The sequence below is a fragment of the Topomyia yanbarensis genome, chromosome 2 (assembly GCF_030247195.1).
Source record: "Topomyia yanbarensis strain Yona2022 chromosome 2, ASM3024719v1, whole genome shotgun sequence".
Taxonomy (NCBI): domain Eukaryota; kingdom Metazoa; phylum Arthropoda; class Insecta; order Diptera; family Culicidae; genus Topomyia; species Topomyia yanbarensis.
In genome coordinates this window covers 350,371,223-350,515,401 of record NC_080671.1, presented here as the reverse complement: position 1 = coordinate 350,515,401, position 144,179 = coordinate 350,371,223, and the positions used below count along the sequence as shown (strand labels likewise).

The 144,179-nt window shown below is 39.4% G+C and overlaps 11 protein-coding genes and 1 pseudogene across 14 annotated transcripts; 7 read left to right on the top strand and 5 right to left on the bottom strand.

The window, feature by feature from the left end:
* Nucleotides 1-30,973: 30,973 nt before the first annotated feature.
* Nucleotides 30,974-31,841, bottom strand: LOC131684228 (uncharacterized). The gene is made up of 2 exons (XM_058966919.1): nucleotides 31,684-31,841; nucleotides 30,974-31,604 (listed from the first exon to the last, which is right to left on the bottom strand). The coding sequence occupies exons 1-2, from the start codon at nucleotides 31,804-31,806 to the stop codon at nucleotides 31,065-31,067; spliced, it is 663 nt and encodes a 220-aa protein (XP_058822902.1). The 5' UTR covers nucleotides 31,807-31,841; the 3' UTR covers nucleotides 30,974-31,064.
* A 441-nt stretch (nucleotides 31,842-32,282) lies between these two features.
* On the bottom strand, nucleotides 32,283-33,035 carry LOC131684231 (uncharacterized). The gene is made up of 2 exons (XM_058966923.1): nucleotides 32,937-33,035; nucleotides 32,283-32,871 (listed from the first exon to the last, which is right to left on the bottom strand). Exons 1-2 carry the CDS (start codon nucleotides 32,979-32,981, stop codon nucleotides 32,338-32,340), a joined length of 579 nt encoding a protein of 192 aa, XP_058822906.1. The 5' UTR covers nucleotides 32,982-33,035; the 3' UTR covers nucleotides 32,283-32,337.
* A 7,114-nt stretch (nucleotides 33,036-40,149) lies between these two features.
* LOC131684222 (uncharacterized) lies at nucleotides 40,150-41,732 on the top strand. The gene is made up of 3 exons (XM_058966913.1): nucleotides 40,150-40,204; nucleotides 40,558-40,699; nucleotides 40,759-41,732. The coding sequence occupies exons 1-3, from the start codon at nucleotides 40,151-40,153 to the stop codon at nucleotides 41,730-41,732; spliced, it is 1,170 nt and encodes a 389-aa protein (XP_058822896.1). The 5' UTR covers nucleotide 40,150.
* A 9,623-nt stretch (nucleotides 41,733-51,355) lies between these two features.
* Nucleotides 51,356-54,933, top strand: LOC131684218 (ankyrin repeat domain-containing protein 27-like). Of its 3 annotated transcripts, none has more exons than XM_058966904.1 (4): nucleotides 51,356-51,658; nucleotides 51,806-51,821; nucleotides 51,883-52,897; nucleotides 53,125-54,933. In XM_058966904.1, the coding sequence occupies exons 3-4, from the start codon at nucleotides 51,886-51,888 to the stop codon at nucleotides 54,807-54,809; spliced, it is 2,697 nt and encodes an 898-aa protein (XP_058822887.1). In that variant the 5' UTR covers nucleotides 51,356-51,658; nucleotides 51,806-51,821; nucleotides 51,883-51,885; the 3' UTR covers nucleotides 54,810-54,933. The 3 variants fall into 3 exon arrangements, with proteins under 3 accessions (XP_058822887.1, XP_058822885.1, XP_058822886.1); XM_058966902.1 differs by having other exon boundaries at nucleotides 51,734-51,821; XM_058966903.1 differs by having other exon boundaries at nucleotides 51,734-51,825.
* Nucleotides 54,934-64,854: 9,921 nt separating this feature from the next.
* LOC131684220 (V-type proton ATPase catalytic subunit A) lies at nucleotides 64,855-78,124 on the bottom strand. Its single transcript, XM_058966906.1, has 6 exons — nucleotides 77,966-78,124; nucleotides 77,383-77,503; nucleotides 67,557-67,751; nucleotides 66,414-67,497; nucleotides 65,954-66,350; nucleotides 64,855-65,882 (listed from the first exon to the last, which is right to left on the bottom strand). The coding sequence occupies exons 2-6, from the start codon at nucleotides 77,456-77,458 to the stop codon at nucleotides 65,790-65,792; spliced, it is 1,845 nt and encodes a 614-aa protein (XP_058822889.1). The 5' UTR covers nucleotides 77,459-77,503; nucleotides 77,966-78,124; the 3' UTR covers nucleotides 64,855-65,789.
* A 3,494-nt stretch (nucleotides 78,125-81,618) lies between these two features.
* LOC131684229 (small ribosomal subunit protein mS26) lies at nucleotides 81,619-82,478 on the top strand. The gene has a single exon (XM_058966920.1). The coding sequence runs from the start codon at nucleotides 81,755-81,757 to the stop codon at nucleotides 82,412-82,414; it is 660 nt and encodes a 219-aa protein (XP_058822903.1). The 5' UTR covers nucleotides 81,619-81,754; the 3' UTR covers nucleotides 82,415-82,478.
* Nucleotides 82,479-82,485: 7 nt separating this feature from the next.
* Nucleotides 82,486-83,784, bottom strand: LOC131684223 (DNA-directed RNA polymerase III subunit RPC4). Its single transcript, XM_058966914.1, has 3 exons — nucleotides 83,435-83,784; nucleotides 83,021-83,376; nucleotides 82,486-82,964 (listed from the first exon to the last, which is right to left on the bottom strand). The coding sequence occupies exons 1-3, from the start codon at nucleotides 83,665-83,667 to the stop codon at nucleotides 82,486-82,488; spliced, it is 1,068 nt and encodes a 355-aa protein (XP_058822897.1). The 5' UTR covers nucleotides 83,668-83,784.
* Nucleotides 83,785-94,737: 10,953 nt separating this feature from the next.
* LOC131684217 (KAT8 regulatory NSL complex subunit 3) lies at nucleotides 94,738-98,448 on the top strand. The gene is made up of 5 exons (XM_058966901.1): nucleotides 94,738-95,028; nucleotides 95,175-95,452; nucleotides 95,508-96,332; nucleotides 96,399-96,936; nucleotides 96,994-98,448. Exons 2-5 carry the CDS (start codon nucleotides 95,181-95,183, stop codon nucleotides 98,371-98,373), a joined length of 3,015 nt encoding a protein of 1,004 aa, XP_058822884.1. The 5' UTR covers nucleotides 94,738-95,028; nucleotides 95,175-95,180; the 3' UTR covers nucleotides 98,374-98,448.
* A 566-nt stretch (nucleotides 98,449-99,014) lies between these two features.
* Nucleotides 99,015-100,104, bottom strand: LOC131684230 (ATP synthase subunit s, mitochondrial). The gene is made up of 2 exons (XM_058966922.1): nucleotides 99,952-100,104; nucleotides 99,015-99,892 (listed from the first exon to the last, which is right to left on the bottom strand). Exon 2 carries the CDS (start codon nucleotides 99,887-99,889, stop codon nucleotides 99,305-99,307), a length of 585 nt encoding a protein of 194 aa, XP_058822905.1. The 5' UTR covers nucleotides 99,890-99,892; nucleotides 99,952-100,104; the 3' UTR covers nucleotides 99,015-99,304.
* Nucleotides 100,105-118,569: 18,465 nt separating this feature from the next.
* Nucleotides 118,570-121,894, top strand: LOC131680677 (uncharacterized; annotated as a pseudogene).
* A 2,477-nt stretch (nucleotides 121,895-124,371) lies between these two features.
* LOC131684227 (uncharacterized) lies at nucleotides 124,372-133,147 on the top strand. 2 transcript variants are annotated; one of them, XR_009304631.1, is made up of 3 exons: nucleotides 124,372-124,674; nucleotides 124,921-125,125; nucleotides 132,527-133,147. XR_009304631.1 is itself a non-coding variant. In XM_058966918.1 (2 exons), exons 1-2 carry the CDS (start codon nucleotides 125,563-125,565, stop codon nucleotides 132,580-132,582), a joined length of 681 nt encoding a protein of 226 aa, XP_058822901.1. In that variant the 5' UTR covers nucleotides 125,535-125,562; the 3' UTR covers nucleotides 132,583-133,147. The 2 variants fall into 2 exon arrangements, 1 of the variants encoding a protein (XP_058822901.1); XM_058966918.1 differs by lacking the exons at nucleotides 124,372-124,674; nucleotides 124,921-125,125 and adding an exon at nucleotides 125,535-126,187.
* A 1,204-nt stretch (nucleotides 133,148-134,351) lies between these two features.
* On the top strand, nucleotides 134,352-137,437 carry LOC131684219 (polyphosphoinositide phosphatase). The gene is made up of 5 exons (XM_058966905.1): nucleotides 134,352-134,627; nucleotides 134,691-135,403; nucleotides 135,496-136,379; nucleotides 136,446-137,037; nucleotides 137,096-137,437. The coding sequence occupies exons 1-5, from the start codon at nucleotides 134,556-134,558 to the stop codon at nucleotides 137,403-137,405; spliced, it is 2,571 nt and encodes an 856-aa protein (XP_058822888.1). The 5' UTR covers nucleotides 134,352-134,555; the 3' UTR covers nucleotides 137,406-137,437.
* The last annotated feature ends 6,742 nt before the right edge of the window (nucleotides 137,438-144,179 follow it).

Here is a 144,179-nt window from a genome sequence, read left to right as displayed (position 1 = left end):
TGTGTGAAATATATTAACGTGTTATTATTTTACATAATTCCATTATACGTTTTATTTGGTGAAGTTTGAATTCTGCGTGTTAATAAATGTATTTAAATGTTGAATAAGTCAAAGATTTGTTATAGAATGGGTCGAGCATCTCACTGTACTCAAGTGGAACGAGTTTTGCTAAGAAACTTTGTTCAAGAAGATAAGACGTATAAATAAATCGCGAATACACTGCGGCGTTCCGAAAACTTCGTTGCAAATGCCTCAAAACTTTTGACAAAGGAAACACGCAAAAAACCCAAGAAAACATCTACAGCAGCTGACCATTGTATTGCAATTTCAGCGAAATCTGATATATTCGCGTCATCCAAGACCAATTCAGCACAAATTGGAAAAGTGGTAGGTCCGCGAACAGTTCGCTGTAGGCCATAAAATTCCAATCTTCCAGAAAGAATTGCTAAGAAGGTTCCACTATTTCGAAGCCAAAGCCTTTGAAGAAAAATGCAATTTGCTTTACAACAGCGTTAATGGGCCTGGTTCAGAAGGAATAAAAAAATGGCGACATATCCTTCGGTGGGACGAATCAAAGGTAAACCTGTTTTCCTCCGATGCACAAAGAAACGTTAAACGTCCAAAGTGCAAACAGTTTGATCTGCGACACACGCAAAATATGATAAAGCACGGAGGCGAGAACAATGAGGTTTGGGGCTTGCTTTTCGTGGAATGGCGCAGGTCCTATTCTTCGCAACGCCACTATAATGGCAAGATTCGAATGCAAGGCTAAAGGAAGGATACCCTAAAGGATGTCATGCAGTCCTATGCCAAAGATAACGTGCCTTAACATGACAGTTTCAGCAAGATATTGACCAAAAACACACATCGAAGTATGTAAAGGAATGATTTCGGGATAATAAAGTGACTATAATTTCGGACCCTGCCAATCACCTGTCATCAATCCCGTAGAAAATTTACGGAATGTACCTGAAAAGAAGTTATTCTATCGAAATTTCATAAATAAGGATCGTTTGTGGGAAGCAGCTTAAAAGGAATGCTACCCTATACCAACGGAAACTTATCAGCGTTTGAATGACTCAATGCCAAGATAACTGGATAAAATTTGGTTGAATAAGGGAGCTTATACAGGCTACTAGTTGTTAAAAATGTTGAAGTCTTAAAATTATTGGATTTGAACATTTTTAATGCAATGGATTACAATACACCTATTTCATTGACCAGGTACTTTTTTTGGATTTCATGGAGAAGAAAGAGTTACGATAAAGCTTAACATTTAATTTACAAAAAAAAGTGTTCTTTTTCATATTTACGACTGTGCCTAACTATAAAATATTTGAATATAATAATATTTTTAGAGAAAACTTCAAATTTCATGTATTTTTATCTCACACCTATTTTATTGACCAGCAATATATATATATATATATATATATATATATATATATATATATATATATATATATATATATATATATATATATATATATATATATATATATATATATATATATATATATATATATATATATATATATATATATATATATATATATATATATATATATATATATATATATATATATATATATATATATAGATTTTAATTAAAGCAGGGAAAAGTCCCCTGAAGCTATGTTTAATCTAAACTCCAACAGGCATAAAACCTCCTCTTTTTAACAAACAGATTGAATCCATTTTAGTTAGGTGCAATTTATCGGTTGTGTGTCGAGTAATAAATGCAGGCTGAATTTCCGCATGCTAAGCATTCAGTCTGCTTCGTTCATTTGAACAAAGATTTCTTCAAGTATATACTGCAGAATAAAATGTTGATCAGTTTGATCAGCTTCCAGAGTAATTCTACAACATCAAACAAAGTTCAAGCATTCACGCTCTTACCACCCGAGGCGAACACCACCAAAATATATATTCCGTTAAGTGATACTACAATATGGTAATTATGCCAATCGTTCATTATGCCTAACGCATGTTATCCCTAACGTCCATTATGCTTAACATCCATTATGCCTAACGTTTTTAGGCCTAACGTCCGTTATGCCTAACGTACGTTTGCCAAATGTCCGTATGCCTAACGTACTTATGCCTAATGGGGTACACCCAGTGATTATTTATGGTTGTGATCATAGCACATCATGATCAGCAGTGATAATTAACACTGATGATTTTTGATTTTTGGTGATTTTCCCAGCGCTGGAACACATCGTTGAAATGGTTGACGGTAAACCCGCCCTGCTTAAGCATTCCCGCTTGGCCTTGCTTTCTTCACCCTCAGGCAATATCATGCAACTATTAAGGTCAGATTATCACATGTTAATTCTGTCAGGTCAATTATGCAACTAATATTAAGAGAAACGCCGCGCAATATCACTCGGCAAAGTCGACATTCAACTCCGGAACAAGCCACATGCCATCATTCGTTAAACGTCCTGCTTTACTAACGCATGACCGAATCATGGTATCCTTAAAATCATTAAATACTCTACTAACCTTCAGCATTTTCTATCGTCTCGTTCATTGTACATAATGTTGTTGGGGTTGTGTACTCGTTTAATGCAGCTGGCTCAAATATATATATATATATATATATATATATATATATATATATATATATATATATATATATATATATATATATATATATATATATATATATATATATATATATATATATATATATATATATATATATATATATATATATATATATATATATATATATATATATATATATATATATATATATAAACAATTTTATTTCTTACCGTTTGGGCATTTCCATCAATCGAAAGACAAAATATTCAATGCCTTTTTGATAGGTGAAAGTTTAAAATTACTTTCAAACTTCAATATCAAGATGACTCGATCTATAAATATAGGTGGCACAACTAAATCCAAAACCATTCATTTATGAAACTTGGAGTAGGAAACACGTCAAGTGTATCATAATGGGACCTATTTTCCTTGGCGATTGTCGATTATTCGTAAGTTGAGGTTTAGAATTTTGGTGCGCGTTTCCAAACACTGCCGATAGCTTAGAGCAGTTTGCGCTTTACCAATAAAATTATTATACAGCGTGAGCCATACCCATATTATATTTGTTAATAACAAGGCATCTGCAATTCGAATTTCTTATCATGTTTGGAATACTCATATTTCGATTGTACCTGTTATAGTGAATTCCACCAATTCCATTCCGTCCCGGTAGTAGACGGTATTTAGCGCTTTGGAATTAATGGCCTAAGTGTATTTTACTTCACCCTGATGGTAAATCTTACATTACGCACCCATATTTTTCGGGAAATAAAAGTGCATAGTAACTACGCACTAGCCCAGTGAGCCCATGCATAAGGACAGTACTGGCCAACGTGATATTGTAAAAAACTAATTAATGCGATATTTGATTGTTTTCACCTCTCATTTTTTTTTGTATTCCACCTCTCAACAAATAGGTGCAAGAGTACACAGTACACACATAGCTGCATCCACGTAATTTAACTCCTATTGCATTGTTCAAACACTCGCTTGCTCCTTGTCCTTATTCATTACATCGGATGCCTTATCTTGCAGGGTCTTTCCAATTTCGGTGGCTTTCGACTTGATCACTTCTCCCAACTCCGAAAGCTTACCGATGAAGGACTAGAAAAGTGATACCGTATCGATTAGCAAAGGTCTGTCTACTCGAAAAAGGCAAATAAATACTTACATCCACGTTCTCCTTGGTGAAAGTTTCAGAAATTCCTTTCTTAACTGAATCGATGGTGTCATCTAGGGCATCGCGGCGGATGCGGGACGCCAGCGTCAGCTGAAATGAGTACAGAAATTCTTGAACTGATGCTGTGGTCATTCATTGTCAAACACTCTGTTTAAACGAATCGAATTGTAATATGTTTGTAATAAGTAACCGCAAAATAACTGTTTTTCTTATGACCCAAAAATTACTCTAAAGTTTAGCATATCTAATCTAGAATATTTAACCACCTTGATTGGAAAAACATAATGATAATTTATAATTATTTTCGTGATTTTAACACCCATTTCTAAATCGCTTATTTCTGACGATTGACGAAATTTCAAATACACTGAAGAATATTTTAAGCGATTTTTACGCAGATTGTTGAATGACCGCGTTTTTACGCGCGTGTATCTCCCGCGTAAAACAACTGAGTGTTTCATCACCAGAATAAAATTCCAATGTGTCAGATAATGGTTCTGGCAGCCAGCCCCCGATTTTAACATAAAATTTGGTTTCACAAATGATAGTCTTAAAAAAGTTTTTAAATGTATTCCATTTACTTGGTTTGATTTATCTCTGAATAAAGACAGACTTAATCGTTTGATTAAATTTGCTTATGGAAATTCAAAAAAACGGGGTCTTTTGTGGACACAAAGTATATAGCCCTCATTTTAAATTTTTAATATTTCCGAAAACATACTTCATAAAAATTTGAGCATCTAGAAAAATCAAAGCTCAAACATCAATCCAATGCATGGTAGTTCAAGAACCAGTCTTTCGGAACAATATAAGTAGATCATTAATTCTCTGTACCGTTTATTTTCCGATTGATTCACTCAGAATTATCGCTCCCCAGAATTACCCTCATCGATATATCACGCTAGTTCACATAGACTGTATACTTTTCAATCGCGATCAACACAATCACCGGAAAGCGGACCGTTGGTCCCATAAAATTTAACTTTAAAAACATACCTGGACAATGCAGAAAATCACAATGAACAGCAGTCCTAATTTGGCCATTTTATGTGAGAATGTGTTTTTTTCCGGTTATCAATATAGTTCACCAAAAGTTAACCGTGAATGTGACCGCGATCGGTTTGATGCTTGTCGGACGAATGATCGCGTACGAATGTCTGATGTCGTCGTACTCGATCTGGCTATTATATTTCGTCGAATCATGAGGTTTTGTTTTCATGTACTCATACGTATGGATCCATATTGGAAATGACCCGCCTAATGTCGGGTATCAGTTAGTAAATAAAGTAAATACATAGAAACTGCCTGATGTGTGATTCTACAGACAGATTGCTCCATGTAGATGTTTTTCAGAATTTGGGCCGCGCGGGGTTAATTGATCGCTTTATAAATTTATTAATCAGTCTTGAAAACAAAAGGAGTTTTTGTTCGAGGCCGGCAAACTTGACTATTCGGTTTACATAGCTGATTCGGACCGTTTCAGTCATTCACCATCTAATTAATAATTGTTCTTTAATCATATTTTATTTTGACAACAAATCTTAACTGAAAATTGCGCTATCAAATAATTGATTTAGCTATTTATTGAACTCTCTTAGATTAAACTTTAAAATTTTGTTTTATTCTTGGGAGGAAAACTCTCTTTAAATGAAATTATATTGCAATCTTTTCTTAGAAAATAGGAGCGGATCCAGAAAAAAATTTCGGAGTGGGTCCGAAATTTCAATTTTTAAATGTTCATTGAACAATGCGTAATTTGTAATACCCTCATTTAATTGAAATCAGTTTTGGTGGTCGAATCTGGTTTGGAATGATATTGAATTTAAAACGGATTTAAAATAGAAACTATTTTAAAATTTCTCAAGAAGTTAAAAAATTTCGGGTGGGGTCCGGACACCCAAGACCCTCCCCCTGGATCCGCCACTGTTAGAAATGCATAATAGATGGACCAAGAAGATTGTTTTAACACAATACATAGGGGAGGGTGGTCCTAAGTGGGCCTCCCATGCCAGTTGCCCGAAAACTATTGTTGGATCCGTTTCTGGGTGCTAGCAAGTGTTTTATTCAGTGCAGCAATTTGTTTCCTGCAATTTCATGGCAATGGACTTTTCCCTTTCATTTGCAGCCAAAACTAAAATAATAAAGAGGAGGTTCTCATTAAAAATTTTCAAAAATTTGACTTTTTTCTCTGCCTTTTTTGAAAGGAATAAATGTCTACTATGTGTTTGAAGAGTGTTCAAGTTTTTCGATCGGCGCATAAAAAAAGTTTCTGCAGGTCATTATTCGAAGCGGCGTCCTGGCCGCCAAGAGACGCTCTGGGCTCGAGATGCGCGCGAATTTTCATAGCATTATGCGCGTTCCCATAATGCATAGCGTTACACTGTACAATGTAGTCTGGTTCAAATTTATATGGAAGAAATTATTTCCTACAGAATACAAGCTCCACCAGGCTTTATTGATTCCTTTTATGGTCCTTAGTAATTGTATAAATTTTAGTACCGATCGGTTTTTCTACGAACCCTCCAAAAATTTCAAAGTTTACATGGGAATTAGTATATAAATCGTTTAACATTGAAAATAAGTTCCCAAAAAATCACCTCATCAATCAATTAATAAGAACACTATAGCCCTATTCGAATAGCTGCATCTGCCATACGCTAGTCGTAGAAAGTCTTCGCGAGTAAATTCTCATGGGTTCAAACACCATGCAACCCCATAAAAATACCATGAACATGGTCCGCACCGCATTCTTCAACCATCAAAACACTATGAAATGGTCTCAAAAACCCATAAATACACCAGAATATAGCTTTTAAATGGGATCTTCCGAACCATGACAATGGCGTTTTCTTGGGTTGAACCCATACCAAACACTGTCAAAACACCATGCAGTGGTGGTGAATTTGGACCATGATCATGGGGCCATTATGGGCTTTTCGTTTGCTCGGGTTGTTAGCATCCGCAATTCGTCATTTTACCTCGCGGCTAAAACTACTAGACATGTCACTTGTTCCAAAATTAATGAACCCCTCGACAACCTCATGCTGCACCCACCTCGGAAGCAACATCGTTAGGACCACCTCGCTCTCTACCAGCTACCATGAACTTTATCTTGTTAGAGTATATGGAGTTCTATGCAATTCATTTCACACACACTAATTGGGGGTTTGTTTTCCTCAAGCTGTCGTATGTAAAACTGTCAGCCAATTTAAACGTTTGAAATAGCTTGCCTAAAGTATTTATAATGATGTTGAAATGCTCTATGTCGCTGTAAAACTTATCTCGAAGACGTACTATACCGAAAAGCTGTTTTGGATTTGTTTTCCTCCATCTCCTTGACAAGTTGAGGAAAACAAATCGTTGAACACACTAATGCAGTTACAGATTGTCAAGTACTCTATTGATTTATCTGACGTTTAAAATACGCACACTGAGATCTCGCATTTTTATACTACAACCAACCCCTTTAGGCGGAGGGGGGGGGGGGTTCCCGAGCAAACGAAAAGCCCATAATACACCCATGCTCATGGGGTTTGACATGGGTGTTTGAAATGGGTTCAACCCATGAAAACACCATCACCATGGTCCAGTAGATCCCATCTAAAATACCATATGTTGGTGTATTTATAGGTTATCGAGACCATCTTATGGTATCTTGATGGTTGTTAATTTTGGCACGGACCATGTTTAAGGTCTTTTCAAGGGGCTATGTGGTGTTTGAACCCATGAGTATTTGCTCGGGTTCAGCGTGAAAAAACACTCTTGAGAACGTATTTCATGGCTTGATCTGTAGAAAAAACCATTGCTGTCGCGGATAAACTGTGTCTGCTTGTAGCTAATTTGAATATTTAGTATTCCGTTGCTTTTCCATGCAAGCCTGTCACGTGAGCGTGTGTTGTCTCTCGTAAACATGCAGATTTTTTTTTGAAAAAGGGCACTCGCAACAGTAAAAGGCTAAAAGGAAGCCTCTACGAAAGACAACCTTTTCCATTGGAGGAACGACCTATTCAAATTCTTCGTATTCGATATTTTTAATGATAGAATGGCTGGCAAAAGGGCTAAAAAGTAAATCTCAAAGTTAAATATCGCACCATTACATCAAATTTGAAGTTTTTTACCCGTTCTAAGATCCAATAAATTTAGTTCACTTTCGAGCCTTATAATTAGTTTTGTGTTTCAGATCGATCCTGAGGCAGCAAGCTGTCCCCAGTTTTGGAATTCCACGCGCACCTAACCTTAGACAGAACGTCGCCACGGGTGCCCTTTTGGTTTTTTCGTCTTAAAAAAAACTTGAAGACGAAAATATAAGCTTTTTGAATCCTTTTATATTTTTTTAATGGCCCACAAAAAATCCAAATTTCGCTTACTTTTTGGTCATTTGAACGAGAACCTTCCCTTAAATGAAAAAAGGGTGTCCTTCATCTATATTTTGATCAGGGCAATTTTTATTCAAATCAAACCAACTAAAAAAAAATCGGAGTTAGTTATCAAGCTTATTCAACGACCTTTCTCGAACTTTGGAAATCTTGGGTTGTTTTATTCGTTTCTTATGGCAGTTTAAGAGAAAAGGCGAACCACATTTATAAGTTCACCCTCTCATTGTTTTCAAATTGGCATAGTTACTGCTAGATGGAGCATTTAAATAGATTTTGATAACATCGCGTCTAAAAGGGAAATCTCATCAAATCCAATGGTTCCAGCTAAATTTAGGATTGCCAAATAATAGCAGAACCTCTTCTCACACTTACATATGATTCAACTATTTGATGGAAGGAAATAAAATTAGTTTACCATACTTCGAAATTATGCTAAAACGCATATACATACCTTCAACGTCAACATTTTTTCTAGTAGTAATCGAGAAACATAAAATCAATTGAGTCCATTATTGAAAATGGAACTAAAAAAATACTTCAAATATGTGTAACACGAAAGCGTTTCTTAAAGTCCTGAATTTTTTTTCGTTTTATCTCAAACAATCATTTTTCAAAGTACGAGTAACTAAATCGATCAAAAGAGTCAATTCATTTTAGTGAGTGAATCGGATACGGTTCACTCATCAAACTGAATCGGTTTGCCCATCTCCAGTTTCTTCTATTTTTAGGTTTGCGTCAACAAAAATTCATTTTTTAAACATTACTCTTGAATAAAAATTATTTGTTTAATTGTGGAAAATACCTAGTCTGCTACACAGATGAAACGTAAAAAGATTCATTAGAATCGAAGATGGTCACCATTTTTTCCGTAAGTGAATCAAAATGATGGAATTGCTTTACAGCAGAAAATATATGTTTTGTTACATAAGTTCAACTGTGTTTTCTCAATAATGAATAAAGTAGTAAGAAAAAAATGTAGGTTAGACATTCTATGCAAGCTGTTGGGGTGGCTCAAATTTTTTTTCGAATTTTCGATCTGTCACGTTACAAGTTATTCGTTTTTTATTACTTCACAATTAAAAATAAGTATTAATCGATTTCCATCTCAAAATTTAAGGCAATATCATCAAATTTAAATTAGACTGCGATGCAAAAATGTGGTTTCAGGCAAAAAGTTAAAAAGGAGTTTATTTACATTTACATCAAATGGTCTGTTAGTCATTTTCAGGTCATGCAAGAAGCAACAAGTTTTGAAAAATGACAGGCATAGAAAATTTTGCAGAGGTCGCAATTCATATTGTTTAATATTAGAGGATATATACATACCGAAAAAAACAGTTTGACCCAAAAATTTATAAAAAATGTTCGCCTGTGGTTGCTATTTTCGGAACCTTGACCATATATGAAGGACTCTTCTTTCACTCAAACTCCCAAAACAAACGCACAAAACTCACCAAATTTTGCCCTATATTATTGATTGGGCTCAAACTCAGAAAATTAGATGAAGTTTGTTTGAGTAGAAAAACGCTTTTAATCCACCTATCAGTGTGATGACACATTTCTTATAACTCTTGTCACTCTCTTTGGATAATATATCGTTTGAGAACATTTAGAACTTGATGCTTCGCGATGTTTTTGATAACACATACTACATGGGATAGTGGCAGGACTCAGAGAATCGCTCAAATCAGCATAGGACAACATCAGTGCTAGAAAAATTCAAACCAAATCAATGGGAAATCGAAAAAATGGCCCATAAAATAGACATACAAACGAATTATTGCTAATGCTCTGTTAATAAAATAATAAAGAATTTTCCTAAAGGGATTAAATATTGTACTGAGCCAAAAAAATCGAAATTTTTTTTTTGAATCGATTTGAAGTTTATACTTTACTCAAATTTCCACGCGACTGAGAACTAAGAAATTGTTTAATAAGCTTTCGTAATATTGTGTAGGAAAAAAGCTGAAAATTTCAGTATTTTCTCTATCTGCAACATATAAACCCTTAAGTATACCAATTAATTGGTATACGAATTGGAATAGGTTCGCCAAATTTTGGAAGAAGTCTATAAAATAACCCCTTGAAAACTACCTAAAAATTGTTGTAGTTCGATGCAATAAAAAAATCCCCAAAAATGAAATGTACCTATTAATGTGAAACACAGTGAATAATACATACAAAAAAAACCATTTTTATCAGTCTCATGGTGTATTTTAGGCTGACAATATGGGGACATTGACTAAATCGGGCAATTTTTTTTCTTTATAATAAACTGAAGCTGTTAAAATATTCTTCCCGTCCCTTGATGTAGTCTGATAACTATTTCTGATTGTGATGAACTTTTTATTTTTGCATATTTCCATCTTCATGATAAGGAAAACATGCTCAAGAAAGGATTTACTCGAATTCAGTCTTGTTCGTCTGCTAGAGCCCATCAAACATATGTTCATATTTGGCTGATAAAATCGGGGTTTCAATGTATTATAATAGATATTCAGCATTCGAAGAAGTTTCTTGTGAACGAGTGTAGAATGACTTTGTTTCTACTTACTTTAAATCAGCGGCGTAGCCAGAAATTCGTTTTGGTGAAAATCGATCATACTGTCCAAACGGCATAATTCCGCAACCGCAATTTTTGAAGTTTTAAAATTATGCAGAATTAATTTTTCAGAAAATAGTAACAGAGTTCGTGTGTTTAGCGAATTTGTTGAGACTTTATTGAAGTCATGAATATTAACCTGAGAAAATTCACCATAAATACTTCTTGGACGATATACCGTCAAAATTATTTTATCAAATGATGCGCTGTTTAACGTTTGTAAAACTCATCGAAGATACTAAACCTCCGAGATTGGCGGTTTCAAAATGATGCTATCTTGACCTTAAATTACTGTTTTTAAACATTTGACCTATACATATAATTAGTCATACAACAAAAATCAAATGCTCATCAAAATCGATCAGAACCTGCTAGAATCGAATGGAAATCGTCATTTTTCATAAATTTCTCTCTACATTCGGAAAATGTTATCCTCGTTATTAATCATACTACGTTTTCGTCTCAACTCGACGCATTCCCAAAATAAAAACCTGTTTTAATCCACCTAGTGGTGCAATTGTGCTTTTCTCAGTTGTCCAGACTACGATTCCATGGCTGGTTATGTTCAATACAATGGTGGAAATGAATATTACATGTTCAGTACGATTTGCACATACGTACAACGGATCAACAGCCACGATCTTGAGATACCATGTGATACTGAAACATCGCTTGAAACCAGCGGCGGATCAAGGAGAAAGATCCGGGAGATCCGGGTCCTGCCGAAAATTTTCAACTTGATAAGAAATTTTAAACTAGTTTTAATTTTAAAGTAGCAACTCCTCACTGCATACTCCCTCCGGGCCGGTATGATTGACGATTTTTAGAGTGATTGCATAACCTTTCTATATGAGAAAGGCAAAAATGTACCAAAGTCCAAAAAAGTCAATTTTTGTCAAACATCTCAATGTTTCATGCATTTTAAAGTCATTTGGCATCAAAAATACAAATTTGATTTTGAAAATTTTTCATTTCAGTTTATATGGGAATTTGCTGTGTGATTGCACTCTTCAACTCGTAACTCCGGAACCGGAAGTCCAATCAATAAAAAAATTCAATGGCAGCCGATGGGAAGGTTGTACCTTTCATTTGAGGCTAACTTTGTGCAAATCGGTCCAGCCATCTCTGAGAAACAGAGGTCACATTTTTTCCACATACACATATACACACACGTGCATACACACACAGACATTTTCCGATCTCGATGAACTCAGTCGATTGGCATATGACACTCGGCCCTCCAGGTCGGGATTAGATTGACGAATTTTAAAGTGAATGAGAAAGGCAAAAACATTTTTAGCAAATATTGAAAGTTATGCATTTTTTTGGTGAGCAGTTCTATGTTTCATAGAAATTAAATCAATTTTAACTTCGCTTCCTATTGAATAAAGACCCTTATTACAGTACATCTCTACAAAAACGAGCTCAATTTGAAAATAAATCTGAGGATTATGATTGATTACAGAACTCTGGAATTTTCTATTGGGATGTTTTCAGGCAGGAATTTGATATTGATGCTATTAGACAACTGTGAAATCAAGACCAATAGATCAGTTACAGATCAGGACCCCATTCCGACAATTTATCAAAAGTCCTCATGATGTTTACAACAACAGGTTATCAATCTACGGATCAGATAATTGTTATTGTAATATTGAATTAAATCAGTCTGCATCAATAAATTTTCAACTTCAATCCAATATTTTTTTTTGGGTGGGGGGGAGGTGTGGGGTTGTATGGTGTAAAACCCCAAAACCTTCTCTTGGCTACGCCGTTGCTTGGAGTTATTTATTTCGTTTTTCATTTTCCGATATGTTTCAGATCGATCCGATGGTTATAAGTTAGAAAAATTGCAGTCAGAAGGTTCGCACAAATGAACATTTTTGCACTGATAAGTTATAAAGTTCCTTCCAGACAACTTGGAAGTGTTCGGTGATTATTTCTAGCGGTTGTAGATAGAAAAATGAAATACAAAATTCGTGTTTCGAAATAATGTTTGGCTTATTTCAATGGATTATTACTATATTGAAAAATAAATAGGCGACAAAGAGTAATCCACAAACAACAAGCCATAACTTTTAAAGTATTCAAAATAAATATTTGAAGTCTTCAGTAAAGTTACTCGCAAAAGTAAGAGCTACAAATTTGCTGAAGACATCATTTCGATATAATCACTTCCACGAAAAAGTGTGAAAATATCTCACTTATAGGGGGATTAATCAGCAAAAGCACAATACCAAAAGAAAGAGCATATTGCCTCCATTAAATTCTCCGAAGATACTATTGACCTAAAATAAGCCGTTTTGGCGTTAATAATAGATTACATGTTTTGGTCATATTTCTGGAAATGGGAAATGATAAAAAATCTTTGGTCCGCGTTTAATGTTTAATATCTCTTTTGATAATAGTCCGATTTCAACAATCTATAGCTTGATCGAAAGGTATTCGTTAAAGCTGTCTAAAAACATATAAACTGTTAATCTATATTGTCAATTTCGGCAGATAATTCAAAAAAACTGCAAAAAACGCCATTTTTACGCATTCAAACATTCATATCTCGGAAACTAAACATCAGAATCAAAAACAAATTAATAGTTCTTTAATTTAAAATTGGTTTGGATAAGATCGGTTCAGCCATTGCTGAGAAACACGAATGAGAATTTGTCCGTTACATACACACACACACAGACACACACACACACACACACAGACATTGTCCCAAATCGTCGAGCTGAGTCGATTGGTATATAAGACTCGGCCCTCCGGGCCTCGGAAAAAATCTTGAAAGTTTGAGCGAATTCTATACATTTCTTTTATAAGAAATGTAAAAAGTTATCCTGAAAAAATAGGGTGAACCTATAAATGTGAGACAAACTTTTCACTCAAACAGCCATAACAAACGAAAAAAGCACTAGTGCTTCCAACTTTCGAGGAACATCGTTTATAAAGCTTTGAAACAAATCCCGAAAATTTGGTACAGCTTGTTTGAATAAAAAAAAATTATCCTGGTAAAAATAATGTGAATGTATAAATGTGGGGCACTACTTTTTTCAGTCAAAATGCCAAACAAAACGCCCCAGGGATTTCCAATTTATAGAAACGTCGTTGATTAAGCTTTAAAGCAAACCTTGAAAATTTGGAGTAGTTTGTTTGAATAGAAGATAAGTTATCCTTAAAAAAATAAAGTAAACATATAAATGTGAGACACACTGTACAATGTGCACTCTTGCCCGACCGTCAGTTTTATAACTTATTTAATTGTTAACAAAAACTACAAAATGTTTTTCATCAATACAAATATATCCCACAATATAACATAGGTAGAAGATTTTTAGAGTACTATTGTGTTAGAGGTTCTGATTTATTCAAATAGAGAATTTGTAATCCCCAAAATCGAAAAAAAAATGCATCGAAACAGCGGAAAATGCTACATATCTCCTAACTTCACGCCACTATAATCAAATGTTTCATTATGCTATATTTCAACGTAAAGAGAAAAATTTGAATGAAAGCCAATTTACTTCCATTAACCCTCCGGAAGTCGAGCAAATGGCCCACCGAACGAGCAGCCGCTGGTGCGCTAAGACGATTTCGCTATATTTTCACAGCAGCGTGCACTCAATGCACTAGCCGACTTCCGGAAGCTTAAGGAGAAAATTGGGTAAAACCACATTTGCGCGAAAGAGCACAAAACGTATAACTAGATCAGTTATAGAATTTGCGTTTCGACTTCGTCTCATCAAAATCCTATACTAACTTAGTGACAAGACTAACCTAGTTCCGGATTAACGCCAGCTAAAAAAGGCGGACACTACTTATGTTCCTGAGCAAACCCCTACACTGATAGAATATATTCGTAAATCGCTATGCATTAGTTTCGTACAGATAATTTTCATAAAATATACGAATTTTTCGTACATATAATGAATCGTTCGTAGTTCTATTGAAACACATTTATTTTTTATTACGAGTTTTTCGTGAAAACCACGAAACGACTTTCGTTGGCTTATTACGAAACAGCTTCGTTAGGCAGACGAATTGTTCGCTGCTATATACGAATATCTTTATAATATTTACGAGCACCATTCGTCGAACCGTCAACGTCAACAGAGCTTCAATAGAGGTAGAATGTGAAGTCATTGTTGCTATACGTCAGATAATTGTTGATGTTCACGGCGGTCTCGATCTGGCTATTTAGTAGCCGTATCCGTGTCCGCCGGTTTCAGGAAGATTTTCTAAACCTCTTCCGCTTTTAGTTGATCCAGAATCCGGAGCAGTACGGATTCAGTTGAGCCATCGCTCGATGGTTTTGCATGAATAATATGCTATTAAATACGAAAACTTCTCTTAGATGAACGAAATGAATTCGTGCGACCAACGAGATTGTTCGTAATATACATAGACGTTTATTAAAATAAACAAAACATTTCGTTTCATTCACGAAAATTAATGTCGTTTTCAACGACAGCATTCGTGCAATGTACACTAAATAAGTAAAATTCACGAAAACTTTCGTTCATCAAGCGACCATTTCTTCATATCACAATAAAATCGATTTCGCCAGATTTATTTTTTTAACTAAAAAAATCGGTGTTGTCAAACATCGATCCCAAAAGATCGAATGAAAAAATAAGAAGATAATAAATACGAAAACTTTTCTAAGATGAACGAAATGAATTCGTGCGACCAACGAAGTCGTTCGTTGGTTGACCAACGAAGTCGTTCGTCGTTCGTAATATACACAAACATTTATTGAAATAAACGAATGATTTCATTTCATTAACGAAAAATAATGTCGTTATCAACGATAACATTCGGGCCATGTACACTTGATAAGTAAAAGTTACTAAAATTTTTGTTCATCAAGCGTCCATTTCTTCACACCACAATCTTTCTAGTACTCAATAATGATGAGGAGGTTGAAATAGAATCGAATTTGCCAGATCGATCTTTCTAATTAATAAAAAAATTGGTGCTGTCAAACATTGATCCTAAAACATCGAATGCGACAAACGAAATCGTTTGTAATATACATAAACGTTTATTAAAATACACGAAACTTTTCGTTTCGTTCACGAAAAATAATGTCGTTATCAACGATTACATTCGTGCAATGTAACCTAAATAAGTAAAATTCACGAAATTTTTCGTTCATCAAGCGGCCATTTCTTCGTACCACAGTAAAATCGAGTTGGCCACATCGATTTTTTTAAATAAAAAAATCGATGTTGTCAAACATCGATCCCAAATGGTTGACTGAAAACAATGAGGATAATAAATACGAACACTTTTCTAAGATAAACGAAATTAATTCGTGCGACCAACGAAATCGTTCGTAATACACACACGTTTATTAAAATAAACAAAACATTTCGTTTCATTCGCGAAAAATAATGTCGTTATCAACGATAACATTCGTGCAGTATACATTAAACGTGTAAAATTTACGAAAGATTTCGTTCACCAAGCGGCCATTCTTGTTCATGAAATGAACGAAACCTACTATTTAGAATGCACGAAAATACTTCGTTGCAGAAAACGACGAATGAATTCATGTATTGTATGATCGATTTCATTATATTTACGAATTTATATTATCAGTGTAAGTCAAGTATGATGTACCACATGAAAAGGAGATAATTTGAAGCTGATGAGAACAAGCAAAATCGAAATATTTAGTTCAGTTTAGCAAGCCAATGCGAGATGCACTATACTATATTTCTCTCTAAGGAGAAACAATTGAGTGAATACCAATTTCCCTCCATTAAGGAAAAAATGGGTAAAACTATACTGCCGTTCTATGCATAATTGTCCCATGTATATAGGGAATCCCATAGAACATGGGACAAATATGCTTATAACGCTATGCTTAAATTAGCAATAAAATATGCTTAAATTAGCTATGGGAATTTGCGTTTCGACTTCGTCTTGTCAGAATCCGACCTTAACTTAGAGAGAAAGATAGCGTAGTCCATCTTGCATTGGCTTGCTAAGTCGAACCAAATGTTTCGATTTCAATAGTTGTAATCAGCTTGAAATGAACTCCTATTATTGCGAGACATTATGATTGCCCAGAAACACAAGTAGAGTTCATGTTTTTGGAGCTAGCGTCAATCCGCCTCTAGCTTAGTCCTGTCACTAGGTTAGTGTCGGATTCTGATGAGACGAAGTCAAAACGTATACTCCTTAACTAATTTAGATCTTTCATGTTTATATGTGTGATATAGTATAATCAGTATAATCAGTATAGTATATAACAAATCCATACAGAGTTGTTGATTTCTAACGCTTGCATGCTTCAGTTAGCCCCACGCGCACTTTTACCGCACCTTACTCTATATGCCACCAGGTTCAGAACCCAAATCATGACACAATACACTAACTAATAATAAATCCATTCCTTCCTATCCAAGGATCTCTAAAACCATTACAATTCTGTTAATAGAATCATATTCTACCAACCAAGAAAATGTCTATTTCCGGAACAAGTGGTGAAGGTCAATACCGTCGGTTTATGCTTATGTAATTCAAGGCAATGCTCGACAGCGTAGCAATTTGCCGACCACAGCAGCCATGAATGAGTGAACGCTGGGAAGCGATGCAATTTATTGTACGGTCTAGTGAATCTGGCATGATAAGCGATTATGTGATTGATAGCAGAAATATGATTCCTCAGTTTTGCATGACCGTTGTAGTATGTACTGTCTTTAACTCGGTACTAGCAGCACATGTCAGTAAGAGGTTATCAACACCAGTTGGTCGCTGATAGGAGCGTAAATTTCTGGTGGAGATGACCGCAGTTGTCAAAATTCAGTTGAAACCTCTATCTTCATACTTTTCATTATGTAATTAATTAAACATTTCTCATATATGCAAACTTGGCTTGCTCTGACATGTGTTGGAATCTACGGATGTGCATTACAAGTTTTAAAATTCGTGATGCCTGCAATTGGCATCAATGTAAAAACTAAAACTGTTGATATTAGGTTATGGTCCTGGCGCCATACTAATCCAAATTGGCCAATCTACATTAAGGATGGTCTTCAATCCCAAATGTTCACTTCTTAATTTCTGTTGGAATCCTTCGTGGCGTCCGGATCCATTCAAAATTACCAAAGAGGATGTAAATTCGAAGGTTACTGATACTCATTTGATAAGAGTTTAGTCACCTTTTTAAGAGCTTCCAGAACCGTCAGATGTAATCATTGTTGCCAAAGAGATTATTTACTAGTTAAGCAGTACTTCCATGGTCATTATATTGTGGATTACCTAATATTACCTAATACTAATATTACAATGTTCTATTGAAACTAACAGCTTCGATTAAACAATTTCACCAAAATTGCTAAAACTAGTTTGTCCCATTCATAAGACTAAATGAAAGATTACATTTTCAACAGCGGTATTAGGGAGGATGCCGCAATATTTTATTAATTACGCGACCTACAATCGATGCATTGTGTATGAATTGACATCAAAATCATTGCTACATTCCTAAGAACCATTTAGTATTAAAATGGTCTGGTTTAAAATGGATAGGGTGATGATAGAAACAGGGCGAAAATAGGCTAAGCACCCTAAATTTAATGATCTAGATAAAAGAGTTCCTTATTTATTTATCGAACGCGTCGATTTGAATTAAATGGCACTAAAATTAGATTGGTAAGCATAAGCATTCTTATATGAAAAACCAAAGAGAATAGAAGTATGTATGTTGAAACAGCTGGAAAATAAATTGAATTAAGAATTTATTACTACTGTAGTGATAATGCCTAAAGCAATTATACACAACTGTCAACTACCACCAATGAGTTCCATATGTCCCATCTAGGAATGATGGCGTAGAATCTTCAAATACTCCTTACGACGGACAGTGGTAGTAGAGTGAAAGTTGATCAAACTCTATATACTTTTAAAGTGCACTCGAATGCATAATATTCGAAAATATTATTCTGGATTCAATTCTAATCGTTTCCCCTTTTCTTTGAATATTATGTTGGATGACAAAAATGTTACAAAAAACACAAAAGTTGATTTTGCTACAGCAATTAATGTGTAATATTTAGTTTCATTCAAAACACTTCAGCCCTATAAAGGACGAAGCATTAGAAACCCCTCTTTCTATATTTTATTATGATTTGAAATCGATGAAAAACGAAAAATTTTGGTCAGAGTTGTTAAAGTCACACTGTAGTCCGCAGTATTAGAATCGCCATTTCCATTTTTTATGCTTATTATCATATTATATTATTGGGCTGAAATATTAATATTTTTAGGCGGGGATCTGCCATATTGGAACGACTATTTTGAATTTCAAAAAACTGACTTCAGATTCGTAATCAGCGATATCTAAAACCTCCATTTTCATGTAACAATTACAACAATTCAATAATATTGAAATTCTACCACGAATAATTCATCGAAAGTGGTCTTAAAACTTTAAACGCGTTTTTCTCAAAACATGATTTTTCAAAACTGCGTGCAATCTCATTTGAAAACGGTTCAATTTAAAGACTTCATCTCTCGAAAGAAAACCTTTTCCATTGGAGGATTAACATATCAAATGTACAAATTCATTGGACATATTCGCTATTTTTAGTGAAGCCTGAAAGTGGAAAAAAGGCTAAAAATCGATATCAAAGTTTGAGATTGCACCATTACGTCAAATTTAAAGTTTTTTGCCCGTTCTTAAGCCATTCCTTCAATAAATTTATTTTAATTTAGAGCCTTATTATTATTTGTGTGGCTGTACGGAGTTTTGGAATTCCACGCGCAACTAACCTTAAACAGAACGTCACCACGGGCGCCATTTTGTCTTTCTTTCTTTTAAAAAAAAATGTAAATGAAGACGAAAATATAGTCTTTTTGATCCTGAAACTGTTTCCTTCTATGTTTTTTTCATTGGCCCACAAAACAAATCCAAATTTTGCTTACGTTTTGGTCATTTGAAAGAGAACCTCCCCTTAAATCTCGACAAACATGTCAAATGGTCCTAAGTGCAAATGAGAGCCTCTCTTTGTTTACTTTCTCTTTCGATTATTACGGCGTCAGTATAAAACTTTTCAATTATGTTACAGGATATATCGAAAAACGCTGATTTCGACTAGCATATTATGCTAAGAGTTAATGAACAAACGTATAAACGGAGGAGTTATTAACGAAAGAGAACGTAAACAAAGAGAAACTGTCATTTTCACTTAGGCTAGAAATGTTGATAAGTGTAATTTAATGCACTGCGCATTGAAATTACATCATTCGTATAAAATTAAATGAAACACGATTATATCTCGTCATTTCGTTAATTTGTAAAATTGTGAAAAGCTTGGAATTGCGTCATATTTTTGGAGCGAATATTTTCAAAATTTTACCCTGTATTGCATCACTGTGCGTCCATAAAATCACGTTTCTTGAACGTAGTAAAGGTGACGTACTAGGCGAACCGCTTGTGTGCATGATTTGCAACCTTTTTCGTACAGGTAAGTTTCACTCTTCATACTCAACCGCTTATGTAACTATTTATAATTTGAATGGGACTTGGATGTGTGTCGTCTCGGTTTAGAATGTTTGCTAACTAATGATTTGTTTTCATTTACGGTCATCCTTTGTCCGGTGCGATGGAAAATGCAAATTAAACTACTATCTGCCCATAGAAAAGTTTAATGAGGCAATTTCCAACGTGAATAATATTGACGAATATCGCACATCACTTCGGCTGATTTACAGTTTGAAAAGAATTCCAGCTGACAATGTTAAACTGAATATCAATGCACACAAAGCGATTGAATGACGTTATGTTGAGTAGTAGGGAAAATAGATGAGTAATTGTTTTATATTTCTTATCCCTTGTGGAGGCTCGCTGAATTCGTGACACAAAACCCGACTATCCAATGTTAGGTATTGTGCTCTCAAGCACAAATCTGCTTGGATGGGAGAAACAGTATGTTGCTATATTGGGTTGATAGCGCGATTTTCCTATTATCATATCGACAAACTGGATCGTCTGTATTAACCGGGACGTCAACGTCGCACAGTGTAGCATAGCTGAACAAAACCACAAAATTTTGTTTTGGATTTTACATTTAACATTTTCTAATGTTTGTATATAGGTTGAATAGAATTTTAAAGGTGAAATAGATGACGAATTCTAAACAAATGCATTCAAACTACTGTTATTCAAATTAATATATCTTTTTAGCTAAGATTCCGATTAGAGTTAAACTGGTTTCAGTTGAAAGGTTTTTTGTGGGGCTTAGACTTATCGTTAGATTTAGTCGATACAGGTCTTCTTCCAGAAAAAATAATGAATCGTGCATTAAATCAAAGTGATAAAGTTCAAAGTGGATGTACTTATTTGATACAATTCGAAAAGATCACTTGTACTGCAAGATGCTTGAAAATTAGTGTATCATCCGGAAGTGAATGTCTTGTTTTGTCCCTTTTTTCCTTGAGGTATAAAAATTGCGATTCTTGATGTGTCTGAAGAAGACACATGGTAGTGTTTGATTACCCACGGTTTGTAATGTAATTTGCAAATTTCTCTCAGAATTATCAACAATTGAAAAAAAATATCTTCTGTTATAAGTTCACTACATTTAATTTATAGAAAATAATTTTTCAAATATAGTGCACTTCATATTCCTCAATGTTGAATTTTTAACCACCCTAACTGCCACAATAAAGTTTAAAAAATAAAAAATCAACATCTAATATGAATTTAGCGTCACAAAATGACCTGAGATGAAATGTTCATCTAATTCAGACAACGTTTGATGTTTAGTCCGACTTTCGTATAACCCTTTATAAGGCGGTGGCAACTATATATACGTTCATAACGCAGGAATATGAAGTGAGAAGTGCTCCAATCTTATGAAATCTACTTGCTAGGAGTCCGGCGACTTTTCTAGTTACTTTTTATTGAGATACAGTAAAAAGTGTCAGATTGGTGAAGAGTTTTTTGAAAAAGTAGAGCCATTTTCTTTTGGACAATAAATTTAGCTCGACTTTGAAAAATTACTCTGTAAAAACAACTATTTTAAATCCGAAAATTTGGTTTATGAGTAGTAAAAATTTCAAAGAAAAACATAAAATGAATAAATAAACGTCTGTAATCTGTGGTCTCATTTTTAAACTTATCCTCAGAATGCACGGGTTATTTACTGTTAATCAGGTAATAACCAGTAACCCACCTTAATTTCTTTCTGAATTTCGATTTGTCTTTATATTTGCACCAATCTCGTTGGAAATACATCAAACATTACGAATAATGACTCAATAATGTCAGACACAAGTGTTTTGTTGCCAGTCCGTACAGTGTATAGCGACAAAGGATAGTGCTAATCCGCGTTCAAGGTTATATTGCGCACTCTCCGCCTCGTCGAGGTTTTTCCCTACTTTTGTGTTTCTGTCTGTGAGTCCCGTTAACCGGCCAGTGACCAGTGAAGCAGTGTTCTTCTAGTAAGCCGTCTGGATACCGTTACATACACAAGTTAAGTATTATTTTATGTTTCCCCTTCTTGGTTCTACTACTAACGTACACTGCGCAATAGACGAAAATGACTTCCGCTCACGGCGGTTCATCTCAAGGGGAGATGAAGGTCGAAACAAAATAGGCTCCGCGGCTCAAAGTTTATCCAAGCTCGGCCATCGGGCCCTTCGTGATCTTCTTCCGGACCAAAGACAAAAAGTGTTTGAATCTATTGCAGATTTCTCGAGTTCTGACGGATCGGTATTCGGCTGTTGTGGGAAATGCGGTGGGAATCATACAGATGATTCCTGTGGAAGGGATGTCGAAAAGTGTCTCTAGTGTGGGGGAAACCCACATGAGCTCTTGGCATTTCCCTCGTACGAACACTACTAGGAGAATCTTAGGCATTCCCTGACTGACAAAGGCGACTGTGATGAACCCCAGGAGGGAGCATCTTCTGCTGCGCCTAGAAGCAATAGAAAAAATTAAAGGGTTGTGTACAGGACACGACCACGGTGACATTAAAAATGTATCTTTTTTCAAGAGCGTGCAAATGAATTTTATCTATCACACATATCGACTCACGTTCTTGTTCACTCGCCTGTTTTCATATGTCACAATTTGCTATATACCCTCCCCATCAAAACATAATTTATTGAAGGTCTTTTAACGGTAATCTATTATTTATTCAAGTATCTCACTAGGTGATTGGCATTATTTGGCTGATCCATCTAGTAAAAATAGGCTGGTCTGTCCAGAAAATATATTCAAAAGAAAAGTTCCACATTGAGAGCTGTGATGAGGAAGCCCACGCCCGCCAACGGAAATATACAGATTCTCCATGAAATATGAAATTTCATTTTCCATTTAAATTTTCAATAATGTACTAATGAACTTAAGTAAACAATCTTAAGGTTAAGTATTTCTTGATCGATTAGTGGTTGAACCAATTAAAATATTTGATAAATTACATCATTGTTATACAACGTTCGCACTACCAGTTAAAACGGGTTTTTATGCTATCTTGGTGACATTTTTCTTGTTGCTAATTATTAAAACGTGTTATAACTCTGTAGTGTAAACATTGTATTATTAAACCAATTCTGCAACGTTTTATGTTAGATAGGTGTTTTATGTGGTAATAGGACTGACATAATTATATCTTCAGTACAGCGGTTTGTTTCATAATTTAAAACAGATTTATTTTAAAATTTAAATTAGTATACCTAATCGTTCTATTTGTTGTATACTTTAAAACGCAATTAGAACTGTGTTTTAAATACATAAGGTAGGACAGATGTTCTGACTGGATAAACTGGGAAAACAATTTTAAGTCCAGTAACGCTTAAGACATGGCTTGAATTTGAATCGAAAAAGAACACCCGCTTAAACTGCTGCTGGGTAAGTTCTGTTTTAAAATTTTCCGTTGTGTGCAGTACGAAACAAAAGTATTTGAAATTAGAAAACAAAAAGTTCTGCTGGGAATGTGATTGTCTCCGATGCAATTACACTCAGATTTTTCACGCAGGGGATACAGGTCGTGTAAATGAAAACCGCGTAAATTTCAAAAAAAACGCGTTATTGAAAACCGCGTAAATTTCAAAATCCGCGTAATAAAACCTGAGTGTGCTCTCCTATATAAAATACTACGCTGTTGAACAGTGCAATAACTACAGAAGCACGTTGTCAGATGCCTTACACATAAAAAACATATAACCGAAATATGAAACATGAAAACCAATAGGCTCTTTACCCTACGCAGCTACAAAGCGCCGTAAACATGGATTAACAAGTTACAACGCACACGCATGCATAAAAATAAATATATTTTTTTCAAACGCAACACTCTTAAGGTTCAAGTTACCTTTTTTGAGCATGTGTTAGTTTTGAACGCTGGGTAGTATGGGTAGGAAAAATTGTGTTCAACTTTGCCACCGGATTATACATTTAAACCTTTTCAAAACGCTAAAAGAAAAATATCAGCCGATTTATCAGATCACAACGATTCAAATCATACAAAATAGCTGCTGGAAAAACTATCGGTTTCGCTAAATGGTGCTTTTGAAAAAGTGGCTGTGATTTTTTGTCACACTACCACACCGTGCTGGGGTACGCAACACAACAGCGCAATGAAAAAACCACAGCCACATTTTCAAAAGCACCATTCAGCTAAGCCGAAGGCTTTTCCGGCAGGTATTTTGCATGAATTGAATCGTGATGATCTAATAAATCGACTGATATTCTTCTTTTAGAGTTTTGAAAAGGTTTAAATGGATAATCTGGTGGCAAAGCTGAGCACAATTTTTCTTACGCACACTACCAAGCCTTGAGGTAACTTGAGCCTTAAGCAGCACACACCGTATTGAATTAAATCCAAACCACCCCACCCACCCACTTTGCAAATCATTCTGTGACACCGTGCTGGTACCCGAAAAATCCGCACACGGCCACCGCTGCCGAAAATGCATAGCGTCTACCGCTTAGTGTAGTGCCCAGACGCTGCAGCCATGATCTTACCCGTTCGACATAAGAACAAAAACTGATTCAAACGGGTACGCGTCACCTCTATTTATAAACTAACCGTATATGGTTTAGTCACTTAGGTGCGAGTGTGTGCGAATGCCAACGTTACCGAAAATCGATAGCGCTTATTGCATCGCCCGGAGACGATGTTGCTCCTATGGGATAAGAGCAACAACTGATTTAAACGGACATGCGTTGCTTCTATTTATGACTTTTCGTGTTTCATTGAGCAACTAAGCTGCCCTCTCTTGACGGCTGTGTCTGAGAAATCTGCCTCACGAATGGTAATTTTCCCGTTTTTCGTGAACTTTTTAATTTTACCAATTTCCAAAAGTCTGCTTTTATTGGGGAGATATTAAATTATTACCAATATTTAAGTTAGGTGTTTCTGAATCGGTTGGTGTATGAATGATTAAAATCCATCTAGTAATATCGGAGTTATAAGCGTGCAAACCTTACATAGTTTCGTTACATGGGAGATAGTTTAGATTTTAGAATGACACCTAGCCCCAGATAGTGGAGTAAGACATTTTTAATGTCAAAAGGAGGAACATTTCCTCTCCCAAGCTTCGTCGTAAAGGCCAGAAGGTGTCTCTTCATGCCCCCCCCCCTAAAATAACTACTCAAGCAAGTACTGGTGCAAAACCGAAGCAAGTCGCTCGCAGTCTCAGAAACCTGAGTTCAGAAAAGGAGTTCCCAGAACTTCCAGGAACATCAAAAACCCCAAATGTTCCCATATCTCAGCCAGAGAAAGAAATTTCTCTGACATTCTGGACCGTACTTTTAACAGCACTAAATATTTCTAACCCTCTTAAAAGCATCTTGATAAGCTTTCTCCCCGCAGTAGAAACATTTTTGATGCAGTTCACTGCGAAGTGACTCCTCCTTTCAGTGATTGTATCCTTCGATGGCTAATTCATCGAACGAGGTCTCGGATTTAATCAGAAGCATTATCCCGAAAATCGATTCCTTTAAAAACTTTCTGAATAACTTTAAATGCGATGCATTTACACTGTGCGAGACATGGAGTACTTCAGAAATAGACCTACACTTCCACGCTTTTAATATTATTCACTTAGATCGAGGAGACTCTCACGGAGGAGTGCTTTTGAGGATTAAATAGTGGTATTCTTTCAATCGAATCGACCTCCCCTCGACACCAGGCATTGAAGTTGTCGCTTGTCAAACCATAATTAAAGGCAAAGGTCTTTTCATTGCTTCCACCTACATCCCCCCTAGAGCCTCAGTTAGCTACCGACGGCTTTGCGATATTGCGGAACTCCTCCTCGCACCGAGGCTAGTTTTAGGTGACTTCAACTCCCACAGGCTTGAAGCAACAACTTCAATAGGACCATTTTGAACACGGGTGAAACGACACGGATTCCTGCCCCTCCAGCGCGTCCGAAAGCCCTAGACCTGTCCCTCTGATCGACGTCGGTGCGGTTAGATTGCATGTGAAAGGTAGTCTCTGATCTCCACGACAGCGACCATTTGCCAATCGTATCCACCGAATACAACCAATGTTTCGACCTCACACGAAATATTGATTGGAAGAGCTACGCGTCCGCGATATCTGGAAAAGTAGAATCGACACAAGAGCTTTCCCCGGAGGAAGAATGGGGATTCCTGACTGGTTTGATTCTCGATACCGCGATTCAAGCTCAGACTAAAAACGTGCCAGACGCGAACTCTCGCGGGCGTCTTCCCAAGCCATGGTGAGACAAAGAGTGCTCAGACGTGTAAAACCTTCCAGGACAACGGGCTACCAGCCAGCTACCGACAGTACGCGATGGTAGAAACGCACATAAAGAGTTTGATGAAAGCCAAAAAACGTAGCTACTGGCGCCGGTTCGTCGACGGGATAAAGAGAGAAATATCGATGAGCACTCTTTGGGGCACGGCCCGGCGCTTACGAAACCGAAACAATACTAACGAGAGCGTGGAGTATTCAAACCTTTGGATATTCGATTTTGCCAAGAAGGTTTGTCCGTATTCCGCTCCGGCTCAGAACATCTACCACGCCGCGTCCCCTCACGATAACGCGAACGAAACACCGTTTTCGATGGTGGAGTCCTCACTTGCTCTCTTATCATGTAACAATAAAGCCCCAGAAAAGGAGAAGGAGGAGGGAGGAAATATAGTTGGAAGAGTGGGAAAAATAACAGCACAAAAAGGAAAACAAACAGCAAGAAAGCTAAACTCACAAATAGTTCAAATCGCCTGCGAGTAAGCCTAAGCTCTAGCACATTGAAAAATAAACTTTAGTATGTCTCTAAGTTTCAGTCGTCCAAGCATGGTGTCATCTATTTAAGAACGACCGAAAACTCGAAATCGAAATTGCGCTACTGCTGGGAAGTTGCATATCAGATGATATAAGGTTACATAGTCGGATTCACAAAGATCACATGAAAAAGACTCATATTTTTTTAAATTACTGAGAACGATTTATCTGGAAACGCCTTTGTTTGGTGACATATTTGTAGATTTCTCTAATAATTGCGGTGCTCGTATGAAGCCCAGGACCGTCTGTTTTCTCTTATTCAACTTGTCGAAATCGGCAGGGCGGGCTCAGGACAACGAAGTCAATCGCTAAACCTGCCCCGGCCATTTCGTCAGCCCGTTCATTTCCAGTAATACCGGAATGTCCGGGTGCCCAGCCAAGCTAGATAGTATTAACAATGTTACTATGTTTTAATTGCCGCAAGGTTCTACTGTATCGATTTTGTTGGCTATTATCGGTAAATTTGAGAATAAGAGCAACGAAATCAATGAAAATTGAAAGACGGATAGGTATTCTAGAGCGAATCAGTTGTAAACTTAGAACGGAAAACTAGGACTAGGCAGGCTCATATGGACATGATCGTAAGGAAATGTGAAGAATCCTTTGCCTTCTGCTAAGTAGGAGTTGGGCGTTGCACCCAAGTCTACCGCATGGTCTATGGTAGAACATAACTCATCATCATGGCCGGCGTCGGCGGTAAAACATTCCTAGTTTTCCGTTCTAAGTTTATAACTGATTCGCTCTAGAATACCTATCCGTCTTTCAATTTACATTGCTTTCGTTTCTCTTAGTCTCAAATTTGCCGAAAACAGCCAACAAAATCGATATAGTATTAACAATGCTTAGTTCATCGATTTGGGTTAGGCACGCGATCACTAGTTTGGCCCATGATTTGTCTGAGATAAGGGCTTTGATTGCAGCATGACTATCGAAGCAGAAGTTTATAACTTTGCCAGACAAGCTCTATTGAAGGACCGATTGTACCCTGCACTTAATCGCGAAGATTTCTGCTTGGAATACAGTACAGTATCTACCTAGTGAGTGAGATTGTTTCAATCTCATTTCACGACAGTAGACACCAGCACCAGCACGTCCTTCCATCAGAGAACCGTCAGTATAACAGACTACTTGCGTTTGTTGTTGTCTCTCCATATATCCAGACAACAACAGCAAATCTCGAGAGGGAATCTTCACATGGAATGTCCTGTAACCTGCAGTCCGTATGCACATGATAGTGCCTCTTTTTTGAGGTGTATGTGTAATGGTTTGATATTTAGAAGTGCCTCAAGAGCAGCATTCGGAGTTGTGGTGAAAGCACCAGTCAACGCCATGAGCGCCATTGTTTGCAGATAGTTCAGCTTTGACTGGACCGTCATCACCTCTCTCTCCTCTGCCACCACACAAGGCATCCCTATGACGGTATTGGGCGTACAAATGTCGTGTAAATAAATGTATTTAGGTTCGAAACCAGGTCTTTCCAAAAGTTCGCCTGCACTGCCTCTTGACTGTGAACTCAACGTGAGCAGACCAATTCAGTTTGGAATCTAATATAACTCAAACGTATTTGACTTGATCTGCACACAGTAGCTCAAAATTAAAGAACTGCAAGGGACGAACCCCGGTTGGTATTCGTTTCTTCGTGAAAAGAACCATTGAAGTTTTGTTTGGGTTAATTGATAACTTAATTTGTCGACACCACTGTTCGACTGCTCTTAATGCTTATTGCATTAAGTCAAAGATTGTTACGATGCAAAATCCAGTAATTAGTATTTGGTAATCGTGAGCAAACCCTTAGGTTGGAAATCCAAGCTCATTGAGTTTCTTCAACAAGCCGTCGACAACCAAGTTCCATAACAAAGGTGACAGAACGCCACCCTGAAGATAATCGCAAATACTCAACTTCCGTATCTCAGTCTGTCAGTGACGAGTAAAGAATGCGGTTAAAAAGCATTGCAATTATCCAACCCGAGATATATGCAGATACCCCATGACCGCGCGTCGCTTCCAGAATAGACGGGAAGGACACATTGTCAAAAGCACCTTCAATATCAAGGAATCCACCCAAGCTAGATTGCTTGAGCGAGAAGGTCTTCTCAATGTTGTTAACAACACCGTGAAGCAGAGTGATCGTGGATTTGTCACACTGATATTCATGTTGCATTTTGTGCAGTGGATATTCAACTAAACTACGATTTCTGATATGATGATCGATTATCCGTTCCAAAGCTTTCAGAAGAAAAGAACATAAACTGATAGGCCTAAAACTCTTGGTTTCTTCATAACTTGAGCGCCCCCTTTGGGAATAAATGTAACAGTGATTTGTCGCCATGCTTTCGGGATATATCCGGTAGCAAGCCTGGAAATCACAATCTTTTACAAGACATATTTGAGAATATCAAATCCCTTTTGCAGTAGCACGGGAAGTATTCCATTTTTTCCGGGCGTTTTATATCGATCAATGGTGTCAACTGCCCACTTGACCTATTCAATGGTATCCAATGTGTGTGCTAACGCCCACGAGTCCAAATCACCAGAATGAGATCTGTGAACATTGTTCAGCTCTGGTTCGATACAATCTGGAAAGTGTGCGTCGAAGAGACAATTAAAAACATCTTTTTCGTCCGTTACATAAACGCCTCTCTGGTTCTTAGGAGTATCATCCGAAAATCTTTCGATTTCATCAGAATTTTATTTAACCTGCTAGTCTCGTTTAGACTAGAGACATTAGCGCATAGGTTTTGCCAGTGAGCCCGCTCTGCAGGTCTAAGACATTTCTTATATAGACTTCGAGCTGACCTAAAAGCTTTGTATTCATCACGCTGACGCCAGTTCCAAGCTTTTCTCATATCCTTCTTCATTCTTTCAAGCTCAGCCCTCCACCAAGGGGTTCCACTAGTCGATTTAATAGTACGAAGTGGACAAGCTTCTTCGTAGGATGCTACTATGAATAAGTTTATCGTATCCACGACATCATCTAAGTCGTTTAGATGAATAGTCACCAAGTCACCAAGTTTTCCAAAAATAGGTCCCAGTGTGTAGATTTAGGATTACGATATGTTATCACATTCAAGGTTACATCCAAATGATCGAAAAGTATATATTTATGATCGGATAGTGACGGTTCAGTTTGATTTGGAACCTGCCAATTTCCCAGCTCACACGAAATTATTTCAGAGCAAAGCGTTATGTCTAACACCTCTTCTATCACAGTCCTCGCAAAAGTTGGTCGGTTTCCCACATTCAAAATATGGATAATAAATATCTTAATAAACATAAATTACCACGTTGCTGTCATATTGTTCTCTTATTCAAAAAAAAATTACAAAAAACATGGTTATCAAAAATGTACAGAGAATTTTATACTAGATACAGAACCGATTCAAATGAATCCCCAAACTATTTGTACGGTTAAGTAACTACGATTTTCATCCGAACAAGCTTTTAAAGTTTCAAGATGCCAAAATATTGAAGAAGTCCTCATTTTAAAAACACTAGTAATAACAATTGATAAGATAAATTTCGAGCACATCAATTTGAGCTTTAATCATATTAAGCTATTTACTATTTATTTAATCATATTAAGCTGTACATGTTGGTATAGAATAATTCTGTTAACTCACGAAACTCAACAATTTGATGTTTAGTAGAGTGCTCTTATTGACAATGAGTCACTTATACTAACGATTGCAAAAATATCAAACAAAGCACTATGAGAAAATCACCATCGCTCGTTAAACGAAGAAAGAACACTCCACCTATATCTTGAATTGCGCCGTTATGTCACTCATAACTAAATTTAATTGGAAAGCAAATTGCTCTTCCTATTGAGCGTAATGAGGCCTTCCGTCTTACCGAACTGCTGAGAATAGGTGAACATTTCGTCTGTAGAGTATTGCGAGTAGATCGTTCGTGCGAACGTTCAATTACTGTTCTCCTCTTTCTCGGTAACCATGAGAAAAACAACACAAATTACAAACAATTGAACAACACTATCTATCGGCGAATGAGTTGAATCATTTATTGACAGATCGCTGTTTCACCTTTCCAATAATATAATACTAACACTAATTGAAAACAAATTGATATCACTCGACTTTCTTCGGTTCCAATTCGTTGGAAGTTTTCTGTAGTGTTTGGACGGTAACATCGTACAGCTGTTTCAACGCAGTTTGAAACTGTTCAGATACACCTTGACCTTCTTCACGCAATCGATCGCCAGCTTTCTGGGCTTCGGTAACCAGTGCCTGAATGTTGGCCTGAACGCTTTCCTGGTATTCTTTAGCTTTCTCGACTACCTCCGGATTTTGTTCACTGAGCTTCTTCGTTGTTTCCGAAATTTTAGCATTCAAATCTTTAACGATCGGTTCAAATGCACTCGCTTGTTTTTGAGCTTCCTCCTGGATGGTGTTCTGAATAGCTTTGAGTTGTTCAATGTATTTGTTGGTGTTCTTTTTAATGGTTTCGATAACCTCTTCATTCGATTGGAAACCGAGCGACTTTAGAACACTTTGTTGCGTTTCAACGAACGCTTCCTGAACCTTGGCGCCAAAATCAGTGAGGGTTTTGAAGAAAGAAGTGTCTTCCGCCACGGCGGGAGCATCTCGGGTAACACGGGCCAGTGAAACCTGCCATTGGCAAAAACAGAAGAGCACATCGAACAGTAATTAGTACCGATGTCACGTCTTATCGCAATCATAAACATACCTGCACGAGACAGAGAGCTACAATTATTAGCACCAGTTTGGCCATCTTGGAACGTTCTACTAATACAGGGGACCACGTCGTTTTGCACTGTCTGAAATCAGAACCTTGACTAATCGGATGCATTAGCGTCTTGTTGATTTTATATACCGCACAAACTCGGAGATGCTTGAATGCTCCTCACAGGTGATCGGTTATTGCAAGCGCTTGCCTGAGCTTAGTTGCCCTGCCCTGCGCGGGCAGTTATCGGTAAAGTGCAAGGTTCTGCTGATACCGAATCGTCATATTCAAACAGAGTAGACTTAGGTCAGCTCTAAGATGTGGTTAGAACGAATTGAAGATAATCGAAATCATAATAAACCCGGGGACATTGTTGCTTATTTAAAAAAATGCAATTTCAATAAGGAAGGAATGTGAAATTTCATTTAGCTGAAATTACAAACATCAACTTAGATGTTTTGAAAACTATTCAAATGATTTTCATAATTCACCTTAAAGATTAAATTTGAACTCGTTAATATTTCTCATGCGATGAAAATAAAAGAAAGACATATGCAATCCCGTAACGGTTTATTTCAGAATCAGGCGCATCAAATCCTTATTTGTCCATCACAATCAGTTCTATGCTAGTGCAGCAATAGTACACCCAAACTAATCTTAGACCGTTTTCGTTTTCTTGGATTCTAGCTCGCTTGCTGTCTGCTGCAGATTTTGTACGGTCAGATCGAACAATTGCTTCAGGGCGGTCTGCAATTCATCGGTAGCACCGCGGCTTTCCTCTTTCAAGCGCTCGCCAGCCTTTTGGGCTTCCGTCACCAACGACTGAATACTGTTCTGAACAGACTCCTGGTACTCCTTGGCCTTCTGAACCAGTGCCGGATTTCGTTCGCTTAACTTTTGCGTGGTTTCAGCCAATTTAGCATTCAGATTTTTGACCACTGGTTCAATTTGTTTCGAATGTTTTTCAGCGTGCTTTTGGAGCGTCGTGTGCACGGCCTTGAGCTGTTCCACATATTTATGGGTGTTGTTCTGCAAAGTTTCCACCACATCCTTATTGGATTGAAACCCGAGCGACTTGACGACACTTTCTTGAGTATCGGTGAGAGCCTTTTGAACATGGTTTCCGAAATCGGCGATATTTTTGAAAAAATCTTCCGCTGCGGCTGGAGGGGTAACGCGTGCTAACGATACCTGAACGTGGGATGGGATGGTAAGATTCAAACATAACTGTTAAATGGAATAATACCGAAACATACCTGCACGAAGCAAACGGTGAGAACAATTTGAACCAATCTTGCCATGTTTGACCTAAACTATTCACGAACGATGCTGACAAGTCACACCAAATGCCGAATTCGGGACTGGATTGTAGAGTTATTTTACCTTCGACTTTATATATACGACAACGATTTGAACATGAATCGAAAATACAAATAAGTTCGTTGGAACCAAATCCATCATATCAATGCACAAACAATGATTGAAAGTATATAGACTAAGGCAAATAAGCTTCAGTATGAGCAATTCATCAAATCTCTACGAAATATTATTTGTACGGTGCATAGCTAGGTCAATGGCCAACCTGTGTGAAACTTGGATGGACGCTACCTAATCTATCTCAGCCCCTCTATTCATGACGTATTCTAATGACTCAACTTCAAACAAGAAATCGAACAACACCATTTCAAAGAATAAACTATTTGTATTGGAAAATGAATTTCTTTGAGCTTTACTAATGTTTTTGCTTTCATGACATTTCTCTAATGCTAATATTTTCGGCTATTCAAACTTCCAATTAGCCGAAAATAAAGCTTTAAATTTTTTTTTCGATTTTTTACCTGGAAATTATAAATGCGAAAAATTTCTTATCGCTACGGCGATTACGGGTAAGAACGACACCTTTATTCTAAAATTCCACAAAGCTGATAAATTTTATTTGCAAAATTATTTTTGCATGTATTTTGTTATTTATTTATTTATTTATTCATTTATTTATTTACTTATTTATGTATTTATTTATTTATTTATTTATTTATTTATTTATTTATTTATTTATTTATTTATTTATTTATTTATTTATTTATTTATTTATTTATTTATTTATTTATTTATTTATTTATTTATTTATTTATTTATTTATTTATTTATTTATTTATTTATTTATTTATTTATTTATTTATTTCACTCTGCCAAATTTCGCCTTGGTGGAAAATAATTTAGGTAAAACTTATTTTGCTTCATTAAGGAGAAACCAATAACTAAACCAGTTATGGAACTTGTTTTGACTTCGTCTCATCAGAATACGACACTAACTTAGGAGGGCGCCGGTGGTAGAGTAGTAAGCGTGACCGCCACTCATTCCAGTTTGCCTGGATTCAATTCCAGCCGTGGTCGTCGAGATTTTTCTGGGGTGAAAAAAAATCTGTGGTCACGTCTTCCTTCGGAAGGGAAGTAAAGCCGTTGTCCCCGGTCCATAAGTTGATGGATCGTTATCTGGTGATAGTGGAGTCACCTCTCTGGCGTCGGTAAAGAAGAAGTAGAATCCAACTTCTATACTTACTAACAAATATCCTCCTCCCGTGATACTTGTAGAGAGGGCAGTAGTATATACGGCCTCTGGCAAAAGCAAGTATCGGACTAACCATTTCTTCCTTTTCGTTCCGCGATCTAGGTTCGGGCCTGGCCTGCACCGGTATTGATCAATAATCACTTTAGGATTACCAGGAGTTGCACATTGAAAGATGTTTCGCTACTCCCAAGCATAATTATTTATTTATTCCCTGTGCAACTTCAGCTAGTCCAGATCAATAAGGAGTAGCAGCCAGGGGTGGATGCACAAGCTCAAGCTCAGAATCCGACATTAACTTAGTGACAGACAATGTGGCCTTTTCTGCATATGACCAGATCCAAAGATTTTCAATCTTAATGAACTTATGTGAGCTTTGAATTTCTATGTTTGGGGCGTTTCTTCAGCGATTTCACTTAAATCTTTGCCTTCACACGCGGAAAAAATCCGTTCATAAATTCATGAACAAAAGTTCACGATTTCGTGAACTGAACGATTTACGAAAACTGTCACCAACTTCCTGAAATTATGAATAATAAACCTCGTATTCATCAAACTATTTGTGTTTTCTAAAAACCAGTTCGCCTCAAATATATACATGGCGTTAAATTAGAATGTTTGGTTGTTGCTACCTGAACATATTTAGTTTTTGTCAAACGTTGTTCATGATTTCAAGAGCTTATTCGCGATTCTTGTGAGTTCTCATGACGTTAGCAGGATTACAGTTCATGATTTCAAGATCTTAGTTGCGATGTTCGTAATTTCTATTTAAGTTATCGTGAGATTTTAGTCATGAGTAGAGTGATTCGTGTTTATGATTTCATGATCTTTGTAACGATTTTAAATATTTTTGTCGCGAGTTGTGTGATTTGTGCTCATGATTTCAAGGTCTAAGTCGCGATTTTTTTAACTTTTCTTCGTGTTATCGTGATAATTTAGTCATAAATAGAGCAATTCATGTTCATGACTTCAGGATCTTAGTCACGATTTTTAGAAATTTTTGTCACTAGTTGTGTGATTTGTGTTCATGATTTCAGGATCTTAGTCGCGATTTTCTTAAATTCTGTTCATGTTATCATGATATTTTATTTTAGAGCTTACTTTCAAAGGGTAATGACATGATATTAGCAGTTTTATCATGGTATTCGTCAATTCTCTTCACCTTGTCGTGATCTATTATTTTTTGGTTACTAACGGTTTTTTACTCGGAATAACGTGACAATATGAACTGGATCATTAAAATAAGACTTATTCGCGATATCTGGTTCTGTGAACTATATCACGCACACTATTTGGGGTTCTCAGTGCAATTTTAGTTTTCACATCACAATGAACCTCATCAAATGAATAACGATGTTCGAGGTCCTAATAGTTTTTTTATATATTTTTTCCTTTTTGATTTCGACTATGTTAGTCACGTGATTATTTTGTGAACCATTTCACGAGCACAGATATTGGATCATGACTAATATATTAGGGATCATGAATTAGTTCACGAGGATTGAATGGATTCATGAATAATCCGAATTTCGTAAAATAGTTCACGAAAAAATAGTTAGAATAGTTTGATTTTGTGAACTAATGTTCCTATATCTATGAAAAAAAAAACATTAGTCAACCTTTGGTAACCTAGCGGAAACCGTGACTAAAGTTCACAAAACAAAAACAAATAATTCTACTAATGAAAACGTTATGCAGGCGATACTGAAGGAAAATTGAATTGAGCATAAAGAAATCGTTAACGATTCGTATTCGAAACAAGAGTAATTTTTGTCTGTTTTAGTGGAATTGTCGCCATAATTATAAACAAAATTTTCACTTGGTAATTTCAGTTAATTTTCATACAATTCTTTGTATTATCGTAATTATTTGGGAAAATTCTCTTAGTTTTTCATACGGGTTTTTGAAACTTTTGTTTCTAATTTTTGAATCAAAAAAAACAAAAAAGGCGCTTCACCGATTGACACGTGGTTCAGAAATTTCGTATCCATATTTTGTACTGCTAGGCAGTGTGAGAAAACAAATGTTAATTGCAAGCATTGTACTGAATGGAATGACCTTTTTTACAGTATTTGTTAGTAAATAGTTTCACGAATATGAAAAATTTGTAAAACAACACTGATTAGTTACCACTATTACTTTAGTTCCGATGGACTGAGCTGCCTTGTAAGCCACCTTTTTATTTGATTTGCACATTATTATTTACATACAAAAAGACGAACACTGACTTCAAACTGCAAACATTGCGATGCCTAAGGTCGATGTTGACCGCGAGACGAACTGAGCTACATAGCAAAAACCAAATATGCAAGATACCAAAAATATGAGGATATCATCTCAAGGAAGTAATTAATTCCAGATAGCTCTTGAATCCTAAAATTATCCACATTGGCAAAAACTTGCATTTTCGTAAAATTTAAAAAAATGATCATTGACTTGTAAGACAGGCTTTCCTTGCCAAAATATAACGAATAGGCATGATAAACGGTCTACCTTGCCCGCATATCGAGTCGTCCACAAAACCTAGCACAAAGGGATTCGGAACCTGACCAAACAATATGGTCTTGGTAACCCGCACCACAAATGCAAAGATTTCTCACAGGAAGCCTATTACTAAAGTTGAACATAGAATGACTTGGTATTACATTGATAACGGGTTGCCTTAAGGGGCTGTATCTATTTGAGTGGATCGAAAAATTGGGAAATTTCCTAATAAACCTTTTCTCAAGAATGTTTCTACAAAATTTAAAAAAAAAATGGCCTATTAGAACTAAAGTTACAGCTTTAAATAGCCGAAGGTGTTCTGCGGCACGAGTGGCTTTTCAATTTTGGCGTGTCTAGGGTTTTCCCCAAAAGACAAAATGCGCATATATTTTGCGTACCGAATGCTCGTTCATTCCAGAAGTTACATTCGTCAGATATTAGCATATTCAGAGTTAAAAATAATCGAAGCTCTTTTTTGACGGCTTAAAATGAACCTGTTGAGACTAGCGGTGAATAGAATAAATAATCATTCAATTATCCATCTTATTCATTAAGTTGAATATCGTACAATATATTCATTACACTAATTATCTCGGAAAATGTTTTCAAATGCCGATAAAGCATATGAAACAACAATCATCATCGCTTACATTGTGCCAGGGCCTACACACTTTAATTTGTTCTACCGAATCCCAGCTTTTTTCGCAACTTTTACCGAGTTTTACACAGCCGATCACTCAACTAACAAGGCTTTTACCAAGATCTCAGTAAAAGTGACGTTTGTTTTGCTGAAATTCGGAAAATATATCGCTGACAAGCAGTTAATTAAAACCACTTTGCTGAACTATCAGTAGAAAAATTTTACTAACTCTTCAGCTGTGTGGAAATTACTGAACTGAATTGAGTGTGTACTTTGATGCTTTTTATTCGTTGTTGCACGTTCGCTTCGTGTAATAATCGGAGACGAATGAAAATCTGCATGGATGAATGGGCGGTTTGTTCGTTTGACGTTTTCAGCTGCGTCACTGAATATTGAATATGAATGCGGCTGAATATGATCATTCAATGAATTTGAATATTTTCAACTCTGAGCATATTAATGAAAAGTAAATTGCTTGAAAAATGTGTTGGTGGATTCATACAAAACAAGAAGAAGAGTTAAAATCATAACAGTTTTTGCAACCGGCTGAGACGCCTTCAGCTGGAAAGTTTTGTTCTCGAAAGAACGGCAGATTGGTGAAGTGTGAAAGAGAGACAAGTTCGTTAATTTTGAGTCAACTGTTGAGACGTCGGAGGCGTGGTCGACGGCATCCTCGACAAGTGGTGTTTCGACAGCCAACCGCGGGTAGACTTTTGCCTACCGCGGTAGCGGAACTCGAGTGTCACGACGACGAAGGACATCAAGTGGCACCGACAGGTGGGGTTTCCACAGCAAGTTACAGGTAGCCACATTTGTCTACCGCGGTGGTGGAAACGGAGTGAGTGTGCTTCTGGTGGTGATACCGACGGGCAACTCAAAGGTAAGACATTGGAAGTGTCTCCAATTTGTCTACCGCAGAAGCAACGCGACAAAGAAGGACAGTAGGTGGCACCGAAAAGTATCACATTATTAAAAAAACGGGCACCGAGTTTACAACGACACACACGGGCTGTGTTCTACCGGTGTTGACATTCATCACATCAGACAACAGGTAAACGGCGGCTTAATCTTGGTAGTGGTTGTTGAGCTCCGTTCATCCCGAGCGTGCGAGAGAGGGAGACAGCTTGAAACTAAACATCGTTAGTAAGACAGCGCCAGCTCACGTCGAAGAAACAAGTAGATTTTTAGAATAACTTTATTAGTGTTAGTTATAAACCAATTGATTGTATATGGTAGGCGATATGGAGGATAGTGAGATGGAATCCTCCATTTCAGCGGAAAAAATTCTTCAGATTCCCCTCCCTCAACCCCCTGCGCCAGAAAACAGCTACGCTATTCTATTTCCGAAAGAGAATGACTCTGACGAAGCTTGCGAAGGTACATCATTTGTTTTTCTTGCAGGATCCAGGAAAAGAAAACCATCTATATTTCGCAAACTGCCAAGCAAAGGTCTTAGAATTTCTCCTCTAATAGATAAATTGCGGCTAAAGCAAAAAATTCCGATGCAAAACCGAAATCAATCCCTCCTGGTTTTGGAAATGTACAATCCAAACAAAACATCATTACAGGAAATAATAAAATTTCGACTTCCCCTGAGCCTCAACCAGGGGTAGAGCTATTGAAATTTTCGGAAATTGTTGATAGGATTTTGAAAGCATTCAATATTTCTGAACCATTAAAGAGTATACTCTCAGCGTTCCTCCCAACAATTAAAACATTTTTAGAGCATTGATTGCTCAATGTCCCATCCTTGTAGCGGTTGTATCTTTCGCTAGATAATTCAGCTTCTCAAGTGAAAGATTCCATCAATGTTTTACAGTGGAACTACCGAAGTATCATACCTAAAATTGTTTCCTTAAACATTTTGCTGCATAATTTGAAATGCAATGATTGTGGAGAAGTGCTTCTAGGAATTAAAAAGAACTTCTGCTCGGAAGGGACATCACGTTTGACCAGTCGTTCGATTGAAACACAAAGCGTGTTTTAGTTTATGGATTCAGCGTCAAGCCAGCGCTAATCTATTCCGACAAAAAGTTAGTGTCGGTTTCTGATGAGATGAAGTCGGAACGCACCCATGACTAATAAGTTAGGATTTGTGCTCTTCATGCACAAAAACTGGTTCTACCAAAAATTTCCCCCTGGTGAGAAATTTAGGTGTTTACCCAATTTTTCTCCTTAGGGTGAAATATAGCATAGTTTCTTGGCTTTCCAAAGAAAACAAAAAAAAAAATACAATAAGTGCCATACTTTTTCAATTAGAGCTAGTATTAGAAACAAGATAAGATAAGTATCATGCCAAACAACAAATCACCCCCCCCCCCCCCCCCCAGAGATTCTTGATCATGAATCAAACCCCCGTATATGAAAGTTCACCGTTTTGATAACATGCATTCCCCTACATTTCTATTTCAACCGTGGCATGGTTGCTTTAATCTATGTATCTAATTCGCGTATTATCAAGATTTTTTGACCGTAAAAGTTCGTGGATGTTTCTTAACTTGAGTCATCGAGTGACTAGTATGAAATGCTTAATTTTAAAATGCGATTTTTTTACAAGTTATAGCATAGTCAAAGCTTTGAATTCATGAACGATCAAACGACGTCTGACGGGTCTCGGTTGAACACCCTATTATACACCTCGACATAACGGTCAGCAGGTAGATATGATTACTAACTGACTTCCGAAAACATTAAACCTTCAGTGGTGAAACGATAACACCTAGCTGTTCCTCCAGTATCTTCTTTGCAAGCAGTTTTTCCTCATCACTGCCATCATGCAGATGGTCGAACAGCAAACCGCTACCGCAGCAACGGTCATATTGCTCCTTTTTTCGGTGAGTCTGCGCTTATCGCTCGTTAGCTGGAGGAGCGGGGTGAAATTATTCAAATTAAAAAAAAACTTCGATCATGCTTTGAAAGTGCAACAACGACGAATTGATTATGAGTTCTGAAAAAAAAGTTGCAGATTAGGATGAAAACGATACTCATACTGCAGTGCGAAAAAATGTGGCGGAAGCGCTTATCGCTAGAACAGTGTTTCAGTTCAAGGATGTTTGCCCCGTATCGCGTATTCAATGAAATATAATGCCTTTTGGTGATAGTAACTTAAATACCTAATGGTTTTTATTAAAGTTAGCTATGTTTTAATGAAAAGTGGAGAAAGTTCAAAATGTATTTCGTTTTCTAGATACTGTTCGTGCCATCTAATGCCAGAATTACCTTCGATTTTCCCGAAAAGTTAAAAACGTTAACCTTAATTCACGGCGATGATAACATTATGATGCAATCTCAAGAAAATCGTGAACGATCGCCAATGGAAACCGATGCAGGTGGCTTATTGTTCAATGATTAAACCTAAGAAAAAATAATTTGTAGTTCTTTTTTCTAGATAACGAGGTGATTTCGGTTCGATTGCTTAATAGATATTCAACTCAATTCACATCCGCGACCACAGACTTAGAAAATGTTTCATACGAGAATATTCAAGATTCTCGATACACCGATACGAGCACAAATAAAGCTGTATCTACCGTCACAGAACCTGCCCATGATACTACAGATTCAACTACCTTGAAAACAGAACCTGCCCGTGATACTACAGATTCAACTACCTTGAAAACAGAAACAACACCTATCCCCATTATCGCACCAATAATTCAAGATTCATTTGAGCATGACTGGGAGCACTCTCGAGAAGACATTCCGGAATCATTGGAACCATCGGTTGAAAGATTTACAATGACAATCAAACCCATAGCTTCGCGAACATCCACACAACGACCGCATTCGTCTACTGCTGTGATAGCAACAACCAGCACAACACCGACCATGCCACCCGAAACAAAAAATGTTGGAGAACGAAAACGTGTTGCGAGGAAGCATGATGATTATCACCGACCACCCGGAATCGATCTGAGGCGATTGAACATTGGCAATTTGGACGGATTCCGTTTTCAGGATCTATTTTCTCACAGATCTATTCCCGAAAGCATAGAACAACCGGCTATAGAACATCATCAGGTGCAACCACATGCTAGTTTGAAAACCGGTTGCCCATGTGCTAAACACGGCCGAAAATTTGTCGATTACGATGAAAATGAAGACGACTATCCAGACTACGAGCAATCAACGGACGTTCAATTTCCCCGAATGAAGCGACTTCTTGCCGGGCAAAGTCCAATGCTGGAAGAGAATCTACCAGCAACGGATTTGAGCATCGAGCGAGCCGAACGTATGCAGGGTGCCCTTGAACGGATCATGGGAATAGTGACGATCATATCGCACGTCGACAACTTCATCCAGAAGAAAACCAAACAGTCGATAAGGCGACTGGCGCGTTTGTACGAGAGCAGTGAGGAATAAATGAAAATGTGATAAGAATTGAAGTCTTGCTGTTGCTATGTACATTTGATCGCTGATGACTTGTCCAATTGCTCGTCTTTCCGCACTTTAAGACCATCTATGAGCCTGTCCGGACCAAAGTCTAACATAGATACATACAGTGGAACATGTAGAGATGAGTACTGAGTTAGGGAGAAGCTGGAAACACATTAATTTTAGAACATTACAGCCATATCGCAATACGCACGTAATTCGTTCGCAATAAATTAGCGAAAGTTCATCCAACTTCAGACAGCACTTTCGTGAGTAGAGAAACTGGGGGCAAGTCCGACAGGGTAAGCGTAATCATGTTTCAAAAATAGCATAAAGCCTCTAAAATTATATATTATGTGCATTATCCTTGTTTCGATGGTTCTTAAAAAGATATAATTTATTCAGCGTTTAAAAAATTGGTTTCATTAAAACTTATTGATTGTCATAAAAAGGAGGATATTGACATCTTAAACAAGCTGTGGGTAAGTACGAAACCCCGAAGGGACAAGAGCCCTTTTTAACTTTCTTTTTATAGCAATTTTTTTATTTAAAAATGTGTTGTGTATGTGCAATGTCACTTGAACCTTACGGACACTAATTGGTTCACTGAAAATATAAATTCGCAAATATAATGAAATTGATCGTGCAATGCGCGAGTTAATTCGTCATTTTCTGCAACGAAGTATTTTCGTGCATTATAATTAGTAGGTAGTCGTTCATTTCATGAACTGAATGTTTGCAATATTTTATTTCAACCTGCATACTTTTTTTTATTCGATCTTAGACAACACCAATTGTTTTCTAACTAAAAGGATCGATCTGGCAAAATCGATTTTATTCAAACCTGTTCATCTCATCACCATTGAAGACTAGAAAGATTGTAGTGTAAAGTAATGGCCGCTTGCTGAACGAAAGTTTGAGTAAATTCTATATATACTTTGTGTACATTGTACGAATGTTTGTGTATATTACGAATGATTTCGTTGGTCGCACGAATTCATTACGTTCATCTTATAGATAAGTTTTGTATTTAATAGTACATTTTTTGACATTGCTCCGGCAGAATATGGAACGAGCTCGGTTTCTCAAACTTATTCATACAAAACCAACGAACAGTTCGCGATGGCTCAACTGAAATGGACCGATTCCGTACTTCTTCGGATTCTGGATCAATTGGAAGCAGGGGGTGTCACTCCTGTCATCCGCTATGGAGATATACAGACTTTGACAGTAGTCAACATATGATGGACCTAGCCGCATCAAGACCCGTGTCGCCCGTGCAATAGCATTGGGTTGTTTTGATTTTAACAAAAGCAGATGTTGGCTGGGACAAAATGACCAGGAGGCTGATTTGGAGCGAAGGAGGCAGTGGTATAGTAAGAAAAAATTTCAGGGGGGATATGAATATTTTTTGTTTATATGTATTATAATATATATATATATATATATATATATATATATATATATATATATATATATATATATATATATATATATATATATATATATATATATATATATATATATATATATATATATATATATATATATATATATATATATATATATATATATATATATATATATATATATATATATATATAATGCAAAAATGTTCAAAAACATTCTGAGCAGGAAATAAATGTAAAAAAATCAACAACCCAGGGAACGAGTTACAACTAATCTCGCACGGAACCGGCATTACTTCGGGAAAAGATTTTTTTTATGTGCGCAGCATACACTCCTATCCAAGTAGCTCTCTCAGTAGGGTTACAGCACCCATCCTCGACACACTACCAGTTTTCGACCATCCACACAACGTGGCAATTTCGGTATGGTAGTAGGAAAGCTAGCTGTGGGTCTAGAAATAGTGCTCTTCCCCTACGAGGACAATCTGGACAGCAAACTTCAGACTGTCTAATTTACTGAGCCCTTCAGTTCCCTTGTGTCATTTAGTACCACTTCCTCGTTGAGCTTCCGACTGGTCCGCAAACCACTCGATCTAATCCCCGACGATGGATCTAGCCAACTCAGACGAAGAGCTGCCCGGCGAGAGAAGTTCGAAAGCGAACCAACCAGCCAGGTGTCGAGATCAGCTCGGTGATTCCGGTAGAGTAGGGAATCCGATTTGCTGGAGCCCCGGTACGACTGGGTGTGTTTCGTCGCGATCTACGCAGTCTAGTTCCCGGCGATGAATATGACTGTACGCTAACGTAGAGTTCCCCGGTGAAAGAATTTCTCCCGATACCGATTCTTATTTGTTTTCAGTACCACAACCTCTTGAGCCTTTTGGCTCCGTAACAGGTGCCATTTAGCGTCGCATCTCCTTTAAGCCCTTTAGTTCTCTTCTCGGGCTATTGAGCACTACTTCCTTGATGAGCCAGTCAGCTCCTCGGTGAAGCAGGGCGTAGTACCCCGATAACCCGCGACTTGTGGTGTCTTGTCGCGGTCTACTCAGTGTAGTCCCCAGCGGTGAACCTAGCTTACGCTGACGGAGAGTTTCCTGGCGATTTCGTGATGGAGCGTGACTTCTGGTTCACTGGCGTTTCGACGACTCATACTCGGTGCTCTGTTGCAGTCTACTCGACTAGTCCTCGGCGGTGGATCTAGCTTATTCCTGCACAGAGTTTCCTGGCGGTGATTGCTCTCCGTAAACCGTTGCTCGAAGTTCATCACGCCGTTTCCGCTGTACATCATAACTCTTTTTACTGCATTCCACGTCTTTACGTCGCTTATCATTCTGTAGGCTACATTATCCGGGTTGATGTCCGGTCCTCTCGTTTTAAGTAGCTCCCTGCACGTCGCTTCGAACCTCCGGTGTCTCCTCGGCGTTCCCACACTCCGGGTACAGTAACGACGTTGCGTACCTGAACCGATGAAGATACTTCCTGATGCAGCCGTGGCTCGGTAGGAGCTGTTTCAGGTGGAAGGAATCTCTCCGTGCTTTCTATTGACCCACGTCGACAGGTTTGAATGAACCGGTAGGTCCATTTTCCTTTCTCCGTATTGTCCCATTCCTGCTGCCACGTCACCATCGAATCGATTTTAATCGTCTTCCTCACGTTTCTGACGTTTCATTGATTATAGCACTTGATATCCTCCGCCAGGGTGATGCAGATGGGGATCATCTCGGCGATAACGCATATTGTCTCCGGTACGCAATCGCAACTCCACCACCAGCCGATACGTCCTGTTCAGATTTTCGCGGTTCCACTTGGTTTTCAGCGTCGCACAGTGGCGTAACTATATCAAATCCATGGCCAAAATTATTTCACATGTTTTTAAGCTTTTTTATACGATAACAAGTGATGAAAAAGGGTTTTTCATGGTTTTAGACAATTTATGACTAAAATATGAAAATATTAAACCTCCTTGCAGTGTGATGCAAAGCCAAAAATAAACGAATTCCACGAGCATTATTATTTTTCAATGTAAACGTGTTTTAGAGTAATCTATCATTTTGAGGAAACTTCGCATTGAGATTTAGTCTGTTTCAACTGTTTTCATAAATTGAAACATTTTGTTTTAAGTTCATATGTTTATTTTGCTTTTCTGGTTTTCTTATAGTAGAAAAAAACATTCAAGTTTTTGTAAATTTTTAATTTGTAAATTACTATTTCTTCTTTACCGACGCCAGAGAGGTGACTTCACTTCTAGACTAGATATCGATCCATCAACTCATGGACCGGGGATCAACCGCTTTACTTCCCTTCCGAAGGAAGACGTCACCACAGATTTTTTTTCACCTCAGAAACGCTTACCACTTAACCACTGGCGCCGTCTCAAATTATTCTTTTCTTATAGGATCTTTTAAATAGCCCCAATACTGATTTTTTTAATTGTATTCTCTTAAATTTGAGCAAAAAACACGACATTTTCAAACAGCTGTTAAAAACCGAATGGGATTCATTGGGAATGTTTTCTTCGTGGAACAGTGAGAGGACACTTCAAATAATCTTCTCCTTTTAACAGATTTACCCGACATTACCCGACAAGGTACTTTTTTTACTAACGAATATGTGAATTGATAAAAGTGAGCACTTTTATAAAACCTATCTAAAAATGACAAAGAAAAGCTAAAATTGACCCCAATTGATTGTAGTTGCTGAAGTTTGCTATGAAAAGCACGATTTTGATTTATATATTGGCTTTGGGTAATTAGTTTTTGAGCATTCTGAAAAATTTAGGGATAATGGCTTTCAAGCTAATAAAATGTGTAAAAAATCACTGATTTCAAATAATTGCATACAAAAATTCTCAAACGAAAACGCTTTTCTTTTTAAGCAAAACGTAAGAGTATGTTTCGAAGAACAATTTAAGCTGAAAATATGGACAAATAAACAAAAACAATATTATTTCTTTTTTGGCCAGGATTTGAAGTTAGTTACGCCTCTGTGCGCCGCACCCCAGGCAGGAACCCCATATCGAAGTATCGATGACAAAATACTAGATAATAGACCGTCATTTCGCAGGTATAATCAATGTGGTTGTTAAAGCTCAACCAGTTTAAGCTCACTCCCAATTGCTTCAGTGCACCTAATTACTGACCAACAACACATCCGTCTTGTGGTGAGCATTTTGCAGCTAGACCCCGTTCATCCAGCTCTCGATCGCATCTATTGTCACCGACAGCTCCATTTCTTCAAGTGTCTCACTCATCACCGTTAGTGACACATCGTCCACGAAACCCACGATTTTCACTTTCCCGGGCAGCCGTAGTGTTAAGACCCCAACCTAGTAACAATTGAGATTTTATGACGCTCTTGAATTCCTTCTTAAAAGTAATAATGCGCTTGTAGTATGTTATAAAACTATAAATGCTACTTGGGCATCGTAATCCCGTTCCAAAGAGTTGGACAGAGAATGGAGCCCTGAGAAACGCCCGCTGCAACTCGCATTGTTCCTCTGGTACAGAAGTACTCTACTCTGGAAGTAGCTCTTCAGGATCTGGCTCATTCTTCTGTGCAGCGCTGCGGCATTGGTCTATACGAGGCTGGATGGCCCGGTGACTTCCCTGACTTTGGCAGCAACATCATTTTCTGTACCATCCTCATTTCAGGGAATCATCTTCCATCATCTAGACTTCAACAGTAGCATCCTTAACATGTCCGGATATGCCAGGATCGCAGCTTTCAGCGCCACGGTTGGTATTCCATCCGGACCGGGAGTTTTCTTCGATTTTAGTCACATCGACGCTTCGTTGAGCTTGTCGTTAGTCGCTTGCCACTCGGCTGTGTTACCTCTTTCTTCTTCGCCGTACGTGCTTCGGGAAGAGACCCTTAACAATTATCTTTAGCTCATCCGGGCATGTTTCAGCTGGTGTCTAGTCAGCTAGTAACAATTCAGGTTTTATGGTATTTTTATAGCCTCTCATAAAACTTAGATTGCACTTGTAGAATGCTATAAAACTTCAATTGTTACTTCGGGGGTTTGTCAATACAATATTCTGACGTTCGGAGGGCCGAAACTCTTATACCATCCGACTCACTTCGTCGAGTCCTTCACGATTTTTTTCAAAAATAAATTAAAAAAAATGTTTTTCTACGACATTTAACAAATTTTTTTAGCTCATTTGGTTTGCACAAATTCTTGATAAAATGTTGAAAAAGGTTATTTCCAATCACCAAAGACAATGGTCACGAAATTGCTCTATGCTTTTGCTCCAGCCACAGCAAAGCGAACGACAACAACAGTTAGTTTTATATTGTGTGCCTTGTCGGAAGAACATAAAAAAAACTGTTACTATAATTCATGTTGTAATAATCTGTCGAGATGAGTGAGTAGCAGAAGCAAGAAGTGGTGCTCCGGCCAAAGACGGTGATTATTAAATTATTGATGACTCGCATAGGACCGAGCATTAATAATGTGGAATATTTTCTAAAGATGTAAATGAAGGTTAGACTTTCGGAAGCCCCCTTTATCGGGTTCTGTCATACTTCAACGCTCATAGCGCTCAACAAATTAGTCCAGACGAAACCATTCATTTCGAAAAAAAAAAATTGTGTGTGACATTACTGTAATTAAGATGCTCCTATTTCCTCCTTCCTGACCCTGCAGTACAAAACATGATGCGTTAATACCGTTACACAGAGATGTTTTTGAACATATCAAAGTTAAATTAATACCTGTCAGTTCTGTGAACAAAACGGCACATTACGGTCTATCTTACTTAGAAACCGCTGAATATAAATAATTGCGAGATTAGTGGCAGCTGCTCAGGTAATATTGACAACAGCAAAAGCTGCGCCAAGTACCTCAAAATCCACAACCAGTACCATCGTTGAGGAAGTTCACACTTGTAAATAAAAAAAACACTTTTTTGCGAATTTTTAAAGAACTACGTGGAGCGACTTGATCAAAACTTTTGTACATTATAGAGTATTATTTCAATAACATTCTGTAATTTTTCTATGCAAAAATATCGACAAAAGACTCATTGACGAAGCTTTTTGTAGAACGTATCTGAAAAAGGCATGATTTGCGGTGTTAACTACCTTTCAAAAGCTACTTAAACGATTTCTTTCAAACTTTGAATGTATGTATGTAAAAAATACCTCACACCTACGTTGAGTTTTCGAGAAATTTTTTTCATTAAGGGTAATAGCTTCAGCTTGTGCGAGGTAGTCGCACAAGCTGAAGCTATTGGTTATCCGATGATAGTATTTTTTTTATTAGCACTATTCTAACATTAGATCAAATTTCTAGTATGAGCAACCTCGAATTCGCTTCGCCTATAAAAATTCTTTTAATGAAGACGTTTTCATGTGATAAACGTTCTCGGACAAAGAATCTACGCTGCTTTCAGTAGCTCCAGCTTCACCGTTCGTTCGCATTTCTCGCATCTAGTGCGCACTGTTACACTTTTTTAATCCCATTCGTTTGGTATGTTATTCATGGTTATCAGTGTGCATACATTGGGCTATTTCATAGTTAGCAGCAGCAGCTGCCGCAGGATGAATGATTGTTAATATGCTTGGTTATTCGTTACTTTAGCAACACTGGGTAATAATAAAAAAAATGTCATAATTATTTTTATCTGCAGGAATTTATTGGGCAAAGTTTTATTTCATTCTATTGAAACTCTCACCACAGACTAACAGACATAACACCCACTTTAACGGTCATTTTAAATATATTTGTAGTTGGGACTGTGGCCGCTTTTGAAATTATGGCGCCACTGACATATAAACAAGCATATGGGAGATAGACAACTAGTGAAAAATGGTTCCCAAGCCTGAGGGGTAACCCACCAGCAAATAAGTGTTTGGGACCGTGAATAAAAGGTGGTGCTAGTGTTCTGGGAAAATTGCCGGATCGATATTTTTAAGGGAATTCCCTCATAGTGTTATGTCTGTTAGTCTGTGCTCTCAACTCCAAAAGCAGTCTGCTACCAGCATGGAAACAATACAACCAGGGCACAGCTAACATTACTCTCTTCCCAGTATACCGGTCTTGTTGTATAGCTTTGGAGTGAAAGCTCCGTCGCATTCAAACAGCTAGCTACTAACGATGGTATAGACCTGGGACGGGACGTGCAAAGTGAAAAAAAGTAGCTGTCACCGCGAACCGGCAATGGCCTGTTATTGCGAACCGGACCTTTCTTGACGATTTTAATTTTCTTGGAATGGACAATGCCTGGGTAGTATCGTAATATCCTGGGTGTATACAAGGTGTATTTAGAAAACATATTTTACATGTTGCTTAGGGACCATTCATAAATTACGTAACGCTTTTAGGGGGGGGGGTGGTGATACAACAAGTTGTGACATGTTGTGATATAGGGGGGAGGGGGAGCTAGCGAGATTGTTACGTAACATGTTTTCACCGAAGAAAAAAAAATTTTCTAGGAATTTGTTACGTAACAGGAGAGGGGGGGATGAAGAAATTTGTGACAATTTGTTACATGGGGGGAGGGGTCAATTTTGGCCAATTTTTGCGTTACGTAATTCATGAATGGTCCCTTAGATGCATGTAGATGCACACAAACAAATATGCAAAATGCACCGAAGGCACGTGCAATTTCATTATTCTACTCAACAGTTATGGTTAATGTTGTTTTACACAGTTCAGACAAATGATAACATAATTCATGTCATGTTCGAGCTCTTTTATTTTCTGCACAAATCAATACCTTATCGGCAGAAATCTATGCCGCATCGCCACAACACTATCATCAGCATTTGCTTGAAGTTATTTTGTTACTATGTTTTAATTGCCGCAAGGTTCTACTGTATCGATTTTGTTGGCTATTTTCGGCAAATTTGAGACTAAGAGAAACGAAAGCAATGAAATTGAAAGACGGATAGGTATTCTAGAGCGAATCAGTTATAAACTTAGAACGGGAAACTAGAACTAGGCAGGCTCATACGGGCATGATCGAAAGGAAATGTGAAGAATTCTTTGCCTTCTGCCGGCGTCGGCGGTAAAACATGATGATGAGTTATGTTCTACCATAGACTATGCGGTAGACTTGGGTGAAACGCCCAACTCCTACTCTGCAGAATTTTTGCGGCAATTAAAACATAGTAACATATAAACTAGTTGGTAAAAAAGTAGATAAAAATTCGATTTCTGCTAGCTGAGCTGTGTCATTAATTGCTATCAGCCATCCGTGTGTGCGGAACGAAAAAATCAATAAGTAGTTCAATCACAATAGGATCGGTGCGACACCGATAGCTTGGTGTCGATTGAATGCATACGACACGGCTTGATGCTAGCAGAAAGGGAGAAGAATGATCGCATGGTCGTTCTAGGCGAGGATTTGTGAAGAATTTTTTGCCGGCGTCGGCGGTAAAACATGATGATGAGTTATGTTCTACCATAGACCATGCGGTAGACTTGGGTGAAACGCCCAACTCCTACTCTGCAGAAGGCAAAGAATTCTTCACATTTCCTTTCGATCATGCCCATATGAGCCTGCCTAGTTCTAGTTTTCCGTTCTAAGTTTATAACTGATTCGCTCTAGAATACCTATCCGTCTTTCAATTTCATTGCTTTCGTTTCTCTTAGTCTCAAATTTGTCGAAAATAGCCAACAAAATCGATACAGTTGAAGTTATTTTGCAAGCGGATTTTTCCCAAAATAACATCAATATTGGGAGGGAAAAAGAAGACCGTCTTCGCATGTCCCGTCCCAGGTATAGACCTATGCATATTGAAAGATGGATCTACATAAAAACCCGCAATACTTACAAAATCAATAAAAGTCGCATAAAAAGATTTCAGTGTACAAAGAAACATCGTTTCTGGAATATGTTTTGAAAAGTGGTATTTTACTTCAAAACTCTTAGGCCCCACTCGAATTTTTTTCTGGCTACGTGCTTGATCTGAGATTATCTTCATCCACCTACTTTAAAATTTTTCAGCAGATCCAATGACCGACATATAATGTGCGGCTTGGAACCGCCAAATACAATTGGTACCGCTGTGCAGACAAAACTTCAAACCAGCACCACCTAGATGTCACTCTGTCAAAGAAAAATCTCTTTTTAAATTATAGATACGAACCTTTAGCGCCTTTAGCAGCTGACTCATATGTGTTACGCCCCATTTCTCTCCCTCTCCTACTCTCTTTGCTTTTAGATTATATACATCATCTCTCACATAACAAAGGCACATCAAGAGCTTTCAAAACAATTCAAATCTAGTATTGTTATTTTCCACACGTAAATTGAATTTTGTCGTGTAGTAGTTAATCGTAAGAACTGGAAAATCGTAGCATTGTTAGCAGTATCATTTCTTCCATTCTGCGTACGAACTATTGGTACATATCGATATAGCAAGTGCATAACTAACCCGTAGACATAATCAGTATAGAAACTAGGTATTGCGATTGCGTTTTCGATCGCTTGATGCAAAAGTCAAGTGCGTGAAGAAGTGAATGTGTAGTCATATACCTACACCACCTGGCAGATGGTAAGTCGATTATTGTAAATAAGGAAAAAAAAAAGGATGACATAGAAGTGTTTTTAATCATGTTTTAACTTCTAGTTAATATTCTGTGTTTTCTACTTCGTTTCGGGAATCATTGATCAACAATGTGATGCAATTGGATTGTGATAGGCTGAATTGCTAGAGTGTAGGTATTTTAACTAAAATAGTTGCTACAATATTAATCTAATAATTCAATTATTTTATAGACAATGGAAATACACTACGACGAGGACCTTTCACAAAATTTATTCTATCAAAAATTGCAAGCAGATCATCAAATTTTTCTTGATACTGCACCAGTTGAGGGATGGATAATATGCATTCCTCGAAGTGGTTCAATCAACGAAAAATGTCTAGCAGATCAAGAGTTTCTCCTCGCTCAGATACTGGTTCCAAATGAAGAACTATCCGAAACCCATTTCGCCAATCTCAACTGCGTGGATATCCGCCGCAATGGACGACTACTGAGCACTGGCGAATACAAGGCAGCGATCCTTTTCGAGGAGTTGTGCTACACGAAAGATGGCATGAAATATAAAATCTGGTGCATCGAAAGGCCTTTGTGCGATACAAGACCCTACGGATTATTGTCTGATGAAAACTTTCATACTTTGATTACTATCAAGAGGCTACAGGATGCTGTTGAGTTTATACGAGCCACTGCAAAGCCGCGATACGTTTTCCCTAAAATCGATGCCGCCGTGCAAACTTTCATTAACAAACATACAAATTTTTCAAGCTGGAGACTCCAACAATTCGTTGAAGGCGTCAAAAAACTGTACGCCCAATGCTTGGAAATAATGTTGCAAAACCGTAAATTAAGAGATAAGTGCCAAAACGACGCCAATCTGAAGCAAAACGTGAGAATAGCCGTCGAAACCTACATGCTGGATAAGTTATACGAACATGCAAGGGATGTTATCAACGTATGTCAACATGAACAAGTTGAAAGTTTCAACAAAACTATCCGGAACCTGTCAGATATTCACATATCCGAGATGAATCTCAAGGGTAGTTATGCAGACATTATCCCTACCATCAAAAAAGAACTGCTCCGAATTGACGAATGTCGCACTGCGATCGATAAGATTAGCTGTTTGAAAAAGGCTTTCGAGATAATAGCCAGAGAGCGAACCGGAGTATCACAAAGTAATGCTGAAAGCGGAAGCAAGACAACGGACGATATAATACCCCTGCTGATATTTGTCATTATTAAAACAGGTATTGTATTTTCACTGCAATTGAAATCATAACATAATCATCGTAAAATCATAATTTCAAGACTCAAGTATATTCTAGTTTATAGAAAAAACAACTACAACTTTTCTTCAATAAATTAGAGTACATTGCGTTATTGTGTACCTACTACCTTATATCTTAATAATTGACATTAGAAATCAGTTTTACATGATTTCAAAGCGCATAAACTATGTTTTATTCTTCAACAGGTCTGACTAACTGGATAATGAATGTAACCTTTCTCAAAGAACTTCAGTTAAGCAACTGTTCTACAACCCAACAGAAATCAGACAAGTTCGGTCAGGACAGCTACTTAGTAACAACATTAGAAGCCGTGATTGTCTATATTAGCTGCTGTAGCATCGAAAGAACACAACGTTTGGGAATAGATCTTATTGCCAGTGAGCACATGCAGATAAAACCATACTCTGAAATGAGCTTCCTAAACGCAGATCAATTCCTAAACTATCTATTCACATTGATAAAGAATAACGAAGAGGAAAAAATTCTCGCGATATTCCAGGACTTCAACCACAGCAATTCGACCGGCAGCCTGCAATATAGGAAATGTCATCCGCTATGTGGCTGTGGTAGATGCGAGGCAATGCCATACCGACCCCACATTGATGATCGTAATCAAAATGGGCTGGCGGCGATTCACCTAGCAGCTACGCTCGGTAGTCCAAAATTGCTCACAATCATTCTGAATCTCAAACCGAATGTTGATATTGTCGATGCTAAGAATTGGACTGCCCTACATTATGCCGCAGCTAATGGGCATCAGAATTTACTATTATTGCTACTGCACGCAGGTATCAATATCAATAGTACAAGTAACGATCAACACACATCCCTCCATCTAGCATGTCTAAATGGGCACGGTGGATGCGTCAAGGCACTGCTATATTTTGCTGAACACATGAAAATACACGTTGACATCGACGGTCAGACGCAGTTGGGTCAGACAGCTCTGCACTACGCTTCCAAGTGGGGCTTCACAGATATTGTAGATACATTACTGGAACATTCCGCATCGGTGAACATAGCAAATCGACTTGGAGCTACTCCTATGAAATATGCACATAATGTTAGGATTGCCAAAATGTTGAAAGAATCCTACATAGCACAGCAAAAACGCCGCAAGTCATCCGACACAAGTCCCGTTAGATCGGACGACTTCGTGCTAATTTCCGACGAAGATTTGTTGGATGACGATTCTTTTGTGGAATATCGCAACATCGAAGAAATGAAAAGAATTGATAAAGCTGTCGCTGCAATAGCGGCGCATGACAACAAACTTGCATGCTTTTACCTTGGTTTGGATCTATTCCCACCCGAAATGAACGAAACACCCGCTCATGAACAACACATATCTGAAAAAGTATGTCACCCTCTCTGTACCTGCCCGCGTTGTCTTGACAATTCGGCTGATTTCTACACGTTTCTCAAAAAACCATTTGCTTCGAGAACCACCGAGCCCGCTAAAATCAATGTAAATGCAGCCAACGGCGAAGGATACACTGCCCTACACGTAGCAGTCGTACATGGAAACCTTGATATGATCAACATTTTATTAGACAATCGTGCCAGCGTATCCGCAAGGACCCGGTTCGGGGCCACCGCTTTGCATCTGGCTAGTCGCGAACGACGATTTAACGTGACCAAACTACTACTTAGCCGACGTCCCAGCGAAGATATGGTCGATCTGAAAGATTGTCGTGGAGAAACCCCACTCCATTACGCAGTAGAGCAAAATCAGCAACGTATTGTAGAACTTCTGCTGCGAGCCAAAGCCGACAAGAGCCTACGAAATCTGGCAGGGCAGCGTCCAATCGACATTGCCCGTGATCGGCTGTTCTTCAACGTTGTGAGCGTACTAGAGAAACAACCGTGAGCAGTGGTAGTATCTGGGCATCTGGACAGATAATGTAACATATCCGAAAACTTAGTCTAGAGTGACTCTAAAGTACCTTCTTCCGCATAACCTATAATAAACCGTTCTTCCTCTTACTAATAGAGATTAGTGGTTTTACTTGCACAAAAGAGTCCAATCCGATAATGAGAATCAGCAGAGATTCCGTTGTTCATCTCCTGTCGATTGTCAGTTCATGAGTAAACTAAACGTTATCTACAGGCACAGTCACACCCCCAAGTCGTTGAAAATCCAGAAGCCGGAAAACTTCTGTTCATCCTTCCATGACCAGGTTATACCTATGGCCAGAAATATGAATCTATACTTGAACCGTCCCTATTCCCCAGTCAGCCCAAGACTATTCGCTCTATTCTGGTCTAGTCTAGTCTACACATACACAGCCAATGCATGTAGGGATCCTGGAAAATTGCAGACGTTCGTCTACAATTGTTCTTGTCAATATTAATGTTTGTGGTACATATGATATGTGACACAATCATTAAAGCGGCCAGGCAAACTGTGCAGCGTACAAAGTAAAGATAATTCAAAATTATACGGCAATTAAAATATTCATTTAATCATAAGCATAAGAGATTGCCCGTAGTTGCTACTCCGTTATTGACCAGAACCAAATTAGGTAGCAAAATGTTGATTGGAACAGCATGCTTGGGAATAACATGATGAGCCATATTGTACAATCTATTCCGATTCCTGCATGCTGATCAATACCGACGCCGGCCACGTCCGAATGCAGATTTCTGGGAAAGGAAGGAATGTTAGTCCGATACATGTTGCTACTAGAGACCGGGGAATCCTCTGCATCTCCACATGTATCACGGAAAGGGGAGAGTTGTTAGTAAGTGTGCCAATAGCGTTATCATGTAATAATTGCTCTGGGCAGCCGGCTGCCGAGAATTTGGGAAATTTATCATTTGTTGTATTAATACGATTAGCAAAATAAGCAACTTGAACTCTGGATAGCCGGCTATAAGGAGCACTGCTTATATTTTTTAATAATATTCAATCACGCGACGAATTTATTCGTGGTTTCTATCGTGTCGGTGCTGATTTTACCCGGCGATCGTTTGAATAAAATTAGGAATCTTATACCGAAGGTTCATCAGACTCTTCCATAGGTGTCGCGGAGTTGGTGGTTTGGAAGGAAATAGGGTCTAGGATTCGCTCCAATCAAGCGATGCGACCTGTAAAGCATAGTTTATTAGGGATCATCCATAAATGACGTAGCATTTTTTGAGTAATTTTTACCACCACCCCCCCCCCCCTCCCCCATCGTAGCATTTCGTCACAAACCTCTAAATACCACCTGGTAATTACGTAGCTTGACGGTAACTCTCCCCCTGTCCCCGTGATTTTTTTTTAAATAAAAACCGATGTTAGTTATTCCCCTTTGAAAAAGCTACATAACCTGACATGACCCCCTACCCTCCCGTCGTCACACATTATCACAAAATGCAAAACTCTCCCCTCCCCCATATAATGCTACGTCATTTATGGATGATCCCTTAGTTTGTAGTTCAGTTAGTTTTCGAAAACACGATCGCTCGAAAAAGATCTTGTTTAGTTTTTTTTGTTCTTTTAAAATCTGGGTAGCCGGCTACCGAGAGTATCCTATGTTTTCTAAACAAAAGCAATTTCAATTCCACACAGCCGATCGTGGGAGTATTGCCCAGAAAAACTAATCTTATCTGCTTAATGGGCCGGATCACTATTTATTGCGACATTATTTAGACTAACTTCGCTATTCCTTCTCTACGATATATTTTTTGGGTTGCAAACTATCGAGTGATAACACGTTATACAAAGAGTTATACTACGTTCACACTACAGAGTTGAAACAGGTTATAATAATTAGCAACAAGAAAAATGTCATCAAGATAGCGTTAAAACACGTTTTAACTCGTAGTGTGAACGTAGTATTATGGTAGCTCTAGATGTTATAAATCAGCGAAAGTGTTTCCTATTTCTAATATCGGATTGTTTGTGAAATACATGTATACGAACGATTATATCGAACATTGAAGGGAAATACAAAGGATCGTTAACCTGATGGACGGGCTTGTTACCAATAACGGAACTTGAAATTAGATTCATTAAAACAGACGCGGCGAATTTTCAGTACGTATTGATCCGCGTTCATCGATACTAGTCAAATTAAAGTCTTATTGGAGCTGATTTCCGAACAACTTTTACGGTATTGCTTTCTCGGTTAAATCTGTTCGCACACTCTCATTCTGCTACTATCGGCAAAAGGCTGATAGCTCCCAGTCGTCGCCGGTCTAAGGACCAAATGTCATCAATAGACTTAGACTCGCGTGGAGGCATGAGATAGAATTGAAAGCTAACCAATGAAAATGACAGCAAAACACTTATTGTTCGTGTTAACATAACTGAAGGTAATTGTCAACCGGTCCCCGATCCCTCTCGCGAATTGTCTATTCTCAAACCTTATACATGATTGAAGTCATCATTCCACTCAAATAAGGTCATGTGTTTTCCCTAAGCACATTGAATGCTCTGTGGATCAGTTCCCCCGTTAGTAAAACAAACCCTAAACAAACATAGAAATTAGTTTGCCGACCGGCAGATACGTGTTCCCTTACAGCGCCATCACATCAACGGACACCCAAAATTTACATGCGACAAAATATCTGCAATCCCGAATATAAAGGATTCAAAACCTCTACTCATTTGCAATAAAATAAGAAAGTAAAAAAAAGTTGAATATCCAAGGCGGCTCATTTTCAAAGATAGCACCGCCGATGAATCACTAAATAAAAGTAGGTGACAAGGGACGCGGACGAAATTAGCTGAGCACCGACTGGCTGGTTTGCCACCTATTTTTCGGGCGAAGAATGTTGGGGCGACACCTGGCAGTCGCTAGACGCTGGTGAAACGCCAAGTATTTGAATGTCAATTTTTCTTATTGCCATATTTTTTCACTTTTCGGATAGAATTTTTTCTCTGAAAGACCATTTTTCACTATTTTTACAATGTACACTGTGTTTCTAGACATTTTCTGTGCACTTTTATTCTCCTTGCCTCGGGAATCGACGGCCCGTAATGCGAGGAAAAGATATTTTTTCATTTGCCGGAATTCGATTTTCACAAACTGTCACCACTCGCGTCTGTCGAAAATATGCCGAAAAATGCTTTTATAAGCCACTTCACTTTGTATAGTCGTTAAATTGTACCGTTATTCACACTTTCGATAACCGGGAGGCAGTAAACTGTGCCGAAAATGATGAAAATTAACCGACTCGAAGGGAGCTCTACGAGAGTCAACCGCTCGCGACGAAGATACACCTATTCTCTCTATACGGCAATTAAAATATTCATTTAATGAAGAATTTAATCAACGAACTATTTCAAGCCTTGAATAAGGAAGAAACGTGGACAACCGCACCGAACGTTTCAATTTGATGGGGATTTGATAAATCGTTGGGAGTGACTTGGCTAAGAGGAAATAATGTCACTCCTTTGGTCCTAGATTCCTGGGATGAGATAGGACAGAAGTATTTAGCCTTGTCCTGGCTAATGAGCCATAATGTCCAGTTACGAGTGTCTCCAATATTTTTACATCCGATGATTATAGTTTAAGGAATATGTATAAAGTGATATATGTCTTTTTTTGCTTCAAACACTTGGTATTCGCGCCAGCGGAGCTCCGAATGAAATGGCGGATTCAATGACAGAGATATCGATTCTATGAGATGATCGACTGACGGTGTTGATATGTCAGACGAAATGAGCAAGTCCGTGGGTATTGAGTTTTAAAAGAGGAAATGAGACACTTACTACAACGAAAATGAAATCTGCAAGTAGCTCTAATATACATTACAGTTCGAGGTCAAATAATTCAGAAACTGTACGTGATGGTGCTGGGCCTGTGGCCTTCGACTGGCATAATCAACTCTCATTGGATCGGACGTCGTCATGACTGGTTGGTAGACATGTGCTCCTACTTCCAAGTGGATATATCGCTTGAGTGGGGGACATGTGGATTCTGCTAGTTGTCGACTCTTAGAAATGCTAGCAGCCCTTTCAGGTCGGTGTGGTCTGTTCGAGTCGAACCAGATGGACATTTGGTTTAAAGCAAAATTGACTTTATCCAAATCTACGCTGAAATAGCCCCCGGATATGCATGGTTCAGAATAGGGAAATGTGAATGTGTGCACTTATCTTTGAGTCGTCGCCGTCTTCTTTGTCGTCATTTGACCATGAGGATGCGCTGCATGCCCCTCCCCGTGTGATCGGGAGTCCTTGTATCACAGCCGAATCTTCACTTTGCTCGTTCAACGAATAATCGCACGGTGACTAGCACCGTCACGCCTGAATTGCTGGGTTTTCATTCCAAAATGTAGACAAACAAAATACAAGCGAGAACACGCGAATTGTTTAAAAAACAATTTTAAGCTTAAACCAAACATGAACCGCCATGTTAGAAAAACGCGAAAAAGAACCAAGATGCTCCCATCGGACCTTTCGATGCTATTGGGGAAATACGGAAAGCGCTTGTTTTGGAATCTGCGACGCTTCAACGGCTTCCAATGAAGCGCCTTCCCAGGGCTTGATCGCGGCTATGGCATCCTGCAGCCACTTAGTTGTATTTTTGTCTACACAGGCGTTTTCGAGATACCCTTGTTTGTAGGTGCACTACCTAAACTTGGGTCTCGTATTGTTTGAGCTCTGCTCCATGATGCTATTAGGCAGCGCCCATCGAGTAGCATTCAGTTGTTCATGGCTGAGGGTATTCGCAGAGTACCCAACCGGGATGATGACCATCGAGTGCGACTTGGCCATTTCGTTGAAGGTTGGGCGCTGCTCAGTTTTTAGTGTCTGTCTGAGATCCTGACCCTTGATCTTTTTCGGTTGCGGTATCTTCCTGCACCTACTATTGTTCGGCGACTCCGTGTCCGTCGAACGCTGTCGCTTGGATGATGCCTTCCCTATTGGGATTTTTGCCAAATCTAGCGCTTCAGCGGGTTTGTAACCATTTCTCAGCAGCCACCCATAGCGTTTCTTCTCCGCTCCGCTTAAGTGATGAGTTCTTCCTGTTCCTCTTGTTTTATTCTCGGAGCCCTTCTACCCACCGTTTGCTCCGTCGGACTGGTCTGTGTCCTCCCTGGTCACTGCCCGATGCTCGTCTCTATCTGGAGAGTTGAGAATAGACAAAGTGCAGGACACATCATACTCCAATGAACAGCTATTTAGCAGCTCTCCTAGTCTGCTTTCCAAGAAATCCTTCTCCTCTTCCACCTCCATCGCCACAGTCTCCTCCAAACTCATGTTTACAGTGTTCTTAGTGTTTTCCGTTTTGTTCCCACGAATAGCTAGGGAAAGAAAGTCAACCCTGTTAGAGCCCCGCTTGACAGGGTAAGGGCAAAAATACTGTGGCGTGCGCCCTAGCGCCCCACAGGCTCCGTGCGCAGCTTGGTATTTGTCAACACTTCGGGTCGTGTTTACGTAGAGTTGGGGTTCGAAATGTTGATGCCACCCCCCCCCCCCTTCATCCCTCGGCACGGGTCGCGTCACACCTTGGATTGGGGAATAAATTTTACGGCTTGAGTTTTGCGGCCCACTCGTTTGCACCCTCTCATTCCGATTATACAGCAGAAGGCTGTTAGCACCCAGCCAAAGCCGGTCTAACGATCAAATGTCGTCGATAGACTCATGTGAAGGCATGAGACAGGAAACTTGTGAGTACGATGTTTTCTCACCATTTGACAGCACAACTGTTGTTAGTCGCCTGTTACGACGTGGGGAACAGAAACCCAGTGGGTGAATTCTTTTCTGAAATACTGCGAGAGATTTCAGCAACCACCGGATACCACACGGCTGGTCCTTCGCATGGTATCGACCTTTCTTCCCTGGGGTCGCGTCCTCCAGCAGATACGAATTGGCTCCAGCTCCTTCGATATTGCTTGAACGAACTTTGGGTCAAGCTTCTGGTTCACGTTATCCACTTTCGACGATTGCCCAAACGATCTACGCCACACCAGATCTCCGATTTTGAAGAGCACGGTAGGTTGTATCGCTGCTTGGACTTCTCGTGATTGTCCTGTATGCGTTTAAGAATGAATTGCTGGATCCTCTGGATTTTTGATAAGCGCATGTCCTCGGCTATCTTGGGATCCTCCGATGCATTTAGTTCATGCTAAGCGTAAAAATATGTGTGCAGAATGATGTCTCTTCCGAAATTGGTGCAGTCTGGACTGACACCGGTGGCATCGTGCTTTGCGCTGTTGATGACTGCGGTGATAGCTGGGAGTTGTTCGTCCCATTCCCGATGATCTCCTTCTAACAGCGATCGGATGCACTTGACGAGCACTCGATACACACGCTGGGTGTTATTCACCATTGGACAGTAAAAGGCCGTCTTTATGTGGGTAATTCTGTGGCGTGCTAGCAATGATTTGAACCCCATGGATTCAAACTGGCTTCCATTGTCCGACAGTACTATCCGCGGACGTGAAAACTTCAGGAAGACTTCCCGCTCCAAGAACTCTGTAATTTTCACCGAGTCTGCACTACGCATTGGATGCGCAATCACGTATTTCGTGATCCAATCCACGATGATAACCATGCCTGTGATTCCGCGCTTCGACTGAGTAAACGGACCGACGACATCAGTGGATATCAATTCCCATGGTTATCTAGCCGGCTTAAGCTTGCCTATCTGTGGCATCATCCTCGTGTTCGCTGCTTTGGTTGCCTTGCATGTCGTGCAGTCCCGTACATGGTGGTGTATCTTCTACCAAGTTTTGTGGAAACCGAGGTGTGCTACGGTCGAAGAATCGCGAAACCTCAATCACTTCCGTTCATTCATTGCGTGGTACTACCTTTTTCCACTTGTGGTCCTTGTTTCCGGTCTCATCATTGATTAAACAGTTCTTGTACAGCCCTTACCCCACTCGGAAACTTGGAAAATTGTTTCCGTTGCCCATTACGCGAGCTCGCAAGCTTTCATACCATAGATAATTGGACTCTTGAGCTGCAAATACTGTAATTGCAGCTACCTTTTCGATACATTATTTCAAAGTCGTAGACGTTCAGGCGCAGCATTAGCGCCGTCGGGTTTTTCATCGACTGCAAGTAGCTCAGCACTGCGTGGTCGCATAACACTGGACGATGGGACTGGACACTTTACGATGCTTTCTACTTTTTCCTCATCCACCTTCCAACCGTCCTCGTTCAGCATGTATCCGAGATATTGGATCTGCTGGCGACAGAATTTCGACTTCGTAGTCTGTTAGCGACTTCCTCCAGCAACTGTATATGCTCGTCGAACGTCCTTGAGCAGATGACGATGTCATCGAGGTAGTGAAAAACGTGCGGTTTTAGATCGGCAAATAAGTGCGCCATTAACCTTGCGAGAGCCTGACTGACCGCACACTATCCGAATGGTACTACTTTAAATTGAAAATGGCCTCTGGATGGAGCGGTGAATGTAGCAAGTGGACAGGATTCTGATTGCAAAGGCAGAACGAATCGTTCAGATCGATGGATGGAATAAATGTGCAGCCTAACAAGTTGATGATAATTGCAGAGATTTGTGGGATGGGAAACCCTTGTTTACCATTACCGAATTCAGATGTCGAGCGTCCAGGCATACCCGATGCTTTTCCGTTTTTTCTTGACCGCGACCAGTGGATTGTTCCATGGTGAGAAAAGGCTTCTTCTATCACGTCCAGAGCTAGCATGCGATCGATAACCCTATTCACCTCGTCCAGTACATACTGTGACATCGGATAGTGTCGCTGCTTACGAGGTGGTGCGCTACAAACGTCGATCCTGTGTTCATACAGGGATGTCCTGCCCAGTTTCCTGACTCCGCTTTTGGAAAGGTAGTGATTACCCGTTTAAGTTGTCGATTCTGCTCTGGGGTCAATTGCTTTCGCAGTTCATTATCTTCTACTTCGGGATCTTCTGCTGATGTTTCTGTGGCACAACACACCGCCTTGACTTCAAATTTGTCCGAAAAATCATCCCGAGAATAACACAGTCTGGTATGGTTGGAGCCAGCAACACGGGAATGATTGCATTTTGATTGTTGTAAACGATCGGCAATCTCGTGAAGTGTGCCGTGTGCCATCGACTGCTTTAATGCCTCCGTCCACCTTGCCTTTGCGTAGGCCCAACTGCTCGACCAGATCGATGAATTTTCCTTGAAGCAAAGAACAGTTGCCCCACTTTTCAATAATGTGGTAACGTTTCTTCCCAGAATGCTGATTAATGCGTGTGGGCAATTGTCTTGATCGAGATTTATTATGAGTGTGTTGATGTATCGAAATTCCGGATAATCTGAGGGATTCTCTAACTGCAGCGGAAAAACAACACCCTCTAGTGATTGTTTTCCGCTGTTTCATTTACCGTGTCTGTTCGTCACGTAAAACAACTCCGTAGTGAATAGCCTTTTCGTTCACATCTTAGACAGAACAACACAGCGCCTGTGGTTTGGGACAATCCATGAATTGATGCCCCTCTTCATCGCAATTCCAGCAAACCATGACTAGCGGTCGTCGCTCCTGCAAGCTTTCTCGTTGCCTCTCGACTTGCCCTGCGTACTGCTGCTGGTGGAGCTTTTTGTTCCGTTGGCCATTGCTGCTCGCGTTGTATACACTCGGGCTGCTGCTATTGTGGGAGTTGCTGATGCCGATTGGAAGAATGATTGAACCTTGTCGAGCTATGCACTGTTGTCGTATTCGGTCTCACGTTTCTTTCGCTCAGTTGTATCTTCATGACATTCACTTGCTCCGTCAGCTGATCGATTTTTAACCGCCAACACTCGCTTCCTTCGCGTCTTGGTGTTTGGCTTTAATAAGCACATTCCCGATCGTACAAGTCTGTGTGTAGGTCGCTCGCTTCCATCTCCATGGTGTGAACTTTCCCGAAACGGTCCTGCGTTGGTGCTACGAGTCTTTGCGGTTGTTGCGAAGCTTAGCTCCAGAAGTGAACTATGTGGAATCGAAATACGCCGTTGCCGGTTCCACTACCTTGTTTCATCGTAACTGGTGCACACCGTGTCCTGCAAGGAATGCGGTCGTGCCACGGTGACAATTGCCGCTTGTTCTTTTGACGATGCGGAAGGAGATCGTTGCGACCTGTCTCCAGACTGGAAACTCCCACACCTTCCAACAGCGCCACTACCCGAATGGTATTTTGCAGTATTCTATTTTCTGAAAGGATAATGAAATGAATTCCTTCATTGCATATTCTCATATTCACGCCATCTTGTGATTAGAAGAAAATTTTCTTCTGGACACTAGGTGACGTGACTGTGGGAATAGGGCCCCTGGTGTTCCAAATGCATATGATTCCAAATAAGTATATGTAATTGACATAACTAGACTCATAGTTCTCCATCCACCCACAAGAAAACATACTGCAGGAGTACCTAACACAGGAATATCTATCACAACAGAAACAAATATAGGCCAAACCATCAGTAAACGGTCAATCAAGGATCATACAGCAGAATAAAAAAAAAACTACCTGCACTACCAGCGAGAAGAGAGAACAATGAAAACAGTTCCACAAAAGTAATTCGCAAACCGTGGAAACTAATCAACGCAATCAACAATCTCCAAGACAGCAGCACTGAAGGTAGTATGGGCGCAGCTGCGGCACGTTGGGCGGGTTTGCACTCTTGGGAACGACTGGGATTTTCAACCACTCCAGCTCCTCCAGCTACCGCTTCACTTAATGTACTGGCGCCAGATGCGGCCAGAAGACAACATCGTCCTTCGAGTGTTGTTTCTGACTAAAGGCCGCAACATCTGTGCAGTACACCTCCCCGTTGAGCGCTTCCCGTTCCTGCTGGTCACACAAAACTGTCTCTTTTTTATGCAAGCGTTAGAGGCTCTGATGCTGCTCGAAATGTGTATGATTCAAGGCTATCATAGATTCGCCAGCCGGTTTAGTAACTATTTTCAGCCGGTTTAGTAAATTTCGAATGTCATCAAGGATCCCAGGGACATTTTTCTCTTTCAAATAATATGCCACGAGATTTTGACGCGGAATGCAACTTTCATAGAGGGTTTAATTCTTCATTTTTGATTTTCTATACAGCTTTTATCTAAGGGACCTTAATGTACGTTTTAAGGCGCGCACGCAACATGAATGTCACACAGAGGTCATACTACAGATAGAAACGCAAAGTGCAACTGTACCTCCACTCTGGTTATTGATTAAATCAACGATCCTTGTCTCCGATAAACACACGGAAAGAATGACTTCAAAATTAATGATAAAAATATATTCACTAAATAATAAATCAATGTAACATTATTATCTTAAATATAGTAAAACATTCTCAGTTTATACGATTAATTATCTTTCTTATGCAATATTTTTTGTTGTTGCATCTGATGGTTTTTAGTTTGATCGAAAGTTTCTCCTTTGCCCGTGGTACATTTAGATATTGTTTCAAGATGTTATTATCATACGACGTCACAGTTTATTTTAGCTGAGAGCATGCAGCTTTTATTATTTGTTGAATCCCCTTTAATTGCCAACTATCGTTGCTGATGTTAATATCACCACGTTTCAAATGCCTATGAACAAATTGAGAATGTTTTTTTTTTCGATTGGGTGTTGTTTCCTAATACTATGAGCCGTTTATGTTATGCCGTGAATTTTGTTGTGTGCCGTTTCTGTTAGTGTATGTAAATTTTACAGTTATTAAATATTTAAGCTTCTGCACGATTTGTGTATGTAAGTAACCTAAATACTCCTGTAAAATGGCACCTGGCTGGTTGGATGTTACTGTTGACCACCAGGCTTCTTTTTTCAATACCTCCTTGTTTCATCTAGTTTTATTATGTCGATCTAAATCGATTCTATGTTGTTTTGCACTATGTTTACACTTTTACGTTTATTGAAAACGATTAAACTGTTTCAAGGAATTTTGGACATTTTGGATAAGCTGCGTGTGGTATGTGCTTAGTCCTCTAGGTTGCGGAAACCTTGCTGCAGATCTTCATACAGCTGATCGAAATCAGCTTTGATCTTTGCTTCACCGTCTTTCACCGGATCCTGAATAATACAAAAATACATCGGAAAATAAGATAACCAACATGAATGGAATTACCCGACAGAAAACTTACCTTGAACTTCATCGACGACAGCTGGTACAAAACGTTACCCATCGCGTCACGGATCACATTCCAGGTGATTTTGTTCTCTGACTGCGCTGTAGTTTCCACGGCGTGCCGAGCCATATCGTAAAAACCGATAATGTTTCGCAGCATTCCGACGGTCTTATAGAACGGACAGAAACGATCGTACGCCGAGTATGAATTCTGCTGGAGGAAATCGTCCTTCAACAGTTTGGCAACCTCGAGCGTAATCTTATCCGTTTCGGCTAACGATGCCTTACCGACCAACTGCACGATTTCGGACAGATCTTCTTCTTCCTGCAGAATTTCCTTGACCTTTGTACGCAGTGGTACGAACTCGGGGAAATTTTTGTCGTAGAAATCATCCAGGGCACGCATATATTTACTGGAATAGAAAATCGAGTGTGAATAAAATAGTAGAAACTATATGCAACATCAAAACAGTTACCTGTACGAAATCAACCAATTGATCGATGGGAAATGCTTGCGCTGGGCCAGCTTTTTGTCCAAACCCCAAAACACCTGTACGATACCAAGTGTGGCCGATGTAACGGGATCAGAGAAATCACCACCGGGCGGTGATACAGCACCGACAATCGAAACGGAACCCTCGCGTTCAGGATTACCCAGACACTTGACGCGACCGGCACGCTCATAGAAAGAGGCCAGACGAGCACCCAGATAAGCTGGATAACCCGAATCGGCAGGCATTTCAGCGAGACGGCCAGAGATTTCACGAAGAGCCTCAGCCCAACGGGATGTCGAATCAGCCATCATGGACACGTTGTAACCCATATCACGGAAGTATTCGGACAAAGTGATACCAGTGTAGATGGAAGCTTCACGAGCAGCAACAGGCATGTTGGAAGTGTTGGCGACCAGCGCAGTACGCTTCATGATAGACTCAGTGACACCGTCAATTTCAACCGACAGCTCAGGGAAATCACGCAACACCTCAGACATCTCGTTACCACGTTCTCCGCAGCCGACGTAGACGATAACATCCGAGTTAGAATATTTGGAAAGAGCTTGTGAGATGACAGTTTTGCCACAACCGAAAGCACCGGGAATGGCAGTGGTACCGCCCTGGACGCAAGGGAATAGAGAGTCCAACACACGCTGTCCAGTAAGCAGAGGATGATTGGCGGGTAGTTTTTCTGTCACCGGGCGAGGTTGACGTACGGGCCAAACCTGTAACATGGTGTACTTGTTGATCTCTCCATCGAACTCCGTTTCCAAGATAACATCATCCACTGTGTAGTTGCCAGGTGCCGCAATGTGACGAATCGTACCCTTAGCACGTGGGGGTACCAGCAATTTATGCTTAACCAGTGTGTTCTCGTGCACCAAACCGTACAGATCTCCACCGGTGATGTGGGAACCAACCTTCACATTCAACGGGTTAAAATCCCAGCTCTGGGTACGTGACAGACACGGAATGTTGACACCTTTTGGGATGTAGATCGAGTCAGTTAGCTCGTTAATGTCCTTCAGTGGCCGCTGGATACCGTCAAAAATGCTACCCATGATACCTGAAATAAACAATCGTTTACATATGGTTTACTAGTGAGACTATGAAGCAGCATCATACCGGGGCCGAGTTCGACTGAGAGGGGTTTGCCGGTACGCAGCACGGGATCGCCGACGGTAACGCCGGAGGTTTCCTCGTAAACCTGGATGGTAGCCATGTCGCCTTCCAACCTAATGATCTCACCGACCAGCTCGTAGTAACCGACACGCACCAACTCGTACATAGCGGATCCGGACATGCGTTCAGCAGTGACGACTGTGGACAAATTGCAAGAAAAAAATATGTTTAATTATCAACGTTTAAAGTTCTACTAGACTAGAAAGGACTGGTCCAACTGTTTGCAATACCCATTTTTGCACAAGTTTAACGTTATGCGACAATAAAATCGGATGTTATGCTACAATTTAGACAGTTTCAAGTAAGGCTAATTAATGAGCGACCGAAAATAAAAGTCGCAAGGATAGAACGTGCTTTGCAAAACCCGTTTCAAACATATTAGAATATAAAAATCGGAAATAAACTGCAAGCATAAAAATCGGACAGAAATCCTTCAGCATAAGAATCGCTTAAAAAATTCTCACTGTTAAAACTCGGTAAGGATGAACCTCCAGTGTAAAAATCGTTTAAAAATAAATAAATCGCTCGTAAGGGCATTCGTATATCTTGATGTTCAAGATTAAAAGTCGGCTAACAAAAACTAATGAAAAATTCAATCTTGTTATATTTTTGTTATTTTTCAATGTTATTAAAAACCGATGAAAGCTATCAATTTAGACTGTTCTACATTTTCCATGTAATTGGACTATTTTAAAAATTCTACGAAAATTGTATTAAGCATTGGAAAGTAAAACTTGAGCAGATTCTAGCACTGCAATCGAAGCACATTTTCAAGGATTTTCAAGTTTTGGACCCCTAATTTGCATATAATCACAAGTCAGTCCCAATTCGATAGAGAATCCCATAGAACATGGGACTGACTTGCGATTGTGGGCAGTATATGTACAAGAAAAAAATTGGATATGAAAGGATTAAGGCCAATTGCAGTGGGCCGTAATTCTGAACGTGATATTCTTTGTACGATTCAGATATGTGCGAGCGTAGGGACTTCGCGATCGCGTATATCATTGCGAAGGGCTCGAGCGTTTGTACGTTAACATGTTCTATTTTAAATTCTATTTTATAACCGTGTGCCTTTCGCATATTCGCGCGTGTGCTCTTGCATGATCGCGGTTCATGAATCTAATACTTATTTGTCAGTGTAGGGTTCGAATGTTAGAAGAAAGTGAGTTCTTCCATATCACTAGAGTTCCCGGTCATGTTGCCATGGAACGTGCTGTCTAGTGGATATGAGCGTTATTTTTTGATTGGTTCAACTGAATGTATGGACCTAAGTTGCTAGGACGGAGGGGGAAGATTTCCGGACATGACCGACTCATGATCGCACGGGCGGTCGGGTAATGCTTGAGATCACGTTTGTAAACCGTTCACTTAATTACAAGGGTGTTTTAATGTTGGCGAGATCGCGGGCGTAAGTATGTGTGGATGGTTTCAATTGTATGTTCGCGTTTGGGACCAGGTTTGTGTGATAGCGAAGGCCACGTTTGTACCTTTGAAATGAGAGATTGGGTTTTTATGTATTTAAATAATTTCTAATTTTTTAAGTCTAACTGACACTGAGTGAACTACAACTATAGCGAATGCTGCTCATTTTTTCGGCGTTTCTTTACCGTCGTTTTTTGGGACCAATGCTTCGTCCTCTTTAGTGTACCGAGGGCTGTGTACTGTTCGATGTTCCAGTGGCCTTTTTGACCCAGTATTGACTTCGGCACTTGCCGTTTGCGCACCTCCGCCTACAGGGGGTTTTCGATCCTCCCCTTGCGTTTCAGTTCGTGAGTCTCACACGGGTAGCATCGCAACACAAAAGCAAAGTGTGCTTTTGTGTTTGCTCGTGAGACGGGCTGCCACCGCAGGCTTGCTATGATCAGAAGTCCGTCGTGAGCGGCAGCGTAGTTAGTATTACGCATTTCAGCCTGCAGCAGTGTTCGAGGACGAAGGACACCTGGTGGTGCGTACAGGGTAATTTGTGATAGGATACGAAGGTAGCTTGCGATACGTGTCTACAATCTTCTAAAGTGTGTAATCTTAATAATCGACAATTGTCTTCGTGTGGTGGCAAGTTCAGCGGATCATTCCAAAGCAATTGATGTATAAATCTGCGCTGGATGGCTTCAATTTTTTGGCTTCAACCTGCACCAGCTGCACCAGGGGCACCAGACGACGTTTGTGAATTCCAACTGTGAACGTACCTGTGAACTATTCAACGCTTTGAAACATAAAGGATTCCGGAATTCGTGGGACATTTTGAACATAAAACCTAGTAGACGGTCTGTTTTGTCAATGATCACTGAGAAGTGATAGGATTAGCCTCTCATCAAGGATGACGCCTACATCTTTTAGATCAGCGGTTCTCAACCTTTTTCGTACCACGGACCCTGGGTTCATGCGGACCCCCACGGATAAACATCGATTATGTTTGCTATCAATGTGTTATTTTCAGTTTGTTAGGAAAGAAGACTTGAAATTTCAATATGCACTCGAAAAATATATTTTTCTTCGCGGACCCCCAACAACGACTTCACGGCCCGCTAGGGATCCGCGGACCCCAGGTTGAGAATCACTGTTTTAGATGGTCAACGCGTTGCAGCTGAGTTCCAATAATTCATTCATTTATTTAGTTCAACATCAATTACATGATAACACTGAATCAACAATTTGCCTGCACAATGCTCGATTTGTAGCTGCAGCTCTCCAACGTCGGTTATGCCAAAACACGTTCCACCTGGTCCACCCATCGTGCTCTCTGCGCTCCTCGCCTTCTTGTACCAACCTGATAACCAGCAAACACCATCTTTGCAGGATTGTTGTCCGGCATTCTTGCAACACGCCCTGCCCACCGTATCCTTCCAGCTTTGGCAACCTTTTGGATACTGGGTTCGCCGTAGAGTGCATCGAGCTCGTGGTTCATCCTTCGCCGCCACACACGTTCTCCTGCACACAGCCGAAGATCGTCCTAAGCACTCGTCGCTCGGAAACTCCTAGCGCTTGCAGGTCCTCCTCGAGTATGGTCCAATTCTCGTGCCCGTAGAGAACCAGCGGTCTTATAAGCGTTTTGTACATGGTGCATTTGGTGCGGGGGTGAATCGTTCTTGACCGCAGTTTCTTCTGGAGCCCATAGTAGGCCCGATTTCCACTGATGATGCGTCTTCGGAGTTCACGGCTCACGTTATTGTCAGCCGTTAATAAGGAATCTAGGCAGGCAAAATCCTCCACTATCTCGAAGGTATCCCCGTCGATCGTAACGCTGTTTTCTAGCCGGATCCTGTGGTTTTCGGTTCCGCCTACCAGCATATACTTTGGTTTGGACGCATTTACTACCAGTCCGACCTTCGCTGCTTCGCGTTTCAGGCGGTTGTACAGGTCTGCCACGGTTCCAAATGTTCGGGCGATAATGTCCATGTCGTCCGCAAAGCATACAAATTGGCCGGATTTCGTGAAGATCGTGCCCCGGCTATTGAGCCCGGCTCGTCGCATCACACCTTCCACACCAGATGTTGAATAGTAAACACGAGTCCATCACCTTGTCTCAGTCCCCGTCGAGATTCGAATGGACTGGAAAGTTCACCCGAAATCCTTACGCTGTTTTGTACACCGTCCATCGTTGCTTTGATCAGTCGAGTCAGCTTCCCGGGAAAGCTGTTTTCGTCCATGATTTACCATAGCTCTACGCGGTCAATACTGGCGTATGCTGCCTTGAAGTCAATGAACAGGTGATGCGTTGGGACCTGGTATTCACGGCATTTCTGGAGGATTTGCCATACGGTGAAGATCTGCCGTACGGTGAAGATCTGTCGACCAACCATCGATGAAGCTGGCTTGATAACTTCCCACGAACTCATTTACTTTAGGTGATAGACGACGGAAGATGATCTGGGATAGCACTTTGTAGGCGGCATTCGGAATGGTGATCGCTCGGAAGTTCTCACACTCCAAATGGTCGCCTTTTTTGTGAATGGGGCAGATCACCCCTTCTTTTATACTCCTTCGGTAGCTGTTCGGTTTCCCAGATCCTGACTACTAACCGGTGGAGACAAGTGGCCAACTTTTTCGGGCCCAACTTGATGAGTTCTGCTACGATACCATCTTTGCCAGCAGCTTTGTTGTTCTTGAGCTGTTGGATGGCAACCTTAACTTCCCTCAACGTGGGAGTTGGTTCATTCATGTCCTCAACCGCACTGACGTAGTCAAATCCTCCATTGCCTTGGTCATCTGTACCTACATTCGCCTCGCCGTTCAGGTGCTCGTCGAAGTGCTGCTTCCACCTTTCGATCACCTCACGGTTGTCCGTCAGCAGGCTCCCGTCCTTATCCCTACATATTTCGGCTTGCGGCACAAAGCCTTTGCGGGTTGCGTTGAGCTTCTGGTAGAACTTCCGTGTAGCTTGAGAACGGCACAGCAGTTCCATTTCCTCGCACTCCGCTTCTTTCAGGTGGTATCTGCTGCCTCCGCTTCTGTTTGTAACGTTCCACATTCTGTCGGGTTCCATGCTGCAGCATGACCGCTCGCGCTGCATTCCTCTCCTCCAAAACCGCTCTGCACTCCTCGTCGAACCAATCGTTCCGTCGTCTCCGTTCCTCGTACCCGACAATGTCCTCAGCTACGTTGTTGATGGCTGCTTTTACTGTTCTCCAGCAGTCCTCTAGAGGGGCCACGTCAAGCTCTCCCTCGTGCGGCAACGCTGCCTCGAGGTGCTGCGCGTATGCATTGGCGACATCTGGTTGCTTCAATCGCTCCAGATCGTACCGAGGCGGCCGTCGGTACCGTACATGATTAATGACGGATACTCCAGTTTCGTCTGTAGATAGACTTTCGAGAACATTTTTAAAGCAGCAAAATAAATATTCTCACGTTAAACTGCACGGGAAACAGCAAATAAACGAACCGAATATCTTATGCACAATCCTAGAGAGGGCGTTAAATGTTGTTTTTGTTAGCCACCGCAACAACCAAACTATGGTAGATGCGGTGTGATAATATTTTCGTGTGACAAAATTATTTTGCTGTGAGTCTATTCGGGGGTAAAATTCGCAATAGTTTTAGGCACAATTTAACCATCACCAGGTAGTGGTTAGAGTCGATGTTAGCGCCACGCTAGGTCCTGACGTCGATAATGTCGGAGAAGTGGCGTCCACCGATCAGGGCGTGGTCGATTTGCGATTCCAGCAATGTTTTAGTTGAAAGTGAACATTTTTCTCGTTCGATGAAAGCTAAGAACTATCAAATTTCTTTTATACCAACTGTAAAAGATATCAGCAAAATGCTTATAATTAGAAATATGTTCAAGTCGTCGGCGAAGAACAGTTTCCCTCAACTCATTAAGACGAAAACCACATCATTCGTGAACAGTGAAACCAGTAGCGGACCAAGCGCACTACCTTGAGGAACTCCAGAATAGTAGAAAAGGGATTCAGATATATTGTCACCAATTTAAACAACGACTTCACTCTGAACAAGGTATGATCCATCTTAACGGAAGAATCGGGCAGTGCATCCAAGTTTATCAAGCCAAGGATGTCATGGTTAACAGTGTCAAAAGCAGCCTTAAGGTCTGTGTAGATCGTGTCCAGCTGCAGTTGTCTGAACATTGGTGGTTGGAGATCGTGCTTACTTGATTTAGTCCGTGGAAAGCCAACCCGTTCAGTAGTAGACGGCTGGCAGTATTAATTGTCGAAGATGATGGGCTAGGGTAAGCGCATCGACGCACAGAAGCTACCCACAGAAGTCCTGGTTGGTTGAAATCACCAAGGAGTATCATCGCATCATTTGCATTTGCTTGAGCAGAAATGCGTTGTGTAGTTTAGATGGAGCTGCACGTGGTAATCTTCGTCCAAACAGCTCCAATGCATGATGAAATATCCACACCATATTCAAAACAGACAAGTGAGGAAGAAACAGCTATCAAAACTGCTCCGCCGCGACCGTAAATGCTGTTGCCCTCTGACGTTCTGGCAGCACAACCGCAAACCATCAACGCCAGTCAGGTGTCCCGCCATATTGTCCGAACGCAACGTACTCGATGCCAAGGTAGAAACCAAACGGTTTTCAGTAAGCTGATCGTCATATACAACAAATACTCGCCTGAGAAAGAAGTTCACTCGCAGTTGCTTCAGTGCACGCTTCGATTTAATCACGTGCCCCCCTCTGACGTCGATCTGCATCTAGTGAACCGTTTTGCAGTTGCTGCCCAACAACATCTCCGTCTTGGGGTGAGCTATCTGCAGCTTGACCCCGTTCATCCAGTTCTCGTTCGCGTCCATTATTTCCGTCACAGACACCTCCACTTCTTCAAATATCTCACCCGTCACAGTTAGTGACGATTTTCACTTTCCTTGGTAGCCGCAGTGTCAAGACCCCATCATACATACTGTTCCAAAGAGTTGGGCCGAGAATATAGCTCTGAGGAACACCCGCTGTCACTCGCATTGACATCTGTCCTTTGTTCGTCTCGTACAGCAGCACTCTGCTCTGGAAGCAGCTCTTCAACTTCCGACATAGACAGTCGGGGACCTGGTGCTGTTAAATGCATTCTTCACATCTATCGTGACCACAGCGCAGTATCGATCTCCTGTTCGCCTCCGTTTCGATGCCTTTTCCGCCCTCTCGAGTACTGTCCGAATTGCATCCACTGTCGATGCTCCTTTACGGAATCCGAACTGCATCTTGGGCAGGCCGCGCTCACTCTCCATGCATTTTGTTAGCCTGTTAAGAATGATGCTTTCCAGGAGTTTTCCTAGTGCTCCAGCAAATATATAGACCTATATGGGGCCGGATCGCCCGGTGGTTTCTCTGGTCGCTTCGATGCGAGTTTGCTTCCTCGTACGGTATCGGTAATTGGATCGGGCTTCGGGAAGAGACGCTCAACGATTATCTTCAGCTTACCACGGCACATTTCGGCTGGCGTCGACGGACTCTTCATTTTCACCATCACGACTCGGTATGCGGATTGGCGTCTACTTCTCGACACAGTTCCTTGTGGCAATCTGACGTGCTGATCTTGATATCCCACTTTACGGCAAAACTAGCTTCCCGAAACGCTGCCTTGCGCTTCTCTCTATCTGGCTCCGATACTGCTCTCTAAGCCCACCTGAGACAAACAGCGCGTAACGTACTGAGCGTCTCGTTCCATTAGTAAGCTGGACGGCGCCTATTGCGTAGCTGCAGTTTTCCGCGGTATTGTGGCGTCACAGGCCTTCACAATCCTTCTTATTAGATCAGCCGCATCCACATTCTCGGACCCGCCGTCCGGCCAGAATGTCTGAGCGAAGAAATCTTTCGTCTTCCGCTTTCACTCCTCGGTAATTCTTCTCCGTGCTGCAACAGGGTTTCGTAGGCCGATGCGGTAGCAAATCGCCTGGTGGTCGCTATGCGTATACTCCTCACATACTCGCCAATCCATCTTTGCCGTCAGTGAAGGGCCACAGAACGTGTCGTCGATGATAGACGCCCTCCCGTCTCTGCGAAATGTGCTAACGGAGTTTTCAATACACAATCGCTCGTCTAACTTCGCTAGAGCTTCCTGCAGGATATACCCTCTTGTGATGGTTACTCTACTGCTCCACTCCACAGCCCACGCATTGAAATCACCACCAATGATTACCGGCTTTCTGTCGATCAACTGCTAGGTTAACCGTTCCAACATTGGACTGAACTGCTCCACTGTCACCCTTGGAGAAGAGTAACAGCTGAACATGAAGACGCCATTGATTTTGGCGATCACGAGCGTTCTACCACTTCTTCAATGGGAAATCTGCCCACAACTTGTAACGCAGTCGTTGATCTATGCACCATCCAGTTACCGTCATCAAGGCGGACTTGATACGGCTTTGCAATCAAAGCGACGTCACACATCGTTTCTATCGTAAACTGTCACAACAGGTGCTGTACTTTGCCACAGTTATTCAGATTTATCTGGGTTATCTCCATTACTGTTGGCCTGCATTCACCAGTCTTGTAGGCAGGGCATTTGAAGCCACCCGTCTGATGGTATTTCTTTGCAACATCATTTCAAGAAAAAATAGTTTTGGTACCCTATATGCACACAAGTTTCTCAGAGAAAACTAAACTAATTTACGCAACCGCAACCTCAAATGGAAGGTGTAACGCTCCCAAAAGCTGCTATTGAATTTTTAGTTGATCTGACTTCCGGTTGCAGGTTGAAGGGTGCGGTTGCACATCGAATTCCTCTATAAACTAATACCCTTACGATGGCTAAATGATGCAATACCTACATATTAAAATGTATGCAACATTACATGGATTGGCGAATCTAGATCACTGATGACCAACCGAAATAGCTTTGACCACATATGCCGCCTATGGCGATGTCCCGGCAAAATTTCTAGGTTAATGCTTTCTATTTCTCAGTGTTTACCGATTTTATAAATTTGATTGACCCTGTCGAAAGTTAATTTATCTCGACGACCAACAAACGAGAAATTAGGCAAGGAACTTATTATGGTCTAGAGGATCATCAATGCACGACCCCAAACCCACGTGTCTATAGAAGATTCCGCAGGTTATCATTAGTTCTTTAAGTTAATTTAACGTAGTATCCGGTAGAAATTACAGGAAAAAATAGCGAACCTTAGATCTAAGTCCAATACTGAGGAGATTTGAGTAAATATGTCAAAGACAACAACCTAATATTTGTTATTAGTTCTCGTCGCGAACTTCTCGAAGGCTGCATTACTGCAAATACAGGCTTTTTAGGTCATCTCAAAATATGTAATATGACAGTGTCCCGTTTGAGATTTTTGTTCACACTGATTTCATTCAGATTGAATTATTCGCACTTCTCATTCGAATTTTCAATTCTAGGTACAGTAAACGTCCAGTGAATCTTCTGGAGCTGTAACCAGTGGTATTAGCAGAGCGATGTGTATTCCAATTTGTGAACCGGGCGTCAACAATTGCACAATCGTTGCGTATGTGACAAAATCCATAATCTTGTGTGGGTAGTTAACACATGATTGACTTATATACCTACCTAATAGCAAGAAGCTATCGATTGCACATAAAAATTGTGCTCAAACGGCAATATTAAAATCTAACAGCAAAAGTCAAATAAATTAATAAACCGGTACGATAATAATTTGTAACAATTTGGGTGAGGAAAGAACCAGATTTACTCAAACCTATTCGAAATAGAAAATGCTAATAGATCCAAATAGATACTGTGCATGGTATTCAAAATGATTGCATAGTGCATAAAAAATGGGTCATTTTAATCAGAAAGCACATGATGAGCCTTATAGTATTACATAACATAATTTCATTTAGTTAATCGATTATTTTACTGTAACATGCTAGTAGAACTTAAGTAGAACTTAAGCATAGTTCATAGCCTTCCTTCAGGCAAACATTTTAAAACGTTCAAACCGAACTCGTCTTGTCTAAGCATCACATGCAGCAGCGACACTATTGCCTGCGCGGATCGAGTATTAGTAACAGCAGTATCATTTCGATGACAAGGCATCGTAGAGTTAGTTATCTTTTGAATGAAAACATGACATCAAAAATATATTCCGTGAGGAATGATAAACCGTATACACGTTGCACGCGCGAGTACTAGTGCATCACAGGGCGATGTGTATGTCTGCTTCAATTCACTCAGTCAAAGAATTCATATGACTATTGCGCAGATACATACACATTCATGTCATGTGACTGGTCAGGGCAATTGTCACTTCAAAAGATTTGATTTTATTTTCGCAAAAATATCAATGTAGATTTTGCAAAAAAAAATGTTGCATTTGAACGGAACACTTACCCGGACCGGATACGGCGTACACATATCCGAATTTGGACTCACGCTCCTCCTCGGCGATCTTATTTAGATTGGCCATTTTTTCGATTTATTCCCTCCGTTCCGCTTGTTTCTCTCAGGTGTCCTGGAATGATAAATCAAACAAAAAAAAAATTCTATTACATACTAACAAGTACAAAAATTGAAATGGTGGTATTTTGATCTCAATTACTTTAGTATTTCACAAAATTATTAGTAAATCTGATCACAGAAAAACAACCTATCAGGTGGTGATGGTCATGTGATCTCTACTTGAAAAATCACAATCTCACGATAGCTCTGATATTGCTATTCCAAAGCAAGCCGACTGTCCAGTTTCTGGATACATTGAGCATTTTCCCAAAAGAATTTCGGAACTCAAAATTGAATTACTAGACTTTGAGATTCTAATAGGAGATACAAAATCGATCCATCCCGAGATAATGGGTGGAAGACAGAACACATAGCAACATTCACAACTCATTCCAGCACTTCAATTTGCGGGTAATGTTCGTCTGGAGAGAACATGGCTTAATGTCCATATCACGGAATTAAAAAAAAAACTTACGCCAGTCGTCCGGAGCAGGAAAAAAATTTAAAGCCCGTACACACCAAGCTAAGCAGATGATATCACAAGACCGACTTGACCGACCAAACCGAACCAAACGAGTGACCCGAGCACAAGAAGTGAAAATTTTCTTATGTTCCTAAACTGACGGATGAGTTAACCAACACCATCAAAAAAGGTTTTCCGATCACGGAGTACGTTCACAGAAATTATTCACGTGACACTTCATTTTTTTTATTTTGTACGGGTGGTAATACAGCTTGATCGATGGATGCATTCAGAGTGTCTTCATAACTTACGCCACGTAGAACTTAACAAAAAAATGCAATATTTTTAAAAACAAAAGTCCGAAGGACTGTGGTTTAGATTTCACTAAATTGCTGATCCTAAACCAGCATTTGCATGATAATCTATTTTATAAATTCTTCATTTTGTGTTTTGTAGTTGTGAGGTGCCGACATCGTATCAGCAGCAGCCTTTTGCTATGACTCGTACCTGATTGGGTTGAGATATACCCAATTACGGTTAATTTCCACATACCTTTTATTGCTCAAGGTGGGATTCTGGTTCAAACAAACACCTTCAAATTAAAAACACCAAAGTCTAAAACTAGGGACAATGTTTGTTAAAAAATGAAAATATTTGACCGCAACTTGAAGAAAAGTGTTGTTTTGAACATGTCGATGAATAACTAAAATTTTACATAATGACGCATCAATAAATTAAACAAACTATTGGACCTTAACGCAAGGCTTCAGATGTTGGCTTAGAAATCATGGCGGTGTAGCAGATAGCGGTAAAACTCGGCCTATCGATAAACTTTTAGTGAGTATACAGATATTACAAAATTCTATCTGGTCACCCTACTATAGAGCTAAGACAAAACATAGGGTTACCAAATGGTCTGAAAGCGAAATAAGGACATCTTGAATTTTGACCGAGACTAACAAATTTTACTCATCTTTGACTAAAATGTGTTAATGTGGTTGAGTGGTGTTAAGAAAAGATTTCCAATATTTTTTTTTTAGAACAGCGCTTTATTGTTCTTCTGGGGTCCTAAGAAACTATGCAGAATATTAGGCCGTGGCATCCCGTGTTAAATTTGAAATTTGTTTGGATATTAGTACGAGAAATCCTATTTTTTGCATTTTCATTTCCAAAAATCAAAGTTTTTCCTTAAGTATAGAACTTATTGATTAAAGTCCATGAAGTAACTAAGAAATTTGTCAACTGTGCTAGAAAGTGATAGCTGTTTAAAATTCGATGGTTCGAAATAGAGGACAAATCGTTTTTTTTTCTGTCAGCGCTCAACAAGATGAGAAACATGAAAAGTTAAGTTTGTAACTTTTCTTCAAGCAATAAAATTAATCAATGTTTTTGAATCATTAATCTGAACATAACAAATCAAAAGACTATAAGGAAGTGAACAACTAAAATGGAGTGTAAAATGTTTCATTCGCTTGAGTGAATTAAATCTAATTGATTTCAAATATAACATGAATTGAGATTAAAACTAAGGACATTTGAAGTAAAATTAAGTTATTTTATTTTTGCGTGTAGACAGCGTCCCCCCTGGCAAAAACAATCCAGAAGCACAACGAGTCGACGTCACGTCATAGCATAGATGCCAGATTTGCAGACTTTTAAATTAGGTTGCAGATTTTTTCGATGACGCAGATATTTGCAGATTTTTTAGTTTGGTTGCAGATATTTGCAAATTTTTTAGTTTAGTTGCAGATATTTACAGATTTTTGAATATAAAGGCTTTTGGGTACACTAGCTTTCCTGACATTTTTTGTTCCTCCCAGACTTTTAAAATTATTATTACAGACATTTGAAAAAAGTACCTGGCATCTCTGCGTCATAGCGTTCACACGATTCAATGGGAGCGGAACGAACGGTATAACGAAAGCAAGTCGATTTATTCTGTGATCACTCACACCCAGGTATCTGCTACGCCGCCATGATTTCTATGTCAACATCTAAAACGTCGGTCGATCCACAATGAACAGAACCGATTTCATTTGACACAATTTTGTGATAGTCGATTTCGTTTAATTTATTGGTGCACCATGGTGTAAAGTTTTTGTTATTCACCGACATGTCCAAAACACACATTTCTTTAAATAGCTATCCAATATTTTCTCTTTTTAACAAATGTCTAAAAATTGAGTCATGCCGTACGGTATCTGGCTAGTGAAAATCTAGCTTAGAGCAAAACAAGCAGAATAATTTGAATTGTCAGTGGGGCCCATAATTTGTGTGCCCGGTGAGATGTTGGCTTATGTCAGTTCAATACAAATCAAGAGTGCTGATTCAAATGGTCCTTAGTGACAAATGTAAACAAACTGAGTTATTTGCAGCGCAGCATGTGATTACAACATAGCTAACGAATACCGAAAACTAGGATTCATTATACCCAGTATTTATCAAAATAACAAGCATTATATAAAAAGTCGCAAAGTTTTCATGATCATATTTTGAAATTTTGCACTTGAGACCTTTTAAATTGAAAGGACCTATGCGTGAAACATTTCAAAACCTCTGCAGCTGTTCATAGGCGCCATGTAAAAACGACGCATGATTCATTTTATTCTATGTTTTTCCCACTGCACATAGGTACCTAGTAAAAACGTCCTAAGCATCAAAATAAAAGAAATTATTTTCTTCTGTTCATGCGACTTATTTTCGAAGTTGAATTTAGAAAGTATAATAAATTAAATGATAATTGGAAAGCTTAGTTATTCTAAAGTAACATGCCATTCGTTGGTTTTAACCACTGCCAGCCAATGGTTTGTTAATATAAACTAATGTTTCCCGCAATTTTTTTTCTGCAAGACTTCTGTTAAATCCAGTGCAACTATTTACCATAGTAATGAAGAACATTCGTATTCCGGTGCTCATTTTCTCGAAAACTTTGAAGATATTCAACATTCGTCGTATGAGCTACCTTTGCTGAAAAAAGCCTTATGTGCAGCGTCGTATGATTCTTAGGCCCGAAAAAAAGACCTATGTGAAAGGTCCTATAATTTTCAAAAGGACGCATCATTTCAAAGCGCTTAAAAACTACATTAGCACTAAACATTTCATGTTTTTAGTATTATTTACCTAAAGAGCATAGTCCATAGACTATATTGGCATAATTGTTCCATCAAAACGCATATTTCTCGACAAACATATGATTACGGCCTAAAAGCCAACTGTCAAAATCCACTTTGAATGAAAATTCCAGACACACCGTTACTAGTCGAACACAGTTCACAACAGTTTATGAAAGAGCAAACTTTTCTCTTTTATTTACTATCAACATCTGTGATTGGCGTATAACGATTTGTCCGGAATTTCCATGCAAAGTGGATTTTGACAGTTGGCTTTTAGGCCGTAATCATATGTTTGTCGAGATTTGTTCTCTAATAGGGATTTGTTTTAGGTCCATGAAACTTCAGCCTCGTTTTTCTCAGTTCGAGCTCAATGTTACTTAGGACCTTTTGAATAAGTACTCTTGAAATGGGCAGGGGTGCCATATACGTGCTCACACCATTCATGTAAGATTCATCTTACGAATACCAAAGAGCCCTCTTCGCCATACCTGTATATACGACATTGGGCAAAAACACGTGAAATGAACAGCTGAGAACGCTGCCCGTTCGAATGACAGTTTATTTTTCCTAAGCAACTTGCATTGCCAATTCCAAAGAATAGCTAAAAATATTTTTCCCATTTCATTATTATTGTGATTATAGTGTTTCGCCGTTTTCCGCATTTACCGTTTTTATTCAACGAACAGTCATGACTGGAATAACAGCAATTACCGGAATACTAACAACCAGATACCTACTGCAGCCTGCTAAAACAACATCGAATGTGCTGTTACAGTATACGGCCGTTCGATACCGTCGGAAACCTCGGTGGCTCGGAACGGCCAAAAGCAAATTGTTCCGTGTCCCAGAACGAAAACAGCAACCAGAGGAAGAAGTGGCGGAGCTCAAACGACTACACTACAATTATCACTCGCAGATGAAAGCCGTCCGCCGCTTTCTGATGGATGAGGTCGAGGCGTTGAAGCTGGTATCTCGTGCCGGTATGGTACTGCAGACACCAGAGGAGATTGAAGCCGAGTGGGAGCAAGCCCAACGCATTAATGAAGAATGGAATCGGGAAGTGGCAGAGAATCGCGATAAACGACTCTCGGAAGAACGAGAACAGCGTAAAAAATACGTGCTGGAACGATTGCTGGCGAAGGAACAGCGCGATCAAGAAAGACATGAACTAGTAAAGACCCGTGTTCAAGCAGAGATAGAACAATCAAAAAGTTTCATCACCAGAGAAAATATAGACCAGGCGATCGAGCTAGCGTTAGTGCAACCAATCAGTTACAATTTCGCGCTTGACTTAGATGGGAATATTCACAGAGGTGAGAAAACGCCGGTTCAAACGAATGAAAATTGATGAACACGTGTGATATAGAAATGTAGTACATGTACATTAAATAAAAACAAGTAGATTGGTAAAATTATCATTTATTTATTAAAAAGATATTCCCAATCCGGTGATGCATTTAGTTTTGCCTTAATTGTTGCTAAGTTAATGATGTTCCCGCTCCGTTCAGAAGGATTTGTGTTAATCGATACCAATTCTTGTAAGAAACCGCTGTCCATACCTAGGGTTAGATCAAATACCATTTTCCCAAGGATAAGCTTCACTTTACCGGACCGATATTGCAACAATTTTCCGACGTATCCCTCTTCAAGTTCGCGGACCGTGCAGCGAGGCGATTCGCTTACGTTGTCCGTCTCCTGCTGCTGGCTGGAGGAAGCATCAGTCTTACGAACTTCACTGTCAGTTCTGCCGGGTAACGCATCCGGCAATTGTAACAGGAAGAAGTTATTTTGTGTGCCGCTTGCTTTGATCGAATCAAGCAATTGGCTTGCTTCGGTTTTTGACATCAGTTCATCTTTGACCTCTGCTTTGACCGTGTCGGGTCGAAGTTTGTAGTCCACTAAAATATACTATTATTTAATAACCTACACATCTACAGTGATTTGAAATACTGACGGTTTTCCAATTTCACAGGCATGTTGGCACCACTTTCGTACTTTTTTGTTTCCTCCGGGGTCATCTCCTCGTTCTCCAACTCACCAAACAGATCGGAGATTCGCTTACGTTCCTCTTCAGGATCTACCTTAACTTCAGTCCGATAAACTGGTCTGCGGATTGCTTCCCCAGGTTCCTTAGATGAATTGTTGTATTTTTCGTATTTGGACCGTTGCAGCGTCCGCTGGGCAAGACCCTCGGAAAAGATACCAGCTGTTTGGATAAGAGAACCCTTGTTCTTAGCACCACCTTTGGTGTCCTTATTGCGCTCTGCCTTTACTCGATGCTTGGCTCCGGTGGAGGCAGTCTTAACATTACTGAAATAAGGTGGAAATCTTAAATATTGTACCATGAAAACCTCAGCTTTCAACCTACGTATCTTTGTTCCTAACCGCGTTCAAATTTGGTGTGTACACCTTTTTATTGGTTACCGGTTTCGTGACACGCCCATTTGTTAGTCCCCCAAGAGTAAGATCTCTGGGAACGCGAAAGGATGAAAGGCGTTCTGATTTCACCGTGATCGCAGGTTGTGCTGTCGCCGCTGCAATTGTGGCATTTCCCCTTGCTTTCAGTCCGGGTTCTTGCTTGATCTTAATAGTAGATTCCATTATATTATGCCGAACGTTGAAATAACGTCTCAAATAATATCACAAAATTGTTTTTAGATCTTAAAACTGTAAATAATTCAACGTGACTCGAGCACCGACTTTTTCATACAAATTGGTATGCAACAAAAACAAAACATTGAAAATGTAAACGTCACAAACAGCGTTGCCAACATTTTTTTCAAAAAAACTAGAACCTTTCTCAAAAAAACTGGAACCTTTCTAGAAAAAAAACTGGAAAAAACTGGATGCTCGAAAAAACCTACTATACTCTTGTTATGTTTAAGTCAACGATTCAATGAACGTAATTTTAAGTAAACACGTATGTTCCAAACCTTTTATTGAAAATTTGAGTCAGTTTTTGATATTGTTGTCCAAATTTTAAAAAATATTAAAACATCTGAATTTGAATGTAATTCTAATAGTTACAGTCGAATTTTATTGTTTTGAAGATTTTCAATCTACACAAAATCCACAAAATCGTAAATTTAAGACCCTTTACTAAACTTGAGAATGAGCTTAATCCTTTCTTACGATAGTATAGCAACTAGCTGCGAATACAACAAATGTTCATGTAAATATTTGACACAATGTACTGCCACCTTTATGTTTGAGTAAAATTCATTTGAAATCGTATCAAAATGTACATTCTTGTACCGTTTTACTCACAAGTAGTATAAAAAGAGTTCAGGTCACGGTGGATTTAAATCTTATTCTGCGGCACTCTGCATCATCCCATCGCTTGCTTGAAAATTCTGTGAATCGAGTTACAATTTGTGAGAAAGAAATCTAAATAAATGAATATTAAAAAAAACTGGATAAAACTGGCTAAAATTTCAAAAAACTGGAAGATTTTTCAGATTGTCTGTTTGACTGGATGTTGTAAAAAAAACTGGAAGAATCCAGTTTAAACTGGAAGGTTGGCATCGCTGGTCACAAATATCGAGATTCGAGACCACGCACGATTTTTTCTCATCGAATTCCAGTGCACGGAAACGAAAAACTACCTAAAATTGAGTTCCTTTGGCTCAATCTCGTGGTATCGTGGGGGAACTTAAAATTAGGTAAACCGTGTTGAAGGTAGTTTCCATTTAACCACGGCAAAAATTACAACTCATTGATAGGTTGTTTATACTCAAATTTAAGTTGAATTTACCTAATTTTGAGTATGCCCCAAACAACTCAAAAGTACCTTCCTCCACGGAAGATCTCGACTGAGTCGAATCTCTCGTTTTGTTTTTGACAACACTAATAAGTGCGAAAGCGACGCACAACTCAAAAGTAAGTTAAAAGAACTTATGCTGCAGGTTGTTTTATTTAACCGTGTAAGGTACCAACTAGAAAAACTCTACACTAAGAAAAATAGTGTGGTAACAATTACTATATGAGGAGGTAAATTCGACTTTGCGAGTATAGTGATTATTAGCCGACTACAGCATTAGGTGACTTTAACTATATGCATGTTCAAGTATACTATACATGAGATCAGTATGATAATAGTAATATTGAACACTCCATTGTAAGTATAACCAAATACAAATATGTTAATACGGAATGCTCTGATGATTTTTCGAGGACACGTTTTACGCTACCCTGTACCTGGAAAGGTACACTGTCAAAGTGACAATGTACTTTGATGAAATGGTGCTAAAACTGGCAGCACTGTGAACCGAAAAAAATATCGACTGCGTCACCATGGGCATTGTTTATTATGCTGAAAATCAGGAAAAATTAGAACCTTGAGGACTCAAGGAAAAGTTTCGTTTCTGATGATGCGACTTGTGCTGCGGAATCGAAACCGCGAAGAAACCGGCGATGAGAGCAATATTACAACCTGGAAGGAGAAGCTTTCTTGACGGCCGTACTGCAGGTTTTAAGTAATTAGGTAGTAACAGATGATCAACCAATTGATTAATTCTACCTCCAACAGGTTGACAAAGTATCCTGGTATCTGTTACATTCCATGCGTCAATCCCGGACGAAACCAAACAGGCTTCTCCTCCAGGGGTTTTCTCTAGTTTACAGGGTCGTAGCAGTGATCAAAAGTCCAAAACACTGATTTTTCTGTCCTAATCAAAGTTATTTCATTACGGTGTGTATGGTGGCCGTGCAGCGGTGGGGAGGAATTCGAGTGGATCGTGATGGGCGTATGGTGGATGACGGTCGTATGTGGTTGCTGGATGGCTCGCTGGGCGATGGTCGATTGCGGTTGATGGTTTAGTAGCAGAGCGACGATCGTATGCTGTTGCAGGTTAACTCATTGACTGTTGGAGACAAAATGACGCCTTGCTGGTCGAGACCTTCGCGGTGGCCTTCGAAGCCAGGCAGAAAAACCACATTTAATGTGGTAGTGACTTGGGTCTGGTTCATGTATTTGGCTGGTTTCACGAACTTGGAAATCGGGGTGTCTTTGTCGTACAAGCCTCCAGTCAAAGCTTAATAGGTTCTCTTTTAGGTAGGAGGAGGCATGGGGCTCTTATATGGCATTGGGTTTTTAGCTCAGGTTATATTACCTGACTCGAACTACCCTAAACTCGCAGAATCTCTTCCACTGCACTGAAAGCTAGTAAAGATGAAACGTGTAACTACATACTGAGTATGCGGTAAACTTACTGAACTGATTCGAAAACTATATTAACACTTCTCGAGTGCTTGGTGTCTTAAGTGTAAAGGACCTACTTAATCCCAATCCACTAATTGCATATCCAATTACATGCCTTACCACCCCCCCCCCCCCTCTCCTTTAACACTTCATTTTCCACGTCATTCGCCCAATATTTCCTATTTCCATCCGTTAATGCAATATCCCATTACTTCTGTTCCAATATATTTGTATTTGATGTGTCGTGTGATATGTGTGTTACACTATTAAATAATCATTTAGTTTTACAATTGATAAAGGGAGTGGAATGTATATTTTCTTTTATTAAGCTCAATTAAATAGTTGCCGACAATATTGCCCACAATTTATAATTACTATTTTTCACATCAGATCAAGACGAACACTAATAAACAATACAGACATTTACTGCCCATGATCGTAGTCACGAAAGTTTTGTATAGACCAGGTATAGACATGCTTTCCTACTAGATCACTTTACGGTTGAATAGGATGTTGATGTACCCCCTAGTGCCTACCCCTGAAGCCACCAGTACCGCTGAACATATTCGATTATTCTAGCCACTTACCACTTGTCTAACAGATATGAAGCATTGGGTTCTTTAAATCTAGTTTTCGGTGAGCCAAAAAAAGTTAATGCTTTTGTATGGGACCTTGGCGTATTTAATTTGTATTTGGTATAACCAATGTATGTACAACGATCAGCGTAACAATATGCATAGTAATATTTAGCTGAAAATGTTTGTAATAACAAACCCAGAAGAGTCATACTATCATAGTAAAATTGAACACGACGTTGTGTGAATCACCATTGCAAGTAGGATGCTTGACATAAAAAATCTAGTCATCTTAACCTGGGACTGTTTGTAATAACTAAAACGGTGTGATTTTGACATTTGTTGATTGGTTATTTCAAAATGGAATTTGTGGTTGAATTGAAAATGACGTAGGGTAATATAACCAGTTATACGAGGGACAAAATTATAACGAATTCTGAAAAAATAGGAATTGAATTTATTTCGAGCCTTTTCTTTTTATAATCTTGATATATATCTTATATGATATTTGGTTTGTTTATAATGTTGTATCCTATTTATAGTACCTACTTCTTTAACTTAATCAGGTGCATGTTGTCAATTTTATAAATGTTTAGAGGAGGCTCAGCGTTTGCTTCTGCATTGTAAACTGCAGATTTAAATGCACAATCATTCACTTCAAACACGCAAAAGCAAACCAACAAGAAGTAAAATTGTGTATGTATATCCAAGTACTATCCATTTATTATTTAGTATTGAATATCTGCAATGTAATAGGCAATTATAGCCCTCAGCCTTCTCTTTATCTGCCATCACTCTAAATCCGGAAAACATTGAAAAAATACTATGCTATATTTCATCCTAAGGAGGAAAATTTGGTAAAAAAAAATCGGGATTGAAAAAATAATTTTAGGACGTCCATATTCTTCCATTAACAAAATGCTGAAGTATTTACTTACTTGACGCAATATTGATCCAATAAATCCGTGAAAATTAAAAAATTAAAAGCTTTTTGTGTGAAACTTTTGATTGTAATGGCGGCGTCGTGTAGGAATACAAAAATGGGAACACAACCATTGACAAAATGCATAGTCAATAGTAGTACAAAGCATAGTCGGCTGAAAAACACTATACGCCAATGGTGCTTCCGATGAAATCACGTTCACACAAACAATGTATTTAGTTATTTTAACATCTGCATTCTTATAAGTACTAAATAGTTTGTCTTTGTGACTTATTATTATATTGTAAAGAGGACAATGAAAAGAAAAGTAGTCATGACATTGCCCAAGTAACCAATAAGCATTATAACGTAGCCTAATATCTGCTTTAGATCCACATATAAAGCTGTCCTTAAAAGCCGTGAAGCCCTAAATACTTATATAATGCTGATATTATGCCAGAAAAGGCGAAATATAGTGCTATTACTGTGCAGAGATTGACATCTCTTTTCTGCAGTACTAATGCTATTATATAGCAAAAGCGTACAAATGTCAAATTTGAAAGCCTTATATTGGCACTACTAATGCTGTTAAAAAGCTTCAGTTGGTTGTCATTGTTCGCCATGGTTTTAAAACCATTTCTTATGTTTCCTTTCGGTATGATTAGTAAAAAGGAAAAATTTTAAAATAAAACATTCTGTTTAAAACCGTAATTGACTCTGTTCTAATGCATTGTAATGAATATCCTTAATGGGTTTTCGTTCTCACATGATATGAATGTTTACGAAAATTACCTTTAGTAAGTCTCGAACTGAGGTACCTTGTCTCGTCCTTCACGGTAAGTGCGCTGCGTTTGCTTCCTGGACTATATTGCATATGTTCGATTGAAATGAAATATGCCGAATATAATCTTCAAGAAGAGTTGCATAACAAATAAACCCACAGCATTACAATAGCATTATATCAGCTTTTTATTTGCTATATAATGGCATTAAATGCACTTGTAAAGCTTACATGCTTTAAAGATCCTTGAAGCATGTACGCGTTATATCAGCTTTATATACGCATATAGAGCAAGCTATAATGCTATATGTCGGCTGTGCAGTTATGCATTATTGATGCTAATATAGAGCTTTATTGCGTTGTTAATGCTGTAATGGAGTTTCAATGCAACATTAGTGCAAATGTATAGCCAATATAGTGCAATGGCTTAATGCTTATGGTTACTTGGGTGATACTGATTATATCTAGGATGTTCGAATTTTCATTTTTACTTTTAAATGGTCATTCCAACAATAATTGCCATTTCAAAACTGACAATAGAATAGTCTGAATCACCATACAAGGTATTTAATAATTGGCGATTCTACGTTGAAACCGCTCGTAGATAGCGCAGGAAGGAAAGTGTTACTGATTTGATTCTGTGCTGTCATAGTGCATATATTTTCTGTAAACATTGGTAAAAAACGACTTTTAAACACCAAATTACCGATCAAATTGTTGATAATTGTTTATGAAAATGAAGGAAAACCATCATTTTATAAGATGATGAGTAAACATCTTGCGAAAAGAGTGTAAAACATAGTGGTTTCTAATATTATTCGTAGAGCTATATGCGCGCTGTTTCGAAATGTAATTTGTTGAGCACCGTAGCCGCCGCAACAGCATTTCCCGTTCGTCCTAAGTTAAGCTAAACCTTCATGAGATGGTGTAAATTCATGAAACTCTCCAGATCAGGCGAGGAAAGAATATATCCGGCTAATAGGAAAGTGTCAGCTTTGTATCATGCACAGCCGATCCTTCTCTCCGATAGCCTTCACTGAATCTCCTACGTAGTTCAAAATATGAAGGAGTTTGACATTGGTACTGATTGGGTCTCGGTTTCGAGTTGGAACTTTATTTATGGAACGATTTTTTATAACCACAATAATACCCCGATTACATTTCGAAGAAATGTATGAGTGAAATAGTTGCAAATGGCTACAATTTCAGAATAATTGCAAATAAAACTAAATTTCTTACTCGTTTCATTCATATTTTGGCAGTGGTAAGCTTTTTCCGAGAAGATAATGAAGATTTTGTTGTAAGCTACGACTCACTTACGGGTGAAAAAAAGCAAACTGTATCACTTTGCCAGTTCATGAGCTGAATCATAGGTGTCGCACGACTAATTTTGGCTTTGCCGCAAATCGCCAATATTCCATGGTCATTTTTGAGATGTTAAATATTGTTGCAGTGACAATAGTCGAAACGTCATGAATACCAAGAGCATAGTTCAGCGGTAGTCATTTTTTCTAGTATTTTATACAATATAGAAGTGTGGCTTTACCGATCTTATGGTCAGTACTACTATTTTGGCGAATGGTTGAAATAACCAGAAAAGTCTGGTCGTAGATACTATAATTCTTTTCTCAGTGTAGTAAGAGAACAGCGGAGAGAAAAACAGCATATTTGGCAACGTATACCCCAGCATTGTATGGCAACACGTCCAATGTTATAAGAATAGGCAATGTTCGATTGAATTCGTTTTTTGACAGCTAAACGCGAATCCAATCGATTCAAAATGGAGTCTCCGCAGTTCTCTTTCTAGAGTTTTTCAATGTGTTGGTCACCCGGATAGAATTTTACAATAGCATTTACCCTACAAACAATCATAAAATAATAAATATTTTAGTTATTACTGTTTCAACATTGTTCGATGCCAAGTTCTCACAGTAGATTTACAATAAAATTTCATGTAACAATAAATTTCACTGTTCAGCAAAAAACTAATACAGTGCATTCACATTAAATTTTACTGTTTTCGAGAAAAAAATGTATGGAGAAAAACTGATTTTTTTAATGTTAAGATACATAACCACCCCCCTTTTTCACTGTAAAAGTCTATTTTACATTGAAATTTACTATAAAAACGTTAAAGTTTATTGTTTTTGTATTGTAGCATAACACTAAAACTTACTGTAAATTATTGTAAAAATACTGTACTGTCACAGTGAAAATCAAGGTTTTGTTACTGTACATTTCTATTCGGGCATTGTTCATTGAATAGTCAAATATTTCAACGCTTTTTTGTGCAAAGGGCGATACTTACAAATGAAAACATAAGGCTAATAGCTACATCGTTATACCAGTGTAAACTAGACTTGCCACCCACCGCTCGCGTATGGCAGATGCAGCTATTCAAACAGGGTTGCTATGGTTACTAATAAAATCCACTTGTTTTGAAGTCATGCTGCTTCTTTAGTTAATAACTTTTCTCAGGAAATTTTCATAACCTTTTAATGTTCCACGAATGTGTTCAGTAGAAGATTACCTTTAGAAATATATAGTGTGCTGATTAATTGAATGATGAGGCGATTTTTTAAGAATTTATTTTCAATGTTAACCGATTTTCCATACAAACTTCCATATAAACTTTGAAATTTTTGGAGGGTCTGTAGACACAACCAATCGGTACCAAAATTTGCACAATTACTAAGGACCATAAAAGGAATCAGAAAAGCCTGGTTGAGCTAAAAGTGAAAAATTGAACCAGTCTAGTGAGTATTCTGGTTGCAGTTGAAAATCAAAACAGTGAATTTGCGCCTTTCGATTTTTCTCCTATTTTCAGCGAGCGGAACTAAAGCGCAACTGGTATAGATGATGCGCAAGTTGATTCTCTAACATGTATACAAGATGCGCTTTAGTTGCCCACGTTGAAACGATTTTAAGTACAGCGCCTTCGTACTTTAAATACGCAAAATATTTTAATTGCCGTCAACCGTCGGCTATGCTATCGAGATCATCATTGGATCTAGATCGCGGAAACATCAACGATTTCATTTTTAATATTTTTCCGTAAGTGAAAACTGATCATGTAGGCTATGCGAAAATTTAATTTTATGGAATTCTAAACTGATGTCTCGCCACGATGATTCTGCATTAGAGTGGGACATGGTTGTATGAAAAAAATAAAATTTTGCTCCGAGTAACTTTTTGGGTCCCATTTAGCTCCCAGAACAACTCTGCAAATTTTAAGCTCGATCGGTGAATCTATATTTTTGCGCCTACGGTTTAAAGTTTACATGGAATTTCGTATGGGAAAATCGGCTTTTGCAAAATAATTCATCCAAGAGTCGCCCGTTATCTCCTAAAAATAAATCGTTATGTGGTTTTTATAGGAAATTTGTTAAAGAAACAAAGTTTAGAAGACTGCAAAACGATCTGACGCTTGTGAAAAAAGTTATTAAGAAAACACCGATTGATGCCTTCAAGATCGATGAAAATTTCACTTTTCATAGCATCACTGCTGCTGACTATCAAATTACATACAAAATTTTTAACTTTCTCTAATTATGTGCAAAAGAAGCCTCAATTTATCCCTCAAAACTCTTGCGGGGTAGCCAAACAATACAGATAATTGATTTAGACACATTTGGATAAGATCAAAACAAAATTTCAAATAACTGGACAACCAACAGCAGTGGTGCTAGAAAAAATGAATATTTTATCAATCGTCAGAGCATCATTCGGTTTCAGCTTAATAACTTTTTTTTCTCAAGCGTCAGATCATTTCGTGGTTTTCGAGACTTTGTTTCTTTGTTAAATTTCCTATAAAAGCCACTTAACGGTTTATTTTCAGGAAGCAATGGGCGGTTCCTGGAGGAATTGTTCCGTGAAAGTTCATTTTCCCATATAAAATCCATGTAAACTTTAAACAGCGGGCGCAAAAATATAGTTTCAGGGATCGAGCTAAGAATTTGCACAGTTGTTCTAGGACCCAAATGGTACCTAAAAAGTTGCTCGGAGCTGGAATGTAATTTTTGTCCCACCCTATTCTGCATACGAGTACACGGCACTGCTTTCTCCGTCAGTTCCGGGGACCGACAAATTCGAATCTACTGCATACATCCGGTTAGATTCGTGTTGGCGGAGCCGAAGGTTCGGCAACCCTGTCGGTCTGTTTGTCAGGCACAGCATAAAGGAAGAACTGTCAGATTGAATAGCAGTAGAAAATAAAACGTGCTTGATTTGGTCGTGTTTATTTAATTTAAATAAATAATTGCGAAGTTTGGAGATAAGGCCAAGAGTAAGGCGCCTTAAATTCTAAGTTTTGTTATACTAAAATGAATTTCCCTAATTTAAATTTGTACCTACAGTTGAAGCGTAAATATACGACTTTCGAAAAGTGGAGCCTACTTTAATTTGAGAAAACTGCAGCGGAGTTTTGATTTTACCCAAATTCCCCGGACAATAGGGATCTTTAGGGGTGTGCGGGTTAAGGCATATTCTGATGCAGATTAGTACCGTGAGTTAATATCTCAGGTCTTTTTAAATTTTTTGACCCGAAACTATTGAAAAAAACATTTTTTAGTTTGTTTCCTTTTAGGACAATAACACATCCAAACCCATGCGACTTGCACGACTCTATAGGTTGCCTTATCAGATCTACCATAGTTTGCAGATGAAACTTGGGATCACTGAAAAAAATCCAAACGTTAATTCTATTTGCTTCAAACCGCTTAAAATTCATATGAAGAAGAAATGCTATTGTTATCTCGCGCACACATATCTTCTATGTGTCAACTGTATAAACTATGTATGAACACACATAAGTTATATGTGCATATTGTTATAGAATGGGGTTTTATGTGCCCAATAGTTATGAAATGTGAATGTAAGATTAATATTTCTTGTAAATACACACATTAGGTTTATGTGCCAGCAAATAGTGTCTATATGCCTCCGTTAATTGCAAAAATCTATGTGTAAAATCAATAGGCATAACGTTTACTTTTTTTTGAGTGATGGCAGGCTGCTAGCGGATTGACAAAGTACCAGATCATGCTGTGTGGGGTTCTGTCCCGGTTAACAATGAGGCGAACGAGATATTTGCAGATACGTCATTTAGTAGGAAAACTGTCAGTTTGCTGGATGAATTTAATTTGGTTTTTTTAAATTTAAAAATCATAAAATAATCATTAAGGTTTAAGAATGATATGAGTGTACTCGTAAGGACACCCGCTACCAATACATATGAAAAACTGGCACAATTTTTCCAAATTAAAGATCCCTATTCGTTTCACCAAACCAGTTAAATTGGCAAGATCTTAAAATGTATCTGCTGACTGATCGGCATCGTGCAGCAAACTACTAAATAATTTTGAGCAATTCTTACTTTGGTCACTTCAGCAGGAATACATTTCACATTTTTGTTAGTTTTGGTTTGCATAAAATGAAATATGAAATAATATTAAACATATACACTAGAGGTGTAAGAATATGAAATTATGTCACTGTGAGTAAACAACATATCTTGGCCTTTAGAACTGCCTTCATCAAACCAAACAAATGTAGTTCCTGGCAGTAAAAGAGAAAATTAATGAATAAAGTTTAAACTTTGCGGGGGTTTAGATTAGGTTGGTTACCCTACTTTTGAAATCTTTCTGCGTATACGCTTCAATTGATCAAAATCACCCATACCTCAGAAATAAAGACGCTGAATCCCTCTGGATAAAGACTCGCCATCTCTATCTTATTCTTATTATTCATCTGTAAGTGTCATTCCAATCGAGCAACAGACCTGTCAAAAGCACTCAATCCGAAGAAAATCGCTTGGAATCCTTCTGGAACGAGGGCCGTTGACAGGTCTCGTACTCGATTGGAATGACACTGACAGATAAATGGTAAACAAACGATAGACGTGTCGAGTCTTTATCCAGAGGGATTTAGCGTCGTTACTCAGAAAGTAAACAACATGTCGAATCTTGGACTTCATCAAACCAAACGAATGTAGAAGAATTGGCAGTAAAAGAGAAAATTAATTAACAAAGTTGAAACTTTGCGGGTGTTTAGCAAATACAAATATTTGTGTTTGGGTTCAGATTAGGTTGACTACCCTACTCTTGAAATCTTTCTGCGTATACGCGTCAAATTGATTTATGCCAGATACGGCATTTTCACATTTCTAGCAGCACTGTATTTGAGAAGGAAAAAAAAGATGGAGAGATGTCAAAAGATGACGCTTTTCTGTAATGCGTTTTTCATTTTCTCGGTATTTCATCAGCGCTGTACATAGACGGCAGCATAAAATCTTAGAAGACGTCGAAAAGGTCACGTTGCGTAAAAAATTCCTTAAATTTTCTTTAGATTCGTTACCTTACACGAAAAAATTGTTTTTATCCAAATGTTATTGATCCCAATTACGCGAAAGTGCACCAGCTGCAATCAATAGTTTCCCTCTTCCAGAAGAGGGAAATAAACACGATAAGCATCTGGAACGGATAAGGTTAGTTCGTCTTTTATATACGTCTTTCTGGTAATTTCTAGATTTTTTTCCGAGTAGAATTTGTTATTAAAATATGAACCTAACCACAATTTGGCGCTATTCCAATTAGAATATTGTGATATTTGAATCAACGTTTTTCCCAACAGCAAACAATGGAACACAGTTATTCGCGAGACGTTCGTCCAATGGAAAGCAGCCAGACGGCCTCGACAAGGACACTGATGGTGCACAGGCCACCGCAGTGTCCATCTTGCCACACTCACTCGCACGATGAACGCATTGATCTTGAGGAATCGTATAACCCGCCGATTCCATCATACAATGAGGAAAACGCCAAGGTTGCGATGCTGGAAAGCGAAAATATAACCAAACTGGTTCGCAATCTCAATTCGGAGGATGTTGATTGGGAGGATAAAATTAACAAGTTAGTGTTTTTTGTTTCTATCAGAACATTAAATTCACGAATTGTTTATTTTCAGACTCGGGTGGTCAGTTCAACAGATTCGTTTGTTCAGCAAAGTTACCAAATTACTGGATATGGACCGACTAGCAAGATTGACCATAGCAGACAAACAGCACGAGCCGGTGCACCGGCGCATGGTTATCGATAAATCTGTCGGTCGTCTACGTCAAGCTTTGGCAGGTGTTTCTTGGGATCCCCGTCTTACACAGTGGCTTCATGGATTGCTAATGGAAAGCCTTCCTCCAAGCTACCTATCCGCTTATGTCGATATTCTTCAAACGCTGAAATCTAAGTTGCCCAATTTGGTCGATAAGATGGTGTTTGGAAGGCCTTTGAATATTAACCAGGAGTTATTGGGACCAGTTCTTAAAAAGCCATGGGAACCAATTGTGGCTCACAAGAACAGGAAGCTTCCAGGACAACCGTTTATTGTGGTTGTTCCCTCGGGACCAAATATGACGTCACCGAGCACACGGTTGCAAAAGTGGTATTCCTTGTTTTCCACTATGGCATCCGTTATACCTATAACGATGCCACCACAGGGAGCGGCTCTTGCAAAACATACGGTCCAGAACGTTTCTGAACAAATGGTTGCGGTAACACGAACCAAGATACAGGATGTCCGCCAGGAAGCTCCAAACCGGCCCATCATTTTGGTGGGCTTTAACGCTGGAGCCGCATTGGCTATCCAAATCGGCTTAGTGGAGACGGTCAGCTGCATTGTTTGCTTGGGTTTCGCTTACAACACTGTTAACGGTCCCAGAGGCGCTCCTGATGATCACATCACGGACATTACGGCACCCGTGCTGTTCGTGATTGGACAGGTATCTGCTAGGACCAGGTAAGCGTTGCCAGCATTTCTTCGATTGTATCTATTTTTCATTATAAAACTTCCAATTTCTTACAGTCAAGAGGAAATCGAATTTCTACGTGAAAAGATGATTGCACAGACATCTCTGGTAGTAGTTGGATCAGCCGACGATTGCTTGCGCGTATGTAAGTCGAAGCGCAAAATCGAAGGAGTGACGCAATCAATGGTGGACAATATGGTAATGGACGAGGTAGCTGAGTTTGCAACAAACAGCTTGTTGGATCCCCCTCGCCCGAAGCAAACCATTAAAGACCCTAATGGGCAAAAAACCAACGTGCTTTTGTCAAACAATAGCACGAATTTGGCAGCTACCGGAGGGCCTGCTGTTGCTCCTCCACCGCAGCCACTTTCCCATGATGTAGCCAACAGCGGAACGCCAGCGTTCACTCGTAAGCGAAGAATGAGCCAATCAACGGAGCAAGCAGATCCGTCGAAAACTGCACGAGTCAGTAGGCAACAAACGAGAAAACCTACTAAGCCAACAAAACCGACACGTGCGGAAAAGTTATTGCTACAACAAAACCAGCAAGCCATTGACGCGGCTGTTCAAAGTATTCTTCCCGACACGGATAAGGTAATATACTATTTTTCACAGCTATATTGGTAATTCATCAACTAATTCACGTTACAGACAAAGGAATTGAATGCGAAGAGGACTCCACCGCCGCTAACCAGTTATCAAATTTCAACGAACAGTGGTAATAATTTGGAGATTCGCAGCACTACAACGCCGCAAATGGTATCTGGCATAGCTAGTTCTCCGATTGTACTACCAATGATTAAACGAGAAGGTTCGACCCAGCAAACGCCTCCGTCGCCTGCAACATCCACCAACATCAAAGTAATTCCAGCGAACCAATTCATTCAACTCAAACCGTCTGGATCTACACAAAAGTTTTTCACGCTGAAATCTTCACCAAAACCAGTCGTGTCTGTCATCCCCAAGCCACCAGGAGCAACTCAAAGTCCGTTGGCGACGACGCCAACAACACAAATATCGCCACAACAACAGTCTTTCAGTCCAACCAAATTTACTATAGTGCGCAGCACTGCAGGCGTTTCCGGGACACCTACATCCACCACGAATTCCTTCTTCAAGACCACGAAGTCTCCTCCCACTCCAGATCTATCCAACACGAATATCTTTGATATACCTATTGTATTTGCTGACAATGAAGGAAACATTCAGGATGGTTCTCCACAAAAGTCTGTGGAGATGTCTAGAGCTCCGCCAAACATCGTAACTATATCACCTGCAATAACCAGTAACCCTGTGTTCAAAACTGAACCTCTTAATCGAGTAATCACACTCCAGCCGTCAATGAAACCGAACAAAGTTGTTGTCATCAACAAGAACAACATAAAGCAAGTACCAGCTAACATTCTTTCGACGGTCACCGCTGCTAAACCAGCGAACTCAACACCAACCGGAGTCAAATATGCCAAAGTGGTTCTTTCGAACCCTCTGACCAAAAGAGTATCTCCAGCAATTTCCACAGCCGTTCCGAAGAATATCTCTCAGATTATATCCGGTGGAAAGGTGGAAATTTTGAATAGTACCGTCGTTAAATCAGGCGGTGTCCCTTCAACTTCAGGACTTCAACATCAGCAAAAGTTCCAACCTATAATTATCAACGTAGACCCCAACAAAACAACCACAATGAAAAACTTTGTTCGCGTAGGAGAAACGCAAATTCGTCCCATCGGCACAAGTGCTCCTGTTTCGACGATACCGGCGTCGCCGACAACGGTGACGATTCGAGGTACAACCAGCACTGGTTCGCATCTAGCCCCGGGGGCCCCGGGTACGAACACCATTCTCATTAAGACCAACTCGCTGTCCCAGTTGACCAGCAGGAAACCGGCGATTCTAAATCGTAACATAACCGTACGGAAAGTTAATATTGTACCGCAGCAACATCTAAGCTCGGTAGCGCCCGGGGTACTGACTTCAACCACGACGATCGGCAATTTGCAGCTGCAGCAATACCAGAAACCTAAAGCGCCATAGATTATCGAATCGTTTGTTTTAAACTCATATTTAGTTCTTACAATAAATACCTATGAACGGTAGCCGGTAAGTACACATGCATTTGTATGTATTATTCTGATTGCCAGAGTGAACCTGAACTCAATACGGGGATCGGTCCTTTTTAGCCAATATATTCACATTCCTGATTCGTTTGGTTTCAGCATTTTATTGGCCTTTGCATAATTTTTTTACATGAAATTCGGCAACTATTTTCTCAAGGTCAAGCATTTCTATTCCCGTTTAACAGTTGCGTGTCCGACGCGGTACCCGGGTACCTTTTTAGGTGTCAATTAATGAAATTCCCATGTTTTATCCATAGCTGGAAATTGAAACTTTGTGACATCTTAGAACTTCACTAAGTTAAGCTTTTGGGTTAATAACATTGTTGATATAGTAAGAGGGGGAGTGAGGAGGGGTTCCTGAAATTTGTTTTACTACGTAACAGGCCGACGTGGGTATCCGGGTACCCACAAAACTGAAATGCCAATAACTAAGGTAATTTTTAACCGATTTTGTTACTTTTTAGTGTTTTGGATTCAGGAACTGATCAACTTTTAGACTTGGTAAAAATGAATAGGGTTACTTCATTCGGTTCCCGGGATTTTGGATTTCCAGAAGCTTGTTCCAGTGTTGGGATACTGTTTGTGAATTTTAATGAAATACTAGCAATATGGGTATCAAAATTCTTGGAATTGCAGCAGTAGACTGTATCTCGCGGTTTTGGAACCATTTGGTCATTTGGCCCCGGAACGGACATTCCGGAGAGGTTCCCGTGGGGCCGTTAGTGGCCATTCCATTCCAATTCCTCTTTTCAAATTGTCATAGGGTCGCGTAACAATAAATAGCAGACTTCCGAAACAATTTGAAGAGTTTTGATACTCATATTTAAATATATAATTGACTAGTACAATTAGGATTTTAGATCCATTCTACAACCCGGCAGCGCCTGTTTCAGGGAGCTTTCCACAACTTGTATATCTTTTACATACGGTAAGTCGTACGTTGCCAGCTGTTTCAATTTCTTCAAATCCTTCAGATGCAGTAGCCCAGCATCGGTTATGTTTTTACAGCTTGAGACCTCCAGCTCTTCTAGTGTGTCTGCTACGAATTTCAGCTTTGCCAAAGCTTGATCCTCAAGGTATACGCATTTGTGCAATTTGACTTTTCTCAAGCGTGTCAAACCTTTCAAATGATCAAAACCGATATGCATTATCCCCGATTCCGTGCCGTCTAGCTCTTCTATTAGGACGGGAACCGTATCGCTCGGTAGCAGGTTATAGTTGATCTGCATTTGCGGTACATTAACGAATTTAGCTTTGGCACCATTACGTAGTAACCATTCGGCACAAAGCCGATCCGGTCCTACCATCTTGAGGCGGTCTTTGTCTACCCGGTTGAACATCATGTTGATCCATCCCCAAAAGTAGCGATTGGGCGTTTTTGCAGGAATAGGTTTGCGGTAAACTGTGCGAAACAAAGCATTACAAGCGAACATTATCTGAAACATCAATCTCTGTAACAAGCTACAATCTGAGACGTAGAACGAATAAAACTTACCGGTGAAAGTATTAGACGTTAAATGACAGAGCAAACAAAAATAAATTTCAACGGCTCGAGCTTTTGTTTTGTTTTTTTTTCATTATCTGACAGTGTCATTCTTGGGTCTATTGAGTTCTTGTCGCCCGGTCTCACGAACACTTCGATCATGAATCGACCAAAGGGCCGAAGTCGCAATGATATCGAATCGAGAAAAATAGCTTTGAAAATTCGGTTCAGAAAATTAAATCGTATTTTAACAGTGTTTGCATACTGCGCCTTCAAATGTATTGAAACTCTTTGAAACAATACTAGTTTTCGGAAGCATAACTAAAATGTTTTATATAATAACGTTTTCGTTGATAAAATTGAAAACAGATTATTTCGCCGTGTTGTTATGAAATGTTGATTAGGCCATTTTTGAGTCGCCCTCTTGTTTTGACGACTCTCAATTTCGCCCAGCAGTGTCGCCAAAAAACAAAAATCAAATGTGGCTTTCGCCGTGCTCGCTGGAGGGGAAAATTTGTTATTCCCCCTGGGCGTAACAAGCACTTGGTTTTTGTTTAGGGCGATTCTGTTTACGGACCTTGTAAACAATGATTCTGTCAATTTCGCCTGTATACACCAAAGAGAATAGGGAAAGAGACGAATAGTGTGAAGCCAAAAATACCTTATTGAGCAGACCAATCGTGCAATGTAAATAAACATTACTCATGCCTGAGTTGGAGGAGATAAGTATTGTACTTCTATCAAAAAAGAAATTTGAATTTTCGTCAGAATTTAGCTCAATCGTGATTGTAAGGTGCATTCTAGAGTATATGTATGAGTAAAAATAAGCTTTAGAATTATTTCATCTCTTTGTTTCGAAATGCACATCGTTTGATAAACAAATCCATCGATCGACATACGGTTTGTTTTCAAAATATAATAGGAGTCATTTAAAGTGCTGCCTGTAGAAGCGGTTGCCAAAATTCTAGTGTTGAAATCATCATAAAGGGAGTGTTGCCGTTTTGACTGATTTTCACTCTTCGTCTCTTTCACTATTCTCTTTGGTATACACTACCTTAGAAATGCAGAGGCGTAACCCGTCTGGCTTTTTGTTCACAGTTGAAAGTCGGATCCGCCGTTTTGTTTTTTATTGATTTTCATGAAGTGTGAAATATTTATAAATGAGTTTTTATATTTTTTATGAAGTATTTTTATTCCTCTTTCAGATATTAATCAAATCTCTGTTTGTGTACATTTGTTAGTTTCGCCCATTTGTCGGTTCACGATCGACTTCTGCAGCTTCCTGGTTGAAAACAATCCCATTTGATTTTGCCGTCTTTGTTTATTATTTTCCACCAGCTAGTGATGTAGTGTTTGTGTCATGTGCCGTATACGTATATGAGCCGTAGAAAAGTCTATTTGGAGAGGTATAAGGTCATTTGGCATAAGAGTATTTTAGCATAACGGACATTTGATATAATCAAATAGAATATGCAATACGTATTTGATATAACGATCGTTTGGTAATGCGGGTAATTTGACATAACAAAAATTTGACATACTTATCAATGTAGAATAAATTTATGCTTTTAATATAGGAATCCGTTTCAAAATAGTGACAAACGCGACAGCTTGTGAACGCCAATAACTTCTGTTGTACTGAATGAAATAACTACATTTGCACTACATGGATGCGAACATGCATCCCTTGTGTAAAACTAATTCCATAATTACAATAAATAATAAAAAAAAATGGTTTTTATTAAAATTATTCCGCAGCGCTCTCTGATTGTATAAAATTAATTTACAAGACAGGTTGTCCGATAACGGCTTTTGTAATTTATTCTTCCGTGAAAAAAATACAAAACCCCAAATATATATTTTAAATTAGCTTTCATTAAATTTTAGTATATTAGTGGATCTTGTTGCTGGTTTGTATTTGTTAATTAACAACTTTACGATAACCTGTCGACATGTGCCTTAACTCAGGTCAAGGAAGCAAGGTTGACTCGACAATGTTCGCTTCGAAATTTATTTCTCTAGGCTGATGGGTTTGGCGGTATTGCAAACATTCACATATTTCGTGCATCTGTTTTAAAGGATAAGATGGTTATTGCATTACGTCTCGATAGTGGTGCATCGAGGAGTGACGGCTTATGGGCCTTTTTTGCTTTGTGTTTTTTTTTCATACTCTGATTCAGCCCAAACTAACAATCCACCGTTAAGGTTCAGCTGAGGGGACCTCGGGTGGTCGATCGTTGTATTAGCGGCAGCGTTAGAATACTACTGGGCGCGCTAGATTCGTGAATTTTCTAAGCGATGTGCAGGGGTACTGCTTTTTTCGTTTTCAGGGGTGGTGGTTTTTCGGTGCATTCAACCTTAAAGAAATGTAAAAGGTTTGAGGTTCAACTGAGAATTAGTGCACTAATAATTGTAGTTTTTAGTACTGGTGTACAATTGTTGTGTGCTAGTCTAGAGGCAGCTCATTCTAGAAATGTAAAACAAATTTGCCTCAAATAAAAAAAAAAATTACCCTGCCGAAATCTTCCGAACAGTGTTGCTATTAATGAAAATAGATTCTTGCTAATTTATTTTATGTCTGCAATATTTTGTATCTTGAGTCCAGTATATTGATGAAGGGCACCGTTTTCCATATCATGGATGTTTTAGATTATGGTTTGGTTGCTGTCTTATTTTTGTTAAAATTAATCAAGCACGTATACAGCAAATGTGGGGAAGATACTTGTTCTACTTTGCCGCACAATTCTGTTTAATATAATATACTCTTCGAAACAATAATAACTTTTTTGTCAAAGGTAATGACAATATTTCCCTATAAATATAGCATCACAGCCAAATATCATTTCGCTATCCCTGCAGTAGCATCGCGTACGGTGCAACTGGCCCTTATTACGGGTATCACTTTACGGTGAAAACGAAGCGAAGTGACCAACACCCTATTCTGGGTGTCACCTTCGTGATGAAATATGTAAGCAGCGTTGCCAACATTTTTTTCAAAAATACTGAAACCTTTCTTGAAAAAAAACTGGATGCTTGAAAAAAACCTACTTTACTCTTGTTTTTTTGATATTGTTGCTCTAATTTAAAAAAAAATATTAAAACATACGAATTTGATTTTAATTCTAATAGTCTAATTTTACTGTTTTGAAGGTTTCAATCTACACATCCACAAAATCCTAAATTTAAGACCATTTGCTAAACATGAGGATGCGCTTAAACCTTTCTTTAGATACCACTATAGCAACTAGCTGAGCATTCTTCTCTAATCTTCCGGCCATCACATCATATTATTTGGTATTCTTGGCATGTATAACAAATATAACAATGTGTCACAAGGTGCAAAAAGTCCAATAAAATCTTGTCATTCCTATTTTGCATTGGATAGTCTGCTCTAAAGATATAACCAAGGGGCCGTTCTTAAACGATGTCGAATATTAACAGTTAGGATGGAGCGTAATGCAACATGAATTAGCGTGATAAAAACTGAAAATGAATTTGAGACGTACTAGTTGAGCGGGAGTAATAAAACTGACAACAAGTTGCAATGTGCCCTAAGGGGAAAGGTATTTTAGATTATTTCCTTTTTTCTGCGTTTATGAATGGTTCTTAAACAAACAATATTCCATATCGAATATCCCTCGGCATGATACTGTACCTTGATGTGGTCCGGGGGCTTTTCCACCAAAGCAGTATTACAGTGATTACATCACAGAAACTTGGGATACGAATATTTTCTTTTTAGTTAAGTTACATTGTGATCAATTTTAGTACTTAACTTGGCGACCTTTATTATCCACTGCCATGGTCAAATAATATACAATATGGGTTTAGGGCCCAATTCTCTCTGCAAGCAAATTTCTTATTCTCTCATATACACTATCAATCTCTTATTCCAAACGTACAAACGTAGCCTACACGATAACACAAACCTGGTCACAAATACGAACGCCCGCGTTCTCGCCAATATTCAAACATCCCGATTGATTAGGTGAACGTTGGAACCTAAGAACCTAAGCTCGCGTAATCATGAATCGGTTACGTCCGGAAGTCTCCGCCCTTGATCCTAGCAGCCCAAATTCATGCCTTTAGTTGGACCAATAGAAATAAAAACTAGATAAGACGCCCACGCGCGGTCATTGAAGAATACGCGAACATGCGAATGGCCACACGCTTACAAAAATAATGTGCCCACGCGAAGTTACATACTAGCACACGCGACAAAAACGTCCACATACAAACGCTCGAGTCCTTCGCGATCATCCACGCACGACCACACTCACGATCTCGTAAAAAGTATAACACCCCGGTGACTAAGTGAATGGTTTAGCACTTATAAATTAACAATCCCGGTCTCGAGAATGAACCTCCAAATGCCCGTGTTCGCACTATCATGAATCGGTTTCGTCCGGAATCCCCTATTCTAGGCCCTAGTAGCATAAGTCCAATGACGTCAGGTGGACCAATCAAAAATATAATGCTCATATTCACTAAACTACATAAAAATCGAATGTATACACACAAAGTCACATACACGTGACAAACAAATATAAAAATGCTTGAGCCCTTCGCGACCATCCACGCAACCTATACTCGCGCTCTTCCAGACATTATAACATCTCGGTGATAATATGAACGTCTCAGCACTTGTAATCACTCAAATGTAGTCTTAAGCGTGCACCTACAGTCCCCCGCTCTCGCGCATTCATGAGTCGTTCACGTCCTGAAGTCTCTATCCTCGATTCCAGAAGTCTAGGTCATGCCTTAATTGAATCAATTAGCTCTACAGCTCCAGTAGGACAACTCTCGAAAAAAATCGGCACATTATTAATACTCAATAACAATACTAACTCTTCTTTTTATTTTATTTTTATTTATTTTCGGTCTCATGCGTTATATTCTTGTGATGACCTTTTCGAGCTCATACATCCAAGAAGAGCAACATTGCTGCCAACAATGATTCTTCTCTGCCATCAGACGTCGCCAGGTTTTGGAACAATGGAGATGTATTCTCATACTCGATGGAATCAGATAAGTAGGAACGATCAACAAACTGCAAGTAGTACACGTTTCTTATTTTAACAAATACAATAATATTCGTATTAAAATATTATTTACAGGCTCCACATATATCTCAACACAAACAAATACACAAATGCTTGACAGGTGACTGGGCCAAGTGCATTCACTCGTAGGATCTATCATTTCGAGGATCGCCTCGATTCCACGAAACCAGTGCACAAGTAAACTGACATAAGCTAGTCTCATCTGGTGAATGCATGCAACCTGGAAACCCCAGACACGACAGGACGAGACGGACAGACTGGACTCGACGAGGCCTAGTTCAGAGTTTTTGGGCATTCTGCAATGCACGGTTAGTGACCTAAAAAAGAAACATTCGGCATGTTATTTTTCCTTTTATTACTATATCTTAAGTTAGGTTCATACTCACACTCACTAACACAATCAATTGCATATTCTCTCATATATACTCACATCCAAAACACCCAAACGCCCCTAACTTTCGCGATAACACAAACCTGGTCAAAACGCGAACTTACATTACAATTTCAATCATTCACACACACCTACGCTCGCAATTTCGCCATCATTAAAACACCCCCTTACTTAGGTGAACTTTTCAGCACCTATAACTTTACAACCGCGGTCGCAAGCACTGACCCACCACTCGCGCGATCATAGACCGGTTACGTTCGGAATTCTCTACTCTCGACTCATGCCTTCAGTTGGACCAATCAAAAAAGATGCTCATATTCGCCAGACAACACGTTCCTCTACCATACACTAAAAATTAATTATCATATTCACGGTCCGCGCGCGATCGTTCAAGAATACACGTGAATATGCGAATGGCCACACGAATTTAAAATCGAATTTATGCACGCAAAGTTAGAGACACGCTAGCATTCAAATGCTCGAGCCTTTGGCGATCACACTATTACACAATTAGTAAACGCCCCCGCTAACCCAGACAGATATGCTCCTGGACTCGAACGCTAAAAACCACACCTTCCACGCATACACCACCAAGGACTGAACATTAGATTCATACATACAAAGCAACAAGTAATAATTACAGGTATTCGTCTGGCAACCGGGAGAAGTACATCTCAAACGCAGAACTTATCATTTCAATGATGGCCTTGGATCTGCGTTGCCTGTGTTCAAGGCACCATAGCTTTGTCCGTCAGGTCAAGGATGTATGAAACCCGCTAGCCACCACCCTCGGCCCTAGCTGCCCATAAAGGGATAAAAAAAAATAAAAAAAAAAAAAAAATATTCCATATCGAATATCACGTAACATCGATGTCAGAGCAGTGGGATCAAGGCCAAGTTCCCTCCGGTTTGTGCTAAACTGAGAAGCAACATCTATTTAGGCACCGAGAACAGACGTCCAGCGTAAACGTAAAAGTTTAAAAACGTTTACGGTGCATCCAAAGAAAATTGTGATGGTTCTGCCGTTGTTCCATTTAGTGCGTGAGTTTTACTGAATTGACAGTGGACCACACAATTGGTGCCCAAGTAACTATTACAATTATACTGGATGATGGCAATATGATGACCGTAGTGGTCTAGCGGAGATTGGTTCAAATAGCAAAACAAGTCTTTTAAACTTGTTTGTTCGACTCCTGGGTGTCTGTTCTCAGTGATTTAGCTGTAACACATTAATCTTCCTAATTGAATCAAATAAGCAGATAGAATGGCCGACGGGAGAGGCACTTAACAAGGTTAGGAAAACTAGGAGTGAGGACGAGAGGACGTCTGATGAGGAGGATCACTTTTAACAATATCCACTATATTAAACAAGCATAGTGGTTAGGGTGGCACAAATTTTAGAATTCAGTGGAACCGATCTAAAACTAATCGCTATGCGGCCTCATTCCACCATGCAAAATGTTGATTTGATAGGTTGCACTATATTTTAGCACAAATGGTTTAAAGTTTTTATGTTATTTAACATGGATAAACGATCCACATTATTTAATATTTCGTAGACATGTTTCTATGTATTCTAAAAATATATGCTATGCTTATTTCGGTAGATACGAGTACCGTGTACAACTTCCCCGAAGAGTGTAATAGGCTACGACTTCTGATTCAAAAGTTATTCTTTATACAATGCTTAAGTGTCTACATCGTTGATGAAAATTAAATTTATCTGGATACTCTGGCTGATAATTCAATCAAATTAACCGTGATATGCTAGTCATAAACCGAATTAGGCAGCTATCAACATAGGCGGTTTTATAGTTCAGATGCGAGCGTCATAAATAGATAATCTGAAGGACATGAGTTCGGTTCTTAATTTTATCTTTTTTGCTGCATGTAAAGCGGGAACGTTAGTATGTAGAATTGTTAGTTTCAAATAAAGTAATCAGGGAGATCATAACCGTTATTCCTGACGTGTTATTTAACTTGCGGCGAAACGCTGCGTTGTGAACCTCGTTTATTGTATATTTTAGCTAAGTTATGTTCTAACGTTATCGTAATCCCTGGATGATTTGATGTTTTGGTTAAAATCGAATCGTGCTTCATGGCCAGAGACATTCTTACTGGCGTGTAGTGACCGATATCGCCCAGCTTACTCAATTGACCTACCTTCATTTCACCGAGCAATCCATAGCAGTTCTAGTTCCAGCTTTAAAGGAATATAATGAACATCAGTTGAACTTCAACTGACTTCAACTCAACTTCAAGAATCTTCCCCGCTTCAGTTTCGTTTCAATTTTAATTTGCTCAACGTATATTATTGTACCAAAAAAATACATAAAAAAAGATGGGTGGGTAATGTCAGAGACATAACCGGAGTGAAGTAGAATACACTTTAGACCGGTAAATTCTGCTCTGGAATAAGCAATTTCTATGCGATTTTGTCGACTTTAGCACATTCATAGTTTATTTGGAGTATTTTTGGAATTATCAAGTTGACAATTTGCAACATTCTTTGAAAATATTGTTGAACTTTTATGAATGAAGGCACGAAAACGAGCGTTTGACCGTCGTCCTACTACCAGCATCAGAGAAGTAGCAGATCAGCATTTTTCGCTACATGGCCTGTACCAAAAAAAAACCGCTCCACCGGAAGAAAGGCTCCCCGCAAGCAGTTGGCAATGAAGGCAGTGTAAGAGTGCCCCAGTCACGATTGGCGTTAAGAAGCCTCATCGCTACCGAACAGAAACTATCGCCCTGCGAAAAATTTACAGCTATCAAAAATCGAGCGGGTCTAAATTGTGACCCAAAATAAACCACAAACCAACAAGTTCTTTTCAGGACCAGCTAATTATAAAGTATTATTATTATAAATGAAATTTTCAATTGCCTTACAACCTCCTTCCCCCTATCCTCCCGGCTTGAATTACTATCAATCTTGATGATGCTGTGCGGCGGGGGCACTAGTTTTTATTATAGTGGAAAATTTAGGTTTGCGCGTTTTTCCCAAAAGATTTTAGCTGTGCTGTTTTCAAGGAAGTTGTAGTTGAATTCAAAATAAAATAGTTTATTTCTATTGTCAGAGATGGACCTTCCAACGAAAACTAGTCTGGCTCGCTTGGAATCGAATTGTACGGACCAACCACTGCTTTCACAAAATCTGTTATTTTCAGTAATTTTACATTCTACACAACTAGTCACAACTATTTCCAATCAGCGCAAAAATCGAAGGTTTTCATTCAGTACAACAGCAGATTTTCACTTTTAGAAAAAACAGGCAACATTCTGGCCGAAAATTTTGAAACGGAGCACCTATATCGAAACGTTCGATTTTTGTAAATTGAATCATTACACTAACCTGTCTACAAATCACACAAATAACTTTTTTATTTTGTGCCATTCTACTTGAAAGCGACGATATTGTTCACACGTGGCTCACTTACCATCCAACGCTCTTGACAAGCCACTTTCTGATGCTTGTAATAACAAAACTTCAATTTCATTCTTTGTCGATAAATTGATGGCCCTGAAAAGCGCCTTTTGTTTGGGCAGTGTTCGAAATTTACTTGGAGCTGGTGTATATGGTAACAGTTTTGGTGCCATCGAAGACGGCGTGCTTGGCCAACTCTTCTGACAGCAGCAAACGGACAGCGGTGTGAATTTTGCGGGAGATGCTGCAAACGAACTGCTGCATGCTGATGCTGGAAACGAACTGAGCGTGAGCAACAGCATGCTCAGTTTTTATACCTGACTACAGCACAATGTAAGCTCGTCCTTTTTTGTGTTGTCCTCAATATGTGTTATTCGTAGCTCCACCCCTTCGTTGGTCGACCACATATTTTTGATAAAGAACAAAATTGAAATTGTGTTTCCAATACGGAAGTTATCGAACATTCAGGGTAAAAAGAGTAATGTAATACGGCACCTTGGTAAAATGTTTGAGAATTGAAACCTTTTTTGAATGCTTACTAGGCGAAACTGTAAACAAACACACAAATGATAACTTTTTATTTTGTGTCATTCTACGTGAAATCGACGATATTGTTCACAAGTAGCTCACTTGCCATCGAACGCTCTTGGCAAGCTACTTTCGGATGCTTGTAATAACAAAATTTCAATTCGATTCTTTGTTGATAAATGGCCCGTACCAAACAGACCGCTCGTAAGTCCACCGGAGGAAAGCCTCCCCGCAAGCAGTAAGCAACGAAGGCCGTGTAAAAGTGCCCCAGTCACGGTTGGCGTTAGGAAGCCTCATCACTACTGAACAGAAACAGTCGCCCTGCGAGAAATTCACAGCTATCAGCAATCGAGCAGGCCTAAATTGTGACCCAAAATAAACCACAAACCAACAAGTTCTTTTCAGGACCAGCTAATTATAAAGTATTATTATTATAAATGAAATTTTCAATTGCCTTACAACCTCCTTCCCCCTATCCTCCCGGCTTGAATTACTATCAATCTTGATGATGCTGTGCGGCGGGGGCACTAGTTTTTATTATAGTGGAAAATTTAGGTTTGCGCGTTTTTCCCAAAAGATTTTAGCTGTGCTGTTTTCAAGGAAGTTGTAGTTGAATTCAAAATAAAATAGTTTATTTCTATTGTCAGAGATGGACCTTCCAACGAAAACTAGTCTGGCTCGCTTGGAATCGAATTGTACGGACCAACCACTGCTTTCACAAAATCTGTTATTTTCAGTAATTTTACATTCTACACAACTAGTCACAACTATTTCCAATCAGCGCAAAAATCGAAGGTTTTCATTCAGTACAACAGCAGATTTTCACTTTTAGAAAAAACAGGCAACATTCTGGCCGAAAATTTTGAAACGGAGCACCTATATCGAAACGTTCGATTTTTGTAAATTGAATCATTACACTAACCTGTCTACAAATCACACAAATAACTTTTTTATTTTGTGCCATTCTACTTGAAAGCGACGATATTGTTCACACGTGGCTCACTTACCATCCAACGCTCTTGACAAGCCACTTTCTGATGCTTGTAATAACAAAACTTCAATTTCATTCTTTGTCGATAAATTGATGGCCCTGAAAAGCGCCTTTTGTTTGGGCAGTGTTCGAAATTTACTTGGAGCTGGTGTATATGGTAACAGTTTTGGTGCCATCGAAGACGGCGTGCTTGGCCAACTCTTCTGACAGCAGCAAACGGACAGCGGTGTGAATTTTGCGGGAGATGCTGCAAACGAACTGCTGCATGCTGATGCTGGAAACGAACTGAGCGTGAGCAACAGCATGCTCAGTTTTTATACCTGACTACAGCACAATGTAAGCTCGTCCTTTTTTGTGTTGTCCTCAATATGTGTTATTCGTAGCTCCACCCCTTCGTTGGTCGACCACATATTTTTGATAAAGAACAAAATTGAAATTGTGTTTTCAATACGGAAGTTATCGAACATTCAGGGTAAAAAGAGTAATGTAATACGGCACCTTGGTAAAATGTTTGAGAATTGAAACCTTTTTTGAATGCTTACTAGGCGAAACTGTAAACAAACACACAAATGATAACTTTTTATTTTGTGTCATTCTACGTGAAATCGACGATATTGTTCACAAGTAGCTCACTTGCCATCGAACGCTCTTGGCAAGCTACTTTCGGATGCTTGTAATAACAAAATTTCAATTCGATTCTTTGTTGATAAATGGCCCGTACCAAACAGACCGCTCGTAAGTCCACCGGAGGAAAGCCTCCCCGCAAGCAGTAAGCAACGAAGGCCGTGTAAAAGTGCCCCAGTCACGGTTGGCGTTAGGAAGCCTCATCACTACTGAACAGAAACAGTCGCCCTGCGAGAAATTCACAGCTATCAGCAATCGAGCAGGCCTAAATTGTGACCCAAAATAAACCACAAACCAACAAGTTCTTTTCAGGACCAGCTAATTATAAAGTATTATTATTATAAATGAAATTTTCAATTGCCTTACAACCTCCTTCCCCCTATCCTCCCGGCTTGAATTACTATCAATCTTGATGATGCTGTGCGGCGGGGCACTAGTTTTTATTATAGTGGAAAATTTAGGTTTGCGCGTTTTTCCCAAAAGATTTTAGCTGTGCTGTTTTCAAGGAAGTTGTAGTTGAATTCAAAATAAAATAGTTTATTTCTATTGTCAGAGATGGACCTTCCAACGAAAACTAGTCTGGCTCGCTTGGAATCGAATTGTACGGACCAACCACTGCTTTCACAAAATCTGTTATTTTCAGTAATTTTACATTCTACACAACTAGTCACAACTATTTCCAATCAGCGCAAAAATCGAAGGTTTTCATTCAGTACAACAGCAGATTTTCACTTTTAGAAAAAACAGGCAACATTCTGGCCGAAAATTTTGAAACGGAGCACCTATATCGAAACGTTCGATTTTTGTAAATTGAATCATTACACTAACCTGTCTACAAATCACACAAATAACTTTTTTATTTTGTGCCATTCTACTTGAAAGCGACGATATTGTTCACACGTGGCTCACTTACCATCCAACGCTCTTGACAAGCCACTTTCTGATGCTTGTAATAACAAAACTTCAATTTCATTCTTTGTCGATAAATTGATGGCCCTGAAAAGCGCCTTTTGTTTGGGCAGTGTTCGAAATTTACTTGGAGCTGGTGTATATGGTAACAGTTTTGGTGCCATCGAAGACGGCGTGCTTGGCCAACTCTTCTGACAGCAGCAAACGGACAGCGGTGTGAATTTTGCGGGAGATGCTGCAAACGAACTGCTGCATGCTGATGCTGGAAACGAACTGAGCGTGAGCAACAGCATGCTCAGTTTTTATACCTGACTACAGCACAATGTAAGCTCGTCCTTTTTTGTGTTGTCCTCAATATGTGTTATTCGTAGCTCCACCCCTTCGTTGGTCGACCACATATTTTTGATAAAGAACAAAATTGAAATTGTGTTTCCAATACGGAAGTTATCGAACATTCAGGGTAAAAAGAGTAATGTAATACGGCACCTTGGTAAAATGTTTGAGAATTGAAACCTTTTTTGAATGCTTACTAGGCGAAACTGTAAACAAACACACAAATGATAACTTTTTATTTTGTGTCATTCTACGTGAAATCGACGATATTGTTCACAAGTAGCTCACTTGCCATCGAACGCTCTTGGCAAGCTACTTTCGGATGCTTGTAATAACAAAATTTCAATTCGATTCTTTGTTGATAAATGGCCCGTACCAAACAGACCGCTCGTAAGTCCACCGGAGGAAAGCCTCCCCGCAAGCAGTAAGCAACGAAGGCCGTGTAAAAGTGCCCCAGTCACGGTTGGCGTTAGGAAGCCTCATCACTACTGAACAGAAACAGTCGCCCTGCGAGAAATTCACAGCTATCAGCAATCGAGCAGGCCTAAATTGTGACCCAAAATAAACCACAAACCAACAAGTTCTTTTCAGGACCAGCCAATTATATTCCAGTAAGATATAAATGAAATTTTCGTTTTCCATTGCCTTACAACCTTTTTCCTCCCAGCTTGAATTACTATCAATCTTGATGATGCTGTGCGGTGGGGGCACAGGCAGTTTCCATTATAGTGGAAAATTTAGGCTTGCGCGTTTTTCCCAAAAGTTTTTTAGCTGTGCTGTTTTCAAGAAGTTGTAGTTGAATTCAAAATAAAAGTTTACTTCTATTGTCAGAGGTGGATCTTCCAACGAAAACTAGTCTGGCTCGCTTGGAATCGAATTGTACGGACCAACCACAGCTTTCACAAAATCCGTTATTTTCAGTAATTGTACATTCTACAGATTTAGTCACAACTATTTCCAATCAGCGCAAAAATCGAAGGTTTTCATTCAATACAACAGCAGACTTTCACGTTTGAAAAAACAGGCAGCATTCTGGCCGAAAATTTTGAAACGGAGCACTTATATCGAAACGTTAGAAAACGTTCGATTTTTTGTCAATTGAATCATTACACTAAACTGTTTATAAATCACAAATAACTTTTGATTTTGTGCCATTCTACGTGAAAGCGACGGTATTCGGTATTGTTCACAAGTGGCTCACTTACCATCCAACGCTCTTGACAAGCCACTTTATGATGCTTGTAATAACAAAACTTCAATTTCATTCTTTGTTGATAAATTGATGGCCCTGAAAAGGGCCTTTTGTTTGGGCAGTGTTCGAAATTTACTTGGAGCTGGTGTATATGGTAACAGTTTTGGTGCCATCTGAGACGGCGTGCTTGACCAACTCTTCTGACAGCAGCAAACGGACGGCAGTTTGAATTTTGCGGGAGATGCTGCAAACGAACTGCTGCATGCTGATGCTGGAAACGAACTGAGCGTGAGCAACAGCATGCTGAGTTTTTATAGGGTGATGTGCCTATTATGGCAGTAGAGCCTATTGTGACCCTATTTCGTACCCCTTGGTTTCGAACCAAGCATATGAGATAATGGCACTATCGATTTGGCTAAAACAGGTGAGAAAAAATAAGCTCAAGTTTTATTCTTTATTTGTTGTGCACATATGTATTTAGAACTATCCTCTAAATCCAACTTTTAATTAAAACAAAATCACCTTATTGAAATATCTACTAATCCGCCTCACTCACATAGTGAACCGAAACTGGATGCAACGGCGCTTAGCAAAATAAACTTTTACGAGCCAGCATTTACCGCCTCATATCTCGTTATTCCAGCACAAATATACTAAACATTGCACTGATACATACCTTTATTTTAGCTGGAGAACCTTTTTATAATAATTTCACTTTAAAATCACTCGTCAAACACTAGAATAGGCCTAGTGTTATAATAGGATAAAACTAAATACGGGGGTTCCTATTATTGGCATGTTTTGCTGATACACTACCACAATCAAAACCAACTTTTTGTATCCATCATACAGAAAAGAATCACCAGTGCGGCCAAACCAAAACATGAACTTGTAAATATAATGTAATGCAATTTCAGGTATAAGTAATCAATTACTTCAAGTTATTCAACTAATTGTTGATTGCAGATATTTTATTTTCATCTGCACATACAATTCGATCTCGAGAAAGCAATGTGTGTTGTGAAACTTGTCATTCTAGTTGCTAACCTTCGAATGGTTTTTTTCCGCGTGCGCAATTCTGGGCGCTCTTCTACTAACAGCTGATGAGTTTCATTGATGTGCGTGATGTTTACGTTTGTTTTGATCGACTGAAAAAAGCAGAATGATTCGTTTTACAAATCACACGGTGGCGTCCATGATCTGGATACCTAGTTAGAATCGACGCAAATGGAATATGAGGCATTGCGTTTCAACTAGATTGTTTTTCGATGAGGTGGAAATTGGCACACCCATGAGGCGATAATTGGATCGTTGAGGTGGGAATAGATGCACAGAATGGAATATTTATTTTCATTTATGCTGAAAATTGAGGCAATTCTGCTAAATGAGCATTATATCGTTGTTTAAGAAACAGTACACTGATATTTTATTCTGAGAAAGGTTATAGATAATATGGCTTCTTTTAAAGTTGTTCAAAAAATAGTGCGACCCTCTCCCTAATGGTGCCAAAATAGGCTCATCACCCTACCTGACTACAGCACAATGTAAGCTCGTCCTTTTTTGTGTTGTCCTCAATATGTGTTCTTCGAAGCTCCACCCCTTCGTTGGTTGACCACATATTTTTGATAAAGAACAAAATTGAAATTGTGTTTCCAATACGGAGATTATCGAACACTCAGGGTAAAGAGAGTAATGTAATACGGCACATTGGTAAAATGTTTGAGAATTGAAACCTTTTTTGAATGCGCCTAGGTAAAATATTTTCCACTTCACTCCAGTTTGTTTCTGACCATATTTGCAATTTGCGTACTGAAATAAATCATAATTTTGGGTTTAACCCAAATTGCTCTCCAGGGAGAAACAGTACATGAAACAGAAAATGCAAACTTATTCTTTGAAATGAGTTTGGTGGCCCTGAAAAGGGCCTTTTTTATAATGATACAAGTGAGTTCTACCTTTTCAACTTCCAAATCCATACAATGTGCGTCCCTGCCGCTCAGTATAGGTCACGGCATCTCGGATGACATTTTCCTGCACACCATCAGCATTCGTAGATTAAATCGGAAATGCATTTTACACCACCACGACGAGCCAGACGCCGAATGGCGGATTTGGTGATTCCCTGGATTTTATCACGAAGAACCTTGCGATGACGCTTGGTAGGGAACGCAAACATGATACCGCTCATTGTACCGTCCGGACGAGCATGTTGCTCGTGTGGTAAGCGAGCACCCACTGATACAAAACAAGCTCGCGTGACCTGTATATATAACATTCCCGTATGTAATGAAACGCTTACATGCTCCTTTTTGACGGCTCTGTGTGGGATATGCTGGCAAATTGCATATTTTCCTCGCTGTTTCCGAAGGATTTTCTAAAAATCCTTGTTTTGGTTTATTTATAGTAGTCGCACTAATTCCGAAATTTAATACGAAATACGTGCACAAATTTCCGATCAGATAGTGCAAAAATATTACGATTTCGTCCAGTACAACGGAAGATATTCGCATTTCAAACCTGGGAAAATTTCTCAACTGAAATTTTTGAAACGGGACCCCATATTGAAACGTTAGAAGTATTCTACTTCAAAATAATTCTGTTACAATTCGATCTCAAGTCCTTTTGATCCCATGTTTCCGATGATACCATCTGAACTATATTTCCGCTTTACACCAACGGCATAACTGGTGACCACAACAAATACGTCAAGGTTCATGTGATTGAAGGTTAAACTCGCCGGGTACCCAGGGACAGCACTATTTTCATAACTTTCAGAGCAACGAAAGTTTAATTTTGCAAAATAACTCATGAACCAGTTGTCATAGCTATGAACTGTCTTTAGAAGAAGTTGTTCTACTTGACTGAATCTATAGAATGTAGCATACAATTTATTTTTCAGGGGCACCAGACGGCATAGTTATGAATTTAATGAAAATGTATTATTTTCTCATAGTAAAGTCCTTACAAACTTAGAATCATTTATGCTAAAACATGTGCCAACAGATTTGATTCAGATTTAGCGTAGGAGTTCGTTGAAGAATAACGACTTTTTCTAACTTGGTTCTGCGGTATTCAATTTTTTCATACATCCTCGTGCCACCCTAATAGTGGTGTTACAACAGAATAATTCAATCTGATGCAACAATCATTTAAGGAATCATTAATACACACTAGAACAGAAAGAATAACTGGTAGAATAGCTGGAGGGAATTTAGTATTCGTGGACATTACGGTTGACAGCGCTTTCTGATTTACTAATAGTCGATTGATCCTCTTCAGACCTAGGGGACTCAATAGATGATTAGTAAGAAGGCAGAAGCGAAAACAAATGCGAAGTTTCAATTGCATCACTGACGACTTAGCATGCGTTGTTAGGAGTAGGATAACAAACAATTCTTAATTTCAGGAACTGTACGAGATGGTATTGGGCATGTGGCCTTCGACTGACATGCTTCATTCTCATTGGTTCGGAAGTCTTCTTGGTTGGTTTTGATAGATGTGTGCTCCTACTTGCAAGTTGATCAATTTGCTTTGGTGGGGTACATGTGGATCTTACTAGTTGTCGACTCTTTTGACCGTGGGTATGAGGCTAGTTCAGGAAAGGAGTGCAGGATTGGCACCTAAGAGATAGTTAATTAGTCAGGATTTGTTCTTCCGATTATTTAACTCGACCAAGCACACCGGCTCTCAGAAATGATAAGCAACCTTCTCGGAGTGGTCTGTTTGCGTCGAACCAGACGGAAAATCGGTTCGAGCAAACTTTGTGGAGAATAGTGGATAAATAATTCTTATGTCTTTTATGGGCAGATTCTTTTTGTAAAATCCCCTTCTTCACTCGTCCAGCTACTCAGGATAATAATAATAGAAAAAAAAAAATTAGGGGTTTGCCTGGTCCATAATGTAATGAATATGTATATTGACTAGAACAGTGATAATCGAATTCTGTTCCACAGCGACATGACCGGGAACTCTAGTGATATGGGGAAACTGACTCTTCTAGCATCTGTATCATCCACTAAAAATTAAGCATCAGACTCACGTTCCGCGCGCAATCATCAAGAATGCATGCGAATAGGCAAATGGCCACACTATTATAACATCGAATTTATGCACGCGAAGTTACTCACACGCTAACGCAAGCGACAAAGACTCGAGCCCTTCGCCATCACATTATTACGTAATTAGTGAGCATCCACGCCAACAGACAGATATGCACCCCTGGACTCGAACGCTAAAACTCACACCTTCCACGCACACACCACCACAGGACTCATTTCGAAGGAAGACGTGACCAAAGATTTTTCACCTCACAAAAATCTCGGCTGAGATTGAATCCAGTTCAGTAGAATGAGTGGCGGTCACGCTTACTACTCAACCACGGGCGCCGTCTAGTAAACAATTGATTCACTCGTTTGTCCGGTTTAAGGTTCCCCCACACTGACGCGATTATGTCGCAGCGACTGCGAAAATTTCGCTTAGCGATTTCGTCGCGCTTCCTGCGACAGTGCGATTCGCATGTGTGCCCACACCGGCGCGAATTTCGCATTACAAGCGACACAAAGTGACATTTGCAAACTATAGTAGCTAGATGGGACAACCTCAATTTTAATCTCATGGTAATACGACGTATGTTGTCCTAAAATTAAAAAAAATATTTTTCGATTGTTTTATCAGCCATTCAGTGAGAATAGTGTATTTGTCCGCGTGTCTTTGTATTTAAAACATCTTTGCGTGAAGCAGGTCGTTTGCTCGACACAGTCTAGACACAGTAAGAAAACAAACAAGAAGAGAGGATAGTAAATCAGTTGACTATAAATATTGCATTATTCAACAATCTGTTTTCAACTATAGTATACCAAGAAGCGCAGTGCTAGTTCAGCAACACAGAAATATACCTCAGAAGAATCAACTTTCACCGCTGACCAGGTTCGTGTTCTTGTCTGCGAATGTGACATTCGAGGTCGTAAACTACTGTTTGATTCCAGTGCGGTCGAGAAAATTTCCGGCGAATCCAATGCAGCAACAACGTCCACTTGCAGTACCGCAATACAAAGCCACAAAGCGATCCAACAGCGTGGGAAATTTTATCATCGCAAAATTTTATATCAGCACAACTGCCGCTAGAAGCATAACTGTCCCATGTGCTATGGGAATCCCTATACACATGGGACAATTATGCTTCTAGCGGCAGACAACAGCTATACCAAAAGCGATACCACGTCGATGGCCGAAATGATTTTTGGTTCTGCACCTATAGTCTTCCAGGACAGCAGTTTGAAGGTACATTGATTAAAAACTCGAAAAACCATTAAGTATGCTTACGTGTTTCAGTAGCCAACAGTAGCAGCAACAGCAGTAAAAAAGTATCCACTTCCACCTACTTGGGCTATGAACTGCCAAGTATCGGTCAGAATGCACTATACAACGGCCGACATACGTCGGAAAGTGATCGTAGCTCCATAGGTACAACGTCACTACGGTCGTTTACTGTTACTTCGTCCACTTTGACGTAATATGATACTTCGTACAACCACAGACAAAGGCCACCACTGCCAATCGAGTTTGCGCATTTGGAGCATCTGGCAGATCCGAGACTTTCAACCAAAAGTGGCCTTGACTCAGGGTATGGTGGAACGGAACCTTGGGCGTTTTCATCAAGTCAACCACGCCATCGCACCGAAGCAGTCTAGCATCAATTTCTAGTGATTTCGAGTGTTTTCGAAGACTTAGTTTAGATACCAGTATTGATATTCCACAGCCTCTGAATTGCACAAGTTTAGACGACTATAGTCAGTATGGCAGCTTTCATCGAGGTCAATACGAACATTAGCAGTCAAGTGACAGCGAGCGATGGTTGCGCCGGTGGTAAAAATCGACGGAATAGTGAAACCATAGTACTGACTAGACAAAAAGCGTTTAGCGGGGAAGTTCTTTCCACTGCAACCAATTATCACGGGAGACCTTTGCACAAAAAGGCACATCTAGGAATTGTGCTGTGCGTTCAACTAACGATGACATGCTGCAGGAAATTGAAGCATTCAGCTCGGAACACATGAGTATATTTGAATCAATGCTGTGTCGTTTAAGAATGGCGGCGGAAAACGCAAGCTACAGGTAGCCGCAGTTACTCCAGGTAGGCTTGATAGAAACCCTTCACTTACCTGTTCAAACAGGTGTGTTAATTTATTACTACAGATAATGCTGGCTGCCGGCATAACGCAGCAGTGCCCAGTGGATTTTTTTACTGTACCCAAACTGGTAAATTCCATGTGGCTAACGCTAAGCAGTGGTGCGTGCACTCTTGGAACTCAAAGCAGTACATGTTCTAATCGGGCTGCGCTTAAAATTGATAATAATTTTATGAACGATCTTTGTTACCTGCTATTGCTGGCCGACATTAAGGATACACATGTTTTCATCAGCGCACTACTAACGGCGATATTAAAGTACTACCTGGGCTGGGTAAGTACCATTGCCCCTGTGAGTGGTTCCGCTTACGAAGCAGATACAGATTGTGCTACAATACAGCGATAGAAGGAGAAGCGGTGCAAACTAACTACCAATCACCCGTACATCGTACTGTGGGTCCAATGTAGCTATTTGTATGGAACCGTCGGACACCCGGTGAAACTGTCGAGAATGATCTGCAGAAGCCCCCAATTGAGCAATACCATGGATAAAATTCTAAATGAGCTATCTTACTTCGTAAGATGTAGCGAGATCAAGCGGGTTGTCCTCGTAGAGGCTTTCGACGAGTATAAAGCTGAGCAGGCATTCGCTGCGCAAAAGATTATAAATAATTATTCGCTCCTTATGTTAATTGTTAACTTTAACCAAAAATGCTTTTCCTTGACCTGATGTACAGTGTAAACTAACAGATTTTCGTACGTAATAAAACTGCAAAATTACGAAAAATACAAATTATAGCAACAGTGTCATAAGGTTTGGTGGAAATAACTGTGGAGAAAATAGAGGATTACACAAATCCCCCAGATTCTTGCGATCCGGATCTGCGATGGTTCGTTCGGCAACCACGACCAAAGACTAAACTTCGATGGCTGGTAATGAATAAGTCTTGCTGAGAGCGAACTGGTCGGAGTTACGTCAGACCGGGCTAAGTGACAATATATTGATTTCTAGAAAAGCAAGTTTAAAGTTTAAATTGCAGCATACTTTATATTGTATATACTATTGAAGAAAGGATAACAGTTGACTGAACAGTTCCAGATTGCTATTCGTATTAGTTTCCAGACTAGTGTCCGACTGAAAGTTGGGAAGGGCGTATGCAAGTTGGTTACTTATATGGCTGAAACTAGAATATAGTTATTGCGTTTTTTGCTATAGCATACCATCCGAGAATACACAATTGATAGCTTCATAAACTAACCGGTTCCATGTAATTTTACGGTGCGTTCTCCAAATTGCAATCTTCTTAACAATCTTTTTTTCAATAGTTTTTTACAAATCTCGTACATTCAGTGCATTTTTGTACAAGTAAATTCCATCGTGAATACAACCGGTGGGAGCTTCATGAGATCGATTGAATAGCGGTCTTCAGTAGGCTGATTTGTTCACATCTAGCTGCGTCAGGAACACCCGGTTCTCTTTTTGAATATTTCCCTAGACGTTGTCCTGATTGACAAAGTAGTAAATTCTACTTAAAGGACAGTACGTATCGGAGCTGGAGTATTTTTTACCGCTGGTTGGATCTACAAAGTAGAAATCGTTGTTCTCTCGTATAATGACAAAAGTACTATCGCCTGTTAGGAGACTTTGTCCTCAGATAAGATACACATCGTACTCCAAAAAGATGTAAAACAAGGTAATAAAACACCTTAATCCTTCGGCGAAGCTTGGCTTCATAAATATTGTCTATCTTTGGAACCGATTAAAAATTACTCGGTTAGTGGACCGAATTCCGCCAATTTGTGAACATGCGTCCATGTTGTAGTGAATAGGAATTGGCGAAACATATCGCCTATATATCATTAGCTCCACGTTTTCATCGATCACAAAGGGAACGTTGATCGGACCAAGCAGCCTTGTAACGCAGACCCTTTCGCCACTGATCAACATTGCTAGCGGTAGCATCCCCTCCTGGGAAACTCGCTGCGGTACTCCTCTCCTCACAGATAAATACGCACCAGTCTGCTGCAACACCACACACTCCAGCCCGTTGGTGCCGAACTTGGGAGTCTCCACATTCGGTACCAGGATTATAAACAAGGAGATGTAAGTTAACTCTCGCATATACTGCCCATAACAGCATAAGAGTCCCATGTTGAAAAACAGCAAGCCGAGAAAAACGCTGTTCAAGATTGTCCCATCCATTGAGCCAAATGGATGGGACAACCATGTTTTGGTATTTTTTTTGATATTTTCTAAACAAACCCGGTAATCTTATTTGTGCAGTGTGATTCAGTGGTGATACAGAATACAATCCAACGGATAACTCATTTTCGACAAAAATCCACATGGGACTCTTTTGCGTTTATGGGCAGTATACACTCAAAAAATAAATAACGTTACTTTTACATGAAAACATATGTGAATCTCATCCACCACACTTTTCACGTACATTATATAGGATAGACCGATATATCAGTATCTGGCTCATCAAATAATATTTATCTAGCTCACCAGGTCAAAGTTACGTGTTTTTCATATACCTGGGAAAGGGAATTCACGTATATATTACATGAAGTCAAACATATTATGCATGTTTGTGTTTTAGTAATTATTACGTGAATCTCCGTTGCGCAGTATACAGAAGACATGTAACTTCTATTTGATGAGCCAGATAAATTTTATCTTTGAAACAGATAGTTTAATTTGCATGGTACTAATATATAACAATAAAAGTATTTTTAATTTTCAAACACTAAGATGTCTATATTTATTTCTTTGATTATTTTACAATTTATTATAACGCATGCTTTTAAACTTGAACTTTAACATTAAATACTGTGCTATAGAACATACCGCACTAAAAAGTAATTGATCGGTAACTTTGGACCGAGAATTTGGCCATTCGTCCAATGGATCCCTGAAATTAAAGTAAATGGAATATCAGATGTATCTATCATGCAAATAAATTCAACAATACAAACCTTTCGAAGAACACAACACCAACCCAGCAAGTTGTCGGTTCACGGTTGATTTTTTCGTACATGAAATTCATATAAGCTGGATTATCAAAGATTGACGTCAGTTAAAACTTATATGCTATTCACATAGCCGCTACATAGTTGTTAGATGTGATTTATATGAATCACGTAATCTATGTCGAAATTGAAAACATTTGTATTTATGAGAATAATCACATGAAATCAAAGTGATTTATTTTTTGAGTGTACGGCAGATTAGATCCGGTTAGCATAGAGGCGAAGACTACATATTAAGAAGACTGATATCTCTTTCCTTCCCCCATACAAACGAGAAGCGACAGAGGTTACAGCACCTCTATTGTCTGCAGGTAGGAAGCTTAATGTAAAAGTGTATATGTGTGTGTGCATCACTATGGGAAGTACCCGCAAGTGGCGTTGCTGTTACTGTCTCCAGATTCTGGATAGAGTTAGCAGTCTTCTTGATATGCAGTCTTCGATAGAGGTGTATTCAGATGATTCGTCGTTGCTGCGCGTATATCCGACCAGAAGCAGTGGGGTTTTGATTTCGAATGTTCTCTCAATCTAGGCGGACAGATACATGTACATATACACGTGAGAAATTGAGTAGCTATCAGTAGGTCTGTTCCAGGAGAAACTGGAAGTACTCCGGAGAAAATCGTTCCTTTACTCTCTTCTTCTGGTAGCAAACCGGAGTAAAAAGGAGCAAGAATTTTTTGCTCCTGTTTACTCCGGAGTGATTTCCTTGTACTGGAACAAAGCTAGTGTGAGTATATTTTGATTTGATGTGCACTTGCTCTATTGGGTTATACCGTTAACCAACATACAGAACTTGCTCGACGAGAGGTTGCTATTTATTCGTCCAGCTGAAGAAACATGATTATCATCTGATCGCATGGGAATTCCGATCGAGTCCGTACCCAAGATTTCATCGATTATCTTTATGTTGTGGGGAACTTCAATCTCCCGCTCGATTTGCGGTATGAACTTTATATTCTTATATTTCAGATTGTTATGGAATCTTTGGCATAACATGTTCAACCGTTCATTGGCGTTAATTTCTTCCCTCAAACAAAATGCTAAAACATCTTCGTTGAACAAGAAATGATCGTCCTTTTCCGGGAGGCCTTTCTCATCATCCGTATTATTACCGACGTTTCGTTTTTCCAATGCTTTCACTAATTCTTCTACGTCGGAATCGTTGGGTTCGTCGAACTATTTTTCGATCAGCTCTTTGGAAAGATGAGTCCGCTTTGGAATATTTTTTATTCTCGAAGGACTTGAAGCACTGGATTATAGTAAATAGCTCCAACCACCCTACTTTCAATTCAATTTTACCGCTCCAGTATTTATTCGATTTACCTGGCTTTCATACGGTATGTAATCTTCGTTTTCAAATAGTTTTGTTGGACTTGGTAGTGGTATAGAAGCGTCCATCAGTTTGGTTTTGAAATTTAGGCGATTTCGTATAACTATTTTCATTTTTTTCGGAATTCTGGTCAACTTATGTAAAGTTGAGATGCGCCAAATGACAATAGTTGATTAGTCTGCGCCATCTTGAATATCTGGCGAACACCCAGCGACTGTGACACAATGCTCGCACGCAGCGATTGTTCAAAAATCGCTGCAATTTCGCAACAGCCGACGCGAAAAGTTCGCGTCAGTATGGGAGCGCACATCTGTCGCCATGAGCAGAGTTGCTAGCGACAAGTCGCTTCGCGAAATTTTCGCAGTCGCTGCGACAAAATCGCGTCAGTGTGGGGGAACCTTTACTCGAACTTAGCAGTTGAGTCCTTCTTTCAAACATGAGCAACTCTTTGAATCTGTATGCTAAAAAGTGTTATGACCCGTTAATCGTCCGAACCCATTCGAGAGATATAGAGTGAGAATGAGAGAGAACCAAATACTCTGAAAAGTCAGAGTTCGAATAAAGCTGCTGGCAGTGTCAGTTCAAGTTTCGCGACTCTACAGAACAGTCCGTTATTTATTATTTCCGAACGCTTTCCCTGCGAACTTAATAACTGGCGACGAGAGAAAATTTTGTGATTTTCCGTGGCGCGTGTGCATTATAAAAAGTGAAGTGTGTAAAAAAAGGGAGTTCCGCAAAGGTGGATTCGTCCTGGTGCATTGAAGTTATCACATCGAGCTGCTGGTTGTAAGTATACCGCTTGGGAAAAGTCCCAATAGAAGGCTGAAAAGTTAGTTTTCTTTTGTATACAGCTGCAGTGTAATTACCAATAGCAAAGGCTTAGGTTAAATAACGTTTATAGTTAAACGCAACTGTGGATTGATAGTACCATTATGGGTCTGGCGTTTAGAAACATACAGAGGAAAAGTGTTCATTGTGATTTGTACAAAAAGTTTCATTTGAATACTAATTGTTTCTTTTCTTCCATTTCAGTACCGCTTATATACTTTCGCTGGTTGTAGTGAGTGCCCGGTACGGTAACGATATCGAAAGGCGAGCTTTTACCGTGCTATCAGCTGGTGATAGAGATAGCCGGAGCATAAAACACAAGTGCGGCGAAGCTTTCGAGAGCGGGGATTAGTTTCTCGTGACTGCAGTAAGCGAACTGAGAAGGGTGAGACTCAAGACCGGCAGTGCGGTAAGCGAGCATTATTTTTTTTTAAATTTACTACATTGTGCATTTCCGTAAGTGACAAAGGGCATTTTTTTTAATTCCTGTGTTTTATTTCTGTGATTTCTATTCCATTTTTTTAACAATATAAAGCAATGGCCTCAAATGTAATAGCATCAGTAGACCCATATGTATATGGTACTTCCTTTGGGAATTGGGTAGAACGTTTGGAATTTTATTTTCAAGTTAGTAAAGTGAAGGCTGAAGATAAAAAAGCCCAGCTGATTTATCTCAGTGGGCAGCAGGTGTTTGATGAGTTGAAACTCCTGTATCCAGGTGTCGATCTTCAAACCTTGACTTATGACGAAATCGTCAAGAAGCTCAAGGAAAGATACGACAAGTCGGAGTCAGACTCCATACAGCGATTTAAATTTCATAGCAGGGTGCAGCACCCTAATGAGAGTATGGAGGATTTTATCCTGGCCTTGAAGCTTTTGGCACAGGAGTGCCGCTTCGGCGATTTTAAGGAATTGGCCATTCGTGACCGATACATTATGGGGGTTTACGATAAAGATTTGCAGAAGAAGTTGTTGACTGAGGATAATCTGACGATGGCTTCAGCAGAAAAAATTATGTACACCTGGGAGATGGCAGCAAATAGATCGAAGTTGTTAAATGAGTCAGGCCATTCTGGCCAGGTTGCTTCCATTCGCGGTTCCGTTAAAACCAGATTAGGTTCAAGACCATCCGGGAGGGGTCAATACGAGCAAAGGGGCTCTTATAATAACAGAGATCGGAGTCGTAGTAGCAGTAGAAGCAGGAACCGCAGTGATGGCAGGGTTTTCAGCTTTCGTCCTGGTGCTTGGAGGCGTAGGGAGCAGAACCAAAACACGGATTTAGTTTGCGATTATTGTGGCAAACATGGACATGTGCGGAAGAGATGCTTCAAATTGAAAAATTTGAAGAGGGACGCCGTCAACATGGTGGAAGAGTCCAAGCCGGGTCCGAGCAGCGATAAGATGTTATCGGAATTATTGAACAGGATGAGAGCAAGACACGACGACAGCGACGATTCCGACAGCGACTCAGGTGACTATGACTGCATGAATATGACGTTTTTAAATAAAATTAGTGAGCCATGTTATATTAAGGTGACAATCGAAAACAAAACCGTGAAGATGGAAATCGATTGTGGCTCAGCCGTCACTGTTATGAGCTATGGTGTTTATAAAAAACTTTTGAGTAAACCATTGAGTGTTTGTACTAAGAATTTAGTTGTGATCAATGGGTCTAAATTGGGTATTAAGGGCATGGTTAAGGTGCAAGTCATGCTTGGAGGAATTATGAAAATGTTGAAATTGATTGTTTTGGATTCGAATATGGATTTTATTCCTCTTTTTGGGAGAAAATGGTTGGATGTCTTCTATCCACAATGGAGGGAATTCTTTGCAAACTGGTCAGGTGTCAATAGCATAAATATGCCAATTAATACTGAAGCAATGGTTTCGGAAATCAAGGTAAAGTTTGCAAAGGTGTTTGAAAAAGATTTTTCTACGCCAATAGCTGGGTTTGAAGCTGATTTGGTACTGAAAGAGGACAAACCCATTTTCAAAAAAGCATACAATGTCCCTTATAGATTGAAGGATCAGGTGATTGCACACTTAGAAAAGCTGGAAAGAGAAAAGGTAATAACTCCAATTAAAACGAGTGAATATGCTTCTCCAGTTGTTGTGGTTGTAAAGAAAAACAAAGAAATTCGGTTAGTCATTGATTGCAAGGTTTCAATCAACAAATTGATCATTCCAAACACGTATCCGTTGCCCTTAGCACAAGATTTATTTGCGAATCTAGCAGGATGTAAAGTCTTCTGTTCTTTAGACTTAGAGGGAGTATATACGCAACTATCATTATCGGAAAATTCCAGAAAATTCGTTGTTATTAACACAGTTGTTGACGCCAAATACAGTACATCAATATAATCACCTAAATTTATAAGTTTGAGCCCAAAAAATAATGTTTTTACACTTTGTGCGTTAAATGATGATTGAACACACACAGAGGGAGACAGGCTAGATTATTGATTTGAGACAAAAAAGTAGTATCGAATATAGAAGGGAAAAGACCGCAACCGCGAGACCCGCCAGTTTTTTATAATCGCAAAAATTGTGTTTTATATTCCGTTCCGAAACATCGCCGTTCTTATCGTGAAATTATCGCTAACTCCGCCGAATTGTGTTGTGTTCAATGTGCAATAAGACTCTGTTTCGCCGCAAGCTATAAGCACGAAGAAAAACCTGTGGAAAACCGGCAGCATAAAGATCCAGCGTGATCATTTGGTCCTTCGAGCCGGATGCCAAGGATATCCAGAAACAGAGTTTGTCGTGAAGTGTATTTTGTGATTAAAATGATTCCCAAATCAGCCTAGTGCATTGCTGAATAACCTACCAATATTGGTTCAGTGTGAAGAACACGCGTCCCATAATATTTCTGTGCTACCAGTGCGTGTGTACAATTGCAGAAAAGTACCTAGCACCAAGTACGAATGGAAAAGAGAATCAACGAAGATATTGAATAAAAATCCTCGCTGTGTGTGATGTTTCCAGTTGGCTCAGCAGCGAATCGTGCTAGTGTTACTTAGAAGGGCGATTGGAGATTGTAGCAGTACCAAAAGAGATAGGAATGGTCACAGTGGGAAAAAGGTGTGCAGAAAGTGGTCAGATGTTTTCTTAACTTCAAAGTGAAACTTTGAATCTGTATTAACGCATCCAACAGTAACAGGAAATATCCGTGTGAGATTTGGCGCAGCAGTGAATGATTAAGATGTCTAAAAGCGAGAAAATTGTCATTGAAAAGGTTATTCAGCGGAAGGGTTGTTATACTACGTGCGAGTTAGTGGAGAAATTTATTGAAGAGTATAGAGATGATCGGGACCGAGTTCAGATATCAGTGCGAATCGATGTTTTAGACCGGGCGTACCAAGAATTTCTAGAGGCTCAGGCGGAAATCGAGAAGAATGATAGACCGGAATCGTTAGATAGTCGCTTCAGGGAGCGTAATGACTTCGAAGAGCGCTATTGTGTAGCTAAGGGTTTCTTGCTTTCTAAACGTCCTCTTGGAGCACATGAATCGATGCTCAACAGTTCAGGAATTCTTCCCTCTATACCAACTGCTGCGAGTTTTCATTTACGACTCCCGAAGATTGACTTACCTAAATTTGACGGTGATTTCTCCCGTTGGATGGCGTTCCGAGATTCATTCCAATCAATGATACACGTTAATTCTGAGATTCCCGCAGTCGCTAAGCTCCAATACTTATTACAATCGTTAGAAGGTGAAGCAAAAAAACCATTTGAGAGCACCGATGTTGTAGCTGATAATTATGTCGTATCCTGGGAAACTCTTTTGAGACGATACGACAACCGCAGGTTATTAAGACGCCAACTGTTTCGAGCATTGTATGAGCTGCCATCTGTACTATCGGAATCAGCACAAGAGCTGCATACACTAGCTGATGATTTTCAACGACACGTTAAGGCACTTGCCAAGCTGGGTGAGCCTGTTGATCAGTGGGATACTCCACTTACCAGTATTTTGTGTTATAAACTGGATTCCACAACCCTTCAATGCTTTGAAGAAAAAACCTGCGGGAAGGATTTCATTACGTATGAAGATTTGGTAGAATTTCTATATCAACGAGTCCGCATTTTGAAATCTGTTGCTTCCGATGTTCAGTATCGTTCTGTGCCTAATGCAATGGTGGCCGGCAAACCGCATTCTTCAAGGATGACGTCGAATGCTGCTGTATCCATCCAGCCCACTCCTTTAAGTTTTCCGGATTCTCAGAATGATGGTAATGGATGCCTCGTATGTTCAGAACATCATTCAATCTACCAATGCCCAACTTTTTACCAAATGTCCGCTGACCAGCGCTGCGAAGTGGCGACCACACGAAGGCTTTGCTGGAACTGCTTGTCTCCGGGGCACTTAAATAGAAAATGTAACTCCAGGTTTTCTTGTCGCCATTGCAACGAGAGACACCATTCGCTGCTCCATGCTTCCGATAGCAATATTGTCACTCCTCCTGAAAAAGGACTTGAGTTGCATTCCCAACCTTCGACATCTTCTGGACCAGTTCTGCCCTCTACAAACACAAGCATGGCTGCTCAACATATCAACAACTGTGTTTTCCTTGAAACTGCCAGTCTATACATTGTCGACCGGTATGGACAAGCACATATCGCACGAGCTTTGCTTGATTCGGGGTCAACATCAAATTTTATGTCCTATCGACTTGCAGATAGATTGGGACAAAGCTCGCCGGTAGACATTTCTGTCGCAGGAGTTGGGCATACTATCAATATTAACCGTCAGCTCACCGCAACAATAAAGGCCATCTCGTCTCCGTTCACTGCGACACTTAATTTTCTGCTTGTATCACAACCAAACTTGAAGCTACCCAATGTTTCCGTCGATGTGTCGTCATGGAGGATTCCAGAAATAACTTTGGCAGATCCACAGTTTCAAAATTCGGATGGGATCGATCTCATCATTGGCGGTGAATTATACCAGAGTTTACACACCGGAAGAAGACTTTCCCTAGGAGATGGTTTTCCAATGCTCATCGAGACAGTTCTCGGTTGGACTGTATCAGGTAAACTGGATCATGCAGGTACTGCAAACAAACCAGTGTGCCTAATATCCGCAATACACTATCCTTCTTACTTCGTCACCACCGAGTACGTTTCATCAGTTTCTTGGCGTTCGACAGCCGCCATACCAAGGCTTAGAGATTACAACAGTGTAAGTCATGCTAATTCGTTCAACCAGTGCTTCTGAATGAACTGTATCCTGTAAAGCAGCAACCACGAATCTGTTGTGTTCTTATTTCTGTTAAAGATAAGGGAGGAGGTCGTTTTCGTCAAGATGAACATGATTGATTGAAACAATTGTTTCAAGGTGGCCGGAATGTTGACGCCAAATACAGTACATCAATATAATCACCTAAATTTATAAGTTTGAGCCCAAAAAATAATGTTTTTACACTTTGTACGTTAAATGATGATTGAACACACACAGAGGGAGACAGGCTAGATTATTGATTTGAGACAAAAAAGTAGTATCGAATATAGAAGGGAAAAGACCGCAACCGCGAGACCCGCCAGTTTTTTATAATCGTAAAAATTGTGTTTTATATTCCGTTCCGAATCATCGCCGTTCTTATCGTGAAATTATCGCTAACTCCGCCGAATTGTGTTGTGTTCAATGTGCAATAAGACTCTGTTTCGCCGCAAGCTATAAGCACGAAGAAAAACCTGTGGAAAACCGGCAGCATAAAGATCCAGCGTGATCATTTGTGGTCCTTCGAGCCGGACTATTTACTTACAATAGACTTCCTCAAGGGGCTTCCTCTAGTGCTGCGATCTTCCAGCAAGTAATGGAGCAAGTTTTAGCGGGTTTGGATGATTGCATTTTCGTTTACCTCGATGATGTTTTGATTGCTGGGAAAAATATTGAAGACTGCCGAAAGAAATTATTCAAAGTTTTAGAACGATTGGCAAATGCCAACATCAAAGTCAACTGGAGTAAATGCAAGTTTTTCGTATCTAATTTACCGTACTTAGGTCATATTATTACAGAAAAAGGCCTCCTTCCATGTCCTGACAAAATTGCAACAGTTCGCGATGCTCCGGTTCCCAAAAACGTTTCTGAGCTGAAGTCTTTCTTGGGTTTAATAAACTACTACAGCAAGTTTATCCCTCGTTTATCTTCCAAACTGTATAATCTGTATAACTTGTTAAAGAACAATGTGAAATTTGTTTGGGATTCCAATTGTGACGAGGCTTTTCAAAAGAGTAAAAATGCCTTGATGAAGGCAGATTTGCTTGAATATTATGACCCACAGAAACCTATTGTGGTGGTTTCTGATGCCTCAAGCTATGGTTTGGGCGGAGTGATAGCTCATGTAATTGACGGAGTCGAGAAGCCAATTTCGTTTACTTCATTTTCACTCAACTCAGCTCAGAAATCGTATCCCATTTTACATTTAGAGGCTTTGGCGTTGGTTTGCACAATAAAAAAATTTCACAAGTATTTATATGGACAAAGGTTCACAGTATTCACCGATCATAAGCCTTTGGTGGGAATTTTTGGGAAAACTGGTAAGCATGCGATTTTTGTTACACGGTTGCAGAGATTTATCTTAGAGGTTTCGGTATACGATTTTGATATACAATACCGACCATCTACTAAGATGGGGAACGCTGACTTTTGTTCGCGATTCCCTTTGAGTCACGACGTTCCCAGGACACTTGATCATGGGACAATAAACAATATTAACTTCAGCCAGGAATTTCCAGTAGACAGTGAGATGGTAGCTAAAGAAACGTCGAAGGATGTTTTCCTGCAGCAAGTTATTTCATTCTTATACAATGGCTGGCCCGAAAGGTTGGATAGGCAATTTATTAACGTTTTCTCAAATCAACAAGACTTGGAATATGTAGATGGTTGTTTACTCTATCAGGATAGAGTAATAATTCCTAAGTCGATGCAAAACGGGATGCTTAAATTGCTGCACGCAAATCACTCGGGGGTGGTGAAGATGAAGCAAATGGTTCGTCGATCAGTCTACTGGTACGGCATTAACGCGGATATCGAGCGTTTTGCGAATTCCTGTGATGCTTGTAATAGAATGGCGGTGGTTCCAAAGCCTAAGGTAACTTCATCGTGGATTCCTACAATCAAACCATTCAGCAGAATACATGCTGATTTCTTTTTCTTTGACCGGAAATCCTTTCTGCTAATAGTAGATAGCTTTTCCAAATGGATAGAGGTTATCTGGATGAAGCAAGGGACCGATACTAAGAAAGTTTTGAAAAAGTTCATAGAGTTTTTCGCTAGGTTTGGTCTACCCGATGTAATTGTTACCGATGGTGGCCCAATTCATTCGTTTTCGTTGAGTTCCTAGAAAAGCAAGGTATAAAGGTCATGAAAAGTCCACCTTATAATCCCTCTAGCAATGGACAAGCCGAAAGGTCGGTGAGAACCGTAAAGGATGTGCTAAAAAAATTCTTTTTAGACCCAGACGTAAAAAAATTAGATTTAGAAGATCAAGTAAATTTGTTTTTATTGACGTATCGTAACTCTTGTTTGACAGATGATGGACGCTTTCCATCAGAAAGAGTATTTTCGTTTAAACCAAAGACTATTCTAGACTTAGTGAACCCAAAGAGACACTACACAAAATCGCTCAAACGTACGATTCCACCTGATGATACTTCTCAGAAATCTGAGAATGATCTAAATGATCCCGATAACTTAAGCAATCTGAGGATTGGAGACGTACTATGGTACAAAAGTCATAATCCTCATGATATTTCACGATGGATCAAAGGGCAATTTCTAATGAAAATTTCCAAAAATATCTTTCAGATCGCCCTTGGCGACATAAAGGTGATAGCACACCGAAGCCAGATAAGGCCGGATAAATCGCTCAGGAGGAGCGGAGCCGTCATAGTCCGACAACCCGAAAAAGTGTACGAACCGACTACAAGCCGAAAGCGAGCATGGCCGGACAGTGACAGCGACGATTATGATGGCGAGGAAGGTGAAGAGAAAATTTTTCGAGGATTTCCTGAAAAGAAACGATGTAGAACACAAAGGTGTGGAGAGATGGAGAGATCGGCAGCAGTACAGGCCCCGGACACTGATTCGTGGCATTCGTCGTTCATATTGAACAGCTCAAAACAGGCTATCAGGCGCTCAGAACGAATAGCTAATAAGTACAAGAATAAGAAGAATAAGCATAAAAAGTGAATTTCTTTCAAAATTAGTTTACTAAGTTCAATGAATTGTTTAAGATATTTCGAATTGTATTTTCAAATTTAAGGGGTGAGGACTGTTATGACCCGTTAATCGTCCGAACCCATTCGAGAGATATAGAGTGAGAATGAGAGAGAACCAAATACTCTGAAAAGTCAGAGTTCGAATAAAGCTGCTGGCAGTGTCAGTTCAAGTTTCGCGACTCTACAGAACAGTCCGTTATTTATTATTTCCGAACGCTTTCCCTGCGAACTTAATAGAAAGTTCACAAGCAAACTGTAGATCCACTCGTTTCTCCGGTTCACTCATATTTAGGAGTTGATTGCTTATTTCAAGCATATCTTTACCCTATCCTTCTAACAAAAACTCCTTCCCGTGGCAAACGTGGAGATGCAGAGGTATACACGGACTCCATAATAACGTTTGTTACACTAACATTCCTTCCCTTCCCTGATGACTGTAATGACGTGGCCGGCGCCGTTATTGTCATTTCAAAGTATAGAACTCTCGAAACGTGCACATTGAGGATGGATAGCTATTCCCAGGCCCCATTCATTGATTCTTTGTACAATTTCGATTGTTCTGGTCAATCACGGAGTAGCAACTACGAATTTTACGATCATCATGCTCATGCTCACGTTTGTGTTCGTTGATTCTCTATTGAGAACGATGGCTTCCGCTGTATTGATTCTGAGACTATCGAGAGTAAAATAGTTTTTCACTGCTTTGTATAGAGTACTTTTCAATCTGTGGAGGAAAACGAATCGAAAATAATCAACCCGAGAGGCTTCTCGGTCGGACTATTTCCGGGACGGAACCTGAGCAGCAGCGATATTGTACGTCTCCGGAATAAGTTTTATAGCGGCACAGAGCATTTCAATACAATTAGCGAGCTTTTTCAAATGACAGTTTAGCACATGACAGCTGGAGGAAACAAACTCCAAAGTAGATTTTATGTTATTCCGCGTAAACAAGGAACTTGACGAGGAATGCTTTTTACACGTTAACGAATGACCATAGTAACAATAATGAAGCCTGCAACGTGATCACTTTTCAAAAATATAACAAATCCATATTAAATTGGCAAAAGGGCGAATAAGATTTGTAAACAAACTTTTATTTTAATGGTTTCTCCTAATTTACTGTAATTTCAAAGCAGAAAATAATTGAAATTACTTCTACGAAGGGTAAAAATTTACATTAACGCATATTTTTCATGAAATTCCACTCTGCAGCAGACTAATGAGCGAAACAAGTTTGTTTACAAAAAACACTTTCGCCCTTTTGACGAATTAATATTGAAATGTCTGTTATAATTAACATCCATTATGCCAACATCCCTTTATGCCTAGTGGCTTTATGCCAAATAGTATGTTCCGGGTACAGGTGTCGTGCTCAATTGAAATGACGTTGACAGATATTTGGTAAACAAAATATTGAGAGCTTGAGTGTTTATAAAGAGATAAGACATTCGTCTAAACAATCGAATAAAACGAAAATTATGTTCATCGCGTTTTTATATTAATTTTAGTGTTCTTTAGATAATGAAGTATTGTTAAAGTATCATATGCAATCAAAATTTGAATGCGCGATAATACTAGAATAACGATTTTGTGTCAATAGTAACAGTTTTGTCATAATGGATCCCAATACAAAATTTTATCCGCTGATAAGTTCAATTCAAAAAGTTGCGCTATTCGAAACCAAATCCGTAAGTAATAAAAACTACTTTGTCGATAAGTGTTCAGGCAACGATTTTTTCAATTCATAACAGAAATTATACCTTATCGGAAGCAACAGTAAGGAAACTCGTTTCCGTCTCTTGGAAATCGATCGCAAATCGCCAGATTTATCAATTCACGAGAATGCCAGCGAGCTTAAAAAAGAGGACATTCGGAGGTTCGTTCAGACACGCTCATTCACCCGATCGATCAGTGCTTACGGCGTTTTGGGGTTTGTCAAGTTTCTTGAGGGTTACTATCTAATTCTTGTCACCAAGCGGACACGATGTGCGTTCATTGGGAAGCACATAATTTACACCATTAAGGATACGGCCATGATTAGGGTAAACGAGCCACCGGCTGGAAAGCAAGTGCATCCATTGGAGCAGCGTTACGTGAAAATGTTTTGCAATGTTGATTTGAAGAGTAACTTTTACTTCAGCTATAGCTATGACTTGACACGAAGTTTGCAGTACAACCATTCGCCGCCGAAATTTGTCGGTGTTCAATGTGACATTGAGCGTGATGAACCACTTGTGTGGAAAAATGTTACTGGGGAGAAAACAACATATGCCTTCCGGGGTGTATCTCGCGATAGATTTGTTTGGAATGCTTACCTGTTGAAACCGATGGAGTGTATTTTGCACAAAGATTGGAAACTGGAAGTAATACATGGATTTATTAGCGAATCAAGCATTAGTATTTTTGGTAGACCGATATATGTGTGTTTAATCGCGAGAAGGAGTACACGATTCGCAGGCACGAGGTAAGATGTCTTTTCTTGTAAATTTCGATGTCTGCAGTTCTAAAAAATATTACTGGAGCAGTCATAGTATTAACAAAGATATAAACTTGCAGATTTCTGAAACGTGGTGCAAATTATTTTGGCGACGTTGCCAATGAAGTTGAGACAGAGCAGATCGTCCTCGACGGTACACGAATGTGCAGTTTCTCGCAGCTGCGAGGATCGGTCCCATCCCACTGGTCTCAGGATGTTAGCAAAATGGTGCCCAAGCCACAGATTGCCCTGGACCTGTCGGATCCGTACGGGGAAACGTCGGGTAAGCACTATGAACGACTAATGTTCCATTATGGTGCACCGGTTATCATTCTTAATTTGGTCAAAAAACGTGAAAAGAGACGCCATGAGAGCGTACTAAGCGACGAAATGGTTTCCAGTGTGGATTATTTGAACCAATTCCTACCGCCTCAATTTCGCATAAAGTATATTGACTTCGATATGGCTAGGAAAAGCCGTGGCAAGGGCAATGTCATGGAAAGTTTGGCCAAGTACGCTGAAGGTGTCATTCAGCAGACTGGTATGTTTTTCCTGGACGAAGTATTTGTCACGCAGCAAACCGGAATAGTGCGGGTAAATTGTGTGGATTGTTTAGATCGCACAAACACTGCCCAGTTTGCTATTGGAAAATGTGCCCTTGCGTACCAGCTGTACGAGATGGGTTTTTTGAAGGAACGGAAACTGGAATTTGAATCCGAGTGCGTTACCATGTTGGAAAATTTATATGAAGATCACGGGGATACGTTAGCGTTACAGTATGGTGGATCTCAGTTAGTGCATCGTATAAAAACCTACCGTAAAACTGCAGCTTGGGCATCGCAAGGCAACGACATTATTCAAACACTGAGTCGATATTGTAGTAATACTTTCAGTGATACAGAAAAACAACACAGCATCAATCTATTTCTTGGGTACTACATTCCATCCGAGTCGGAAGTTTCCAGTAAATATATCAACCATATTTTTGTTTCGTCTCTTTTAATAAACGAATGTTTTCCTTTCAATGCAGAGTCAACACACATTTGGGATCTGGAAACCGATTTTTACATTCACAATTCGCGCGTAGATGTCATTCGTCAAATATCACCTATACCGCTAACTCAATGGGTTAGACTTTTCACTATGAAGCATTTGCCGTACTCAACCAGCGATAATAATCGTGTTGTAAACGAATTAATCAAAATTCACAGTGCAGACGTGGAAATTATTGATTATTACTCAAATTTTTACTACAACTTCAAGCTAACGTCATTTGAAGAAAATATCGCATACCAGCTAAGTCACTTGGCGCGCAATTTTGTCCACAGTTTTCGCACAAACTTCAGTCCGTTTGAACCGATTCGTCGGCGGGACAGCATGGTCACCAAGAATCCCTCGCTGAGTGGACAGTCTTCGACCAGCTCTACCAATAGTTCATCGTCTAGTTTGGATGAAGATTCGGATTCGGAGGATGACGACAAAAGCATTCGAAACACTGCTGCCAACAGTAGTGCTAACAGCAGCAGAGCTGAGGATCCTGTGACTATTAACAGTATGTTTCCGATGACGGGTGATGTGTACGGATTTGAGATCAAAGCACCGATAAAAGCAGACATGATTAAGTAATTTTTTTATTTCGATGCTAAAAGAATGGTCTACCAACTTTAAATATTTTCGCAGGTATCAAAAGTACGTACAGATGAACCGAATATGTAATCCCCAAATGTATGCCAGTATGAAGTCTGATCAACAACAGCGACAGAATCAGCCTAGCGCATCCTCTTCGGATGCGATTGTATTGCAAAATAATGAAATAATTTTGCGCGTGGAAGAGAAAGCATTGGACCTACAGGGCGATATCGAGATACCGACTGTTAGTGCAGAGAGTTTAGCAATATACGAGAAATACTGTCAGCTGCAACATCAAATACTCCATCAGAATGAGGTTGATCCTGTTATCCTAAAATATTGTGAAATCTTAACTAACTAAGAAGTATTAAACTGGGTTATATATTACTGTCATGATTTTTTTTTCAATTCTTTGACATTTCGCCGAACGAAATTACCCATCAGTTAGCGCTCATCTTCGAGTCGAGTTGATTTGTTTACTATCGCTTAGAACAAATGTTCTAAATTTCATCCTTTCCAAAAGAGCTTTCAGGGCAACGTCGGCCCTTATATATGTTTTTTTTTTTAATTCGGGTCAATGCGAGACTGGGGATGTATGATTCACGTGCGCCGTAAATTAATTGTACCTTAATTTATCCAATCCAACCTTCCCGAATGAATAGAATGCACAAATTGAACACCGGAAATATTAGCCATTATTCTAGCGTATACGCCAGTTCTGCATCCATTCCTTGACTCACCTGTTACATATAATCAGACGAACACATACATAGATAGACATACGACTAGAACATAACAATTGTACATTAGTATGCGCATGTGTGTGCAGAGTATGGAAAAACACAAAAATAAAAAAGGCGCATAAGCCCTTTCGGTTTCCTCGATGCACCACTATCGAGGCGTTATGCAATAACCATCTTAAAGCAATTGTTCTTTAGCACTGATGCACGCAATATGCTTGATGATGTTTGCAATACTGTCAAATCCCTCAACCTAGGGGAGGGAAGTACAGCCACTTTGAACATTATAACTTTAATTTCATGCACGATTTATTATTTATCCTTCATGTCTGAGCGAGAAGAAAGGCTTGCATTGACTAAATCGAATGGCAAGTATAAGTACAGCGAATAACCTTTCGAATGAAACTAGTTCGACCCTAATCGGAATCTTAACTAGAAAGAAATATTTATTTGAATAACATAGGTTTGAACACTATTTTTTCAGAATTGATCATCTATTTCACCTTTGAAGTTCTGTAAAATATCTAACGTTCATCCTTAAGATTTCATATTTTGAGAAGACTCTATTCAACCTGTTCACAAACAGAGAAAAATGTTAAATCATGAAAAATCCGAAATAAAATTTTGAGGTTTTGTGCGGCTAGGCGACACTGTTTGTCTACCTGAGCGAATGAAAGAGCTTGTAGCGACGGGTCTTGTGCACGTCTCATCGGTATCGTTTGCTTTGCTCAGAGATGCCAGGTACTTTTCTCAAATGTCTGCGATAATAATTTTAAAAGTCTGGGAAGAACAAAAAATGTCAGGAAAGCTAGTGTAACCAAAAGCCTTTATATTCAAAAATCTGCAAATATCTGCAACCAAACTAAAAAATCTGCAAATATCTGCAACCAAACTAAAAAATCTGCAAATATCTGCGTCATCGAAAAAATCTGCAGCTAAAATTTAAAGTCTGCGAATTTGCAGACTTGTCTGCAAATCTGGCATCTCTGGCTTTGCTTCTCTCTTTGTCGTACCTGTGATCAGGGCGGCCCGACAGTCTTCCTCTGGGGCTTTCGAGCTGATGCCGGCCGGAAGCTTCCGGTTCACCAGAAAATGGGTTGGTGGATGTTGCAGTTAGTGTATGAGTTGGGTAGTCGATTGAGAGGACCCACGATTCCTTTTTCTAAAGTGACCATATCTGACGAGTAAAAACTCAGGAAGGGGACTGCCTCCTCAAGTTACCTCTCAATCGACAGTATCTTCTCCCCAGGTTTCGGCACTTCTGGGGGCTAGCAGGCAAAGCTTTAGTAGTAAAAAAGTTCTGGAGGTCTGGTAGGCTGCCACAAAGTATTTCATTAGAATTCAATCACCGAGCACTTTTTCGGATTTACACACACGCAGTTCTTGTTAAACCCCCTTCAACGAAGGTTTCATGACGTTATTAGAAAAATCGGTTATCCTGAATTGGGCAAATGAGACGAAATATTTTGAGATCATGTGCAGAACCGGCGAAGAGTTTTCAGCACTAAATACAAGTCATTGAAATGATGCAGAAACATCAACGGTCCCAAGTAGCTTCCCTGCGCTATTCCTGATGTAAAGTGCCTGGCAATCTCTAATGACAATCATAATCTCTCGATTGGAGAGCTAAGATCGAAGCAGCTGCAAAAACTACCATTTATCCCAAATTTCTCAATATTATCGAACGTTATTGTTAAAAACGGCGGATAGATTGATGTAAATAATATCAGTTTGAGTGCGACATTCCATACTCCCTGTTATGTAGGATGCTAGACTCAGCTGGTTAGTCGCTGTTCAGCGTCCAGTCGAAAATTAAGATTAGGTACTGCTGGAATTGCACCATTGAAGAGCTATAATCACCAGCTCGAGAGCGCGCCCAATGAAGTTATTCTGCGATAGCTATTCATGTTTCGCAATTTCCTTTTTTATGGATTGAAAATTAGTTCACGGATATCTGGTACGACGACAAAATACCATTGGTAAGATAACTCAAGCAAAAGCAGAGTTACCAAAACGCTGATGTGAATTTTCAGAAGCACCAAAGGGAATTCGGCCAGAGTTTGGTTCACAACTGGAATTGGTTGGATTGGATCGGCTGCCAAATTTCCTTGCAAACAGACTATAGCTCATTCGTATGCTAGGTACATACGAACGATCCGCTCTTTCTTTTTTCAATTTCCGTGGACGTTTAAAAGAGAACTTTTTTTTAATCGAACGCCTTTGAGTATAGACGTGTTTTTACGGTCCGCAGTTAATTTTATTTATTTATCTTTCTACCGTCGCGCGTGTGTTCAATCCTATTAAACAACGGTTATCATAATGAGCTGCAGTGTGACATCTTGTAATATCAGCGATGACCGTTTCTTGTGGCAGTGTGAATTCTGCAGAAAATGTTATCATGCAGCTTGTGTAGGAGTCCAGCGAAATCAAGAAGAATTTATCTCGCACTTCATGATTCCCCTGTGTGCAGATTGCCAGCATAATCTAAAGGTAGGCATAGACACACGAAAAGTGCTGTACCAACAGGAAAAATTATTTGAATCTATAACTACGCAAACGGACTGCAACTTACAAATAGCAGCCGACATAAAAAAGTTCAATTCAATTGTTGACTTATTCGAAAATGTTGAGCTGCAGCTTAAAGAATCAGTGGCGAATGTGAACATAAACACATCGTCGCAAGTGGCAAATGCTGTATCGGCACTATCGCAGGCCATTGACAGTAATTCTTTTAATAAGGCCGATGAGCTGGTCACGCCGAAAAACCATATCACATCACTACTCAACATATCTATGGGATCCATAAAAAAACACATTGAAGAGTATGTAAATGATCTCACTGCCGATTTGACCAGAGAATTGAAAAAAATCTGCAGCGAAGTTCAGAACTTGAGCACCCTTACCATAGATATGGCAGCTCATTGTAATGAACACTACCTGAGTGAATCGCGTCCTACACGTGAAGTTTTAGACGAAGTGAAAATTATAACAAATTCAGTTGGCAGTGACATTCTCAAAGAAGTACACTCTCTTGCCGGCTCAATTAACACTTTGGATAGCAGTATACGCGATGCTTGTTTGCCACCAGCGGGCCCCAGCTTGATGGACGAATTAAATGCCCAATCAACAAAATCGGGTGACTCAGGTCACCGTTCCACTGCCGAAGCCACTGAAGGGTGGCGCTTTTTGGGTTCGAAGAAAGAGTGGCGCTCTGACTGGACGGAGTACGACACACGTAATCAGCGTAGAATTCAACAGCAAAAGATGAAAGATAGGGCGATGGCACGAAGAAAAGCTAATAAAAAGCAGTTGCATCGGGTAATAAATGATCGCAATAAAAACAGACACCAACGTAGCCGTAATACTAATGAGACAAATAAACATCAGATATCCAGAAGCAGTTATTATAACTATAACCTTAATGACAACAACAATAGCAACAACAATAGCAACAATAATCGTAACAACAATCGCAACAACAATAGCAGCAATAATCGCAACAACAACAACAATACGCAATGCGGTCGTCCAACAGCTGGCAACTCTCTTCCCCGGGATAAGGATCTACTTGCGGCGGCAAGGGTGCAATTCTCTAGGCCTCCGTTTGAAAATCAGCGTGGTATCAGGTTTCAACGTGGTGAAACACTGAATCCATACCCGGTTGTACATCAATTTAACTCAACTTTCGCACCAGATAGGTTTGTAACCCCCGTCCTGACGAATTCCTTTTCTCAGCGCTGTTCAGCTTGTTCCTGTGAGCATTCGTGTTTTCGTCCAACCTAACGCACTCTTCAGAGGCAGACCATGACGAACCGGTTACGGATGAAAACGGATCAATAGTTTTGCATGATATTTCTAAGTATGACAAATTGCCATTAACTTTATCAGAAACGCTTTCAGAAATTTTGATATATTGTCAAAATTTTAATCGTATGCAGAGCGCATCTAAAATGAGCAAAATCTATAATAATGTATTGAGCTCCTCTTATTCTGTTATTTTAGGCACTGAAACAAGTTGGAACGATAGCATAAAAAGTGAGGAATTTTTTGGTAGTGGCTTTGACGTATTCAGAGACGACCGAAATCTTTTAGAATCTCAAAAGAAGTCTGGTGGAGGAGTTCTTATAGGCGTTTCGGCTCAATTTAATTCTGAAATTCTTCCCACAGTGAAGTTTAAAGAATTTGAACATGTGTGGGTTAAATCGAACATTTCAGGTGAAATACATGTTTTTGCCTCTGTATATTTCCCACCAGAGCATGCTAATATATCATCGTATGAAGCCTTTTTCAAAATTGCTGAACAAATTTTATTTGAACTTCCGGTCGAGGTCAAAGTTCACATTTACGGAGACTTTAACCAGCGCAATGCCGATTTTATTCCGGATTCTGAAAATGAAAATATTCTAATCCCAGTCGTAGGAGAAAACGAAACATTGAATTTCATCTTTGACAAAACTGCTAGCATAGGATTAAATTAAATAAATCATGTAAAAAATCAACAGAATTGCTATCTTGACCTTTTATTTACAAACACTCAGGATGATTTCTGTGTATCTGAATCTTTGGCTCCTTTGAGGAAAAATTAAGCTTTTCATACTGCTATTGAATTTTCTTTGTTCATCCATAAAAATCAAGAACCCAACGTCTATGACTTTGAGGAAGTCTTTGAATACCATAAAGCTAATTATGACAATATCAGACGGAAGGTAGGTAATGTCGACTGGCAAAATACTCTTAGGAATGAAGCGAATATTGAAACCGCCCTGGACGTATTTTACAAAATAATTTTCGAAATTATTCATGAAGAGGTGCCCATTAAGAAGAAAAGACGACACGGTAGCTCGAAGCATCCTATTTGGTACAACAGGCAAATTAAAAATCTGAAAAATAGGAAACAAAAAGCCCACAAGCTATACAAGAAAAATCAAAATAACGAGCACTTGGAACAATATCTCGACATTTGCGATAAACTAAATATTGCCATAGATTCTGCACTTGCGGATTACAACTCCAAAACTGAACAGCAGATTAAATCCAGTCCAAAGAATTTTTTTAACTACGTCAAAACTAAATTAAAATCAGACAATTTCCCATCAACAATGCACTTGGATGACAACGTACATAATAGCCCGAAAGAAATCTGCAACCTATTTGCAACATTCTTCCAAGAAATATATACAACTTTTTCTGAACAAGACCGCGATCGCGATTATTTTGCTTTTCTTCCAGATTTTCCTATGGATATTGGTGTCAGTCATGTCATAGTGGAGGACATTTTCAATGCTCTAAACCATTTGGATTCATCAAAAGGTGCTGGCCCTGATGGAATTCCACCATTATTTATGAAAAACCTAGCAACCGAGCTTACAACTCCATTGTTCTGGCTCTTTAATATGTCTTTACAATCTGGAGAGTTTCCCAAAACATGGAAGAGTTCTTTCTTAGTACCTATATATAAATCTGGGAAAAAATCTGACGTTCGCAATTATCGTGGAATAGCCATAATCTCCAGCATTCCGAAACTTTTTGAATCAATCATTAACGAAAAAATATTTCTTCAAATAAAAAACAGAATTACTAACCTCCAACATGGCTTCTTCAAAGGTCGTTCAACCTCAACAAATTTACTAGAATTTATTAACTATTCACTGATTGCAATGGACAATGAAAACTACGTGGAAGCACTTTACACAGACTTTAGTAAAGCATTTGATCGAATCGACATCCCAATGTTACTTTATAAATTAAAAAAGATGGGAATTGAGCCTGAGCTGCGTACGTGGTTAGAATCATATCTATCCAACCGCCAGCAAATAATCAAATTCAAAGGAAAGCAATCTAATCCAATTGAAGTCACCTCAGGAGTTCCACAAGGCTCTCATTTAGGACCTCTATTGTTTATTTTATATGTGAACGATATTTCCTTCCTTCTCAAAAAACTGAAAGTACTAATCTATGCCGATGACATGAAACTTTACTTGGAGATAAGAAATGCCGAGGATATTGATACATTCCAAAACGAAATTCTAGTTTTCCACACGTGGTGTCAAAAAAGCCTCCTACAGCTAAACGTGAAAAAATGCAATTCAATCACTTTTAGTCGAAAACGACAAACATCGAATGTTGTGATTACCTTAGGAAGACAGACTGTAGCAAAATGTGAAAGAATTAGGGATTTAGGCGTTATATTAGATTCCAAGTTAAATTTTATTGATCATTATAACACAATTATTCACAAAGCTAACAACATGCTCAGTTTTATAAAACGCTTTAGTTATCATTTTGTAGATCCGTATACAATCAAAACATAATATATTGCTTATGTTAGGTCGATATTGGAATATTGCAGCATCGTTTGGTGCCCTTTTCAAGCACACATGAAGAACGAATAGAAT

Bases quoted from the DNA above. Each gene is read 5' to 3' on its own strand.
- LOC131684230 (XM_058966922.1), bottom strand. From the start codon at position 99,889: ATGTTCGCTTGTAATGCTTTGTTTCGCACAGTTTACCGCAAACCTATT.
- LOC131684227 (XM_058966918.1), top strand. From the start codon at position 125,563: ATGGAGGATTTTATCCTGGCCTTGAAGCTTTTGGCACAGGAGTGCCGC. The intron at 126,188-132,526 runs GTGACTATGACT...AATATCTTTCAG, and splicing joins CGATTCCGACAGCGACTCAG to ATCGCCCTTGGCGACATAAA.
- LOC131684218 (XM_058966904.1), top strand. From the start codon at position 51,886: ATGGAAATACACTACGACGAGGACCTTTCACAAAATTTATTCTATCAA. The intron at 52,898-53,124 runs GTATTGTATTTT...ATTCTTCAACAG, and splicing joins ATTTGTCATTATTAAAACAG to GTCTGACTAACTGGATAATG.
- LOC131684228 (XM_058966919.1), bottom strand. From the start codon at position 31,806: ATGCATCCGATTAGTCAAGGTTCTGATTTCAGACAGTGCAAAACGACG. The intron at 31,605-31,683 runs GTATGTTTATGA...TGCCAATGGCAG, and splicing joins TAGCTCTCTGTCTCGTGCAG to GTTTCACTGGCCCGTGTTAC.
- LOC131684223 (XM_058966914.1), bottom strand. From the start codon at position 83,667: ATGGAATCTACTATTAAGATCAAGCAAGAACCCGGACTGAAAGCAAGG. The intron at 83,377-83,434 runs GTAGGTTGAAAG...ACCTTATTTCAG, and splicing joins GCGGTTAGGAACAAAGATAC to TAATGTTAAGACTGCCTCCA. The intron at 82,965-83,020 runs GTCAGTATTTCA...AGTATATTTTAG, and splicing joins GCCTGTGAAATTGGAAAACC to TGGACTACAAACTTCGACCC.
- LOC131684219 (XM_058966905.1), top strand. From the start codon at position 134,556: ATGGATCCCAATACAAAATTTTATCCGCTGATAAGTTCAATTCAAAAA. The intron at 136,380-136,445 runs GTAAATATATCA...CTTTCAATGCAG, and splicing joins ATCCGAGTCGGAAGTTTCCA to AGTCAACACACATTTGGGAT. The intron at 137,038-137,095 runs GTAATTTTTTTA...ATATTTTCGCAG, and splicing joins ATAAAAGCAGACATGATTAA to GTATCAAAAGTACGTACAGA.
- LOC131684222 (XM_058966913.1), top strand. From the start codon at position 40,151: ATGGTCGAACAGCAAACCGCTACCGCAGCAACGGTCATATTGCTCCTT. The intron at 40,205-40,557 runs GTGAGTCTGCGC...TTCGTTTTCTAG, and splicing joins TCATATTGCTCCTTTTTTCG to ATACTGTTCGTGCCATCTAA. The intron at 40,700-40,758 runs GTGGCTTATTGT...TCTTTTTTCTAG, and splicing joins GCCAATGGAAACCGATGCAG to ATAACGAGGTGATTTCGGTT.
- LOC131684220 (XM_058966906.1), bottom strand. From the start codon at position 77,458: ATGGCCAATCTAAATAAGATCGCCGAGGAGGAGCGTGAGTCCAAATTC. The intron at 67,752-77,382 runs GTAAGTGTTCCG...ATTTGTCCACAG, and splicing joins GTACGCCGTATCCGGTCCGG to TCGTCACTGCTGAACGCATG. The intron at 65,883-65,953 runs GTAAGTTTTCTG...TGTATTATTCAG, and splicing joins TGTCGTCGATGAAGTTCAAG to GATCCGGTGAAAGACGGTGA.
- LOC131684217 (XM_058966901.1), top strand. From the start codon at position 95,181: ATGGAACACAGTTATTCGCGAGACGTTCGTCCAATGGAAAGCAGCCAG. The intron at 95,453-95,507 runs GTTAGTGTTTTT...GTTTATTTTCAG, and splicing joins TGGGAGGATAAAATTAACAA to ACTCGGGTGGTCAGTTCAAC. The intron at 96,937-96,993 runs GTAATATACTAT...TTCACGTTACAG, and splicing joins TTCTTCCCGACACGGATAAG to ACAAAGGAATTGAATGCGAA.
- LOC131684229 (XM_058966920.1), top strand. From the start codon at position 81,755: ATGACTGGAATAACAGCAATTACCGGAATACTAACAACCAGATACCTA.
- LOC131684231 (XM_058966923.1), bottom strand. From the start codon at position 32,981: ATGGCAAGATTGGTTCAAATTGTTCTCACCGTTTGCTTCGTGCAG. The intron at 32,872-32,936 runs GTATGTTTCGGT...TCCCACGTTCAG, and splicing joins TCACCGTTTGCTTCGTGCAG to GTATCGTTAGCACGCGTTAC.